Genomic DNA, 117,500 nt, shown 5'->3' with positions numbered 1-117,500 from the left:
CAGTCAACAAAAAAAAAACGTAAGCTTACCATAGGCTTACCGTAAGCTAATCCTTAATAATTTTCAATCATATTCAAGGGCTTTTGGAGAAATGAGACAGAGCAATGCAGAGGGAAGGTTTGTGTGTCTGTGTCCACTAGCTGGCAGCTGATGCCAATAAGTAGTTGACGGCCCCTTGTTAATGAATCAAAGGAAGGCAATTATGTCTCTGCACTGTCCAACTAGCAGCTGACATACTTTTCAAGCAGACTGGTTAATTGGTTCTTAACTTATTTCGTTTCAACTTTAAGGAGCGCATTTCTCATAATAATTATAATAATGATGGTACAAGAACAGCAACAACACTAGTAAAGTGTTTCTCAACTTTTTTTCTGCTAGGGCACACTTTACACAGCCAAAAGATCCCAGGGCACACCCAGATATATGGAGTGTGTGGCTATTTTCAAAATGTTTGCCTCTTTCTTATATTATTTTACAAATTGGCCAATGTTTTACCAGTTTTTATATAGTTTGTTGATTATTTTTTTTAGGCAGTAAGGGTCTATTTTACTTTCTTTCTTGAGGTATTAAACAGGTGTTAAAAGATCTTAAATCGTGACGTATTTGTATTTCTTTTTTGTCGCTGGAGTAGCGGGAACGCCACCATTGCCCCCCGCAATGCTGTGGCCCTCAGCTTGGTACGCTAGACATAATTCGGCCCTTGGGGAAAACTAATTGGGGAACCCTGACATAGGATATGTTGTGTTTTAACGTGTATTGCATGTTAAAACGTCCAATGGTTTTCACCTGTTTGAGCACTGTGGAGCTGGAGCCATCCAAGCTGATCTTCATCAGGTTGTTCCACTTGGCCATGATGAGGAAGGGCTCCACCTCTGGAGAAAGTAAGACATTACATTTGAGTTGGTTTACATTTAAAAATAGGCTACACAAACCCCAACTATCTCATTCCAAATCTGGACAGACAGACAGACAGACAGACAGACAGACAGACAGACAGACAGACAGACAGACAGACATACTGTATAAACCAGGGATGTCAAAGTCAAATGCACAGGGGACCAACATTTTAAAAATGGTACAAGTAGAGGGCCGGACTGGTTCAATGTTTATTCAAACGTGGGCTTGTGGTCACGGCCATTGTGGGACTTGTAGTATTATGGTGGTGCGTGTGTAAGTGACTCATTGCCTCAGCCTGATGGCATCAAAAATTTAATATCTCTCCCAGTCCATAGAGATATCCCTTTGGTAAGATGTTGGACTTTCATGTGGGAGACGTTTGAATCCCAGGCATTGCATGTGCAATATACCAGTGGCCAGTGGACCAGTTCTAATAGTAATTAAATATCATCCCACGGGCCGAATATAATTCAATCAGGGGCCTGATTTGGCCCCTGGGCCTTGAGTTTGACATATGTGGTATAGACCTACAGTACATGCACACTCACACATTTTGAAAACGGACAGACAGACAGACAGACAGACAGACAGACAGACAGACAGACAGACAGACAGACAGACAGACAGACTTACCTTTTTGTGATGGTTTATCCTGGAGAGCTGAGGAGAAACATACAAACTAAATGAGCTTCACAGTAACAGATGGTTGGTTGTATTTGTGGTTTATCTGTTGGAATACAGGAGAAAATGTCCTACTTTCTCCTCTTTGCTGTTATTTCTTGGCACAGGGTAGTCATGAGTAAATATGATTTCTATGAGAGCTCACATACCGGTAAACTGAAAATAGTTGGCAAGCTATAGTTTGTTGTAAATGTCATGTCATGAAAGTGCTATAATGCATGTTATATTCGTATATAATTCCTCTACATTATTTTATAAATGTATTTTATCAATTTGTATATACATATAAAATATGAATTTCTATAATGTATTTGTTACTGAATTTATAGGCGATTATTACATTGTGCCATCATGCCTGTCATGGCAGACTGGTGTTTGTGTGCGTGTTTAGTCAACTTTTTCAACATTTGTTCTACAAGCCATAATAATATTATATGCACTCTGCATACTGCATAAAATAAATAAACAAAGTATTTCCTTGTTTACAGACGGCTGAAAGTGCGTCCCCCCGAGCGCAACACGGTCGCCTTGGAAAACAAGGAAGTGCTGATCAAATAGAATCCATTTTCTGTTACTACGTCGTCTATTTCTCACCTCAAATGTTTTTTAAAACATTTTTCAGAGCAACGTTTGGTTGTAAATGACGCTGTGTGTTTGTTAACATGGCTGCCATGTTGGATACAGCACTAAATCCACGCAGTGCAGCCTGAATGCTGCAGCTGCTCTGAGCCTTTGATTAGGCAGCGGTGAATTATAGAGCGGATCGGTCATTATACGCTCATAATTCACCGCTGATTTCAGCGCTCGACCAATCAGAATCAAGCTTCCAAACAAGCTGGGTAATAAATAGGAATATAACATGCATTATAGCACCTTTCATGACATGAATTGCAGCTCAAAGTGCCTCAATGGGTCATGACAAAAGATTGGTTCAATAAATTAATTTGATTGGCTAATACAGTATGATTGATGACATTGGGCCCATTCCAAACATTACTGTTCTAATGCTCAAAGAAAAAGGAAGAAAACAGCAAGGGCGCGGTTTTTCCCCTTTTCTTTGACGATGGTTTGCCAGATTGATTAAATATTAACAGATGTACCAGTTTGAGCATTTTAGAGAATTCCATAAGAAAATACATTGAATTAGCCTACACCTAAAAAGATAGATTTATGGAGTTGTACAACATGTAACCCTAATCTGATTTAGAATACACTGAAATTGAATGACTGAACATGTGACAAGGTTGGTTTTCTTTAGTGGCTTTTCCATAAAGCCTCTTAATGCGCATTAAGCCTTCTTCGCTTAAATCTTTTCCTTTCATTATCCGCGACAACTCTTATCCGCTTGGAGGAGGTGCAGGATTTTGAGGCTTTATCGAATAAACTAAATGCGCATTTGTGAATGGAAACGGGTCAGACAATAAATGCGAATAGCCTACATTATGACGTTCTGGGTCCATATCGTCCTCCAACTTAACACTTTCCCCTTCCGCTTAACGTCCATTGTATAGCGTTAGCCGTTAGCCCTTGAAATAAACCGGTTGTTTGTTACACACAGAGTGACACGGACCGTGTGTAAATTCCTCCCGTTTTCACCTCCCGGACTCAAGCCATCCGTGGCTAACCCTTCCTCATCACACAGTGTTGCGTGCCAAAAGTGGCCAATCTACAAGCTCACAGCACGGGTGGCCGATTGCACATCGGCCACCTTCCAGAGGACGCTGAAACTTGCAGGATGAGTGTGCACTGTCTGTGCAGCGATCGAGTCACAGCTGTCAGACGTGCAGTGCTCACATCTCGGTTCGGTCTGAAAAAAATCAGCCCAATCAACCCATGTGACCGTCGCTAATTCAAATGACACCCGCAAATGGAAACAGGCTAAAATCGCTTTGTCTTTATACGCATTTCTGATTTCTGATTCGCTTCCCTAATTTGAATACGTTTATGGAAACATGGCTATTGTCTAAGAAGCTGTTGATTAGAAAATGACCTGCACATGGTCAATTGGCTGTGGCCTTTAACCCATTAAGACCTGCAATGCACTATTATGCATTATTTTATGCTTAGGGTTATGCAGATAATGTACAAGCTCACAGCGCGGTGTGATATAGAGTCTTTGAATATTTTTGACCCGATTCTATAAATGTCTTCTAAATCCTTCTAAGGTTTCCATGTCAGTGGTTCTGAAACTATTGTGTCAAGGACCCCCAAAATGACATGTATTTGGCCCCATCTCATAATCTGTTGTTCCAGGGACCCCCAGAAGCAAATATTTGAGTTACAAATGTTGGCTTTTAAAAATATATATATTTAAAGATTTTATGTTCAAGATTCTTCAAAATTAGCAGATCTACAAGCTCGCAGCGCAACACTCGGTACCGCGTTGTGAGCTTGTATATCTGCTGTTCTTCAATAGATCAAGTATAAAATAATTCCAGGTCTTATGGGTCAAAAGACAGGCTGCAGTGCAGGGAATGGCAGAGAGCTGAGTAGAGGAAACAGAGGGCAGAGGGGAGAGCTGTCTGGAAGTGGAGGAGAGCCACCACGGACAGGTGCCCAAGTAGGGGCATGGAGGACAGCAGGGAAAGGGTTGCTTGGCACCATGCGGGGTGTGCCCTGTCTGCCCGTGACAGCACCCGTCTGCGCGTGGTGGGCTGAATGAGGACGCCATGGAGAGGAGGACCTTGACGCTACTGCACACCACAACCATAGGACACAATGCACACAGCGACACAGCAGACAGCACACCACTGAGAGAACACCGGGGAAATGTAGCCAGAAACACAGACAGCAGAGAGAGAGAGAGAGAGAGAGAGAGAGAGAGAGAGAGAGAGAGAGAGAGAGAGAGAGAGAGAGAGAGAGAGAGAGACGTTCCAGTTCCAACTAGCCTGGGATAGCTTCACATTTCGGGCTTTGATCCGGTCGGGAGCGGAAACCACTCTACGTCATGTTGTGGTCCTTAAAGGACTACACTTTGGCTGGAACTATCAAACCGGAAACAGTTCTAACCCAAAATAATTCCACTGCGCTCAAGGACATACTTTTAAGGGCGCCTATAAACCCCTTTATGTGATGTAGCAGAGGGGCCAAGTTAATACTTGCCCCTCTATCACCCTAAGTACCCCTCTTGTCATTCGATGGCGTGACATCATATTGTTTGTTTTTAACCTTTTTTATAATAGTTATTGCTAATGTTATTGGCCGCACATAGACTAACACTGTGTGGCTTTTCTTTTCTTTTTTTAAAAGGGAAAGCTGTTTTTGTTCCAATTACGTCATGGACGTGTCAGGTGACCTTCCAGGTACCCCGGAAATAATTGGTGACTCATAAGCGTGACCCATCTCACGTCCACCTTACTTTCCACCCATTTTCAACTCTGTGTGGCTTTTTCCTTCTTTTTTTCCCCTAAAAAAATGGAAAGCTGTTTGTGTTCTGGTTACATCATCAACATGTCAGGTGACATTCCGGAAATAATTTGCGATCCATAACTTAGCAAACAGCGCCATCCAGCGCTAAAACAAGAAAGTTGTCAAGGTCGTCTCGTGGGCAGCCTGGACCATTTGAAAAACATAATTAAAGTCCTCGCGTGGCAGTCAAAGGCACCCTTACATTATATTCATAATTATCACTAGCAGCACCTTATATTTATGGCATATTTTAGCGATTCGGTTGTGAGGGAAATGTTGACATAATAGCCATTTTGGTTAGAACTGACTGAAAATAACTTGGTTCTTCAAGTTTAAAATAATGTCCAAATACTCCCACTTTGAAAACCCCATAGGCTACACCACAACTACATTTCACTTCATGTCATACACACAAACGCACACGCAAATGCATGCAAACTGTGTACGCAGTAGCCTACGTGCTGTGCAAACACACACACCAAATGGACCCTTACAGATCAGAGTTATGGGGGTCCTTGAAATAAAAACGTTTGAGAAGCAGCACTGTCTTTTAAATTCACACACTGTAGACCAATTCCAACCATGAGCATCACAACACACAAACTGTACAAAAAATAAAAACAAACAGCCATGGTGTTCATGATGAAGACAATATGAACTGCGAAGACTATCAAGAAAAAACATATACCAGTGTGTGTGTGTGTGTGTGTGTGTTTAATGTAACATTAACATTATGAATAGGCTACGCCACAACTACATTTCACTTCACACCATGTCACTCACACACACACACACACACTCATGCACTTGCACATGTGCAAAAAGTAACACACAGTAAAGCATCCAGCAGTAGGCCTACTGGTGTGTTTAAGCGCCATGGTTCTCTTACAGCTGTACGGATGCGTCAAGGTTTTCTTAGCTTTGTGCCTCAGTGTATTTTCACATCCACTTCAAGCAACAAGTGTCATTAAAACAGAGTGTTTACCTGAACTCCAAAGTAGGAGGAAGATTATCCCTGTTTTATCCATGTCTGGATTCACTCACACTGGATTCTAAACCGAAGTGGAACTAAACCGATCTGCACCGATTGATTCTGGTTGTGATCAACACTGGCTGTGGCCTGTGTGTTTATTAGTGACGAGTCAGCTCAGAGTATCTCTTCATCATCATGTGGTTTTGATGAATTCACACTTTTCTAGTTGATGACAAGCTAAAGCTCCTCCTGCCCTGCGTAGTGAGTGTGAGCTCACACACACACACACACACACACACACACACACACACACACACACACACACACACACACACACACACACACACACACACACACACACACACACACACACACACACACACACACACACACACACACACACACACACACACACACACACACACAGAGGAACTAGTGCATCAAAATGGAGGGTGTGTTGAATGAACGTTAACCTTTTTTTACCATAATAAAAGGCCAACACTATAACTATAGCTATAGAATCTATGTTTGAATCGTTCTAAAGTGGATGGCAGAGTTTAAACATACAACTATAACAGATTATGCTCCCTCCACCATATACAAGACGGCCTCTAAAACCACACACGAGACAGAATCTTTCTCCACACTGCTGTCATGGTGTGGACCAGCCTACCAGAGAATGGAGTTGGTTCTCCACTCTGCTGTCATGGTGTGGACCAGCCTACCAGAGCATGGAGTTGGTTCTCCACACTGCTGTCATGGTGTGGACCAGCCTACCAGAGCATGGAGTTGGTTCCATCACAGACAGGCAGACAGAAGGCAGAATTCTTTCAATAAGAAATGTTGAATAGTTTGTATTATTTTGGAATAATAGTGACGTCGCTGTATACCTTGTATCTTCATATTTCAACTAAAACATTTAAACAAATCAATCAAGTGACAAAATAGTGAAACTAGCAGATCTACAAGCTGATCTCGCAAGATCGTCGATTTGCACAATCTTAAATGATTTTCAAAAATAAATAAATAATTAAAACAGGACAGTATAGCAGTTTAAGAATACAGATTACCGGGCAAGAAAAATAATATTGCAGACACAACCTGATGGAAAGACATCACAGTCAAAGCAACAGCATCAGTAAGTTGGCAAAGACATACAGTATAGGCCTACATGAAAGATACAGTATGCTACAATATAGGCCAACGCCAGATATGGACTCAAGATGAAAAAAATAAATAAATAACAACTCTGCGACTCGTTCTGGGATATGAGAACATGAGATTAAGGTAATAAAAACGCTGGTCCATAATTCTCCATTAAGCAGAGGCAGGGACGTGCTGGCCATTGGAAAAAGTGGGACAACTCCCGAACGGCCAGTTCATTCCCGGCCATTAGGAAAAAAAATAAAAATAAAATGTCGGCCTTCGTTCCATTTTGGGGGCTGGGCAGAAACCTCGTATCTCCAAGTTTAAAATTTGTAATTTTTTTCGCAAAGCAAAGCCCTGCTTCATCATACAAGGCTGTCGCACAAAAGTAGTGAAAACAGCAGATACAAGCACACAACATCTCGCGGTGCGAGGCGTTGTGTGCTTGTACTGTAGATCGGCTGTTTTCACTAGTTTAAATCATTTTTTAAAATGATAAATACAAAACAAACGGTTTTGGACATACAAGGTTTCCACCCGACAACGACGATATATAACTCATGTAATTGGCCCACTGGCTTGTCACTTGTCATGATCTGAAATGGCAAATCTTTGAGTAGCAGCAGCGCTATAGAGAGAGATCTCTCTCTATAGCGCGCAATGAGGGCCTCTCCAACTCTTTTTCCCGGGCTGAATCAGGGGCCCAGCACGTCCCTGAGCAGAGGTGCCAACTGGCACAGGGGAGGGTGCTCTGCTCACTGGCACACTGGCATAAGCGTGAGAGAGAGGATGTGTGGCGTGTGTGTACTGTATGTACTGTACCACTATGTATGTAGACTAGAAAGATGCAATTCTGGGAGATTGCAAGTGTGGTTGCCCTGACGCGAGTCACCGCTGGGAAATGTATTCTGTCTTACCATTTGTCCCTTTCATGCCCATATATGGATATCTCTGTATCTTGTCCTTATTTGAGCGGTGCTACCATCCCGACCTTGTCCCTTTTAATGCCCATATATGGACATATTGTGTCAGTCTCATGTGGTCTATGACGTCAGACATCTATGATGTCAGTCATCTCCATATTTGGGAAAAGTTAAATTTTTGCATTTTCCCATTCAAGTCAATGGAGAAAATGTATTAATAATAAATACATTAATATAAATTAAACAACATAACGTAGGCCTATCTATCTATTAGCAAAATGCAAGCAAAGTTGTCAGCCTGCACAGACAAACCACGTCTCCTCCTACGTGTGACGTAAAGACATCTTTTTCCCCCTGACAGCGAGCGGTTTCACAGACAGGAACTCTTTAAATAGAATAGCTGTTCGTCTCTGTGGTGGAAAGTAACATTTACTCAAGTACTGTACTGCTCTACAAAGCCAAGGTGCAGTAACTACGGGAAAAAAGTAGGGATGGGCCGAAAGCAAAATTCTTGGCCGAAACCGAATACCGAATACTGGAAACATTCCACCGAATACCGAATACCGAATAGCCGAATAATACATGTATATAATTTATTTTGTATAATAAATGTTTGTACCATTGCTGTACCTTTGTTGTAAAGCTACCTGATTATGGCAAAACCTAACTTAAATAATAATCACCATATGGTTCCATAAAACATTTATTTCTCACTTTTGAATGCACACATAACAAAATAAAATATTTTCTCTTTGCAATGTTAGCATAAAACAAAGTCAAAATAGTGCAACTATTTCTGTAGTATCCTACAGAGATAAAAGTGCATCAGAACAAGGTGCTTAAAACTGCAGAATGATCTAGGCCTACAACAAAATACTATTGTAAACACAAGGGCTGTAACAGCCAGGCCTTCAACAACAAATGCACATACTGTATGTTGCAAAATGATCTAGGGCCCAGGGGTCCTCAAATACAAATCTTGAAGGTCCAGAAATATTTTTTTGAAACAAGTCCAGGTCCGAAAAAAAGGCGAAGGCGAAATAAGGCGGATACATTTATCCAGTATGTACTGTATGTATGTATGTTTATTATAATCATTAGAATTGTTTATTTTAATTATTATTATTATTATTTGGAACTTTGGAAATCTCAGTTGGAACTGTTACCCCTGCTACCTGATGCTGGATAAGCGGTTGAAGATGGATGGATGGATGGATGAATGGATAATTATTTATGCATGTAGAGTAGGCTACATTATTTACATTTATTGTGTAGCAATAAAACACTGGCTTATAGTTTAATTATTGGAAACTAAAGAGCATAAATGCAATATTAGGCTTGTCGTTCAGAATGGAAAATAAAGTGGAACTTAGCGTGAGGGGGAGAGGATTACTTGACATTCAGTTAGTTGACACACGTACTGCACAAGCCAGACTGACTGTGCTGATTGACTATGTCAAATGACCAGTCAAATCAGGGTCAACGAGTCATAGTTATTAACCTAACACAGCCTAGGATAGCTGGCAATAATATGCGACGACACATCACATTGTTAAATACGCATGATCACGCATCGCGAGTTTCGCGACCATTTCTCGTCTAATGCAAGCAGTTGGAGCCTTACATCGTGGATATTAATGTGTTGCTGTTGTCCTCTCCAATTGAACAGCCAACGGTAGAAGATCTCTAAGTTATTAATCCAGTGGGAGCAATGGTTTCCAAGAGGTTTTAGCAACTTTTTTAAGGCAGCGAGCGGCATGAGTGTGTGGAGAGGAGAGGAGAGGGGGGGGAGCAGCATGGAGAGCAGACTGCGTCGGAGACTCGGAGGGAAGGAAAACCTTTGATCTACAAGCCCACAGCACGTTGCACCCGCGACGCTTTGTGGGCTTGCAAATTGGCGTAGGGGTGTGTCTTGTGAGCCTGTGTATGTGTTTGAGCGAATGAGCACAATCAGCACATACACACCCACGCACACACAAACACACATCACACACAGTCAGTCCGATCGTCAGATACAACTGTGCGGAGATTTCTCAGAAATGTGCCGCGGTCCGGACATGGACTGCGGTCCGCCTATTGAGGACCCCTGACCCTGTCCTTCACACTATTCGGTGCTCAACTATTCGGTTTTAAAAGCTATCCAGCCGAAAACCGAAAATGCATTTTTAGCCATTTTCGGCCGAAAAGTTTCGGTGCCGAATATTCGGCCTCATCCCTAGAAAAAAGAAGAAAACTGAGGCTTAAAAGTGTTTCAACTGGTCAGCCAAATGAGATATCGGCATATAAGTGATAATTCACTAATTGTATATCTGTTATTTTTTATCCCCCAAAATCACTAAGGCTGATTTGACCTTTGGGTTCCACAAATAAGTCTGTGCGTCCAAAAGCAGTGTACTTGACTACTATATTGAGGCACTTTTATTTTACTTGAGTATTTACACTTTTCAATCCATTACATCTCAGAGGCAAATAGGCCTAGTTACTTTTACACTACTACAATGATTTGAAAACCTTTCAAATCATTGTACTCTGCAGATTTCAATACAAAACGTACAGTTAAACCCTTATTCATACTTTGGCTACTCATCTATCACATTATTCAGTTTACTGTGTGATACAGTATATTGTCATGTTATTCACTTTACAGAAGCCCACAGTGGATGTGATACATGGTCCATTTTTATGTGATAAACCTTTCACCTTTTAGGTGATGTGGGTCAGTAAAAACAGAGAGATGTGTCAGGGTGAGCAGTGAGTCTCTTATCACCGCGGCTCAGTGACGTCATGGTGTAGTTTTCCAAGCACCGTGGTGAGTGAGTTATCACCTCACCTAGGAGGCCAAGTTGATGTCTTAGTGATAAAAGTAAAGAACTGTGTTTAGGTGATTCCTTGGCCTACTGGCAGTAAACACAAGACATTTAGTGCAGTGCTGATCAGTCCAGAGGTTCAACCTGCACTAATAAAGTAAATGCAACAAGACTAAAAGCATTGCCACGTTCTACCTGAGGATGATGATGCAAGATAACAGATCATGGAGTCTTCAATATCAGTTGGATTCAGTGGCGCGCAGTGCATTTTATACCCAGGCCTTCAATAGGTAGCAATCCCCCCACAATCTCAGCGGTTAGAATTGCGCACAAATTCACATGATTATAGTGTCATTCATTCGACATAACCAGGCAACAATTACAGACAACACCGATATCCAAACCAAGCTGATGAGATCGGAGACTGACACACACACACACACACACACACACACACACACACACACACACACACGCAAATTTTGCATGTTGTATGGGTGCCGCCATCATTGTTTTAATGGTACCAGAGGAAGGCTATTGGCCGAAAATGAACCACACAAAAAAGAATCATCACAACAAGCCTATGATCACAAGCCCCTCCTACAGCATACCCTGCTATAACATCAAATGTAACATAAATTGGACCATAATATTTTCACAAAACGCATATCATGTCTCAGGTTCTAGATGTGTATATAGACTGGATGTATTCTCTCAGGTCCTAGATGTGTATATAGACTGGATGCATTCTCTCAGGTTCTAGATGTGTATATAGACTGGATGCATTCTCTAAGGTTCTAGATGTGTATATAGACTGGATGCATTCTCTAAGGTTCTAGATGTGTATATAGACTGGATGCATTCTCTAAGGTTCTAGATGTGTATATAGACTGGATGCATTCTCTAAGGTTCTAGATGTGTATATAGACTGGATGCATTCTCTCAGGTTCTAGATGTGTATATAGACTGGATGCATTCTCTCAGGTTCTAGATGTGAATATGGACTGGATGCATTCTCTAAGGTTCTAGATGTGTATATAGACTGGATGCATTCTCTAAGGTTCTAGATGTGTATATGGACTGGATGCATTCTCTCAGGTTCTAGATGTGAATATGGACTGGATGCATTCTCTAAGGTTCTAGATGTGTATATAGACTGGATGCATTCTCTAAGGTTCTAGATGTGTATATAGACTGGATGCATTCTCTCAGGTTCTAGATGTGTATATAGACTGGATGCATTCTCTAAGGTTCTAGATGTGTATATAGACTGGATGCATTCTCTCAGGTTCTAGATGTGTATATAGACTGGATGCATTCTCTAAGGTTCTAGATGTGTATATTGTGGCGACTGAACCCAAACCAAGGCACAAGAGAGCAAAGACAGTGTTGCCAACTCGGGCATTTATTGAACAGTTCTTATTTTACAACAGCATTGTAATGCAACGCAGCATGAATGAACAACATAAATGTGAATAACTGAAATTGTCTTTTAATAAATCAACACAAGGTTTTCCCCGGACGGGGGCTGTCGTTTCTCCTCTTCGTGGGGGGGCCAGAGGGGTAGGTAAGAGTTACTTTAAAGGGGTTTCCCTCCACAGGAAACAGGTGAGTATAATTCCATTGTATAGTCTTTCTTTCCCACAGGCGCTAGGTGAGTATAGTTCCTCTCTACAGGTGACAGGTAAAGTATTTCTTTCCCATAGGTAATAGGTGAGTTTAGCTCTTCTTTACAGGTGACAGGTAAAGTATCTCTTCCCCATAGGTAATAGGTGAGTATAGTTCTTTTCCACAGGTGACAGGTAATAGGTGAGTAGGTCCCCGCTCTTACACAAATCCGTCTAATTCTCTATCTTCTAAATAAAATGAACACGGGGTATAATGGGCCTGGGGCCAGAGAATTTCCGGATACTAGTATGGTTTTAAGGGAAGTGAGATATACTCAACAAAATAGGAATAGAGGTGGCTCGCTGGGGGTCCGGAAGGTAAGGCTGTGGTCTCCTTTTCCAGGTCCTTCTCCTCAGCTCGCCGAGTACACACTCTCCAGTGATAGGTACACACTCCACAGTGAGTCAGGTTTGCGCTCCTCATTGATCCAGGTACACACTCCTCAGTGTCAGTCCGCTCCCAGTCCATGCCTAGAAGTAATGAGTAGAAGGAACATTACTATAATGCACTTTACACAGTAACATGCGGTGGAGAGGGAAATATGGTGGCTCTTACCGCCTGTCTGCCCATGATCAGCTTGTCAGAGACTCCCAGCACAGACTGAAGGGGAGAGCGAGCTCAGTACTTATGCACCCCTGTGTTGGGTGGGGCCCACAGGTGCATACGCTTGTGCCTGATGAAGCGTGTGGGCCGGCAGGTAACGCCCGTCAATCACTTGGCCCACACAGTGTGTTGGTCTGCTAGGGCTCGCTCTCCCATCCAGGGTGCGCTTCTCTGACATGCAGGGCCTACCTGGCGGGCGGTGTCCGAACGAACCACCACACATCCCCCCCCTTAAGTTTGCTACTGGTTCGCAAACTTGCCGCTCTTCCTCATAGAGCCTGGACAGGGCATCGGCATGGGGAATATCCTTCCCTGGTTTATGCTCCACCTCAAAGTTGTAATCCTGCAACTCCAGAAACCACCGTGTTATTCTCTTATTAGTGTCCTTACTTTTAGCCATCCATTTCAATGGTGCGTGGTCCGTTATGAGAGTGAAACGCCTTCCCCACAAATAATAGCGTAGGTGGTGTATGGCCCACTTAATAGCAAGAGCCTCTTTCTCTATCGTTGCATAATTAAGTTCATGCTTTAAGAGCTTTCTGCTAATGAAGACTACTGGGTGCTCTTCGTCATCAATGACTTGCGAGAGCACGGCCCCGAGGCCTGTGTTCGAGGCGTCGGTGTGGAGTAGAAAATTCTTACCGAAGTCCGGGGTTTTTAGGACCGGCTCATCGCAGAGCTTCAGTTTGAGGCCTCGGAACACGGCCTCGGTCTCCTCTGTCCAGCGCAGCATATTGGGCCGACTTTGTCGGGTCATCTCATACAAGGGAGCTGCAAGGGTAGCATAGTTATTTATGAACTTGTTATAGTAGGACATGATTCCCAAGAATGACTTTAACTGCTTCTTGTTGACGGGTTTGGGCCATTCGCGTATACGCTCCACTTTGCGTAATTGGGGTTTTACGCACCCGCGCCCAATAGTGAAACCCAAATATTCGGCCTCATACAGACCTATTCGGCACTTCTTGGCGTTGGCGGTCAGACCCGCTCGTCGGAGAGCTCCCAGGACTGCTTCGATGTGATGGAGGTGATTCTCCCAGGTGCTGCTGTGGATCACAACGTCATCTAAATATGCGGCGGCATAGAGATGATGGGGCCTTAATACTCGGTCCATGAGTCTCTGAAATGTTGCGGGGGCACCGTGTACCCCGAACGGTAAGACAATATATTGGAACAGCCCTTCAGGGGTAGAGAAGGCTGTTTTCTCTTTGGTTTCTTTTGTAAGGGGCACTTGCCAATAGCCTTTTGTCAAATCGAGGGTGCTTACAAATCGAGCGGGGCCCAGCCGCTCGATTAATTCATCTACCCGGGGCATGGGGTAAGCATCAAAATTTGAAATCTCATTTAATTTACGGAAATCATTGCAGAACCGGATTGTGCCGTCCGGCTTGGGGACCAGCACAATGGGACTCGACCAGGCACTGTGTGACTCCTCTATAACTCCCAGTTGTAGCATATTTGTTACCTCCTCTTTTACGGCTCCTCGCCGGGCCTCTGGGATACGGTACGGACGTTGTCTCACTATTTTCCCCGGGGTTGTTTGGATGTCGTGCGCAATAGCGTGGGTACGGCCCGGCAGTTCTGAGAACCGGTCCGCATTCCTGCTCAGAAGCTCACGTATATCTTGCGCCTGAGCTGGGGACAGTTCCTCTCCAATAGGGACTGGAGGCGGGTTCTGAGAGGAGAGAGTGGTTAGTAGGGCCGGGAGAGCGACAGGAGGCACAACGTGCCACTTTTTCAGCAGATTAATATGGTAAATTTGCATAGTTTTCCGCCGCCCTATTTGGCGCACGCGGTAGTTAACCGGGCCCAGTTTCTCCATAATTTCGTATGGCCCTTGCCATTTTGCGAGAAATTTACATTCGCTCGTGGGAATGAGCACCAGCACTTTTTCGCCCACCTCAAAGCTCCGCAGCGTGGCGCCTCGGTTGTACACCCTGCACTGGGCGCGCTGCGCTTGTTCCATGTGTTCACGAACGAGCGGCCAGATTTTCTTGGCTCTCTCCTGTAATTGTTCAACATGGTCAATGACAGAACGATGTGGGGAAGGTTGGCTTTCCCATGTTTCCTTTGCTATATCCAACAGCCCCCGTGGCTGCCGTCCATATAGCAATTCAAACGGGGAGTACCCCGTAGACGCTTGAGGCACCTCCCGTATGGCGAACAACACCAGCGGAATCAAGCGATCCCAATCTTTGCCATCTATATCTATCAACTTTTTTAACATCTGCTTTAAACTTTTATTAAAGCGTTCCACTAATCCGTCCGATTGCGGGTGAAAGATAGAGGTCTTTATTTTATCTATTTTAAGCCATTTATAGAGTTCGGTGATGACGCGAGACATGAAACATGTGCCTTGATCCGATAAAATGGCATCGGCTATTCCGACCCGGCTGAATAGCATGAAGAGCTCGTGCGCCACTGCTCTGGCTGTAGCGGCTCTCAGGGGTATTGCCTCGGGGTACCGAGTTGCATAGTCTAGTATTACCAATATATATTTGTGTCCCCGAGCCGATTTGGGGAGGGGGCCGACTATATCCATACCAATGCGGCTGAATGGGGTGGAAATGATAGGCATAGGTATGAGAGGGTTACGTTGGAAAGGACGGGGTGCGGTGAGCTGGCATACACCGCAGCCTTTGCAAAAGTCCTCTACTGCTCGTTTTATGCCTGGCCAATAAAACCGTGCATTGATGCGATCGGTGGTTTTCTTCACGCCCAGGTGCGCCCCCAGCTGGTGCGTGTGGGCCAAATACAATACTCTGGTGACATATTCTTTTGGCACGAGCAGCTGTTCTATCACGTCCCCAGTGTTGTTCCGCCACCCTCTATACAGTAAATCCCTCCGCACAAAGAAATAGGGGGAAATTAATTCACTCACCCCTTCACATAGTTTCCCATCAATCGCGCTGACGTTTCTCCGAGCATTTTCCAGGTTCGGATCGTTCCACTGTTGTGTGGCGAAGTCCCCTCTGAGCGGAGAGCTCTCATCCTCCTCTTCGGGGAAGTCAGGCCACGCCACCGGCTCTGGCTCTTCTGACGAGGTGCCCCGCGGCGCTTCCTCCGCCTCGGGTGCATCTCCCTGCAGCTCCTCGTCTGGAGAGGGTTCGCTCTCTGGTCCCTCTGATTCGGCGCGGAAGACCGGGCACGCGGGCAACGAGTTCCTCCAACGGGGGCCCGGCCGGATCTTTCTTCTTCGCCGCGGCGGTCCTCTGCCCCCCGGGTTCCAATGCCTCTCAAACAGCACACAGTCCGTGCCGATGAGCAGGGGGACCGGTAGGTTAGGTACAATTCCAGCTTCCACTTCGACATCTCCTTTGGTGGATTGGACGCGTATCAGCGTCGTTGGGTAGGAGCGCACATCCCCATGCACACAGCTGACCGGCATACGGCTGGAGGTGGGACGCCCGGCATGCTCAGCGTGTACCAGCGTGACGACGCTCCCCGAGTCGAGAAGAGCCTGGGTGTCCACTCCGTCAATTCTCACCGGCAGGTTGGAGTGGCACCGCCGCTGGCTCCCGGAGTGAAGGCAGGGGCGTCGGCCGTCGGAGGCGGCGGTGGCGGATGGCATGGATACGTCCCGGTCCCGGTCCCGGTCCGGGCAGGACCATGCGATATGATCCGCTTTCCCGAAGACGTAGCACCGGCGTGATGTCTGCGGTTGGCTTCGGGCAGTCCGCTCTGTGGCGGCTCGTCTCGTAGTAGTAGGCGACAGGGAAGTAGCCGGAGGCCGCGAGCGGTCCCGGTTGTAACGTGCCTCCCCCGTCCCTCTGGGAATCTCTGACTTTGTGCTTCTCATCATCTCTGTACTCACTTGGTGATTTTCCAGGAGCGCAACCAGGGCCTCCACGGAATTTGGGCTCACCTGTGAGGCATAGCGGCGGGCATCAGGCGGCAGGGAACGTATACATTTGTCTATGACAATTCTCTCAATCAGTGGCGGGTCACCGGCCGTAGTCAGCCACCCATGAGTTAGGCGGAGGAGAGCGGCTATTTGGGGCCGAGGCGGCAGCGCCGCTTGCATGTTCCACCCATGGAAGCGCTGGGCTCGGGCCGGCATACTATAACCTTGACTAGCCAAGATAGCTGCTTTCAGGCGCCTATATTCACGGGCCTCTGCCAGGGGTAGGTCACTGCACACACGTTGGGCTTCTCCTGAGAGGAAAGGAGCGATGATGCTGCCCCAGTCGGGGACGGGCCATCGTTCCCGGGCAGCGGTGCGCTCGAACACCTCCAGGAAAGCTTCAATATCATCATCGGGGGACAGTTTCGTTAACACTTCTCCAGGCGGACGTGTGGGATTAACGTCTTGGTCAATTTGGATTTTCTCTATTAATTTAGTCACCGCTTGCTGTAATTCGGCCTGGCTCTGTAACAGAGCGTTTAGGGCCGGTGTGGTTGTCATATTGCGTCTAGGTGAGGTTCAGTACCCGTATTCTGCACACCATGTGTGGCGACTGAACCCAAACCAAGGCACAAGAGAGCAAAGACAGTGTTGCCAACTCGGGCATTTATTGAACAGTTCTTATTTTACAACAGCATTGTAATGCAACGCAGCATGAATGAACAACATAAATGTGAATAACTGAAATTGTCTTTTAATAAATCAACACAAGGTTTTCCCCGGACGGGGGCTGTCGTTTCTCCTCTTCGTGGGGGGGCCAGAGGGGTAGGTAAGAGTTACTTTAAAGGGGTTTCCCTCCACAGGAAACAGGTGAGTATAATTCCATTGTATAGTCTTTCTTTCCCACAGGCGCTAGGTGAGTATAGTTCCTCTCTACAGGTGACAGGTAAAGTATTTCTTTCCCATAGGTAATAGGTGAGTTTAGCTCTTCTTTACAGGTGACAGGTAAAGTATCTCTTCCCCATAGGTAATAGGTGAGTATAGTTCTTTTCCACAGGTGACAGGTAATAGGTGAGTAGGTCCCCGCTCTTACACAAATCCGTCTAATTCTCTATCTTCTAAATAAAATGAACACGGGGTATAATGGGCCTGGGGCCAGAGAATTTCCGGATACTAGTATGGTTTTAAGGGAAGTGAGATATACTCAACAAAATAGGAATAGAGGTGGCTCGCTGGGGGTCCGGAAGGTAAGGCTGTGGTCTCCTTTTCCAGGTCCTTCTCCTCAGCTCGCCGAGTACACACTCTCCAGTGATAGGTACACACTCCACAGTGAGTCAGGTTTGCGCTCCTCATTGATCCAGGTACACACTCCTCAGTGTCAGTCCGCTCCCAGTCCATGCCTAGAAGTAATGAGTAGAAGGAACATTACTATAATGCACTTTACACAGTAACATGCGGTGGAGAGGGAAATATGGTGGCTCTTACCGCCTGTCTGCCCATGATCAGCTTGTCAGAGACTCCCAGCACAGACTGAAGGGGAGAGCGAGCTCAGTACTTATGCACCCCTGTGTTGGGTGGGGCCCACAGGTGCATACGCTTGTGCCTGATGAAGCGTGTGGGCCGGCAGGTAACGCCCGTCAATCACTTGGCCCACACAGTGTGTTGGTCTGCTAGGGCTCGCTCTCCCATCCAGGGTGCGCTTCTCTGACATGCAGGGCCTACCTGGCGGGCGGTGTCCGAACGAACCACCACAATATAGACTGGATGCATTCTCTCAGGTTCTAGATGTGTATATAGACTGGATGCATTCTCTAAGGTTCTAGATGTGTATAAGACTGGATGCATTCTCTCAGGTTCTAGATGTGTATATAGACTGGATGCATTCTCTAAGGTTCTAGATGTGTATATAGACTGGATGCATTCTCTAAGGTTCTAGATGTGTATATAGACTGGATGCATTCTCTCAGGTTCTAGATGTGTATTTAGACTGATGGATTCTCTCAGGTTCTAGATGTGTATATAGACTGGATGCATTCTCTAAGGTTCTAGATGTGTATAAGACTGGATGCATTCTCTCAGGTTCTAGATGTGTATATAGACTGGATGCATTCTCTAAGGTTCTAGATGTGTATATAGACTGGATGCATTCTCTCAGGTTCTAGATGTGTATATAGACTGATGCATTCTCTCAGGTTCTAGATGTGTATATGGACTGGATGCATTCTCTCAGGTTCTAGATGTGTATATAGACTGGATGCATTCTCTAAGGTTCTAGATGTGTATATAGACTGGATGCATTCTCTCAGGTTCTAGATGTGTATATAGACTGATGCATTCTCTCAGGTTCTAGATGTGTATATGGACTGGATGCATTCTCTCAGGTTCTAGATGTGTATATGGACTGGATGCATTCTCTCAGGTTCTAGATGTGTATATAGACTGATGCATTCTCTCAGGTTCTAGATGTGTATATAGACTGGATGCATTCTCTCAGGTTCTAGATGTGTATATAGACTGGATGCATTATCTCAGGTTTTAGATGTGTATATAGACTGGATGCATTCTCTCAGGTTCTAGATGTGTATATAGACTGGATGCATTCTCTCAGGTTCTAGATGTGTATATAGACTGATGCATTCTCTCAGGTTCTAGATGTGTATAAGACTGGATGCATTCTCTCAGGTTCTAGATGTGTATATAGACTGATGCATTCTCTCAGGTTCTAGATGTGTATATAGACTGGATGCATTCTCTAAGGTTCTAGATGTGTATATAGACTGGATGCATTCTCTCAGGTTCTAGATGTGTATATGGACTGATGCATTCTCTCAGGTTCTAGATGTGTATATAGACTGGATGCATTCTCTCAGGTTCTAGATGTGTATATAGACTGGATGCATTCTCTCAGGTTCTAGATGTGTATATGGACTGGATGCATTCTCTCAGGTTCTAGATGTGTATATAGACTGGATGCATTCTCTCAGGTTCTAGATGTGTATAAGACTGGATGCATTCTCTCAGGTTCTAGATGTGTATAAGACTGGATGCATTCTCTCAGGTTCTAGATGTGTATATAGACTGGATGCATTCTCTAAGGTTCTAGATGTGTATATAGACTGGATGCATTCTCTAAGGTTCTAGATGTGTATAAGACTGGATGCATTCTCTCAGGTTCTAGATGTGTATAAGACTGGATGCATTCTCTCAGGTTCTAGATGAGTAGGCTATATGGACTGGATGCATTCTCTCAGGCGGTTCTCCCAGTCAGTCTTCCAGTCCTAGATGTGTATATGCATTCAACTGGTGTCTCCCAGAGGTCTAATAGCCAAGACCCCGTACCCCTTTTGAGCAGAGGACTAAAATACATGACACACAAGCAACAAAGTTAAAAAAAAGAAAAGAAATCATTGTAGTTCCACTCCCTTGTCTCCCTTGTCATAAACAAGGATGCAGTGACAATATAGCACACACAAATGTCAAAATGTAGACATCACCGTCCAATGTGAAAAAATAAGAAAAACAAAACAGCAGCAGTAGGCGGGTGGCACAGTTAAGAGGCGGGGGGAAGAAGGCCACAGAGACCTCGGTGTAGTGGTTTACCCATGCTGGTGGCAGATATTAAACTGGAAATAGAAGCTGTGTGTGTGTGTGTGTGTGTGTGTGTGTGTGTGTGTGTGTGTGTGTGTGTGTGTGTGTGTGTGTGTGTGTGTGTGTATAGAGAACAGCACTAGAGAGGATGTGGTCACAGAGCAGGCTGTACATCATGTTTAGATGTGAAACCTTCATCCTGACCACAAGCCTGAGCCTTGCAGAGAACACCTGCCTCTCTGCAACCCCCATCTCTGCAGCTCTCTGTACAAACATAGCTATCCTAACCTCGCATAGCCAGGCTTTCTCATCTGCGAAGAGAAAAGCCTGGTCACAACATAAGACAGATTAGACGCGATGAAGCAGATTAGACATGAATTCGTGATAGCCTAAACAACAAGGTGAAAAAGCAAGCAAGCAGAAAATAAGCCATGGGATGGTATTCCTGGGAACACTACAGTAGTCTTGTCTGCCAACTAAAGCGACCCCAGACTGGCTGGTATGTGAAATAACATAAGCATTAAACTAGTGTTGTAACCAGAGAGTGGGCACATAAGAACCAGGTAGACCTACTGTATACGTTTTGGAAAATTGAGAGAAATAAAATATAGGCCTACACTACATGATTTTAAGGTACTGTAATAGGACGTGGCCCAAAGACACCCAAATTAATATTGTGAAAGGAAAAATATGATTTAATATAGGAAACATGCGTTTTAGCCAACTTTATTACCGAAAATACCCGATTAAGTGTCGTCAGAGATATAAGGAGGTGTCCCGTATTTGAAACTCTGGGAGTTGGCAACCCTAGGTGGGCCAGACAAGAGGATGAAACTGACCTTCATGCAGTACCTGTTGTCAACAGTAGGTGTCCTCCCAGACTACAGGATCCAAATGTCTCATTCTAAGAGCAGGGAGACCAAAGACAACAGACACATATAATATAGCATAATAATATCATAATGCAACATTGCATTTTAGATAGCCAGTAGCCTCCTTCCTAATTATGTATATGATTGTGTGGCCTGCAAAATGTCATGTGAAATTGTATACAAATAATTTAATATTTACTGTATACCCAGGTAAAAAAAAACACACACTATATATATATATATATATATATATATATATATATATATATATATATATATATATATATATATATATATATATATATATATAAATAAATAAATAAATAACAGTATTTCTACCTTGTGGTATAATGTATTGCTTGTTTTACTTCAAAGAAAAGAGAAAATCTACCACTTTCACCACTGCTGCTCTGTTGAAAATGAAAGTACCAACTAAAACTACTCATGTACACTTACAGTACACATTTACAGGAAAATAACCATTTTTGAAGGATCAAACAAGTACATTCTCTTGGGGTATTTCTTAAACAAAGGTTTTATTCAACATAAAGTTATTCAATACAAACAGGCCATTCTGGCGAAGTGCATTTTAAATTGAAAAACATAAGTCCATATTACACAACTAGTGTTGTTTTTTTACTTGCACATTAAATCAAATACAATGAATCTTAAGGCAATAATCCAGCTTTATGATGGTCAATAAGCGGATTATTCAGATGAACAGCAGTGTTATATACATATACAAGGAGTCAGGAATCTAATATACCATCCTGGCAATCTTTATACAGTATAAAAAAAAATAAAGAAAGCAAAGTAAAGTGTTCCTAGAAACCATATTTTCTGTGTCATATCTTCTATACTTGTTGTTATTCTGTCTCTCCATCTCTCTTGTTCAGAAATTAGACAGAGGTACTATAGTTCATTGCAAATTAAGACACTAACCACTCAAGCCCTTAAAAAGTTGCCAAATAAAAAGTAGCTTGCATTGTATGCGACACGTTTTGAGCTTGTAGATCTGCTATTTTGGATTTTTGTTGGGAGGGGATGTTTAAATTTCCACCGATAATGACAGGGTTAATGTGGTCAAGAGTCAAGGAAACAAATTCAGTTCTTCATAGGATACAATTGTATTCACTAATAACGTCAAACTCTCAAAGTGGGGTCCTTGGGGGGTGTTCCAGCCAGCAAAATGAGAGGTAGTTAGGAACCAAATGGACCCCTATGGGTCTGCAACTCTGAGAGTGTATATGTTACAGTATGTTTGGGTAACTCAGGACGGTAAGAGTAAGAGCGCTTGTTTTGTCGTTCACCACACACTAATCACCACCAGATGGCGACGACAGCCCATAGACAGCCATTCACTAGTGCAGGCGCTGACGTCACTCGTTTGCGACTCTCTTTCTTTATTTACTAGCCTAGCTGGGCGGTGTTTAGCCATTAGCTTAGCCATTAGCTTAGCCATTAGCTTACTATGAGCGTTTATCGTGGGCTTGCCCAGGCCTTAACGATTGCATTCACCACGGCTTCGTAACTCGCGCGGCGCTCCGCCGGCCGCAAGGTCCGCTGGCCTTCGCGCCGCTTGCAATGTCGTGGACAATCGAGCGGCTCCGCCTGGAGGACGTTGTTGTGGGCGACCGCTTGTTCCGCCCCGTGCGGCACCACGAGTGCTCCGTTTCTCGACAGTCCTGTTTCTCTAACAAACCGTGACATATACATTTCCATGTGTACACTCTCAGGGTTAAATTAACACTATTATATTTTAGATTTAAATCAATTAATGAATTAATTAAACAGGCTGAGAATCACTGTTCACTAACCGAGCCATGAGTTAACACAGTCCCTGCCGGTCAACTGCCTGATCAACAATTTAACTAAGGGGTTCCCGGCCGATCAACTTTTATATAAAAAGTATTTTTTTAGATATTTTTTGCAGAAAAAACTCCCCTGGACTATAAGGAAAACACTGATTTTGCTGGCAGGAGCTGGATTATTTATGTATTTACCCTGGCAGTGAATGAGTTTTAACCCATTTAGGCCTAGAATTATTGAATGCTTTAACCAGTGAAAAATAGCAGATATACAAGCTCACAGCGCGGCACTCGGTACGAGCTTGTAGATCTGCTATTTTTGAAAAAGTCGTGAAAATGTGTGCAAATCTTTGAATATATGTATTTTCAAAGCGAACGTTTGTAACTTAAATTTTGCTTCTGGGTGGTCCCTGGAACTAAATATTTTGAGATGGGGGTCCGTGGCCAAATAGATATCATTTTGGGGGTCCTTCACATGAAAAGGTTTGAGAACCACTGACATAGTAGTCTCTCAAGAACAGACTAACTGAGCTCCAGTTAAGTGAAAAGGACCTTTTCTTTGACGATGGCTGGCCAGATTGCTGACATAGAAACATAGGTTTTTTCCAAAAATCTTAGAAGGATTCAAGACACTTATAGAATCGGGTAAAAATTTTAATTTTCACGATTTTTCAAAAATAGCAGATCTACAAACTCGGTGCCGCGCTGTGAGCTTGTATATCTGCTATTTTTTTTATATTTAAAGCATAAAATATTGCGTCATAATGTGTTCAGGCCTAAATGGGTTAAAGTCTTCTCTTATGGGGGTCCTTGGCATGCATTTTCAAATGAGGGTTCGCAGGCCTAATATGAAGCAATTTGGGGTCCTTGACTAAGGTTGGGATCCCGGAACCAGATCCAACATTGAGGAATCGGAATCCGTTCCATTTCTGGAAGTGGGTTTTATCACAGAGCTGGCATGTTGACTTCACGTCTGCTATGCAATTACAATACCGGCCGTTCTTACACTTTTACATGTCAAGGACCACCATAACTCTGAGAGTGTACAAATGGAACCGTCCATTTGGTTCCATTTGTACACTTCTCAGTGTTACGGACCTGTAAGGGCCCATTTGGAACCTCCTAAAGCAGTGCTTCTCAAACTTTAAAATGTCAAGGTCTTCCCATAACTCTGCCAGTGTACAAATGGAACCAAACGGACCCATTTGTACACTGTCAGAGTTACAGACTAGTAAAGGTCAATTTAGACCACCCTAAAGGAAGCTATAGTCCCTGGAATCCACTTTGAGGACCACTGGCCCATAGGAACCGTTGAAGGGAACCGTTAAGAGAGAATCACCAAGTAACCGGAATCGTAAACATATTACTGCTCAAAGAAATGAAAGGAACAAAATGTTCCCTTAATTTATTAGAATTGATTTGAGTATAGTACTGTACTACTGCTCAAAGAAATCTCAAAGAATTAAGGGAACATTTTGTTCCCTTCATTTCTTTGAGCAGTATACTAAAGGTTCCCAAACGCGGTCCTTGACAGGATAAAAGGTTTGAAAACCACTGCGTATTAGTAGACACGAGATCCATATCTCTCTCTCTCTCATGTGAGGAACCTGCGAGAGGCTGTGTGGAGGGAGGGGACGGTGGCGTATCTCCTGAGGAGGTCCTTGGCCTTCTCCTGCAGGGGAGGAGGTACCGAGGAGGAGCTCCCACTCAGGTGGAGGAGCACCAGACAACACTCCATCACGTCTGGACGAGGAAACGTCTGAGGAAGAACCAAAGAGAGGGAGTCAGAGCAGGGGTCTTCGAGCAGAGGTCTTCGCCAGGTTGAACGTCACGTTACATACCTTGACTGCACTGGGCAGTTGTTCCAGTTGTCTCTTATACTCTGTCATCTTACTGGACAGAGAGAGCAGGGACTCCTGGTCAGTAGGAATGCTGGGAAGACAACAAAACGCACTTCTTCAAAACCAGGACAAAACACTTTCCATTCATACGATACTCACTAATCTGAATTTCCCAATGTTGTTACCAATCAAGCTTAATGACAGAGTCCCAAACCTATCAAACCTATCAATTACACACACCATGAAGCCTTGAATCCATGGATGTTTTCTAGTTTTTTTTGTCACAATCTTGAGCTGAGCCGGTTTTTAATCTAGACTAAGATCCAGGGGTGTATGTGTTTAGTTTACCCATAGACATAGAAAGTATGTGTTTAGTTTACCCATAGACATAGAAAGTATGTGTTTAGTTTACCCATAGACATAGAAAGTATGTGTTTAGTTTACCCATAGACATAGAAAGGTAGACGCCTCCACCGGCTCTGGGGCATGCACAGAGGAACCGAGGGAATCTGCGTCGCTTCCGCGGACACCGCACATCGCTTCCACGTGCGTCACACATACGCCAATGAGGCTCTGTTGAATTGATAAGTCCCGGGAAAGACGCGCTGTGATTGGCCAGTAGGCACTTTGACTGGCAGCGATCCCTCTGTTTTTCCCGGACGTCCGTTACTTTGTCGCTCCAATGAACTGCAGAGGCGGATGAGGCATCTAGTGTTTTATACCGTATCTACTAGTCCTGTGTCCGGGGGGTATGCACTCACAGTTATATGAGGGATTGAATGTAGGTGTCTCAGAAGTAATGTTGGAGAACTCAGACCAGAACAGTCACCATTCATTGATGTCCAGTTGTGCAATATCCGTTGTATCAGTCTGTAATATCAGTACGATGACGTCAGCATGCAGACAGATGGTCAGACGGCGGACGGACGGACATTCGCTAAATTAATAGTTAGATGTGTTTACCCATCTGACCACACACGCATACCGTACACACCCACACAGATAAGACAAATCCAGCCTAAGCATACATACCCCTCAGACGGTGTCTTGGTGGAGGATGTGTCCGCTATGGTGGGTGGAGGCTGGGTTCCGGGCGGCGCTGCACTGTGCCGTGTCACCAAGGCACTCAGTCTGTTCTGGACGTCTGTCACCGCCCTCTGGGTGGCCTGGGAGGACAGGTGACAACGGATTAACACAACCCATGGATTCAATACATTACAACAGAACAGGGGTCTTCGACAGGGGCGTCCGGGACCGCTAGGGGGTCCTCAGAGGAACTACAGGGGGTGCTGCAAATCTCTGTGAGATGGGGAACATTGATAGCCGGAAACAGGCGATCTACAGGCTCATGGCGCCTCGCGGCGTCTTTGTGTGATGGGGAACATCGATAGGCGAAAATAGCTGTGAGCTTGTAGATCGTCTATTTTCAGAGAGTCGGTGTAGTGTAGAGGGAATAAAGAGCAGACCAAGTTCAGAGCCATGTGACTAAATGTTGAGGGTTTGAAAGGCTAACTGTCTGATGATACACATTAGATTAGCGCGAATCCAACATATTAATATAAAAGATAATGCATTCCAAGTCTATGAAGCTATGAAGTTTAATCTGCATCACAAATTAATGTATACAATATGCAGTGGGGGAGCCCAGCTACATCTCTCTCTCAGTTAAAGGACAACTTTGTCCATATTTTAGATAGTCATTAGAGAAAAGAAGTGTGTGTTAAAATGTTTTCATTTACTTCTTGCTATCGTTTTAGTGATTTTAACGATTTTGATTTGCATGCTGCTTTTAAGTGGCTAAATATTACTTTTTAGACACAATACGCCCATTCCCAAGATGCACCACAATCTTTCATGAGTAGATGTGACTTATGGGGGCAAGAAATTGATGGCTTATTGTGTCTAAAACAAGACATTTTTAGCCACTTGTAAGCATGCCCCCACCCACTGAAATCAAAATACAAAAATCGCTAAAATAATAGAAAGCAGTAAATGAAATCGTTTTAACACTCATCTTTTCTTTTCTCTAATTAAAATCTAAAATATGAACCCTTGTTGTAAAAAAACATAGTTGTCCTTTAAGGGGTCTTTAGCCTGAAAAAGGTTGAGGACCCCTGCATTAACCCATTCAGGCCTAGAATTATTGAATGCTTTAACCAGTGAAAAATAGCAGATATACAAGCTCACAGCGCGGCACCAAGTGCCGCACTGCGAGCTTGTAGATCTGCTATTTTTGAAAAAGTCGTGAACATGTGTGCAAATCTTTGAATACCGGTATATGTATTTTCAAAGCGAACGTTTGTAACTCAAATTTTGCTTCTGGGTGGTCCCTGGAACTGAATATTTTGAGATGGGGGTCCGTGGCCAAATACATATCATTGTGGCCGTCCTTCACATGAAAAGGTTTGAGAACCACTGACATAGCAGTCTCTCAAGAACAGACTAACTGAGCTCCAGTTAAGTGAAAAGGACCTTTTCTTTGACGATGGCTAGCCAGATTGCTGACATTATAGAAACATGGGTTTTTCAAAAAGTCTTAGAAGGATTCAAAAGACACTTATAGAATCGGGTCAAAATTCAAATTTTCAACATTTTTCAAAAATAGCAGATCTACAAGCTCGCAGCGCGGCACTCGGTGCCGCGCTGTGAGCTTGTATATCTGCTATTTTTCGATAGTTAAAGCATAAAATAATGATACACAATAATGTGTACCCGTTCTAAATGCGTTATAAAACAATAGAATCAATAACTGATCTGAAGAGCCTTGCAGGACTTATACCTGGTAGGCAGCATGGCTGTCTGAGAGCAGCACGGGGCACGCCTCCATCCAATCCCTTCCTTCAACGCCCTCGCTTGTACCACTCACACACACAGCGTCTGGAGACACCCTCTCTGATTGGCCGACACTAGGAGACGCCATCTCTGATTGGTTTAGGAGGTCAGCCGCCGGAGGGATAAAGGATCCATTCCGGCTCTCACAGGCCGATGCCTGGTTGTCAGTAGAGGCGCTAACTGTTAGCGCTTGGTGGCTAGTTGCATTGCTGTCGGTTGATGCCGGGTTGTTAGCAGAAGCGATATCTGCTAGCGTTTGGTGGCTAGTTGAATTGCTGTCAGTTGATGCCGGGTTGTTTGCAGAAGCGCTATCCGTTAGCGTTTGGTGGCTAGTTGAATTGCTGTCGGTTGAAGACTTATTGTTAGCGGAAGAACTATCTGCTAGCGGCTGGTGGCCGGTTGAATTGCTGTCGGTTGATGTCTGGTTGTTGGCGGAAGCGCTATCTGCTAGCGGCTGGTGGCTGGTTGAATTGCAGTCTACTGAAGGCTGTTTGCTGGTTGAAGCGATGCCTGCCAGTGGCTGGTTGCGGTGCGTCCCCGCGGTCGTCCACCAGGCCTCATACAGCCGGTGGTAACAGATCAGTGCCTGCAGGCTGACAGAAGCCGCCGCCGTCTCTTCCTGGTCTTCAGGAAGACATCCGAGAGACGCGGCGCCTGAGAGAGACAGTTGAGACCTGCGGTTATAACAACCGGATTTTCACAAAATGCCTCTTTACAGTCGGCTGTGAGTGGGTGAATTATCAAAGGGTGCAACATTTTTTACATCATTAATCGATAATAAAACAAATGATCAATTTGAATACTATTCAGAAATAGCAAATACACCAGATCTACAATCAACACTAGGATGTGCCAGAATTGTCTTCAATTAAAGACAAATATGAAGTAATCCAAATATTTTTGAGATTCAGTGTAGACTCAGGTTTTAAAAAGTCAAATATTATCAAAGTGTTCTGACGAGGCACCCCTGGGACTTGTGAAACTTGTGTTTTTCACCCACTGCTGTATAGATCAGTGTGTGTGTGTGTGTGTGTTTACCATCAGGAAACAGCAGCGTGCAGAGGGCTGAGCACAGACAGAAGTGTTCGCTGGTCCCAGACACAGCCTGCCACAGCGCAGACACCTCCTCCACACGGTCACACAGCAACACACTGACCACCGCCTGAGACACACAGCGGGACACACGCCACACCACCTGAGAGAGAGAGAGAGAGACACACACACACACACACACACACACACACACACACACACACACACACACACACACACACACACACACACACACACACACACACACACACACACACACACACACACACACACACACACACACACACACACACACACACACACACACACACAGTGAGAGAAGTTGATGAAAATCATAATCATCATTAAAGGTAGGGGAAGTGATTTCACTTAAGTTTCAGTTTTCACGTAGGTGACAGGTGGGCTTTCCTCCAATCATGATCAAGTGGGGGCAGGCCTTGGTGCGCGCAAGGTCGACCGTGATTGGAGGAAAACAGCAGTTTTGGAAACTGCTTTTTTTCTCCTCACATAGGAGATAAGGCTGAAGTCCAAATATGGGCCAAACACTATAGTAACTAGTACTATCAGAACATAGACCCATTTTGTTATTATTTGAATTAAATGAAATCACTTACCCTACCTTTAAAATCATTATAAAACATTATAAAAATTTACTGTTAACTCATTGAATGCCAGGCCCGAAATTCCCGTGTTATTTCAGTACCCCAGACTGCCACAGCCCGAGTTTCCCGAGTTGGCAGCCATTTAAAAAAAAAAATCAAAAAAAAAAATCAAAAGAATTTCCAAAAATGCCTAAAAGGTATTACGCATGATCGGAATCGCAAAATTGCATGTTTAGCCCCATAACAAACACATCTTTCAAAATGGCAGCCATGTTTGTTTGTTTTGTTTGACTTTGAAGGGTTCTATCTCATGAATGCCTGAACGGATTTCCAAGCAGATTTTTTTGTTTGAAAGCTGTGAAAAAGTACTACACATATGGAGCATGATCTAGGCATGGGCGTGCATGATCCGTGCACTAAAAATTGATCTGTGCACTAGACATTTAGGAACGTGGCATCCTGGTACTTGGCGGCCATCTTGAAAAGGCAATGAATGAGTTAATAGGTTTCACATTATTGCAATTTTGTTGTGTTTAGTAATGTCATAATAAAGGAAATTTGTTTGTCTGTGAGAAGCTCCTACCTGTTTGAGAGGAAGGTTGGGGCTGGGCTGTGGGCTCTCCACGGCCTTCAGCTCCTGCAGGAGACTCCTCAGCGCCTCCTTGTCCGTCAGCTCCCCCGAGACGCCGAACTCCTTGGCCCACACCTCCCTGATCCTGTCCCGCAGGCCGGGCGGCCTCCTGCCCCCGCCCGGCGCGGCGCTGCCAGGCTCTGTGCAGCTCTGGGACCAGGGGTGGGCGGAGGTGCAGGACCACGGCAGCACTCTGCAGTCTGACAGCGTCAGGGTCAGGAGCTCAGTGACGCTGAAATACAACCTGTAGACCTGGAGAGAGAGGCAGAGGGGAGAGGTCCATGTTAAAAAAAGATACATTCATAATTACATTTTAAGTCCTTATTCGTCTAAATGTGAATCACACATTGAGGGGCATTTAAACAACAAATGTCACCTTTTGATGCAGACACACGTTTTTCCCCCCACCAAATTTGGTACAAATGATCGAGACGATGACCGTCAAAAGGTGTCACGCAAAAATAGCGAAAATCTACGACCTCTTAACACAGCGCATCACAATGCAGTGCGAGCTTGCAAATCAAGAATTTCATTAAAACCAATGTCATAATCGCGGAAATCTACTAAGTGTTGTAAATATAATCATGCTAATCAAATGCCAAAGACATAATGAACAGAGTGTGAACATAGTCGATGGTTCTGGTACTAGCATGGTTGTACCGTACCAGCATGGAGTCCTGTGTGTTCACTATGGTTCAGGGTTCCCATACATCTTTACCAATTAATTTCCAAAATCTTTCCAGAATATTTAACCCGATTTCCAGGACTATATAACAATAATTCAGCTCAATAACGAGTCGCTTACTCCTATGTGCAATGCCCAAAGACAGGTAGTGTATGCCAGTGGTTTTCAACCTTTTCAGGCCGTGACCCCCGACATAATCATATTTGAACTGGGGACCCCCCACCCTGACGAGCACTAAGAGTTGAGGAATTTTGTAAAACACGGTTCTATTGTGAAAATAGCAGATCTACATGCTCACAACGCCTCACGTTCGGCTATTTTCACCATTTCTGCCTCTATATATATTTGACAATTTGGCCCATGTTTAATTTGTCATTTCAGAGGTATTAACAAAATCAATAACCAAAGACAATGCATAGCTATTTTTTCCAGGACCTACCAGGACCCTTGATAAATTTCAAAACTTTTCCAGTACTGGAAAAATATTTTTCTAATTTCAAAATATTTCCAGGAATATCATGACGTGGGAACCCTGTATGGTTGTACCGTACCAGCAGGGAGTCCTGTGTGTTCAGAGCTCGTTGAGCGGCCAGCCAATCGTCGTCGGCCGCCAGGTCTTTGGCCCAGCGGAGGCAGAGCGAGGCGGCCAGCCCCGCCTCCCCGCTCAGCCTGGCCACGCCCGCCGCCGTCTCCAGGGACAACGCGTCGCTCTTCCTGGACAGAACCTTGGCCGCGTCGAAACCAGCGCCGGCAGCCAGGTAGCTGAGAGGAGGGATTATATGTATGAATACTTCATTCAGCCAGGTAGCTGAGAGGAGGGATTATATGTATGAATACTTCATTCAGCCAGGTAGCTGAGAGGAGGGATTATATGTATGAATACTTCATTCAGCCAGGTAGCTGAGAGGAGGGATTATATGTATGAATACTTCATTCAGCCAGGTAACTGAGAGGAGGGATTATATGTATGAATACTTCAATCATTTGGCTGCACTCCAAGTAAAACTTCATTTACATCATTTTGACAGCATATTCTGATTTAGTCCTATTTTAGTAATCTGAAATAGTTTCGTCTTAGTCGACTAAATATCAAAATCGTAGTCTTTTAGTCTCAGTCAACAAAATGAACACTGATGTACATACCTGCTACATTTTACACCTTATATCTAACCTCACACTTACTCCAAGTGTCTAATAAAATGCTACTCAATAGAGGGTATGCAATATGCATCATATGCCAATAGCACCACTTGGGAAGCTCCTCCCGACAGTTTTTTGTCACTCAGCAAGCGTTCCCACATAACATGTGGGAACAAAATGCTACTCAATAGGTTTGTATATACCAAACGTGTGTATCTAATACAAATTATACTCAATAGGTGTGTAGTACCTAATAAAATGATACTCAATAGTGAATAAAATGGCAACCAAGTGTATTTAAAAGTCAGATGAATGAAGTGTGGTTGTTTACCACTTGGCAGCAGAGGACAGATGTCCGTCCTTCTCCAGGACAGCGGCCCAGGACAGGTAGAGCTCCTTCAGAACAGGATCGTCTGGCTGCAACCTGGCCTTGGCCAGAGCGATGGCCTCCCTGAGACAGACACACACACACATACGCACGCTGAAATACTTATATAACCAATTTAGACCTGCTGTTAATACCAATACAAGCTCATAATGCGTCATGTTTTGGCAAAGAGATTTGGTAGAGAGTCAAAAGACTGTATCAAGTACATTATCTCCAGGTCCATTTGACTAATTATAGATTTAAATGGTATGCAGCTCGGCAAATAAAAGGCGAATTGATCCCAGTGCATGGCAGAGGATAATTTCATGATAAATTTAAATCTCAACGATACGATTATTGTTTTTTTTTAATCACGATAAACGATGATAACGATCATCGTCCCGTCCCTATAGTTGTGTGTACAGTACCTGTAGAGCTTGTTGCAGTGCAGCAGCTCTATGGCCTGGTACACCTTGTTGATGGACAGCAGGTAGGAGGCTGCCTTCAGGTGCTGCTCCGCCAGACACAGCTGCTTGACGTAGGCCTCCACCGTCCTGGTCCACACCTGGTACCCCGCTGCAACGCAACACAACACCACATTATACTGCAGGATTCCCCATTTAGTTTTCCCCAAGGGCCAAATCATGTCTAGGGTACCAAGCCGAGGGCCACAGCATTGCAGGGGGCGGCGGTGGCGTTCCCGCTACTCCAGCGACAGTTCAGACATTGTCATTGTCGGGTGAAAATCTTGTAGGTCCAAAACAGTTCGTTTTGCATTTATCATTTAAAAAAAATATTTTAACAAGTGAAAACAGCCTATCTACAAGCACACAACGCCTCGCGGTGCGAGGCGTTGTGTGCTTGTAGATAGGCTGTTTTCACTACTTTTGTGCGACGGCCTTGTATGATTTGCAAAAGAACGTACAAATTTGGAGATACGAGATTTCCACCCGACAACGACGATATACTAGTGTTGTTGCTGCTCTTATACCACCATTATTACTTGGCTTGGTGTGGGCCAGACAGTAGCCCCCGCGGGCCATTTGCGGCCTGCGGGCCGCCTATTGGGGAGCCCTGTTATACTGTATACCATGGCCGTCCTGGTCCACACCTGGTACCCCGCTGCAACGCAACACAACACCACATTATACTGTGTACCAGGGCCTGGTCCACACCTGGTACCCTGCTGCAACGCAATACAACACCACATTATACTGTGTACCAGGGCCTGGTCCACACCTGGTACCCTGCTGCAACGCAATACAACACCACATTATACTGTGTACCAGGGCCTGGTCCACACCTGGTACCCCTCTGCAACGCAACACCACACCACATTATACTGTGTACCAGGGCCTGGTCCACACCTGGTACCCTGCTGCAACGCAACACCACACCACATTATACTGTGTACCAGGGCCTGGTCCACACCTGGTACCCCTCTGCAACGCAACACAACACCACATTATAGCATACTGCAGTGTTTCTAGAGGCAGTGCCATGTTCAATCCAGAGTCGACTCAAAGGGTCAAATTCGTTCTACTGCTATAGCACCAAAATGTGGAACGGCCTACCGAAGGTCTTAAAGGGGAAGACCACCCATTTTCAATCAGTCATTAAAGGAGCTATAGTCAACTTTTTCTTGAAAAACGGATGCTAAAATAAAAATAATGTTATTTTTGAATAGAATCACATGTATGAAGCCTATTTCTTTTTATAATATATTTTCGAAACATTATTTTTATTTTAGCATCCGTTTTTCAAGAAAAAGTTGACTATAGCTCCTTTCATATAACTTAGAGGAGTTGTGGGGGGGGGGGGGGGGGGGGGATTTTGTAAAGTACAATGGTGTGATGTCATCAAGTTGTACTTTACAATACAAACCCCAAAATTTGAAGGGAGGGGACTTTTTTTTTCTATTTCCACACAACTCCTCTAAGGTATATTAATGACATAGTTCAATATTGAAAATGGGTGGTCTTCCCCTTTAAAGGAGTGCAAACCCCCAACTTCCTTTAAAACCGTTCTGAAAAACCACTTACAGGCGGCTGCCACTCAAAACTGGTAACAATAAACCTAGCCTAACCGTATCCATCCCCCTGACCCTTCTTTGTAAATACCTTCACATTGTCATTGTTGTTTTTGATTACAACCGTCTGTCATTCAATGTTATATGAGTTAAAGAGAAGGATCTCCTTGGAAATAAGCTGCGAGACTTACCTGAGTTTCCTTGTATTTGACCTTGTACCAGTGTACTGTACGGTCATGAAACTATACCTTTCCCTATGCAATCTTCTAATAAATACTTCAATCAAACAATTTTCAAACTTTCACATTTCAAGGTCTCCCCTTAACTCTGACAGTGTACAAATGGAACCAAATGGAGCCTAACAGGTCCATTTGAATGTCGCTGCCTGAAAAGGTTGAGAACCACTGCTTTATATCAGGATAGGAACCCCTTTAACTCAGAGAGATGGATCAGGGACCCCCACTACACATTGTATAAAATAGTGTTTTTCATAGATTTAATAGTTCGCGTCAGACTTGTTTGACAGCAATATCCTCAGTGTTGAGTAGATTCATGTTTACACATACGTTTATACATATTAATTCAGTGGAATGAATTTCCCATTTCAATTAGAACTGCAGACTCACTCACAAACCAGCAGTACTAGAGGTCCTAGTAGGAGATAAAACCAGCATTACTAGAGGTCCTGGTAGGATATAAAACCAGCAGTACTAGAGGTCCTGGTAGGAGATACAACCAGCAGTACTAGAGGTCCTGGTAGGAGATACAACCAGCAGTACTAGAGGTCCTGGTAGGAGATAAAACCAGCAGTACTAGAGGTCCTGGTAGGAGATAAAACCAGCAGTACTAGAGGTCCTGGTAGGAGATACAACCAGCAGTACTAGAGGTCCTGGTAGGATATAAAACCAGCAGTACAAGAGGTCCTAGTAGGAGATAAAACCAGCAGTACTAGAGGTCGGGTCCTGGTAGGAGATACAACCAGCAGTACTAGAGGTCCTGGTAGGAGATAAAACCAGCAGTACAAGAGGTCCTAGTAGGAGATAAAACCAGCAGTACTAGAGGTCCTGGCAGGAGATAAAACCAGCAGTACTAGAGGTCCTGGTAGGAGATAAAACCAGCAGTACAAGAGGTCCTGGTAGGAGATAAAACCAGCAGTACTAGAGGTCCTGGCAGGAGATAAAACCAGCAGTACTAGAGGTCCTGGTAGGAGATAAAACCAGCAGTACTAGAGGTCCTGGCAGGAGATAAAACCAGCAGTACTAGAGGTCCTGGTAGGAGATAAAACCAGCAGTACTAGAGGTCCTGGTAGGAGATACAACCAGCAGTACTAGAGGTCCTGGTAGGAGATAAAACCAGCAGTACAAGAGGTCCTAGTAGGAGATAAAACCAGCAGTACTAGAGGTCGGGTCCTGGTAGGAGATACAACCAGCAGTACTAGAGGTCCTGGTAGGAGATAAAACCAGCAGTACAAGAGGTCCTAGTAGGAGATAAAACCAGCAGTACTAGAGGTCCTGGCAGGAGATAAAACCAGCAGTACTAGAGGTCCTGGTAGGAGATAAAACCAGCAGTACAAGAGGTCCTGGTAGGAGATAAAACCAGCAGTACTAGAGGTCCTGGCAGGAGATAAAACCAGCAGTACTAGAGGTCCTGGTAGGAGATAAAACCAGCAGTACTAGAGGTCCTGGCAGGAGATAAAACCAGCAGTACTAGAGGTCCTGGTAGGAGATAAAACCAGCAGTACTAGAGGTCCTGGTAGGAGATACAACCAGCAGTACTAGAGGTCCTGGTAGGAGATAAAACCAGCAGTACAAGAGGTCCTGGTAGGAGATAAAACCAGCAGTACTAGAGGTCCTGGTAGGAGATACAACCAGCAGTACTAGAGGTCCTGGTAGGAGATAAAACCAGCAGTACAAGAGGTCCTAGTAGGAGATAAAACCAGCAGTACTAGAGGTCCTGGCAGGAGATAAAACCAGCAGTACTAGAGGTCCTGGTAGGAGATAAAACCAGCAGTACAAGAGGTCCTGGTAGGAGATAAAACCAGCAGTACTAGAGGTCCTGGCAGGAGATAAAACCAGCAGTACTAGAGGTCCTGGTAGGAGATAAAACCAGCAGTACTAGAGGTCCTGGCAGGAGATAAAACCAGCAGTACTAGAGGTCCGGGTAGGAGATAAAACCAGCAGTACTAGAGGTCCTGGTAGGAGATACAACCAGCAGTACTAGAGGTCCTGGCAGGAGATAAAACCAGCAGTACTAGAGGTCCTGGTAGGAGATAAAACCAGCAGTACTAGAGGTCCTGGCAGGAGATAAAAGCAGCAGTACTAGAGGTCCTGGTAGGAGATAAAACCAGCAGTACTAGAGGTCCTGGTAGGAGATACAACCAGCAGTACTAGAGGTCCTGGTAGGAGATAAAACCAGCAGTACAAGAGGTCCTGGTAGGAGATAAAACCAGCAGTACTAGAGGTCCTGGTAGGAGATAAAACCAGCAGTACTAGAGGTCCTGGTAGGAGATAAAACCAGCAGTACTAGAGGTCCAGCAGTACTAGAGGTCCTAGTAGGAGATAAAACCAGCAGTACTAGAGGTCCTGGTAGGAGATACAACCAGCAGTACTAGAGGTCCTGGCAGGAGATAAAACCAGCAGTACTAGAGGTCCTGGTAGGAGATAAAACCAGCAGTACTAGAGGTCCTGGTAGGAGATAAAACCAGCAGTACTAGAGGTCCTGGTAGGAGATAAAACCAGCAGTACTAGAGGTCCTGGTAGGAGATAAAACCAGCAGTACTAGAGGTCCTGGTAGGAGATAAAACCAGCAGTACTAGAGGTCCTGGTAGGAGATACAACCAGCAGTACTAGAGGTCCTGGTAGGAGATAAAACCAGCAGTACAAGAGGTCCTAGTAGGAGATAAAACCAGCAGTACAAGAGGTCCTAGTAGGAGATAAAACCAGCAGTACTAGAGGTCCTGGCAGGTGCAGTGTAACTCACCCATAGGGGCCAGGGACAGCAGGTGGTCACTGAGCTCTCCCCTCTCGGTGGCCAGCTGCAGCGCCCCCTGCAGGTCACCGCTCCACAGTCTCAGGTAGGGGATGGAGTCGTAGTGCGCTGCCTCGGCGTGGCCCTCCTCTGTCACAACACAACAGCAAGTCCCATTTGAAAACATATGCCAGGGGGAGTCCCCAGATGATTAACTTAATGTGAAACATTGTTTTCTCACTCAACTGTAACCTAACCAAACATAAAGTTTAAGTATATAGAGGGTATCTTCACATTTCTAAAGTGCCAATTTAAGGACTTTTTAATGCCTCTAAAATGACGAATTAAAAATGTTTCAAAATGTCAAATATATAGAGGCAGAAATTGTGAAAATAGCCGATCTACATGCTCACAACGCATCGAATTGCGAGGTGTTGTGAACATGTAGATCTGCTATTTTCACAATAGAAAGTAGTATGTATTTTGTTCAACTTTGACTTCCGACTTTCTCTGGTGGGAGTCGACTTGTGTAATGAAGTCGACTTTTTCGTTAATGCCCTAGTCGGGACCCGTTTGTAGCGTTGAGAGTTTAAAAAGGTAGGGTAAGTCAAGTGATTTTCTTTGGTTTAGATAAGTGTTAAATAGCTCTATATTCTGATAGAACTCATTGCTATAGAGTGTTTGTTCAGTAACAGGAGTCTCCCCGGCTCTTCCGTAAACAGAAAATGCATTTTTACAGTAGGTCGGGATACCCCTTGTATCCAATACGGAGGGAAATCTTGCACAGACTACAGATAAAACAAGTGCAATTGGAGGACACAAAGAAATGAGCTGATACTTTCCTGATTGGCTGGCATTTTACACACAGCTGAAAATGTATTTTCTGTTTATTAAAGAGCTGGAGAGACCCCTGTCAAGGTCTTGCGTGCTTTTCGCACAAAAAAAAATTACGATTTCATTTTTTTAAAGAAAGCAATGATTCTCTATGACCTCATTCATGCACACCGGCTCCAAATTTGCCGTGCGGCAGGTGGTTGCGGCAGTGCGTTTTTTCCCCGATCGAACCCAGTTCGATTTGTGCGTCTTGTCGCATGCGGTAAAAACTCATCACTCCTTTTATGAGTCCTTTTTGGATACGCAGCGCGGATTCCGCGCAGCCTTGCACACCAAATCCAACGTGTTTTAATCATGCAGCAAATGGAAGAAAAAAATACGCAATTGTTGAAAATCGCACCTGTTGCAAAGTCCTTTACTGTAACAGACCCTCTATAGCAATGATTACTATCACAAAATAATGCTTTACAAAAAAAACAAAAAAACAACAACAGTTTTAACCCAAAAACTACAGTACCTTATCCATAAATGTGTTAAATTTAGTTATTATTGCAATTGCAGTTATTATTACCTTCTTCCTGTAGCATGTGGTACAGGGCCTGTCTGTCTGTGAACAGACCCAGATGGATGTACTCTCCCTGGCCTGGAACACAGCCAGCAGGGGGCGCTGGAGACACACACAACATTATACATGACACGTGTTGCTTGTGGGACAATTCTAACTTGTCTAATTATATGTATTCATGAAGATGAATTCATTTTTGCTCTCTTTGTGTTTTCTAAATACCTCATCTGCAAGGCGTGAATGTGACAGTGTTTGAAAGATGAGGTTGGTATGGGGGTCAAACATGCAATTTCACGATCGCGATCATGCCTAGTAGATAGAAGGAGGTCCAAAAATCATTTTTCAAAAGATATTTTCCAAAATGGCCCAAAACTCGGGAAACACGGGCGTGGCGGCGTCAGAGTACGGGAATAACTCGGGCAACTCGGGAGGGGGCAGCAAATGAGTTAATAAACTAAGGCAAACATTGCACTTTTACTGCATTACTATTATTTGACCACTTTAGTTTACTTTGCAGATTTAGCTTAAACACCTACACACAACTTCACAACATCAGTCAAACTCTGACAGACTCTGCTATTTGAAAATAGCAGATCTACAAGCTCACAGCGCATCACAATGCAACACAAGTGAGCTTGTATGTCTGCTTTTTTCAAAGGATTTTGTAGATTTTGTCTTTATATTGTGTACTAACTTTTGAAAAAAACTTTAGACATTTAGAATTCCAGACTTAGTGTGTGTGTGTGTGTGTGTGTGTGTGTGTGTGTGTGTGTGTGTGTGCGTGCGTGCGTGCGTGCGTGCGTGCGTGTGTGTGTGTATGAGAGAGACTCACTGTGCTTGTGTGTGAGCGCGGCCAGGGTCAGACAGTCTTGCAGCTGCAGGTCTCTGGGTCGGTGGTCCATGGACGTACTGAGAGGAAGCAGGGAGCGAAGCTTCCGCTTCTTCAGGGACGTCACTACGTCTGGACAGAGAGACACCGACACACAACCATGTACACACACACTGAATACACATCAACCATGTACACACACACTGAATACACAGTGCCGCTACCATGACGGGCACGACGCACTGTGCGTCGGGCATCATGCTGCCAAAGGGCACTAAAAGATGAGAGAGAAAAAAAAGAGAAAAAGAAAAAAAGAAGAGCCAAGCCGATCATCATTATAATAACTAATATGTATTTGCTCCACCTAAAAGTAATCACGGCATGCGTGCAAGCGGACGGGACGGGGGGGCAACAGAACAATTCTTTTTAATGGTATTGAATGAAACACGCATACCTGGTCTTTCTTTGGTCTTTGATGTAGTAGAGGGCTTTCTCCACTCCAATGTATCACTGCTGGCTGAACGCGCGCGCGTACACACACACACACACACACACACACACACACACACACACACACACACACACACACACACACACACACACACACACACACACACACACACACACACACACACACACACACACACACACACACACACACACACACACACACACACACACACACACACACACACACACACACACACACACAATGTATAATGTTCATGAGGTGCATAAATTATTTATATTTTCTTTCCCAGTTAATTCCACCACACATACAGTATCTGTGTTGCCCATGCCGTTGTACCCTACCGGCTGACCTCCCAGTGAGGAGCCCCCACCGGGAGGACACTGCTGTTGTAAATATAACCCTCACCGCCCAGCTTCCCTCCCCCAAACACAGGCCAATTGTGTTCGTATAGAGCAGTGGTTCTCAAAGTGGATTCCAGGGACTTTGTGGGTTCCTTTATGGAGGTCTAAATTGACAAATACAAGTCTGTAACTTTGACAGCATACAAATGGAACCAAATGGACCCGTATTTGTATACTGCCAGAGTTGAGGGGAGACCTCGAAATGTAAAAAAACACGGATAGGGCTGTCACAATTATTACATAATCGTCTAATTATTAATAATTATTTGACATAATCGCAATTATTTGACATACGGTAATCGCAATTATATTGTGATAATTGTCATAATCGTATATGTTGATTTTTTTATTATGTTCTAACATTTTAAAAATAGTGGAAATAGCAGATCTACAAGAGAATGTAGAAGAGCTATTTTCACTATCAATGTTCTTTTTCAAGTGTAAAGTTGTCAAATATGTCCTTAATTTCTTTGTATATTTAGGTTATGTGTCATCTTTACCATGTGCAACTTCAAAGCCTACAAGCCAAGCAGAAATGTAATTGTCAATGACAAAAACACAATTAAATCGTTAATCGCAATTATTTGAGTGACAATTAATAGTCAGGTAAAATGTCATAAACGTGACAGCCCTAATTGGTATAGATGCCCAACAAATACAGATGTACCACAGTGGATTAGAACCCACAACCTCCATGGTGGTGGGCACTGGGCAGGGACTTTACCGCTGCGCCATGCGAGTGCCGCATAAACACCAATGACAAACGCAACACTGTGGTGCTGTTACCTGGTGAAGAGGGAGGTAGAGGAAGGCTGCCACTCCTCTTCTCCTCTTCATCATCTGCATCGGGAGTCTCCCGTCCTCCTGATAGTGAGCTCTCTGCTCCTCGTCCCCCCTTACCTAAAAGAATGACATCTCTTGAGAAAATGGCTACATTTGCTTATAAATGTAGTTATGCCAAATGATTGCGACCGAGGTCGCAGTTTACCATGAGAAATGTCACAGCTTGTACGCGTCCGTGTAGACACATCACTATGACAACACAGGTGATATCACAGGCGACATCACCTATGTAAAAGTCCATATATGGGTATTCCCCAGAATCCCTTTTATGCCCATATATAAAGATCCCTGATGTAATCAATATATATCACTGGCCAGATGGCAAAGAGCCAAAGACATGGCCCATATCTGTGTAGCTGGTTCAGATAGGGATCTCCATGTATGGGTATAAAATAAGCTTGACACTGCAATCATGGCTGCCCCACTGAGAAAATCTAGTCTATTGAGATGAGGCTGAAAATGGTTGAAGTTCTCCTTTAAGTGTGGGACAGTGAATGAAGTGGTTCTTTCTTACCCGTGTTGTCTCCGTTGACAGAGGGACATGGGCTGGGTCCACCACCTCCTGTCCCCGAAGCTCCCGCTTTCTTCTTCTTTGCTTTGCTTTTGGGTTTGGGTTTGTCCCTCAGCTCTGCACCCTTCTTCCCTGAGAGCAGAGGTAGAACAACAGAGATGTTTTAATTACACAGAAGGGGCAAACCCTCTTCGCAATGGCGTGACGCTAGTGTCCATTTCCTTTTTTCAGTCTATGTTTGCACGCCAAAGGGTTCTGAGTGTGAACATTCACCAGAAATAGCAGAAAATTGACAGTCTATCACTCAATAATCAAGGTGATAAATAATATTGAGGTGAAATGAGTTACAATGAGTTTCAAAAATGATTCTCCTTGTCCTCACAAATATTGCATGAAAATAAATATGCGTGTGTGTGTGTGTGTGTGTGTGTGTGTGTGTGGTCTATGGTCAATGACCAGCTCCACTGCCGCAGCGAACACAGTCAGACAATTGACTCCTACAAACAGTACAAAAGACGTTGTCCCCCCAGGCCCCAGTACTGGCCGGCAGTCACCTTTAGGTGGCGCCGTGAACTCCTGCTGCGACACCCTCCACTCCTGCACGGTGAAGTCGTCGGCTCCGGTCCACACCACGTCGGGGTCCACGGGGGACCAGTCCACGCACAGCAGACGACCCCGGTGGTCCCGGTAGTTACACACACCCGCCTCCTGCTGCACGTCCCACACCTGGCACAGGAGACATCACATATCAACAACACTAGTAATAATAGTAACTAGTACTGCACTTTGTCCAGGTGCCAACTTGCGCCTCACGCTCAAGCAGGCCTACTTGGGGCGGCATAGCTCAGGGGTAGAGAAACCGTTGTTAGAGAAGGGTTCCCAGTTCGAATCCGGGCTCCCCCTGAGTTAATGTCGAAGAGTCCTTGAGCCCCTAGTTGCTCCCGGTGAGCAGGTTGGTGCCTTGCATGGTTTCCTCCGCCACCGGTGTATGAATGTGTGCGTGAATGGGTGAATGTAATGTCATTTTTATAATTGTGCGCTAGCAGAGCACGCCACGAGGTGTGCGCTGCTAGCCTCATGTCCCTAATGTCTTCGCACGTTAATGAAGACATCCGAGAGCGCTCTTATATACCAAACTCTGCTGACATTATCACCAGGAATGCTGGTCCCTTATTGGCTGTAGGGGGACACCTACCTACATACATAGATACATAGATAGTATGCATATCAATAGACCATTGTCTAAACCTGTTAACTCCTGTAATGTAGGTGTAAGCGCCGTCCGCATGACATCATTCAAATCACGTCCCCCCAAACATTGAATCACCAATGCAACACTGCCCATCCCTAACTACTAGGCAGTCGGCACAAGGTGCCCTTTTTTCACTTGAGCACTTGATCTACAAGCTCACAACGTGTCGCGATGCGATGGGCAGAGAAATCACATTTCAAACACATTGATTGACTCATTGTGACATAAACCACTGTTTCTCAACCACTGTGGCTGGGGACCTTTGGTGTGCCCCTGAGAAGGGTCACGTGTGCCCCTTGAAACTGCTTGAAAGCCAGTATTGTATTTATCATTTTGAAAAAGATTTAAACTAGTGAAAACAGCCGATCTACAAGCACACAAGTTGTGTGCTTGTAGATCTGCTGTTTTCACTACTGTTGTGTGACAGCCTTGCATGATGAAGCAGGGCTTTACTTTGCGAAGAAACATACAAATTTGAAACTTGGAGATGCAAGGTTTCTTCCCGACAGTGACGATATTTACACCCCCGTTGGCGTGCCCATGGATTCTGGGGACAAGAAAAGTGTGCCCATGCAGAAAAAAGGTTGAGAAACACTGACATTAACAACTGACACGTTTTATATGACAAGTTTTTATATCCAGACTTGACATCAATCAGTTAAGTGTGGGAACATAGCAGCCCCAGGTCAATAAAGTGCTGTTGTTTCTCCCCATAATGATCTTTGAATACACTGAAAGGAAACCAACTGTTTTTATTTTATCCTTTAGCAACAGCAGCCTGTCTAAATGGTCAATTTGTCAAATGTTGTTGGCTGGAAACGTAGCGTTACTTTGTTTGATTGGGTCAGCATTAAGGGATCATTAAGGGAACACAAACGTTTACACAGTGGTGGAAAAAGTACCAACATTTTATAATAAAGTAAAGTATCAATTCTGCAATGTAGAATCACTCTGTTACAAGTAAAAGTCCAGAATAAAAAATGTACTTGAGTAAAAGTACAAAAGTATTGGTATCCAAATGTACTTAAAGTACCAAAAGTAAAAGTACAAAATGTTTGAAAATAGCAGATCTACAAGCTCACAACGCGTCGCACCGCAATGCGTTGTGAGCTTGTAGATCGTCTATTTTCAAATAGCCTTGGTATAACATAGGGCTAAAGTGGTTTATGTATGTTTTAAACTTTAGTTATTGCTCTCTAAAAAGATAATGCCACAACAGCATCTCAAGCATTATTGGGCTAAATGTAAAGACGCTACAGTGCGCCAACCGTGAAGCAGTTTAACCAATTTGCTACATACGTCTACACAAACGGTCAGATTACAAAGATAAATTGCTTAGTGAAGGCTCACAGATGTCACCATAGGGTACGCTCCAGCAGAATGTCCCGTAATGATCGTATTATTTAATGAGGAGCATTTTAATCCGATCGGTCGTCGTTTCCTTAAAAAGGTATTAATGTATCTAAGTGCAGTACACCTCGCAACCGATGGGGTCGCATGGCTGAAAAACAACAGAAAATGGCATCTGATCGGATTAAAATGCAGTTTATTAAACAATACGAAAGATACGGGTAATTCTGCTTGAGCGTACCATACTGTGACATCTGTGAGACTTCAGTAAGCACGTTATCTTTGAAATATGAAGGTTTTTGTAGACGTACGTAGCAAATAGGATTAACTGCTCAACACGAGGTTGAAGTGAATTTATGACGTGTGCAACAGGGCTAACTGTGCTAAATGTAGCATAATCAGTGTTTGTGTAACTTCAATCAGAAGGATTATTTGACCTGATAATAAAACACAATCTACAGGCTTAACCGCCTCACGTTGTGAGCTTGTAGAAGAGAGCAACAATAGAGTTGGGTCACGTTTTATTTGTTTATAGCCTGCAGCTAGCGCTGCAGCTAGAGCTAGCTAACGCTAGCTAGCGTTAGCCGTTAGCCACTCATAGCCAGTCAACCAGAATAGTCTACTCTAAAGTCAACTTTCCGACGGCGAGTGAACGATTGCATTCCATCCATGTTTTCTTGGCTGTCAATTTATTGTCCAAAAAAACAAACGCCCTGAACGTTAGAATTAGATAGTTTAGGACGACACTGATCTATTCAATGCTAAGCTAACTCAGTGACAAAGGAAGCTTCCGCACCGGAGCATACGTCACAGACGTCTCCAGGCCGCTCCAGGATCATTTCACCAGCGTAGAAGAAGAAACAGCGGAAGTCAAGAACGGCGGAAGAATAATAAATAATAATACACAAAATCATACATTACGTGGTTAATAATTGTTCATTTGGAACACACGTGGCATTAAATTAATGGGATAAATACTGTGGGTTGCTTCGCTAAGTAATGGAGTCCCGATATTACCGCATTTGGCTACAAACGGCTAACAAAGGCTGGCTAGTTAGCATTTTAGCTAATATAAACTGGGAGGACTAACAGAATTATGTACCGATCTCTCACATTAATTAAAAAAAGTCTTATTTACATGCAGAGTTAAGCTCTGGCGTTTAAGTGAAATGTAGCCTAGATATTATGAGATGCTGTTGTGGCATAAAAAAAAAAAGAGCAAAAAAAAAAAAAAAATCATTTTGGCTACAGGGAATAATGACAGTCCCCGAGATGACTAGCTGCTGGGGGTGCTGGGACACAAATGGACGATATATATGCACTGGAGAAAGGAGACATCTTGTGGCGATAGACTGTAATAGCAGTCATCTCTGACCAGGTAATGCAGCTGCTGGGGTAGTTTCATGGCTATTGGTAGGGCATTCCACATGTTGGTGGCCCTGCCATTATTAATTATGTCTGTCTGTCTGTCTGTCTGTCTGTCTGTCTGTCCTCACAACAACTATTGTTGCGAGGCGTTGTGAGCATGTAGATCTGCTATTTTCACAATAGAACCATGTTATACAAAATGTAATTCCACATCTCTTAGTGCTCGTCAGGGTGGGGGGGGGGGGGGGGGGTCCCAAGTTAAAATATGATTATTTGGGGGGTCGCGGCCTGAAAAGGTTGAGAACCACTGGCCTAACCGAGCCGTCCTGAAAACCAGTAACAAACAGTAAACAGACAGTAACACTAAGACACTGACCTGGGCGGTGCCATCGTAACAGACAGTGACCAGGCGTGCGTCATGGTGAGGGCTCCAGGCCAGCCCAGTGATCTTGGCCGTGTGACCAGACAGGCTCCTGTAGGGCTCAGTGATGAGCACAGAACTGGCTGGAGGATTCTCTGTGGAACACATCGAAAAAGGTGCGGGTACACATTATTGTGTATCATTATTTTATGCTTTAACTATTGAAAAATAGCAGATCTACAAGCTTGCAGTGCGGCACTCGGTGCCGCACTGTGATACTTGTATATCTGCTATTTCTCACTGGTTAAAGCATTCAATAATTCTAGGCCTAAATGGGTTAAGTCACTGGTTCATGGGTCATGCACGGATAATGCACAGATCATGCACCACATGTGTGCACGCCATTCACGGCTTTCAAACAAAAAAACAAAAAAATCCGCTTGGAAATCCGTTCAGGATTTCAAAAGATATAGGCTCTAGTGTTTTCTCCAAATGTAAACAAACATGGCTGCCATGTTAGAGCTGTTCTGGGAGTCAAACATGCATTTCGCGATCATGCCGAAACCAGAAGTAGGAAGTAGGGAGAGTAGGGAGAGCAAAGGTTTGGCACCAAGTGTGCCAATACCAAATATTACATGAGAAAGAGGCAAACATTGTGAAAATAGCCGATCTACAAGCTGCTATTTTCACAATATTTATCTGTGGAACAGAGTCAAACTACATGTAATGCCTGCAATTCCAAGTGCTTGTCAGGGTGGGGGGTCCCAAGCCGATACTCTGTACCTTAATCTCATGCACGACATGCTATGCTCTTCTTGCACCTTAATGTCTGTATCATGAACATATACCAGCTGCTATGCTCAGGCACCAGGGTTCCCACACAACCTTTCCATAGAAGTATTTTAACCCATTTCCTATAGCAGGGGTCTTCAGCTGAGAGCGATGAAGTAGGGACCCCCCACAACCCATAGATACCATATATCTGTGTATTTTGCGTTCATGTAAATTTGTGTTTTCAGATATTTAACCACTTGAACTCTCAATACTTAATAAACTTGACCTTTCACTCTGTACTTAGTGTGATCTTTTTTCCCCTCTACACCAAACCTCTTTGCAGAAAATAGCCGATCTACAAGCTCACAAGTTGTGAGCTTGTAGATCTGCTATTTTTGTCTATTCTCAGTATATGGACGTTAGGGTTCAAGTGGTTAATATAAAAAAGGAGAAACAAGTTTCTATCACACAAACATTTGGAGGACCCCCTGTAGTAACTCTGGGCCCCCTGTTGAAGACCCCTGTCCTATAGTAATCAATGCAATAAGGAGGCTCTTACAACATTGTGTATCAACGCACCAAAAGACAGACTCGGGCAAAAAGAACAGATCTACAAGCTAGCAACTTCGCCCTTCATTAGAGTACCTTTAGCAAAATAGATGGGCTCATTTTACACACCTGTGCACAGGGGAAATAACGTTTTCTTCACAGGGGAAATACTATGAACACGCAATTCGTAAAGAGCAAACTCAGAGAGCTCTTACTTTGAAATGCCGTCAAAGGTCTGCTTTTAACAGCACTTTACTTTTTATTCTTCACATTTCTAGCTATGTGCACACTTTGGACGGGTACATTAATCGACAATAAAGTCGTTACTGTCGGGCAGAAACCTTAGATCTCACAGGGTTGATTACAAGTCATAAGTCTCTGCAGTTTCAGCAGAAAACAGACAAAGTGTTAAGCCAGCTAACGATCCTAGGGAGAAGTATGCAATAAGCAGGAGATGAGGGGGTCCCTCACAACAAGGCCCTGTGGACCCCCTGTGAACCCCAGGAAAAGGAATAGTCTGTGTTACAGTTATGGACAATTAAGTACATTTACTTGAGCACTGCACTTAACTACATTATGTTGAGTATCTGTACCTTATGGATACATAAGTATGTTATGAATGAAACACTTGAGCCTTATTTCAAATACAAGTGAAAATAGTGATTGCATCGTGACACTTTGTGAGCTAGTAGATCTGCTATTTTTTGAACATCTCGGAAAAACCAAGGAAAAGCAAGGACCTTTCAACACTGAAGTATTTTTAAGTACAAATTTGACAGAGCAACTTTCACTTGTAGTGGAGTAACATTTGACCAGGAGAATCTGTACTTTTGACCAAAGTATTGGGGTTGTGTCCTTTGTCCACCACTGCTTCACATGGGGATCCATACTAAAACAACAAACGCTGACCTAAAGGCTTAGCGAGCTGCTAGCCTCCCACTTGGCCAATTTATGGAAAAACCTTCCAGTATGAAGCACCACTTAAAACACACATGTCCAACGTCCGGCCCAGGGGCCTATCCTGGCACCAGGACAGATTTTATGGCCCTCGGCTTCCTTCATAAGATCTACTATTCGTGGCCAGCCAGTATAGCCAAGTTCCTCAGCGTTTTGAAATTAAGAAAAGTAGGATAAATAATATTGGTAGAAACTAAATGTGTTTGTATTTATGTATTGTTAAAAAGGTTAAAGCTTTAGATGGTAATCATTTTTATAGAGCAGGGGTCTTCAACGTTTTAAGGCCAAGGATCCCTCATAAATTCCATATAGTTTCATTGTTTAACAGCACAATTATCAGTGTATTTTGGATTCATGTCAATTTGTGTTTTCAGATATTTAACCACTTGAACTGTCAATACTTAAAACACTTGACCTATCACTCTGTACTTAGTCTGCTCTTTTTCCCCTCTACACCAAACCTCTTTGCCAAAAATAGCCGATCTACAAGCTTGTAGATCTACTATTTTTGGCTAAAGTTCTCAGAATATGGACACTAGGGTTCAAGTGGTTAATATAAAAAAAGAAAACGAAAAAAAGTTTCTATCACTCAAAGATTTGGAGGACCCCCTGTAGTAACTCTGAGGACCCCCTAGGGGTCCCGGACCGGTGCCATAGCATTGGTCCGAAGGTTCATTAGTCCGAAGGTTCATTAGTCCGAGGGTTCATTAGTCCGAATGTGTTAAGAACTCTAACCTTAACCTCAGTAACTTTAACTAAATTCGGACTAATGAACCTTCGGACTAATGAACCTTCGGACTTATGGGCAGTCCCCCCCGGACCCCAGGTTGAAGACCCCTGTTAATGAGTGTTCAGTTATAGGGGTCTCCCTGTCTCTGCTCAGGAGAAAGTATCAATGTCTTAGCTTAAATCTGACAGTTTTCCAGTTTCAATTCTGTCTGCTCACTGCTTAGTGTCATTTCTTCTAAATTTACTAGTTTTTTCCAGTATCCTGTGCACATTCCCTCTCCTGATTGGATTAAAATGGGTATCCTGGACAAAAAAAAAAAAGAAAAAAGAAAAAGAATGTTCTGTTTGCTAAAGACATGTAGAGACAGAGAGCCCCCTGCTGCTGAACTCTATACACTGCACTCTATATCAATGAGTACTATCAGAATATAGAGCTATTTAACACTTATTTTAACAGAAATATCCCTTACCCTACCTTTTTAAGTTGTGAGCTTGTAGATCTGCGATTTTCAGAGCGCAACACCAAGGTGCAACCAAACATAAAATTACTTTTAGTTCTACTGGATCTCTTCTCAACTAGTCCCTCCCTTTTTATTTGTTGATTGATATGAGTTTTAGTCATAGGTTCGTTTTTATTTACTTTCCTTCAGTGGAAAAAAATAAAAGATAAATCATTGTTTTAGTCAACAAAATTAACACTGCTTGGAAAAAGAGTCAAGTACAGTATCTTGAAAAGATCCACATCACTCTCGTAAAAGTCCTTTTAGGATAACGACCCAGCAGCAGCAAACGACTGACGAACGGTTCAGCCCAAAACCTTCCTCGGCGTGATAATTACTCAATTCATTTCAAAATATGAAATATCCCTTTAAGGCTTCAATGTGTGTAATTTTTAGGGTGAGGCGCAGGTCGTGTACGTAGACCACAGTGTAACGTTAGTATAAACCAGGGGTGGGCAACGTTGATGATGGAGAGGGCCACAATATTTCCACCTTCACTCCAGAGGGCCACATTGCATATTGCTCCTACTTTGTCATTCTAGCATCTCATACAAAAGAAGCAAAAATAGCAGATCGACAAGCTCAAAACGCATCACGCTGCGATGCGTTTTGAGCTTGTAGATCGGCTATTTTTGCTTCTTTTGATTTGAAATCCTGAATTAATTGTTGTTATTTTTTAATTGGAATCCTGAAATGTAACAATTTGATTTACGTTTCATGTTAACTTTATGAACCTAAATACAAATACATTGGACATAAAAAAAGACATTCTAATACTACTATACCAGTCATTAAGCTACTAATATAGACTGACGGAATTAAAGCAGGACATGTTTGGCATTGTAACAGCTGAAATCAATAATATATTCAGTATTTCGGTATTAACCTGTGACCCCCGGGCCGCATGTGGCCCCCGGGCCGCCTGTTGCCCATGTATGGGATAAACTGACCTATGACGGAGCGCAGGTCGTGCACAAAGACCACAGTGTAACGTTAGTATAAACTGACCTATGACGGAGCGCAGGTCGTGCACAAAGACCACGGTGTAACGTTAGTATAAACTGACCTATGACGGAGCGCAGGTCGTGCACAAAGACCACGGTGTAACGTTAGTATAAACTGACCTATGACGGAGCGCAGGTCGTGCACAAAGACCACGGTGTAACGTTAGTATAAACTGACCTATGACAGAGCGCAGGTCGTGCACAAAGACCACGGTGTAACGTTAGTATAAACTGACCTATGACGGAGCGCAGGTCGTGCACAAAGACCACGGTGTAACGTTAGTATAAACTGACCTATGACGGAGCGCAGGTCGTGCACAAAGACCACAGTGTAACGTTAGTATAAACTGACCTACTGTATGACGGAGCGCAGGTCGTGCACATAGACCAGTGTAACGTTAGTATAAACTGACCTATGACGGAGCGCAGGTCGTGTACGTAGACCACAGTGTAACATTAGTATAACCTGACCTATGACGGAGCGCAGGTCGTGCACAAAGACCACAGTGTAACGTTAGTATAAACTGACCTATGACGGAGCGCAGGTCGTGCACAAAGACCACGGTGTAACGTTAGTATAAACTGACCTATGACGGAGCGCAGGTCGTGCACAAAGACCACAGTGTAACGTTAGTATAAACTGACCTATGACGGAGCGCAGGTCGTGCACAAAGACCACGGCGTTGGTGGATCCGGACGCCAGCAGGGAGTGGTGCTGAGGCTGCGGGCCATGGTCGCCATGCCAACGCAGACAGTTGATGATCTTGTGATGCTGCTGGATGCTGCACAGCTGCCTCAGACTGGGAGCCTCGTACACGTCTATGGACCTGGGACAAACAAACAAAAGACACTACAGGTTTTCTTCGACATGAGGAGTAGTTTAGTATCACTAAAGTAGGTATAACTAGTGATACTAGTATCACTAGGTATGAATGGCAATAGCTTCATAGGGATTCTAGTTTTTATTCCATTTTCATTCTCTTTTGAAGGTGAACTTGTTACTCTTATAACATATTTCTGTATCTTACAACATGAAAATGTAGGATAGGCATTCTTTGATTTGCTATTGTTGATGTATATGGGTTTTTCCCTTTATTAAGTTTCCTTTATTTGCATTGTCTTTTCTTTATATGGTGAACCTGTACACTCCTTAAACTTAACCATGAATGTGTAGGACAGGCACTCTTTGATCTGTTATTATGCCAATGTATTTTGGGCATGAAATTACAGTTTCTTTTTATTTACATTCTCTTTATATGGTCAATTTGAACACTTTCATAACATATCAATGCAGAGTTACCACACATTTTTACCAATTAATTTCCAAAACTTTTCCAGAATATTTAACCCGATTTCCAGGACTATATTAACTATAATTCAGCTCAATAACAAGTTGCTTACTCCTATGCGCAATGCACAAAGACAGGTAGTGTATGCCAGTGGTTCTCAACCTTTTCAGGCCGTGACCCCCGAAATAATCATATTTGAACTGGGGACCCCGGCACTAAGAGTTGAGGAATTTTGTATAACACGGTTTTATTGTGAAAATAGCAGATCTACATGCTCATTGCGAGGTGTTATGAGCATGTAGATCTGCTATTTTCTGACTCTAATATTTGACAATTTGGCCAATGTTTAATTTGTCATTTCAGAGGTATTAACAAGATCAATAACCAAAGACAATGCATAGCTATTTTTCCAGGACCTTCCAGGACCCTTGATCAATTCCAAAACTTTTACAGTACTGGAAAAATATTTTTCAAAATATTTCCTGGAATTTCATGACCGTGGGAACCCTGTCAATGTATTTTAAACCAGGTATACGTAGGTTAGGCATTCATAAGCTTTTATAGCTTCAGCCTATTCCTTTTGATCACCTTAAACAGTGATTATGCTTTTGTGGATGTATGACTTGTATAAATGTATATGAGTTGATCAAATAAACTAATCTAATCTAATCTAATCTAATCACCATTATGCAATACGTTTGACGTGATCACGATCCAATAAATGCATGACTGTCTATTCTAGCAACATGTCTCGGTACTGGCACTATCAAGTTATCAACGATTAATTTTTTTTTCTTTAGAACATTGGTTGAGAACAGGGGTTCTCAAAAATGTGCAGATATACAAGCTCACAGTGCTGCTGTACATCTGCTATTCTCTCAGAGTGTTTTCTCTTCTGATGGGGGTCCGTGGCCAAATACATATCAACTAGGGCAGGGGTTTTCAAAGTGGGTGACGGGGCACACTGGGGTGCCGTGACAGCAGTCAGGTGTCGCGAGATAATTTGAAAATATTTGGAATTTATTTGGACACTTAGTATAATTTTAAACTTTGAAGAACAAAGTTATTTTCAGTCAGTTCTAACCAAAATGGCTAATATCTCAACATTTCCCTTGCAACATAATCACTAAAGAATATCGTCACTGTCGGGCAAAAACCTTGCGTTGTGTGCTTGTAGATCTGCTGTTTTTACTAGTTTAATACATTTTATAGATGATAAATACAAAACGACCCGACAACGACGATATGCTATAAATAAGGTGCTGGGAGTGAAAATTATAATGTAGGGGTGCCTCGGATTTAAAAAACTATTTATAGGGGTGCCCCGAGACAAAAAAGTTTGGGAAAGCTTGAGAACAACACAGAAAACACGCGTGACTCACCCGTCCTCGTTGCCTATGGCGACCACGCTGTTGTCTGGCTTCCAGCTGATGTCTGTGTGTGCAGACAGCTTGTGCTGCAGGAAGAAACAAAGAGATAGATAATTACCTTTATTATCCCACAGGGGAAATTCAGTTGCCCAGAGGCAGCACAGCAGTTTAAGGTTACAAGTTACAAAGTAAGAAAAAGAAAAAGAGTACTGTAGTGTACAGTCCAAAGAGCAAGCACAAAACATAAACATAAAGCGTCGAAAAGTGGGGGGGCCCTAAAAAATGATAGGCCAGGGGCCCTCGCGGGGGTTAATCCGTCCATGAGCGTCGGGACACATTTTATTTTCAACCAACACTGAGCAGAGTGACAAAGTAAGGCGACCAGCAAATAAATACATCTTCAGGTCTGAAGGTGTATATTTTAGCTTCCTGTTTTTGCTCAGTAAAACATCTTTGCCAAAAAAAAAAAAAAAAAAAAGGGAAAATAATCAAAACCAGAACAATATGTGTGGCTTCACTGTGGATCTCTTGATTGATGAAGTCAGCATGGAACTCCATATTTGGAATTGTTATCTGCTGTATTCTTCTATACATGTTTTACTTTGAAAATGTTTCCTCTTCTTAGTGGTCTGTTAAATCTTCTATTGGTTGTCATGGCTACCAGTTCCCAGCTGATGTTGTGTGGGAGTCCAGATTGCTCCAGACCGTACTGAATAACTGCCAGCTTGCATAATGTCTTCAGACTAGGACTCAAGTCTAAGATGTACAGGTCATCATTGACTGTGTCGTATGATCTATATCCTCCAAAGAGGATGATACGATCTCCCACCATGCAACAGCATACCATGAACCTCCTTAGTGTGTTACAATAGGTTCTTAAACTTGGAACATTCCCTTTGGACTCAACCTTCTTCCAGGTGAAGGTCGCTGGACTGAATTTCCACAGATCGTTAAAGTGATCACCATTGCCAGCCACCAAATATGTACAGCTCTCCATTGTAGGTATAGACTGAATTACCGGCGCGTCCTTCTGGGCGAAACCTTGCTGAATGTGTGTTCAGCCAGCAGTTGGTCTCTGTGTCAAACACACTGATGGTGTTGTAGTTCACCCCGTTCCCCCTGCCCCCAAACACATACATCTTTGTCCCGATGATGGTGGCAGAGTGCCAGTATGAAGCAGGTGGAGGAGTTCCTCTGGTGTTAATTAAAGACCAGACCATCGTGGTGGTGTCCAACTTGAACATGTCATTAGTGTATTTACTCGAGTATCCTCCATAGACAAATATGACGTTCCCAAAGACACAGGCTGAGTGGCCCCGCCTCCCCTCTGGAGCAGTCCCAGAAACCCTGGGTGTGAGCATTTTATGGGCGTCAACATCAAATGCATAAAGCACCTCGCTGTTGTTCCATGTGTCAGTAAGTCCCCCCCAGATGTAGATGAAAGGGTCAATCAGCACAGCTGTGCGGCTGCAGAGCATGGGGTGAACCTCAAGGAGACGTTGTCCTCTTCCAGGTGTCTCTGGGGGCAACCTGGTCCAGCATAAAGACACTGTGTTGAAGACATCCACCTCAGTCCGACGCTTGGACTCGATAAAGTCCCCTCTAAAGCAGTACACTTTGTGGTTCACTGCTACAGCAGCATCATACGGTATTTCTGGAAGCCCTTTTAGGTGAATGGTCCAACGAAACATTTCACATGAGAGTGAGTAAGTTCCACCTTCTAAATTAATTCTGTCTTACTGTGTGCGTCAGCACTTAAATAGGTTAGTGGATATGGTTACATGTGACGTACACATGATGTCAACAATCACACCGGTGTGAAGAGAGCGGTGCTCACTTGTGTGTTTGTGTGTGTGTACGCGCGCGCGTGTGCGCGCGTGCGTGCGTGCGTGCGTGCGTGTGCGCGCACCCACATGTGTAACTCAGTATTTGGACTAGAGAAGTATTGGAGTAGCAGTAAAAGTATTGGAAATTGGAAACACTGAAGTAAATTGCAAATACCTCAAAACTGTACTTAAGTACAGTACTTAAAGGTGCAGGAAACCCCGCCTCTTTATTTGCTTTATGGGATTTCAGAACATGAAAAGAAATCTGTCAGCGGAAGCTTTCCCCACAATAACAGATAACAGAAAAGACACTAGAATTGAGCCCTGAGGGACTCTGGATAAAAGACACTAGCATTGAGCCCTGAGGGACTCTGGATACCCATACCCATCAAGTGGTTAACTCATCTGCTGCCATTTAACAATACCTTCGTACTCCCACCTGCCATAAGTCTCCATAGACTTCCATGTAATTCATAGTGCACGGATCATGCACACCCATGCCTAGATCATGCACCACGTGTGTCCACATTGCTCACAGCTTTCAAACAAAAAAATCCGAATGGAAATCCGTTCAGGCATTCATGAGATAACAGCCATTATGTTTTCCTAAAATGTAAACAAAGATGGCTGCCATGCTTGAAAGATGGGGTTGCTATGGGGGTTAAACATGCGATTTCGCGATTGCTATCATGCCTACAACATTTTTTGGGGTCAAAATTAAAAAAAAAAAAAAAAAAAAAAATGATTTTTTTTTTGATTTTTTTAATTTTCGGGATTTACGGGCTTGGCAGGGAGGTACAATGGGATTTTTACGGGATTTTCGGCCTTGGCAGCAAATGAGTTAAATGTCTGAAGAAAACACAATGACACAAAGCAAACAGACTGACGACAGTGCTGTCAAACAAGTCTACGAATCTGTTTATGAAAACTGCAACACAATTTCATACAACCTGCTCCATCTCTCTCTCTCTCAGCTAAGAGGTCCTTGGTTTGAAAGCGTCGAAGACCCCTGGATCTACGCAGTGAGATTTGTCCACCTCTTACCTTGATGCCGTTGGTGTCTCTGATGAGTTTGTCCACGTCGGCCGCGTCTCCCGACAGGTTCCAGGGGTCGTGCTGGAGGATGTTGCCCTCGCCCGCACAGCTGTACAGAGTGTGGGACGGCCGGTCCCCGCCTAGAGGACACACATGTTTGCATCGTGGGTGTGTGCACATTAGGGCATTCACGAATAGTGATTTTTATTCGAATTATACGACCTCAAAGTGTTCGAATAGTCGAATATTCGACAGGACTGGCCAAACTGTCAAATATTAAGTAAGCAAGAGGCGAAAATAGACGATCTACATGCGTTGCAAGGCGTTGTGAGCATGTAGATCTGCTATTTTCACAATATTTATCTGCAGAACCGAGTCACATTAAATGTAATACCTACAATTTGTCAGGGTGGGGTCCTCAGTTGAAATATGTTTATTTTGGGGGTCAAGGCCTAAAAAGGTTTGAGAACCCCTGGTATAGAGCATTAACAAATTCATCCACCAGGGGCATTGACAAATCATTCTTATGACTTCCTCTCTAGCCAAGCTTTATAAACTATATTTTTTTTAAAGAGAAAACAATAATAATAAGCAAATATTCGACTTCGGTGAACAATGTCGAACAGTGACTTTGATATTCGAATATTTGGTGAATGCCCTAGTGCACATTAGCAATTTATGGTGACAGTTTTATAAATGCCACATGATAAGTTGTGAGCTTGTATATCAGCTATTTGTACTATACACACCCACACACTTTGTGTTGTACTTGTGTGAACATCAGCAGCTTATGAATACAATTTAATAAATTCCACTCAATGTGTTGTGAGCTTGTAGATCTGCTAAACTTCACCGTCTTACTTCACTTCTTAAATGTTTCTCTCTTTTTTATGGAAATGTATCACACCTTTTTTATTCATGAAATACTTTTGAGAAATTTTAAAAATAATTTTAATCCTGATGAAAAGTTGTGACTTTTTAAATATAGAAATAAATACATAAATAAATAAATGTTCTTTTTGTTTGTTTTTGTTTTTTATGTAGGACAAAAAAAAGAAAAAAAAGGGGGGGGAGGGGGGGGGACCTTTACTAGCTCTATGACGGATATCACCTTCACAGTCTGCAGCCCAGTAGATGGACTGCAGACACACACTGTCAGTGTGTGTTAGGCGTGACAAACAGCACAGTCTGGCTGAGTGAAGACGAACCACGCAGCTTACAGGACCTCACATCCCCCCCCCCTCCCCTGACCCCACCAGAGACTAAACACAGCAACGCTTTGTCCACGCTCGTAACTACATTTCAACTATTCAAAAGAGGAAGAATATGCCAGAAAGGCATACCAAAATATTACAAAAACATCACACCCTGAAGAAGGCGCGAGCCGACACGCGTTGCGGTCTTTTAATAGCCAGTTTAAGCAGACCGTTTCTACAACCGCAGCGCGAGGCGGGACTGCGGCTACAATGACGTAATCGCCATAGCGGTCAAAATCATTAAGCAACAGCCTTCCGCGACAGGGTCCCAACCCTGTTACTGAACGCTTTGGTTCCCATGGCGCCTCGACTATGCAGCAGGCGTTGTAGACGAAGCTAGCCTCTGCCGTTGTAGGGACGGCTGCGACGGCGGGCAGGTTGTTCTATCGAGCGCTGATCATTTCCGGTTACCGTTGTCATCTGCCGTAGCCGTAGCGTGGCTTAAAGTCGCTCATGTTTGCAGCCCATATAGAATAAAGGGCTTTTACCTACAGTACAGATCCACCGTGAGTGCCTGGGCTTGGATTTTTCCCCAGATGTTTAACACAATGTGCAACATTGTTTTCTCACTCAACAGTAAACAACCCATTTCCCTTGCAATTTTCATCCTTAACTCTTACTGCTCGTCAGGGTGGGGGGGGTCCTCAGTTAAATTATGATTATTTTTGGGTCGCGGCCTGAAGAGGTTGAGAACCACTGCACTAAAGCAACGTCACCTTGAGAAGACGGAACACGAGCGGAACTCAAGTGTGAGCTGAAGCCATGCCAGCGCCGTCACAAACACAATAGCAGCATCGCTTTGTTCGCTTTTTCAAACACGTCAGCTCATTTTCTCTCCCCGAGCGCGCGGCAACGACAATTACGTTTTGTGTTTCTTTTACGGCCGTACGGCGGCCGGCGTGACTGATGCCGCTAATCAAAATGTCATCCGGCGACAGCTGGTGAAAATTAACTCGGCAAACATCTTGATTTTTGCCCCGCGAGTGGCTCTGGAGGGAAGAAGCGGGGCGTAAGCGCTTTTTCGGAGGCACCGCCTAATTAGTGGCGGGTAGATCAGCAATGTGTCTGGGGATGTTTTAGGGGTGTGTGCAGGGACATGCTGGGCCCCTGATTCAGCCCGGGAAAAAGAGTTGGAGAGGCCCTCATTGCACGCTATAGAGAGAGATCTCTCTCTATAGCGCTGCTGCTACTCAATGATTTGCCATTTCAGATCATGACAAGTGACGAGCCTGTGGGACAATTACTGTACATGAGTTATATTTTGTCGTTGTCGGGTGGAAACCTTGTTTGTCCAAAACCGTTTGTTTTGTATTTATCATTTTAAAAATGATTTAAACTAGTGAAAATAGCCGATCTACAAGCACACAACGCCTCGCACCGCGAGGCGTTGTGTGCTTGTAGATCTGCTGTTGTCACTACTTTTGTGCAATGGCCTTGTATGATGAAGCAGGGTTTTGCGAAAAAATGTATCAATTTGAAACTTGGAGATATGAGGTTTCTGCCCGGGAGTTGTCCCGCTTTTCCCAATGGCCAGCACGTCCCTGTGTGTGTGTGTGTGTGTGTGTGTGTGTGTGTGTGTGTGTGTGTGTGTGTGTGTGTGTGTGTGTGTGTGTGTGTGTGTGTCTGGGGTTGCTGTTGTTGTTCCATCTTTCGCTGACTCACTAGCTTTTTTCCTTGGCCTTTCTCCTGCACTCTCCGTGTTCTCTGTTTGTCTGTCGCCGTCTTTGTTGGGATTTCTGCTGGCTCAGGTTTATTCCGGTGTGGAACTAGACCAGGGCAGTGGTGTACAGTGACTAAGTACATTTACTTAAAGGTGATACACCATGAAAATTCACTTTTCCTATTTTAAAACCTTTTTTTGGGGTCCCACTAGCACCTTCTATCCTCACAAAGTCCCATTTCAGACCGTTGTGTCTTTCTCCGGTTTTGGGAAGGTGGAGGTTCAAAGCATCCCACGGGTTCTCAAAACAGGCTGTCCAGATTTGCTGCCGTTTGTGACGTCATAAACGGACGTTTTTGAAGGGGGGGCGCAGTTCAGGCCAAAGGTGGTACTGCAGCTGAAAATGCCATTCAAAAATGAGAGGCTCTCTATTCAGGAGTAATTTAGCCTCAAACCTTTTGAAAATCCTTTTTGGGACATAAACAATATGACATAAATACTTTTTAAATGCATGGTGTATCACCTTTAAGTACTGTACTCAGGCCCGGCGCCAAAGGAACAATGGCTTAGGGGGCTGTGAGTTTAAGTGAAGGTTGTGACCGTATGCATATCCGAGTTACTCCCGTTGTTGACGCAGCCACGCCCCAGTTTGGGGCTGTTTTTGAATTTAAAAAAATACATACAAATGTGGACTTCCTTCTATCTACTAGGCATGATCGCGATGGCGAAATTGCATGTTTGATCCCATACCAACCCCATCTTTCAAACATGGCAGACATGTTTGTTTACATTTGAAGAAAACATAATGGCTGCTATCTCATAAATGCCTGAACCAAGCGGATTTTTTTTTGTTTGAAAGCTGTGAACAGCGCACACACACACGTGGTGCATGATCTGTGCACTATGGATTACATGGCAGTCTATGAAGACTGGGAGCATGAAAATGTACATTTTTAAAAGGGCAGCGTATGTGTTAAATTGGTGTCAAAATGAACACTGCACCGTTCATCAGTGAACTTACCGAAAGACATGGGAGGGACAGGAGGGCCCCAGGCCAGCGCGTAGACCGTCTTACGGTGGTAGGAGCTGGACACCTGGGGAGACCTTAGGAGAGGACAAGGGACAGAATGCTTTAGAACAGCTGGACACCTGGGGAGACCTTAGGAGAGGACAAGGAACATAATGCTTTAGAACAGCTGGACACCTGGGGAGACCTTAGGAGAGGACAAGGAACATGATGCTTCATCACTTCAATATCTCTTGTTATTATATTGCGTGACTGAGGGGCAGTCATTTCGGAAGGCAGGGTTTTTCACTACTGCTAATATGACTTTTTTTTTTTTTTCTAAAATGAAAAAAGCCACAAATGCATCTCAAAATATCTAGGCTACATTTCACTTAAACGCCAGAGCTTAACTCCGCATGTTAATAAGACTTTTTTTTTAATTAATGTGAGAGATCGTCAGGTCATTTGCAGGTTAGACATTTATTTAGAACTTGAATATCTCAAAAGTAGTATTTCAGCATGGCATCATTCTATAAGCCATATCTTCAAAACTGTTGGGTCAATCTCCACAACCAATATATCATTTTGTAGCTATGATCCCCAGCTTTCAAATGAAATGAAAAGATTAAAATGAGAAAAAAGGCAATGACTAGCCGTCAGCTGCGCTGGGACATGCATAGACTAGATAGAATAGTCCCCACTCCTTGTGGCGTTTTTTTTTTGTCACTGTATATACTGTATATGCGTTATGCACAGACGTGAAATTCATCCTCTGTATTGACCCATCTAACAACTACTGTAGGAGCATTGAGCAGCCATTCACTCTGTTATACGTACTTGTTGGAGAAGGCATCGTAGATGCCGACTTTACCGTCGTCCGTCCCGAAAGCCAGAGATCCTTCTTTCTTTGGATGCCAGGCCAGCTGGAAATGTAATAACACAAATATTTTAAAAACACACACTTGGTGCCAAACACGAATTTCCCGAGTTGGCTGTTTTTGTTTTGTTTTTTGCTCTCCCTACTTCCGGTTTTGGTATGATCGTGATCGCAAAATGCATGTTTGACTCCCAGAACAGCTCTATCTTTCAAACATGGCAGCCATGTTGACTTTCTGATAAGGGAGCAACGTTTTCAATCTTATCGTCACATAATTAGTCATTTCCTTCTGCTTGCTCTGTGTCTCAGAGGTAGGGGGTGCACAGTTTAGAAACCTTACTCTAATGACATCTTCGGTGGTCTTTGCAAGATTTCAAAGATTTCCATCCAAACTTTCCAGGAATAGAAAGGCTGTGGTTCCTATCAGCTTGGAATCCTCGCTGACGGTGTCATATACTGTAGGAAGGTTTCTGAACTGTCCACAGACCACCAATGAGACAAAGAGACAGTAATGGTGTCATCTTATAATGAGCAATAGTGAGGACCTATTATATGAAAATGAGGTTGAAAATGTATTAACTCATACAGTGCCATCCAGCCACAAGGGGTGCTAGAGTGCCAGAAATTTCTCCATTGAGTTTCTTTATAGCTTTCGTCGACCCTCTCCCAACTGGCCTGTGTTTTCACTCCGGTCAATCCTATGGGTGTCCAGAGGAGGAAGCTAGCTGACACGTAGCCAAAATGCTAACCCATTGAGAAGCCCGATCTAAAGCTATTTCAGCCGCAAAAAACTTTCTTGTTGGGTCTGGGGACACAATCCGGAGAAAATCCTGTCTAAAGATGTGATTTATTATTGGAGTGGGCGGCGCGATTCGGCCGTTAGCGCGAATACGGCCCGTGGATGGCCGAGTCTAAGTCCCGGCCAAGGATGGACGTCTAGACCGGGGCTTCGTTGAGGCCTCCGATAAAATAATTCATTTTATTAAATATCCCGGACTAGTTCGGGATAGGCACCCTGGAATACGTCGCGCCGCCTACAATGAACATTTGGTGAACATTGGGGGGGGTCTAAACTTTATTTTAAACCATTTTCAATGGAATAAATCGTCGGAGCATCTAGCGTCTCTCGTTGGTGAGCGCTGGGCGAGCCGGGACCACCCACGTTGCTCCAAGCAGCTCGGGGTAAGTAAAATAGCAAATAAAAAATTGTTTTTGATCCCGAATATCCCGAACTAGTTCGGGATAGGCACTAAAAGGGTTAAGTGCTCCTTTAACTCATTCCAGAGTCATTCAATTTGTCTTCAAATCATAGTTGGATTAAAGGGGCATAAAACCCTAAACAAACTACTACATTAACGTAAGGTTTCATGCGCCTTTAACCAGATTAACGTCCCTGGCCTTCCTGTACTGACCATGTAATAATAATGTTCATAACATGTTTTACACTTTATAAAATAGAGCTTAAAGGAGTAGTTCACCCCCAAAATGATGGGGACCCATTTCGAAACGGGTCCCCATCCGGAACGAATGGGGGTAAATGTATTGTTATCAAATTTTTGTCTTAGGAAAGCGACAAAAAACTAAAAGTATTATTGAACTCTTGTCTCCATGGTGTGACTAATCAATAGAAAAAAAGTCATTTTGAGGGTGAACTACTCCTTTAAAGGAATAATTCACCAGCATTTTGTTTTTCTATCGATTACAGACCACATGGAGATTTGAATTCATATATATTCTTTTGTTTTTGGTCATCAAATTGGCTTAGGAATGCAACAAAAAATAAACAAAGTCAGACATACTGTAGGAGCTTTGTTCTTTGATTCCACTAAGTTGTGTATTTCACTAATTTAACCACAAGCACCAAACAAACCTTGACTTTCCTTTTTCCCTATCAAAGCTGGACGTGAAGCCTTACCGCGGTGACCTTGGACTTGATGCCCTGCCAGAAGGTGCGTGTTTCGTAGAGGTTCTGCAGGGACATGGTGCTCCACACGCGGATCATGTTGTCGCCCACGCCCAGCGCCATGCAGCCGGTGGCCACGGGGGAGAAGGTGAGGGCGTAGACGAAGCCCCCCAGCGTGGGCAGGGTCCAGCAGCAGTCCAGGGAGGACAGGTCCCAGCACTTGATCTGCAATACACAGCGGCGATAGCAACGGTATGGATGGGACAATATGACAATTTCATATCACGAGTATTGTGACAAAATAAATCGTGATTTACAATATTGTCGCGATAATCAAAATCCATTATCCTGGGGCAGAACATTTGCCAAAAATTAGCAGATCTACAAGTTCACAACATGTCGTGTTGCGAGCTTTTAGATCTGCTATTTTTTTTTGCAAAGACATTTGATAGAGTGAAAAAAAGACTGTATCAAGCACATATATTTTAAGTACATTTTACCAATTATAGAGGGTTTAAATGGTACCGAATATGCAGCTCGGCAAATAAAAGGTGAATTGATCCCAGTGCATGACTGAGGACGATTTCACGTTAGGTTAAATCTCCACAATACGATTATTGTGTTTTTTTTTTTTTTATCATGATAAACGATAATATCGATTATGTGCCCATCCTATAGTGCATAATTATGGGATAGCGGGTAGTGCCAAGGCATGGCGTCCTACCTCCCTGTCCATGGAGGTGCTGAACAGCAGCTCCCGGCCGTCCTGCAGGCACACAGAGCTCATGTTGAAGACGATGCGAGTGTGATTCTGTCCCTCTGAGGAAGAGCCCAGCAGAGTCCACTTCTGCTTCCCCGTCTTGGTCAGGTCCCACAGAGCCAGCTCCCCACTGCGCACACGCACGCGCACACACACACACACACACACACACACACACACACACACACACACACACACACACACACACACACACACACACACACACACACACACACACACACACACACACACACACACACACACACACACACACACACACACACAAGAAACCTATGGACTAATGCAGCGGTCCTCATCCTTTTCACGCCGCGACCCCCAAAATAATCGGAATAATTTGAACTGGGGACCCCCCACCCTGACGAGCACTTGTTGACTTGACTTGATCGAGGCATACATTCAGTTTAACGTGGTTCTATTGTGAAAATAGCATGTAGATCTGCTATTTTCGCAATCTCTGCCTCTAATATTTGACAATATAATAGCGATCGAGTCACAGCAGTGCTCACGTCTTGGTTTGGTCTGAAAAAAATCAGCCCGATCAACTCATGCGACCGTCGCTAATTCGAATGACACCCGCAAATGGAAACAGGCTCAATTCGCTTTGTCTTAATGCAAATGTATGATAATTCACTTCCTATTTTCAAATAAGCTTATTGAAACATGGCTTATGACTGAAACTAAATCAAAATTTGCTGTGAAAAACAACACTGGTGTTTGTGTGTGTGTGTGTGTGTGTGTGTGTGTGTGTACCTGAAGCAAGTGGACAGCAGCTGGGTGGGTCTGCCTCTGGGCCAGTGGATGCTGAGCCACAGCCTCTCTTTGACCGTGGGGTCCACGGACCCCCGTCTCTTCAGGAAGGGCAACTTCAGGGTCATCACACCTGCGTGTGGAGGAGGGCATGCAAGAAATCATAGGATGATTGATTTACAGATTTTTATGGACAGAAATACAAACGCATTGACATAATTCTAAGGATGGAACGCAAAAACCCAGAGAGCTTATTTCCATTGTGGCCCTTTGAGTGTGTGTGTGTGTGTGTGTGTGTGTGTGTGTGTGTGTGTGTGTGCGTGTGTGTGTGTGTGTGTGTGTGTGTGTGTGTAAATTGAGAATTATTAGTGCAATTTAGGAAGTGTACTATCTGCTTGGGAACAGAGTACCTGAATCGTTACAATGTGTGTAACTGTATGTTATTCTTAGGACTTTGTCATTGTATTATTATGTTTCCTTTGCTTGATGTTCTGCATTGAATTGCCTTGTTGTTGAAATGTGCCGTACAAATAAAACTGCCGGAATTCTTTACTCAGACTTACATGCTGATCAATTTCTGTTTCTCTGACTTAGACTGGTTTGCAAACAATGGTCTACGCTGCTGAAAAGTGAACAACTTTCAAGCTGGTGTCCCTATTCTTTCCCCATCCCTGATAACCAGGTACATATGGTAGACACAGGATGGAAATTTAACCAGACAACTAGGGCTGTCACGATTACGACATTTTACATGACGATTCATTGTCACTCAAATAATTGCAATTAATGATTTAATTGTGTTTCTGTCGTTGACAATTACATTTCTGTTTGGCTTTTAGGCTTTGAAGTTGCAAATGGCAGATATGACACATAACCTAAATATACAAAGAAATTACTTGCATATTTGACAACTTTAGACTTGAAAAAGAACATCGATAGTGGAAATAGCCAATCTACAAGCACACAACGTGTCTCATCGTGATGCGTTGTGAGTTTGTAGATCGGCTATTTCCACTATGTTTCAAAGTTTTTGTTTCAAAATATAAATGATTAAGATTTTTCAACATGTAAACAATTGTGAAGATTATGAAAAAATAATTGCGATTATGTCAAATAATCACGATTATGTAATAATTGTGACAGGCCTAACAGACAACAGTTAGATCTGCACGGTTCATTTAATAAACAGAGCATGTTCTCGGTCAGATGAGGAACCTCACCTTTGCCCCTGGCCGTGCTCCACACTCTGATCGTCTGGTCTTTGCTCCCAGAAGCCAGAAAACCTCCAGTCTCCTCTCTCTTCTCCTCTCCATGCACGTCTCCATTTGTTACTAAACAAGTAGAAACAAAACAAAATAGATTGTTTTACAGCAAAGGCATGTCTAAAAGCTCGCAAGTTCTGTGGTAGAAATATTTATAGAGTAACAAATATGTGTATGTAGTCTAAAGAAAATCTCACAGGGCTAGTCATTTAGATGTACCTGCAGCTGTCAATCTAACAGCTGAGTTCTCTCCCCCATCTATGCTTACTTCACTCTTGTCAGCATAATCTGTACTGTGTGTAACTATTTGTATGTTGTCTTTATCTTTAGTACATGTCCTTATAAGACCATGTTTAGAATAGCATCTCTGTCAGAATGGACTATAAGAGCTGTATGATAATGGTGCAGGGGAGGGTTGTGCCCGGAAGGGGCGGACAGGACAGGCCAGGAGGCCTGCTCCACTGATGCTGTGAATGCTGTATACTTTGTTCAACTTTTATGCCTTTTTGAATAAATCTTTGTCAATTCAAATCCTTCATCCTTGTGGAACATTAATATTTTTCTATAATAGTTCGTAACATCATCCTTTTTTTTTCCTCCGACATTTACAGCCACCGATAAGCAACTCTTATTGAGACAACCACCTCCAACCTATGTGAAAGTGTCACATCCCTGACACTGACGTGTTGTAGCTTAGCTAAAGGAAAAACTGTAGTGAACCTTATTTTCTTAGCTTTTCTGCCTTTGGATAGCACAGCAGAGAGAGAGGGAGCCAAGACATAGGGAGAGTTAGGATAGCACAGCAGAGAGAGAGGGAGCCAAGACATAGGGAGAGTTAGGATAGCACAGCAGAGAGAGAGGGAGCCAAGACATAGGGAGAGTTAGGATAGCACAGCAGAGAGAGAGGGAGCCAGGACATAGGGAGAGTTAGGATAGCACAGCAGAGAGAGAGGGAGCCAGGACATAGGGAGAGTTAGGATAGCACAGCAGAGAGAGAGGGAGACAGGACATAGGGAGAGTTAGGATAGCACAGCAGAGAGAGAGGGAGCCAGGACATAGGGAGAGTTAGGATAGCACAGCAGAGAGAGAGGGAGCCAGGACATAGGGAGAGTTAGGATAGCACAGCAGAGAGAGAGGGAGCCAGGACATAGGGAGAGTTAGGATAGCACAGCAGAGAGAGAGGGAGCCAGGACATAGGGAGAGTTAGGATAGCACAGCAGAGAGAGAGGGAGACAGGACATAGGGAGAGTTAGGATAGCATAGCAGAGAGAGAGGGAGACAGGACATAGGGAGAGTTAGGATAGCACAGCAGAGAGAGAGGGAGCCAAGACATAGGGAGAGTTAGGATAGCACAGCAGAGAGAGAGGGAGCCAGGACATAGGGAGAGTTAGGATAGCACAGCAGAGAGAGAGGGAGCCAGGACATAAGGAGAGTTAGGATAGCACAGCAGAGAGAGAGGGAGCCAGGACATAGGGAGAGTTAGGATAGCACAGCAGAGAGAGAGGGAGCCAGGACATAGGGAGAGTTAGGATAGCACAGCAGAGAGAGAGGGAGACAGGACATAGGGAGAGTTAGGATAGCACAGCAGAGAGAGAGGGAGCCAGGACATAGGGAGAGTTAGGATAGCACAGCAGAGAGAGAGGGAGACAGGACATAGGGAGAGTTAGGATAGCATAGCAGAGAGAGAGGGAGACAGGACATAGGGAGAGTTAGGATAGCACAGCAGAGAGAGAGGGAGCCAAGACATAGGGAGAGTTAGGATAGCACAGCAGAGAGAGAGGGAGCCAGGACATAGGGAGAGTTAGGATAGCACAGCAGAGAGAGAGGGAGCCAGGACATAAGGAGAGTTAGGATAGCACAGCAGAGAGAGAGGGAGCCAGGACATAGGGAGAGTTAGGATAGCACAGCAGAGAGAGAGGGAGCCAAGACATAGGGAGAGTTAGGATAGCACAGCAGAGAGAGAGGGAGACAGGACATAGGGAGAGTTAGGATAGCACAGCAGAGAGAGAGGGAGCCAGGACATAGGGAGAGTTAGGATAGCACAGCAGAGAGAGAGGGAGCCAGGACATAGGGAGAGTTAGGATAGCACAGCAGAGAGAGAGGGAGCCAGGACATAGGGAGAGTTAGGATAGCACAGCAGAGAGAGAGGGAGACAGGACATAGGGAGAGTTAGGATAGCACAGCAGAGAGAGAGGGAGACAGGACATAGGGAGAGTTAGGATAGCACAGCAGAGAGAGAGGGAGCCAGGACATAGGGAGAGTTAGGATAGCATAGCAGAGAGAGAGGGAGACAGGACATAGGGAGAGTTAGGATAGCACAGCAGAGAGAGAGGGAGCCAGGACATAGGGAGAGTTAGGATAGCATAGCAGAGAGAGAGGGAGCCAGGACATAGGGAGAGTTAGGATAGCATAGCAGAGAGAGAGGGAGCCAGGACATAGGGAGAGTTAGGATAGCATAGCAGAGAGAGAGGGAGCCAGGACATAGGGAGAGTTAGGATAGCATAGCAGAGAGAGAGGGAGCCAGGACATAAGGAGAGTTAGGATAGCACAGCAGAGAGAGAGGGAGACAGGAAATAAGGAGAGTTAGGATAGCAGAGAGAGAGGGAGACAGGACATAGGGAGAGTTAGGATAGCACAGCAGAGAGAGAGGGAGCCAGGACATAGGGAGAGTTAGGATAGCATAGCAGAGAGAGAGGGAGACAGGACATAGGGAGAGTTAGGATAGCACAGCAGAGAGAGAGGGAGCCAGGACATAGGGAGAGTTAGGATAGCATAGCAGAGAGAGAGGGAGCCAGGACATAGGGAGAGTTAGGATAGCATAGCAGAGAGAGAGGGAGCCAGGACATAGGGAGAGTTAGGATAGCATAGCAGAGAGAGAGGGAGCCAGGACATAGGGAGAGTTAGGATAGCACAGCAGAGAGAGAGGGAGCCAGGACATAGGGAGAGTTAGGATAGCATAGCAGAGAGAGAGGGAGACAGGACATAGGGAGAGTTAGGATAGCACAGCAGAGAGAGAGGGAGACAGGACATAAGGAGAGTTAGGATAGCACAGCAGAGAGAGAGGGAGACAGGACATAAGGAGAGTTAGGATAGCACAGCAGAGAGAGAGGGAGACAGGACATAAGGAGAGTTAGGATAGCACAGCAGAGAGAGAGGGAGACAGGACATAAGGAGAGTTAGGATAGCACAGCAGAGAGAGAGGGAGCCAGGACATAGGGAGAGTTAGGATAGCACAGCAGAGAGAGAGGGAGCCAGGACATAAGGAGAGTTAGGATAGCACAGCAGAGAGAGAGGGAGACAGGACATAGGGAGAGTTAGGATAGCACAGCAGAGAGAGAGGGAGCCAGGACATAAGGAGAGTTAGGATAGCACAGCAGAGAGAGAGGGAGCCAGGACATAAGGAGAGTTAGGATAGCACAGCAGAGAGAGAGGGAGCCAGGACATAGGGAGAGTTAGGATAGCATAGCAGAGAGAGAGGGAGACAGGACATAAGGAGAGTTAGGATAGCACAGCAGAGAGAGAGGGAGCCAGGACATAGGGAGAGTTAGGATAGCATAGCAGAGAGAGAGGGAGACAGGACATAGGGAGAGTTAGGATAGCATAGCAGAGAGAGAGGGAGCCAAGACATAGGGAGAGTTAGGATAGCATAGCAGAGAGAGAGGGAGACAGGACATAGGGAGAGTTAGGATAGCATAGCAGAGAGAGAGGGAGACAGGACATAGGGAGAGTTAGGATAGCACAGCAGAGAGAGAGGGAGCCAGGACATAGGGAGAGTTAGGATAGCACAGCAGAGAGAGAGGGAGACAGGACATAGGGAGAGTTAGGATAGCACAGCAGAGAGAGAGGGAGACAGGACATAGGGAGAGTTAGGATAGCACAGCAGAGAGAGAGGGAGCCAGGACATAGGGAGAGTTAGGATAGCACAGCAGAGAGAGAGGGAGCCAGGACATAGGGAGAGTTAGGATAGCACAGCAGAGAGAGAGGGAGCCAGGACATAGGGAGAGTTAGGATAGCACAGCAGAGAGAGAGGGAGCCAGGACATAGGGAGAGTTAGGATAGCACAGCAGAGAGAGAGGGAGCCAAGACATAGGGAGAGTTAGGATAGCACAGCAGAGAGAGAGGGAGCCAAGACATAGGGAGAGTTAGGATAGCACAGCAGAGAGAGAGGGAGCCAAGACATAGGGAGAGTTAGGATAGCACAGCAGAGAGAGAGGGAGCCAGGACATAGGGAGAGTTAGGATAGCACCGCAGAGAGAGAGGGAGCCAGGACATAGGGAGAGTTAGGATAGCACAGCAGAGAGAGAGGGAGCCAGGACATAGGGAGAGTTAGGATAGCACAGCAGAGAGAGAGGGAGCCAGGACATAGGGAGAGTTAGGATAGCACAGCAGAGAGAGAGGGAGCCAAGACATAGGGAGAGTTAGGATAGCATAGCAGAGAGAGAGGGAGCCAGGACATAGGGAGAGTTAGGATAGCACAGCAGAGAGAGAGGGAGCCAGGGCATAGGGAGAGTTAGGATAGCACAGCAGAGAGAGAGGGAGCCAAGACATAGGGAGAGTTAGGATAGCACAGCAGAGAGAGAGGGAGCCAGGACATAGGGAGAGTTAGGATAGCACAGCAGAGAGAGAGGGAGCCAAGACATAGGGAGAGTTAGGATAGCACAGCAGAGAGAGAGGGAGCCAGGACATAGGGAGAGTTAGGATAGCACAGCAGAGAGAGAGGGAGCCAAGACATAGGGAGAGTTAGGATAGCACAGCAGAGAGAGAGGGAGCCAGGACATAGGGAGAGTTAGGATAGCACAGCAGAGAGAGAGGGAGCCAGGACATAGGGAGAGTTAGGATAGCACAGCAGAGAGAGAGGGAGCCAGGACATAGGGAGAGTTAGGATAGCACAGCAGAGAGAGAGGGAGCCAGGACATAGGGAGAGTTAGGATAGCACAGCAGAGAGAGAGGGAGCCAAGACATAGGGAGAGTTAGGATAGCACAGCAGAGAGAGAGGGAGCCAAGACATAGGGAGTGTTAGGATAGCACAGCAGAGAGAGAGGGAGACAGGACATAGGGAGAGTTAGGATAGCACAGCAGAGAGAGAGGGAGACAGGACATAAGGAGAGTTAGGATAGCACAGCAGAGAGAGAGGGAGCCAGGACATAAGGAGAGTTAGGATAGCACAGCAGAGAGAGAGGGAGCCAGGACATAGGGAGAGTTAGGATAGCACAGCAGAGAGAGAGGGAGCCAGGACATAGGGAGAGTTAGGATAGCACAGCAGAGAGAGAGGGAGCCAAGACATAGGGAGAGTTAGGATAGCACAGCAGAGAGAGAGGGAGCCAAGACATAGGGAGAGTTAGGATAGCACAGCAGAGAGAGAGGGAGCCAGGACATAGGGAGAGTTAGGATAGCACAGCAGAGAGAGAGGGAGCCAGGACATAGGGAGAGTTAGGATAGCACAGCAGAGAGAGAGGGAGCCAGGACATAGGGAGAGTTAGGATAGCACAGCAGAGAGAGAGGGAGCCAGGACATAGGGAGAGTTAGGATAGCACAGCAGAGAGAGAGGGAGCCAGGACATAGGGAGAGTTAGGATAGCACAGCAGAGAGAGAGGGAGACAGGACATAGGGAGAGTTAGGATAGCACAGCAGAGAGAGAGGGAGCCAGGACATAGGGAGAGTTAGGATAGCATAGCAGAGAGAGAGGGAGCCAGGACATAGGGAGAGTTAGGATAGCACAGCAGAGAGAGAGGGAGCCAGGACATAAGGAGAGTTAGGATAGCACAGCAGAGAGAGAGGGAGCCAGGACATAAGGAGAGTTAGGATAGCACAGCAGAGAGAGAGGGAGCCAGGACATAGGGAGAGTTAGGATAGCACAGCAGAGAGAGAGGGAGCCAGGACATAGGGAGAGTTAGGATAGCACAGCAGAGAGAGAGGGAGCCAAGACATAGGGAGAGTTAGGATAGCACAGCAGAGAGAGAGGGAGCCAAGACATAGGGAGAGTTAGGATAGCACAGCAGAGAGAGAGGGAGCCAGGACATAGGGAGAGTTAGGATAGCACAGCAGAGAGAGAGGGAGCCAGGACATAGGGAGAGTTAGGATAGCATAGCAGAGAGAGAGGGAGCCAGGACATAGGGAGAGTTAGGATAGCATAGCAGAGAGAGAGGGAGCCAGGACATAGGGAGAGTTAGGATAGCACAGCAGAGAGAGAGGGAGCCAAGACATAGGGAGAGTTAGGATAGCACAGCAGAGAGAGAGGGAGCCAGGACATAGGGAGAGTTAGGATAGCACAGCAGAGAGAGAGGGAGCCAGGACATAGGGAGAGTTAGGATAGCACAGCAGAGAGAGAGGGAGCCAGGACATAGGGAGAGTTAGGATAGCACAGCAGAGAGAGAGGGAGCCAGGACAAAGGGAGAGTTAGGATAGCATAGCAGAGAGAGAGGGAGCCAGGACATAGGGAGAGTTAGGATAGCACAGCAGAGAGAGAGGGAGCCAAGACATAGGGAGAGTTAGGATAGCACAGCAGAGAGAGGGAGCCAGGACATAGGGAGAGTTAGGATAGCACCGCAGAGAGAGAGGGAGCCAGGACATAGGGAGAGTTAGGATAGCACAGCAGAGAGAGACGGAGACAGGACATAGGGAGAGTTAGGATAGCACAGCAGAGAGAGAGGGAGACAGGACATAGGGAGAGTTAGGATAGCACAGCAGAGAGAGAGGGAGACAGGACATAGGGAGAGTTAGGATAGCATAGCAGAGAGAGAGGGAGACAGGACATAGGGAGAGTTAGGATAGCACAGCAGAGAGAGAGGGAGCCAGGACATAGGGAGAGTTAGGATAGCACCGCAGAGAGAGAGGGAGCCAGGACATAGGGAGAGTTAGGATAGCACAGCAGAGAGAGAGGGAGCCAGGACATAGGGAGAGTTAGGATAGCACAGCAGAGAGAGAGGGAGCCAAGACATAGGGAGAGTTAGGATAGCACAGCAGAGAGAGAGGGAGCCAGGACATAGGGAGAGTTAGGATAGCACAGCAGAGAGAGAGGGAGACAGGACATAGGGAGAGTTAGGATAGCATAGCAGAGAGAGAGGGAGACAGGACATAGGGAGAGTTAGGATAGCACAGCAGAGAGAGAGGGAGCCAAGACATAGGGAGAGTTAGGATAGCACAGCAGAGAGAGAGGGAGACAGGACATAGGGAGAGTTAGGATAGCACAGCAGAGAGAGAGGGAGACAGGACATAGGGAGAGTTAGGATAGCACAGCAGAGAGAGAGGGAGACAGGACATAGGGAGAGTTAGGATAGCATAGCAGAGAGAGAGGGAGACAGGACATAGGGAGAGTTAGGATAGCACAGCAGAGAGAGAGGGAGCCAAGACATAGGGAGAGTTAGGATAGCACAGCAGAGAGAGAGGGAGCCAAGACATAAGGAGAGTTAGGATAGCACAGCAGAGAGAGAGGGAGACAGGACATAGGGAGAGTTAGGATAGCACAGCAGAGAGAGAGGGAGCCAGGACATAGGGAGAGTTAGGATAGCACAGCAGAGAGAGAGGGAGCCAGGACATAGGGAGAGTTAGGATAGCATAGCAGAGAGAGGGAGCCAGGACATAGGGAGAGTTAGGATAGCACAGCAGAGAGAGAGGGAGCCAAGACATAGGGAGAGTTAGGATAGCACAGCAGAGAGAGAGGGAGACAGGACATAGGGAGAGTTAGGATAGCACAGCAGAGAGAGAGGGAGCCAGGACATAGGGAGAGTTAGGATAGCACAGCAGAGAGAGAGGGAGCCAGGACATAGGGAGAGTTAGGATAGCACAGCAGAGAGAGAGGGAGCCAGGACATAGGGAGAGTTAGGATAGCACAGCAGAGAGAGAGGGAGCCAGGACATAGGGAGAGTTAGGATAGCACAGCAGAGAGAGAGGGAGCCAGGACATAGGGAGAGTTACGATAGCACAGCAGAGAGAGAGGGAGCCAGGACATAGGGAGAGTTAGGATAGCATAGCAGAGAGAGAGGGAGCCAAGACATAGGGAGAGTTAGGATAGCATAGCAGAGAGAGAGGGAGACAGGACATAGGGAGAGTTAGGATAGCACAGCAGAGAGAGAGGGAGCCAGGACATAGGGAGAGTTAGGATAGCACAGCAGAGAGAGAGGGAGCCAGGACATAGGGAGAGTTAGGATAGCATAGCAGAGAGAGAGGGAGCCAGGACATAGGGAGAGTTAGGATAGCACAGCAGAGAGAGAGGGAGCCAGGACATAGGGAGAGTTAGGAGTGACAGCAAATCCACCGCCAGGCTCAGGAATCGAACCCAGGACACGCTGTCGTGTCAGGCATCAAAGTCTTTGCCTTAAAGCAAGGGTCTCCAACAGGGAGTCCGGGACCCCTAGGAGGTCCTCAGAGTTTGTGTTTAGTTTGTGTCGCATTCGCAAGCCAATCATTTGATGACCAGGTCTTCGGTCAATAGGAGACTCCGCCAGTCATCAAATGATTGGCTTGGGAAATGGACAAAAAAATAGCAGATCTACATGAAAATAGCAGATCTACATGCTCGCAACGCAAGGCGTTGTGAGCATGTAGATCGGCTCTAATACTTATTAATGTGCAACATTGTTTTCTCACTCAACAGTAAACAAACTGACATAAGGTTTGCACATTAATAAGTTAATAATTTGGGGACCCCTCTGGGGTTGAGAACCACTGCGTAAAACGAGCGTACCTGATCATAATGACCTACCCGTGATCTCATCAGGCTTGGCCGTGTACAGCTGCTCCTCATTGGGCGACGGGGACCAGGCCAGGGCGTGGATCTCGTCGTCGTGGCCACGCAGGCGGTGGAGCACCTCCCCTTTCTTACTGATGTCCGTCAGCACGATCATCCCGTCCTTGTAGCTGAGACAGGAAGGGACATCATTCAGCCAGGACACAATGACAGTCATTCAGGTCATTCAGGTCAGTGACTCTCAGTAGGATATTGCAAGTGGCCCCCCGGATAATTGACAAAACACCAAGATTTTAATAATGTAACAACAACATTTTTAAAAGAAATTACTATCAAAACATCCACCGGTTGTCTGTCTGTCAGTCAGTCAGTCAGTCAGTCAGTCAGTCAGTCAGTCAGTCACGTCACACTTTTCCCCTACTCATATCTCCGCCACCGTTGCCCCGATCCATGCCAAACTTTGCATACACTCCTTTGCTGCCAAACCACAACCTCCACCCCTCATTTCTCAAATGCCCTCTTCTAGCGCTACCATGAGACCGATTCTTGCAAAACACATTTTTGGACACTGCTCCTACAGTTTTTGCCCTAAAATCACACAAAGTGGTACACAGTAGTTCTACAGTCATGTCATCAACATGGATCTGTCCCATTTCCCATATACTCTCCTGATTGGCTACCATTGCCTTCTAAAGTTTGTGTATGCGACCTGACGGTCGCTTATCTCCCGATTAGGGAGTCTTACTGGTGTTTAAAAATGTTTTATTTACAATAGATTGATAAAAAGCTTTCAAAATGCATGAGGCCCACCCATCTTGGGTCAGATGGGTGGGCTAAGACTTTGGCCAAAAAAGGCACTGAATTATCCAGATAAACACTTATTGAGGGTGTCATGTTTAGAACTGTCCCCTTCTGTCAAATATATACATGTGCATGTGCCACTGGCACAAACATATTTTCAGATGGTGAGTGGTCCGCCGCCAAATACATATTAATTCGGGGATCCTTCATTTTACATGACAATTAATTGTCAATCAAAATATTGCGATTAACGATTTAATCGTGTTTTTGTCGTTGAGAATTACATTTCTGTTTGTCTTGTAGGCTTAGAAGTTGCACATGGCAGATATGACACATAACCTAAATATACAAAGAAATGACTGACAATATATATACTTTATACTTAAAAAATAACAACATTTATAGTGGAAATGGATGATCTACAAGCTCACAATGTGTGCTGGTAGGTCTGCTGTTTCCTCAATTTTTGAAAATGTTTGAAAATATATGAACATGTTTAAACATGGAAACAATTATGACGATTATGAATTGCAATTAGACGATTATGTAATAACTAGCCCTTACCCGTTCAAAGATATGAGCTCCGAAATGATGTGCAGTGTGTGGATTATGGGATGTGCACTGTGCACACAGTATATGAGGGATGGAAAGTAACTTTAACTGGTGCTTGCATGCTAATATGTAGGAGCATCAATGTAAGAAATACCCGTTCCATTTAACGGCTACAGAGATACTGTGTACCGATCTGCATGATTTTGGACAACATCTGTAACAGGGCCAGAACCCCCCCCCCCCCCCCCCCCCCCCCCCCCCGCCCGCCCGCCCGCCTGCCCGCCTGCACACACACACACACTGTGTGTGTGTGGGTTTGTGTGTGATTGTGCATGGCCTGAACAACAGCGCCCCTCCCTTAACATGTGTGGTCACAAAAGGTACTGTAGGCTAAATAGATATAGATACACCATAAAAATGCTAATATACAGCATACGATTTGTGTAAGTGACAAACGGCCTTCACAGTTATGTCAGGTGTGTTCATATGCTGATAGTGATGCGATTTCAGGTCAATTGCTCCAGCCACCGAGGAGAAACGCTGGGACAGACAGACAGACACTCACTCACTCACTCACTCAGTCAGACATTCGCAAAATTATAGTATAGATATTGACAGGCCTAGTTGAGAGTAGGGATGGGACGATAAGTGATATTATCGTTTATCAAGATAAAAAACACTCACGATAATCGTATTGTGGAGATTACATTTATCGTGATATCGTCCTCCGTCATGCACTGGGATCAATTCACCTTTTATTTGCCAAGCCGCATATCCGGTACCATTTAAACCCTCTATAATTGGTAATAGATACTAATAATATACGTACTTGATACAGTCTTTTTTCACTCTCTATCAAATGTCTTATGCGACGCGTTGTGAGCTTGTAGATCGGCAATTTTTGGGCAAATGCTCTGCCCCAGGATAATTCTTTGGTCACAATAATCGTGATATGAAATTTTCATATCGTCCCATCCCTAATTGAGAAGCACTGGATGAAATGATTTGATCAGAGGATGTGTGCTGCTCCTCCTCACCCCACGGCCACCAGGTTCCAGGTGTGAGGAGAGCAGGACAGGCAGAAGATGGTCCTGGGCTCTGGGAAGAAGCTGAGCGTGTCCCCAGTGTGGTACCAGTGACACACCACGATGCCCTTCTCGTCCCCGGACACCACCAGGTTCCTGTCCACAGGAGACCACTGGACGGCTGTCATGGTGTTCTGGACACAATGACACACACTTCAAGTCAAACTTCATTCATAAGTAACTCAAATACTTACAAAAGATCTCATCGTTTGTGAATTGTCGATCAATTGTCGAAAGCGTGTGTGCAACTATTCCACAATCTCCGAATGCTATATGGTCGGGATCTACACCTCCCAAAATCCGAACACAATCGTCGTTTCCGTTCACTATCGGAAATATCTTTACATTTTATTTTATTTTTTCTGCTAAGCACTAAGCAGCAAGCAATATACGCTTAGATGATTCTGATTTATATTAGGACAAATTTGCACAACTGTAAAAAAAAAACAGAAGTGGGGAGAAGGGTTCACATCCGCTTTATTGCTTGCTCATGATCAGAGCTTCCGTGTTCCAGACTGTACCACAGGAAGCGTTTAAAAAATGTGGCCACGCGAGACTACAGTCACACTAACGGACGGAAGGACAGACGGGTTGCGCCTTGTGCACTTGTGGCCATTTCTGGCCTAAGTAAGTACTGCGATCGGTGTTGTTAGGTTCTGTCTGTATTTATGTGGCTGGGCAAGTTGTGCCTTGTTATTTATATCAGATATCAGATTGTTGGTGGTGAAGTCACCAAGAACACTGCTCCATCATTGGCTAAAGGCCCTGCCTTTGTACTGGCAGCCGGAAACAGGCAGCGCCGAACGCAGTACTTGCGAGCTCTGCTGGAGGAAGACAAGCTCACCTGGTGCGGCGAATGCTCCTTCAGGAGCACCTTGTCGTCGGCATCCCAGAACTTAATGGTGCCGTCGTCAGAGCAGCTGACACACAGCTGCGTCTGTCCTTCATGCTGGCTGAAGGAGAAGCCAGACACCCTCTCTCTGTGCCCTACCAGCTCACCTGGAACACACACACAAAACATGACATTGTTTACAACAGTGGTTCTCAAACTTTCACATTTGAATTTAACTTTGACAGTGTACAAATGGAACCAAATGGACCCGTTAAGGTTCATTTGGTTCCATTTGTACACTGTCAAAGTTACAGACTTGTAAAGGTCAATTAAGACCCCATAAAGGAACCTAGATAGTCCCTGAAATCCACTTTGAGAACCACTGGTTTACAACACTGATTAAGAAAAAAACACTATCTGCCATCACTATCAGTCATAAGTTATCGGTCTTCATTTATCTGGCCAACTCTACTTTCCTAACACTGCCGATTCATATTGCCTATAGGGGTCCCTGGCACAAAGTACTTTCAAACTCACTGGACTTGGAACTCATAGATCTTTTTTTTTTTCTCTTCAAGATAATTAGCCACTTGATTTGAAACGTGATAGCTTAAAGGACAACTCCGCCCTAAATCACTTCTAGGCTCATTTTCCTACTTATATTGATCCATAAAGACTGTCAATGGGGTCTATTAGGCAGAAAAGCTCCTGTTGTCCAGTTTCCCCAGCAGAACCCAGCAGCTCTCATAGCATAGAGTGGAGCATAAAGCCTATCGCTTTTACACTATTTGGTGTGGTCAAAAGTGATTTCTTTTTTCATGAATGTGTTACTAGTTGTCATTACAAACACATCCATGCCTTGTTTGCTCCACACAAGCCACCACAGTCTCATAAATCATGTTTTGGGGTGAGCATTCGGCACAGCTGCCAATCAAAGAGACTGTACTGGCCAATCACAGGGCATCTTTTCCGGGACTTGGTAAAACACATAAAAGCATAACATCTGTTTAGCAGAGTGTGATGGCTTTTGTGGGACAACAATGGCATGGATGTGTTTGTAATGACAACTAGTACCACATTCATGAAAAGTAAAATCACTTTTGACCACAACAAATAGCAGGGGTTGACACTAAGGTCTCAGAGGCACTTGCCCATCGGGCAAGTACAGGTCATGTTCTACTTGCCCGAAGGTAATGCCCACTTGCCCGAAAAGTAAATCGTCCATTATAAAATGATAGGTACGATTTTAATTACCGCTCAATTTAACACTTATTTCTTTACTTTCTGGGGCTGTGCGATAAAATGTCATACCACAATACCTCCAAATCCAAATACCAAATACTTTAGCTATGATTGAATATGTCTATGGTTTCACACTTAAAATAGAGCTCTTATTTTACATTCCACAGACCAGAAGACGCAGCGCACTGGCCACGTTCAGGTGTTTAGACAGATATCTCATGTTGTGTTTAGACATTTGTGTCCCCTCTCAAATGAGCACTTGCCCTGTCGGGCAACCTGAAAGCCAACTCCATCTGCCCTGACGTTTTATTTACCTGCCGGGGGCAGGTGGGCAAGCCTTAGTGTCAATGCCTGAGTAGTGTAAAAGTGATAGGCTTATAGGCTCCACTCTATGCTATGAGAGCTGCTGGGTTCTGCTGGGGAAACTGGACAACAGGAGCATTTGTGCCTGATAGACCCCATGGACAGTAATTTTGGATCAATATAAGTAGGAAAATGAGCCTAGAAGTGAATTAGGGCGGAGTTGTCCTTTAACGTGATCTGCCATTTTCAAAACATAACTTGATATTTTGCAATATTGTTTAACCCTAAGAACACAAATCTTGTATTGGGGTCCTCCCCTGACAAAATATATTTTTCAGATGGGGTTCTGCGGCAAAATACATATTAATTTTAGAGTTCCTTCCTTGACATGAAAATGTTAGTCTACTCTACAGGGGTGATCAGACTCACCCACCACCCTGCACATCCACCAGATAGATGGTGTTCCTTACTCAATTCACAATTCAAAGGGCTTTATTGGCAAGAGAAAACATACTTTACATTGCCAAAGCAGAAGTGTAGACAATACAATATACAAAATATGTACAGGTGAAAACAGTTTTCATGCATCACGGTTACGTGCAGGCAGAGCAGGGATATATACAATGTTTTTTAAGGTGGTTGGGTTCCATTTGATATCCTTCTATCACAGCAGCTCACAAATCTTGCTGCTGTGTTTGCACATTACTTCACCCAGCAGGTATGGGAGTTTTTCATCATTGGTCATATTTTCAAACTCTCCTTGGGTGGTTATGATCAGTGAGGGAAGTATGTGTCTCTGATGTCTTGGTGGACAGGTGGTTAAGAAGTGTAGCTCAGTTTCTACTTCATTTTGTGTGCAGTTGGTGAAATGTCTGTTTTCTCTAGGGAGCCAGGTATATGCCTGTGACGTCCTTTCTCGATTGCAAGACTGTGCTCACTGAGTCTGTACCTAGTCAAACATGTTCTTTGTTTTGGGTCGGCCACCTTGCTCAGGTATTCTGCCATGGTGTATTCTCTGTTTAGGGCCAACTAGCGTCCTAGTTCGCTCTGCTTTTGGGTTGCTTCTCTCCAATGTGTCAGGTAGCTTTCTTTCTGTTGTTTTATAATTTGGTTTAGTCCTTACTCACCCACCACCCTACAGGAGGGTGAAGCCTGCACATCCACCAGATAGATGGTGTTCCTGGCTCCAAAGCCCAGGGTTCCTCTGCCATTGGTGTCGCTGCAGCGGCTGCAGTACCAGTTAGGAGACGCTGGGAGCACTCTGTCACGCATGGCGACGTGTTCACTAAAAAATATAGAGATATTATAAAGTCTGCAAATAGACACAGAACAATATTAAACCAGCGTTGTTGTCATCACATGCAGCCAGACGCAGCATCCATGCTTCTTGTGCTTCTGGTCGTAAACACGGCGACAGCACGGGCATACGGCAGAGACAAGTGTCGTAAAATACCGGTGGGGTTAGGGTAATTATTTTTGCCCCAGAAAGGGTGTCAGACATAATCTCTACAAATAAATGCATACATGAATGTAAAAATACAAATTTGACCTCAGTTTCAGTTATATGAATGTGTTAAAATGGTTTAATATTGCTGGCAACAGAGATTCCATATAGTTTCATCGTTTGACAGCGCAATCGTCAGTGTATGTTGAATTCATGTCAATTTGTGTCTTCAGATATTTTAACCATTTGAACCGTCAATACTTAATTAACTTGACCTTTCACTCTGTACTTAGTCTGCTCTTTTTCCCCTCTACATCAAATCTCTTTGCCGAAAATAGCTGATCTACAAGCTCACAACGCCTCGCAGCACGAGGCATTGTGAGCTTGTAGATCGGCTATGTTTGGCTAAAGTTCTCAGAATATGGACAGACAGTCACACTAGGGTTCAAAATGGTTAATATTGAAAAAGAAATCACACAAAGATTTGGAGGACCCCCTGTAGCAACTCTGAGGACCCCCTAGGGGTCCCGGACCCCCTGTTGAAGACCTCTGCATTAGACAAACTGCTACGTGCCTTGTTAAAATGTAAGGGCAAACATAAACCCTATGTTTGACTATGGAAGCTCATATGGGTAAAAAAATGCAAATTTGCGTTCAACCGTAAGCTAGTGAATATTTGTACTTTTTACTTCAACATGTGTCAATTAAATTACATATTGATATGGCAACTTAAATTACACTAAGACTTTCCAAATATGATGAATAAATGATAATAATGACAATAACGCATGCAATGCAAGGTAATTCAGTTGTGGTTGCCATGGTAATGCGTGACAGCGGCTGACGTAAAGCGAAAAAAAGAAAAGAAAAAAACGTCACTCAGCGTCGCAAAACAGTAATGCAACATGGCGGCGTCCATGACAGGTCGCGGTAAGAAGAAGAGTTTTATTTATCATCATTATTCACTACCAGATGCTTTTGTAACGTTTATGATGAGCATTGCTGACACCATGTACTGAATGTTTCCTCCCAGGTGTGCTGTTCCTGAGGACTGTGACTGAACACCTGTTCTCAAGGTTGGTGTGTGTTTAACCTGTTTCACATCACTGTCTGTGGAAGGACGAACCAGAGTGTAGATCAGTGGTCTTCCACTTTTTTTCATATCAAGGTCCATTATTTATTCTGCATTTGAGCCACGGACCACCATTTGATGACATTCAGTCTCTCAGACCTAGTTAGAGTAATTTGTTAGCGATGGATACGATGTTGTCCACAATTCCATGCTGTACTGATGTTGTGCCATAGGAGAAATAACAGGACAACATTGATCAACATAACAGTTACTCTACATTCTCTAATTGTGTTGACTTCTTGTACGTAGATTAATGCAGGTGTTTAAAGAGTCATGAAACCCAAAATCACTTTTTTCTATAAATATATATTATATAAATGAGTCACTTGTGATAGGGAGCAATGATATGGTTCAATTTGCCCATAGGCTTGTGGATTCAGAGCTTTCTGCTGTCTCTGTAGCTATTTCTGTGTTCTTCCAGTTTCTGGGTAGAAAATAAATGTTTGGCGCCACTCATTACATATTTGCTCTCGGCATACCATTAGTTCGGCGTGAGGTGGCTTTAATATACATCTGCATATGGCCTGACATGTAGTGATTGTCATCTCTGTGGACTCTCTTATCGTCATCTTTAACACAGTGAGTGCATCATATTGTAAAAGAAAGAAACTCGCTCACGGGAGTTCTGCTGAAGTGCAATAATCTGCCGGGAAGACAGGGGGCAGTAGCTACTTCCGCGGTAAGCGCAAGATATGTGAAAGAAGAAGCTAGACCAATCACAGACGTGGATTTCACGGGATGTACATGTTTAGCAGTATGGGAAATGCAGTTCTTCTCCGTGCGATCTTGATTAAAACGTGTTTTTACTAAAGCTAGAGTGATTGCATACATACTCGGGGGTTCTACAGGAGCATATAGAACAATTTTACAACCACCAGCCTAGTGGTAAGTGTACATTGAATTGCTACGACTTTGTGGCTGTTAATGAAAAACCCTATGGTAAAAGTGAATGGCCAGCTTGCTTCCGACACCTCACTACGATGCTCTATGTGGAAATGATTATGACTTACAGTAACATGCAAAAATATTTGCAATTAGACGATTATTTACAAGTGTGGTCGTTTTATTTTGACTCAAGTGTAGAAAAACATTCGCACACGTTGATTAAAAAGTTTTAAAGCAGGTGTTTAAGCCCGCACACTGGCTGCCACTTGCACGGTCAAGAAAGTGAAGTTTAATTATGTTTCGAAAGCGTTTCGGTCTAGTAGATGCCTGAGGAACGTCTACTAGACCCAAACGTTGCTTCATAATTAAACTTCACTCTTGACCGTGCAAGTGACAGCTAGTGTGTGGGCTTATTTCTTTTGCTGTTCAGATTGTCTATTTTGACTCAAGTAAAAGTAGTAATGCAGTAGTGTAGAACTACTCTTTTACAAGGAATGGCAGTACCAAAGTAGAAGAACTCAATATGGAGAATACGAGTTCCATTTCACAATCGTACTAATATTGGATTTTAATTAGACCTATGCTGCATTAATGTGTTTATCACTTTGATGTTGCTGCTGGTAAATGTGGGGCTGATTATAGTAGATAATAGATAGTAAAAAATGTAAACCGTAGCTGCGACTATAGTCCACATGGACACTTTTTAACCTAATACTATTTAAAAATAGCAGACCTACAAGCTCACAACTCAGGCAGATCTGCAAGCTCACAAGTTGTGACCTTGTACATCTGCTATTTTCAAAATAAATCTTGAAAGAAAAGTGGAACATTTAAAACAAATCTTGTATGGGTCCCTGGTGCAATTTTCATATTTTAAGATGTGGGTCAAAATAGATTTACATTTTGAAACTAAGAACCCCCACGTAGGGATGGGACGATAATCGATGTTATCGTTTATCGTGATATAAAAAACACTCACGATAATCGTATCGTGGCGATTGAATTCATCGTGAAATCATATTGCACCTTTTATTTGCCGAGCTGCATGGTCCCATCCCTACCCCCACGATAACACACATCTCTCTCAGTCCAAACCATTGTGTGTGTGTGTGTGTGTGTGTGTGTGTGTGTGCAGGGTGTCAGGCCTCGGCCTGGGGCCTCCTCCAGCAGCATGCTTCCACACCAGCGGCTCCCTGGAGGTGATGAAGAACTGGGACAGGAGGAACCTGCAGAAGTTTCCTCCTCAGACGCCGGACGAACCTCGCAGACCAGCAGTGAGTCTCTTATTCAGGACAAAAATCCACTCGTCCTCCTAGACAATTTGCCCTCCTGACCCCCAAACTGTGGAATAAACTCCCTGTCGCACTTAAAACTACAGACTCACTCCCTAGCTTCCACCGTGGACTGAAGACTCAACTCTTCAGACTCCACCTAATCTGTGTTCCCAGAAGTTTTTTATTTTTTTTCGCCACTATGGGGCGAGAAGAACTTTTGGGAAGAAACCATTATATCTCTGGGCTGGAAGATCGGCTATTTTCGGCAAAGAGGTTTGGTGTAGAGGGGAAAAAAGAGCAGACTAAGTACAGAGTGAAACAACAACAACAAAGAGGTTTGGTGTAGAGGGGGAAAAAGAGCAGACTAAGTACAGAGTGAAACATCAAGTTTATTAAGTATTGACAGTTCAAGTGGTTAAATATCTGAAAACACAAATTGACATGAATCCAAGATACACTGATGATTGTACTGTCAAACAATAAAACTATATGGAATCTATGAAAAGGTTGTGGGTGTCCCTGCTTCAATCTCTCACAACTAAGGGGTCCTTGGCCTGAAAACGTTGAAGACCCCTGGTTTAGACTAGGAGTTGGAATCCAACTTGGTGCGTCCGGCTTCAACGAGCGCCTATTATGAACACTATTGTTGGCGTTTTTTGAAGCCGGAGAGGGGGCTATTTGTCACTGCTTGTACTCCTACGGGCTGAGGCTGCATACGGATGGATGTTGTGTGGGAGGAGTAGGACTGTGGGGCACGGCATAGGAGTCATTAGGGTACAACAGCAGTCAGTGGCGAGCAGTGGGAAGAATGAATTGGCATAATGACTAAATTGGAACTTGGGAGAAAAGTGGGTGAAAATTGGCTACTCTTAAAAGCAAACATACAGCAGGGGAACACATCAACTGTGAGGCATCCAAATATCCCATTTTGCAATTGCTGTGTGTGATGTTTGTCCGCCGCAATCCTTTTTGCCCTCTTTAGGCACCTGCTCTCTTAAATGTCCTGCAGAGACTGAGAGAGAGCTCTGTGCCCACCGTATAGTCGTGCCCCCTGACAGGATGTGGTGTAGTCAGTATCACATTTTGACTTGGAAGTGTAATTCTTACTTTTTGGAGGAACATTTCCGTCAATGAGCTGCTGATGTTTGTCTTGTTGACAGGAGGTTCATCATTGCAGACGGCAGATCAAGTACAGCATGGATAAGATGTGGTACCTGTCTAAACTGGTGAGACGTCCAAACACAAAGCCACCGCCACATGCATTACTTGTTTCACACACACAGGGCTGTCACGATTATGACATTTTACATGACGATGAATTGTCACTCAAATACATGTGAAATTACTTGTAAATGGTGTATTTGTCGCTGATTGCATTTCGGTTTGGCTTGTAGGCTTTGAAGTTGCTCACGACAATTATGACACATAACCTAAATACAAAGAAATTACGGACATATTTGGCAACTTTATACTTAAAAAAGAACATTGATAGTTGAAATAGCCGATCTACAAGCTCACAACGCCTCGCATGGCGTTGTGACCTTGTAGATCTGCTATTTCCACTACTTTTTGAAAGTGTTTGAAACTATATTAACATTTCTCAACATGGAAACGATTATGGCGATTATGCAAAATAATTGCGATTACCTATAATATTATTATGATGTAATTATTATTACAATTACAAAGCCAAAGTGCAGTAACTACAGACACGGATTTGACTGTAAAATGGTTTTAAAAGTGTTTCAACTGGTAAGACAAATGGGATATAGTAAAGGCATATACGTGATACTGTATTACACTGATCGTATGTCTTTGTTTATCCCCCAAAATCATGAAGACTAATTTGCCATTTGGGATACACAAATAAGTAGCAGATCAAAAAGGCACTTTAAAAGCACTTTACGTTTTTTTCATGTCCAGGGACCCCCGGGGCTCCTTGAAGGGATCCTTTGTCTGTAATTGTGAGAGTGTACAATTTGAACAAAATGTACAATTCCACTCTCTGAGTTATGGGCGTCCTGGAAATAAAAATTAAAAAAAAAAAGTTGGACAACCATTGCGTTAAAATAAATGATCTGAACTTGAACTTCATAAAATGAGCCGTCTTCATTCCACCCAACAGATCAAAGGGATGAGTATCGACCAGGCCATCGCACAGCTGGAGTTTAACGACAAGAAAGGAGCTAAGATCATGAAAGAGGTTGGTCACACGCAGGGTTGGGTCATTTTTCTGGGGACCGCCTGGAACCCCCTCAAATAAATACGATATTCAAGAAGGTGTTTTTTTTATTGACATATAGGGCTTATTTCCCAGGGATCTTTTGAACGATTCTCTCTTAACTCATCTAGTGCCATTCGCGAGATGTCTCGCGAAATGTACTCGAGTATCTGTAGTGCCATTCACGGGATATCTCGGGAAAAGTAATAGATTACTGTAACGGCGAGTACATTACCGAGAAGAATGGCCGGCGGTCCGGAGACGAAATCCGTCGCTGATTTCGCATCATCACGGCTCCACGAGCACAAAATAGTCCCATCCATAACATTGAGGTGGACGGGGGATCTCATCTTTAATGTCCATTATCTCAAAACTACACTTTAGAAGCTAGGATGGAGGCAGATGCTCGCTTATGTTACACAGTTATAAAAGCTCCCGGTCGGCCATTACACAACTCCACGTGGACACGGATCGGTTCCGGCGCACGATCTGATGACGTCAGACCGGAAGTGATTGCGCGGTGGACTTCTGGCCTTCAAAATAAGACAACGCAAGTGAATGGGACCTGAAGGAGGCACTTTGGACATTATAATCCGTTAATGTCTGGGGCTCAGAATGAGTTAACATAACAGTCCCCTTTAACGATTCCTATCTTCCTAGAGAAGAGAGTTATGGTGCTATGGTATTATAATTGTTGCGACCATCAGGTCGCAAATTACTATGAAAAGCTTTACCGGTTGTCTGTCCGTCCGTCCGTCCGTCCGTCCTTCTGTCCGTCACGCCACACTTTCCCCCTACTCTATCTCTGGCACCGTTGGCCCTATCAATCGTTATCGTTAGCCCTCTTTTCTCACATGGCCCTCTTCTAGCGCCACCATCAGGCCGACTTTTGCAATACACATTTTGGACACTGCTCCTACTGATTTTGGCCTGAAATCACACAAAGCGGTACACAGTATCTCTAATGTCATGTCATCAACATGGATCTGTCCCATTTCCCATATGGCTACGATTGCCTTCTAAAGTTTGTGTATGCGATGTGACGGTCGCTTATCTCCCGATTAGGGAGTCTTACTGGTATAGAAGACGTGAAGTCCACCCATTGGCTCTGACAGTGTGATTAAAAACTGGTTGTGGAAACGGGAATGTGATGGAGTTCCAGATCCTAACCCTTGTCGATCTCTTCCTGTTCCTGTGTTGCATCATCTCCAGGTGCTTCTGGAAGCCCAGGACCTGGCTGTGAGGAACCACAACGTAGAGTACAAGTCCAACCTGTATGTAGGTGAGTGTTAACTGGACACAACGTAGAGTACAAGTCCAACCTGTATGTAGGTGAGTGTCAACGTAGAGTGCAAGTCCAACCTGTATGTAGGTGAGTGTCAGCTGGACACAGTGGGCCTGGTTCTCCACCCTTTCAGGCATTACGTTTAGTTTGACTCGGTTCCAAAGCTAAACTGTTAATAGCTGATCTACAAGCAATTTACAATCTAGGCATTTAGAAGACGCTCTTAATCCAGAGCGATTTACAAGCAAGCAATACTTTGATACATCAACATCAATGCATCAAATGCATAGAAATAGTGTTCTAATAAAAACTGACCAAGCACCTATTCCTTAAAAAGAAAAAATTATTACATTTAAAACCATAAAAAAATACTAGATTGTTGCCCCTTTCTTATATTATTTGACAATTTGGCCAATGTTTGACCAGTATTTATAGTCTAGTTTGTGGATTACTTTGGTGCAGTAATGGTCTTTTTTCATATAATTTTAATTTACCGGTATTTATTTTTTGGTATTACAAGAAATGGGACCCCCTGGTTATTAGCTTCACCCAGCTGATACATGTATCGTGAAAATTTGAATTTTGACCCGATTCTATAAGTGTCTTTTGAATCCTTCTAAAGTTTTTTGAAAAACCCATGTTTCTATGGCGCCGTTCACACTGCGTTTTGGCAACGAGAATAACGCAAAAGAAAAAGTCAGATAGGCCTTCCGTTCAGACGACAACGGCATTTTCGGGGGTTAAAAACGGAACGATCTGGATCCGCAGATTTGAGTGGAAAAGCTGACTCCTCGCTCCCCTCGCGTCACCGAGTGAACGGCAGAACCGCAGAAAGCAGCAACGCTTTTTAGGCTTTTTCTTTCCTACAAATAGATACTGAGTACCTTCTTCAGTGTTGTGGTTTCGTGGCCGAGTGGTTAACGCATAGTGTTTTCGATCCACGGGTCGCTGGTTCGCGTCCCGCATGTGTCACTTCTTTTCACCACCACGAACAACTTTTTCTTTTTTTGCGGCCATAAAGTTATTATTATTATATCCATGACGGAGGCGATGAGCCGACTCAGTGCCGTTATCGAGTTATGTGAATAATGTAATAATAATAATAATAACTTTATCGCCGAAAAAAAAGAAAAGAAAAAGACGTCTGCGTTGGGCAAGCGGGGACGCGAACCCGGGGCTCACGGACCAAAAGTACATTGCCTTAACCGCTCGGCCACGAAACCACGAAACCAAGCGTAACATGCGTTGTTGCTTCTTGTGTTTCTGCCGTTCACTCGTGACATGGACACTACATAATTTTGGCTTCATATGAACGCTTGATAAAAAGGCAAAACGCAACGTCAAAATCCCGGGACCTCGCCGTTTTCTCTACAGAGCGTTGCCGTATGTACGGGGCCTATGTCAGCAATCTGGCTAGCCATCGTCAAAGAAAAGGTCCTTTTCACTTAACTGGAGCTCAGTTAGTCTGTTCTTGACTACTATGTCAGAGACTACTATGTCAGTGGTTCTCAAACTTTTTCATGTGAAGGACCCCCAAACTGATATTTATTTGGCCACAGACTCGAATCTCAAAATATCTAGTTCCAGGGACCCCCCAGAAGCAAAATTTGAGTTACAAACGTTCGCTTTAAAATACATATATTCAAAGATTTGCACACATTTTCAAGACTTTTTCAAAAATAGCAGATCTACAAGCTCACAGCGCGGCACTCGGTGAGCTTGTATATCTATGTTTCTATAGCTAAAGCATTCAATAATTCTAGGCCTAAATGGGTTAATACATTGACCCAAGTAAAAAAACTACAAAATATTTCCTTGCTTACAGTATAGTGAAAGTGTTGCACTGGCCGAGAGTGGCAGTCCGCAGAGCGCAACGCCGCCTCGACGCAAACGAGGGAGTGTTGATCAAATAGAATCCATATTTGGTTACTGCATTGTCTATTTCTCGCTTCAAATGTCTTCAAAAACATTCTTGAGAGCAACGTTTAGTTCTAAATGTCACTGTGTGTTTGTTTACATGTCTGACATGTTGGATACGGCACAAGATTCACGCAGTGCAGCCTGACTGTAGCAGGTGTTCTGAGCCTTTGATTAGACAGCGGTCCGCTATAGAGCGGAGCGGTCCGTTATCCAGAAATATTAGACCTCTGATTTCAGCGATTGACCAATCAGAGTCAAGCATTCAAACAAGCCATGCAATAAGAATGCAATAATCATTTTTTTTTATGAATTATTGATGATGACCATGTTTATCCTCCGTGCCTTTGGTGCTTCGCCGTCTCAAACTGTCACCTTTAGTAAATTAATTTCCCACTTAAACGAACAAAAGAGGCCTCCATTCTCCTTGCCTGTGCCGTGCGCTGCGTGAGTGATTTATGTAAATGTCATGTTATTACAGATAAGGCTGGCTATTCTCTTGAACGGTGTTTTACATTGTGGCGTCTGTCCTCCATTTAATGGGTTCTTCTGTCCGTCCCGTCACACTCCTCTCGTCTCTCTGTCCCCCTCTTGACGGAGACGCTGAAATTGTGTTTCCCCGTTTAGTTTTGGGGTTGCTTTCTACCTCGTCCTTCTGTCTCCGTTTCTTGCTACTTTCCACCTAGGGATGGGACGATATGAACATTTCATATCACGATTATTGTGACAAATGAAATAGCGATTTACGATATTATCGCGATAATAAAAAATCATTATTCTGGGGCGGAACATGATTTGCCAAAAAATAGCAGATCTTTTTTTTTTTTTTTTTTTTTTTATCCCACGATTTTTGTAACCCATTTTTTCACCCGGTGCCAATTGCCTAAGCTGTGATCCTGGGCTCTACTCTCCCTCTGCCAACCTGGGGAGGGCCCCGAACTGAGCTCATGCTTCCTTCAATGCATGAGGAGTGAGCAGACCGCTTCTTATCACCTGACAGGGGGAGCTTCCCCGGTTGGACGTAGCGCGTGGAAGGAACACGTTATTCCAACCAGTTCCATTCCCCTCCATCAGGCGCCCCGGCTGGCCAGGGGGAGGCTTTATAGAGACCAGGATTACTGCATGTTTTTGTGAGGGTATCTACCCTAGGAGACATGGGGAGAACATGCAAACTCCACACAGAAAGGCCCTTTTGCCAACCCCACCTAGGGTGTGGGCACTGATGACGCGGAGGAGGGAACACGCCCCCAGCACCCACAGTGTCCCCCGGCGGGAATCGAACCCAGGACCTTCTAGCTGTGAGGCGACAGCACTACTGACTCTGCCACCGTGCCCCCCAAAAAAAATAGCAGATCTACAAGCTCACAACGCGTTGCGTTGCAACGCGTTGTGAGCTTGTAGATCGGCTATTTTTTGGCTAAGACATTTGATAGAGAGTGAGAAAATGACTGTATCAAGTAGGTATATTATAAGTACCTTTTACCAATAGAGGGTTTAAATGGTACCGGATATGCAGCTCGGCAAATAAAAGGTGAACTGATCCCAGTGCATGACGGAGGACGATATCACAATTAATTAAATCTCCACGATACGATTATCGTGAGTGTTTTTTATCACGATAAACGATAATATCGCGTATCGTCCCATCCCTATTTCCACCAATCTCTCCCTCGCTCTCACTCTCTCTCTCTCTCCCTTCCTTCCACAACCCAATCTCAATTCAGTACAGTTCTCAATTGAAGGGGCCTTTATTGTCATGTACAGTTGACATTGCCAAACCAAGTGTGAAATAAAGCAATCAAAACCTAAAGAAAGAAATGTGTGTAGAATTAAAAATGGAATAAATAAATTGCATAAACGGAGCTGTCACAATACTAAGCAAAACAAAAAAAAGCTTTTGCTGTTGAAAAGAAAATACCTATGGATTATACAGTAGTAAGGATCATTTAATTCACCGGTCCTGAACATCGGGCCCGGGGACCACCGGGGGTCCAAATGGTCTGTAACTCCGAATGTACAAATGGAACCAAAAGGACCCTTACAGGTCTGTAACTCCGAGTGTACAAATGGAACCAAAAGGACCCTTACAGGTCTGTAACTCCGAGTGTACAAATGGAACCAAAAGGACCCTTACAGGTCTGTAACTCCGAGTGTACAAATGGAACCAAAAGGACCCTTACAGGTCTGTAACTCCGAGTGTACAAATGGAACCAAAAGGACCCTTACAGGTCTGTAACTCCGAGTGTACAAATGGAACCAAAAGGACCCTTACAGGTCTGTAACTCCGAGTGTACAAATGGAACCAAAAGGACCCTTACAGGTCTGTAACTCCGAGTGTACAAATGGAACCAAAAGGACCCTTACAGGTCTGTAACTCCGAGTGTACAAATGGAACCAAAAGGACCCTTACAGGTCTGTAACTCCGAGTGTACAAATGGAACCAAAAGGACCCTTACAGGTCTGTAACTCCGAATGTACAAATGGAACCAAAAGGACCCTTACAGGTCTGTAACTCCGAGTGTACAAATGGAACCAAAAGGACCCTTACAGGTCTGTAACTCCGAATGTACAAATGGAACCAAAAGGACCCTTACAGGTCTGTAACTCCGAGTGTACAAATGGAACCAAAAGGACCCTTACAGGTCTGTAACTCCGAATGTACAAATGGAACCAAATGGACCCTTACAGGTCTGTAACTCCGAGTTTACAAATGGAACCAAATGGACCCTTACAGGTCTGTAACTCCGAGTGTACAAATGGAACCAAATGGACCCTTACAGGTCTGTAACTCCGAGTGTACAAATGGAACCAAATGGACCCTTACAGGTCTGTAACTCCGAGTGTACAAATGGAACCAAATGGACCCTTACAGGTCTGTAACTCCTAATGTACAAATGGAACCAAATGGACCCTTACAGGTCTGTAACTCCGAATGTACAAATGGAACCAAATGGACCCTTACAGGTCTGTAACTCCGAATGTACAAATGGAACCAAATGGACCCTTACAGGTCTGTAACTCCGAGTGTACAAATGGAAATAAATGGACCCTTACCGAACGGTAACTCTTGAGAGTGTACACATGTAACGAAATTGACCCAGAGTTAACTTGTCACTTTTAGATTGGAGTCCCAAAGATTAAACTGATGGGGATCTGGGACTCTCTCTGTTCCTTTAGGACACATATGTCAAACTCGAGGCCCGGGGGCCAAATCAGGCCCGTGATTGAATTATCTTCGGCCCGCATGATGATCTTTAATTACTATTAGAACTGGCCCACTGGCCACTGGTATATTGCACATGCAATGCCTGGGATTCGAACCAAGGTCTCCCGCATCAAATTCCAACACCTTAACCATCAGACCAAAGGGATATCCCTATGGATGCGTCGCATTGCGACGCGTTGTGAGCTTGTAGATCTGCCATTTTTTGGCAAATGTTCCGCCCCAGAATAATGGATTTTGATTATCGGATAATGGATTTTGATTATCGCAATGCAACGCGCTGTGAGCCTGTAGATCTGCTATTTTTTGGCAATTGTTCCGCCCCAAGATAATGGATTTCGATTATCGCGATATATCATAAATCGCGATTTCTTTTGTCACAATTATTTTGTCATCCCTACCCACAAATGGATCCCAACTGATTATTTATCCCTCTCTCTCTCTCTCTCCCTCTCCCTCCCGTCCAGCCGAGTCCTTCCCCAGGAAGGGGAAGTACCTGAAGAGGATCCGGTACCACGGCAGGGGGATGTTTGGCATCATGGACAAGGTGTACTGCCACTACTTTGTCAAGCTGGTGGAGGGCGCTCCGCCCACTGTGGTGGAGCGCACCGGCCTCCAGCAGGCACAGGACTACGTCCAGGGCCTTCGCAACCGCACCATCATCCACGGCCTGTAGGACTCTGTGCGTGTGTGTGCGTGTGTGTGTGTGTTGGGGGGGGGGGGGGGGGGGGAGGGGTTAGGGACTGTGAGTCTTCTTGTGTGATTTGTAAATAAACAAGTGATAAATGGTTTTGTCGTGTGCTGTGGTTTTATTGTGTGTGTGTGTGTGTGTGTGTGGGGGGGGGGGGGGGGAGGGGTTAGGGACTGTGAGTCTTCTTGTGTGATTTGTAAATAAACAAGTGATAAATGGTTTTGTTGTGTGCTGTGGTTTTATTGTGTGTGTGTTTTGTCGTGTGCTGTGGTTTCATTGTGTGTGTGTGTGTGTGTGTGTGTGTGTGTGTGTGTGTGTGTGTGTGTGTGTGTGTGTGTGTGTGTGTGTGTGTGTGTGTGTGTGTGTGTGTGTGTGTGTGTGTGTGTGTGTGTGTGTGTGTGTGTGTGTGTGTGTGTGTGTGTGTGTGTGTGTGCGTGTGCGCGCGCGCGCGCGTGCGTTAGATGGCTGATTTCCAGCCAGTGGCCCCCGGTCCAGCAGTGGTCCACGGCATAATTGCAGGTGGTCCATGGAACGTTTTTCAGACCAAGGACCCCTTAATCTGAGAGAGAGATGAAGCAGGGTTAATTCTGATAACAGACAGGATGAAATAAAATAAATGACATCCACGCATTACCTGACTGTGTATAGTTCCAGTAAAAAAAAGAAATAAGGATACTTGCCAGGCCGTTGCAAAGTGTACCACAGTGGGTTTCTATTGCCCAACAAGGTGGTAAACTAATTGTAAATAAAAGACACATAGAGTCGATGGCTTGTAATTCTGTCACTTTCCAAAGGAAACCCAGGGCTCTATTATGATCCAGGTCTTATGCCTTATGCCTTAACTTATTTGCCTTCTTTTACTATATAGACATATTCTTTTTAATATTTCAAATAGCTGATCTGCAAGCTCACAACGTGCAGATGTAGATCAGCATTTGAAGTATTTAAAAATGTTTTTCAAAATAGTAAAAAAAAAAAGGCATAAGGCATAAGACCTGGATCATAATAGAGCCCCAAGTGTGACCAGCAAAGCACGCCAGTAGGGTGATGATAGGTGTGTGTGGGTATGTACTGTATGTGGGCAGTAGGGTGATGTAGGGTGCCAGTAGGGTGATGATAGGTGTGTGTGGGTATGTACTGTATGTGGGCAGTAGGGTGATGTAGGGTGCCAGTAGGGTGATGATAGGTGTGTGTGGGTATGTACTGTATGTGGGCAGTAGGGTGATGTAGGGTGCCAGTAGGGTGATGATAGGTGTGTGTGGGTATGTACTGTATGTGGGCAGTAGGGTGATGTAGGGTGCCAGTAGGGTGATGATAGGTGTGTGTGGGTATGTACTGTATGTGGGCAGTAGGGTGATGTAGGGTGCCAGTAGGGTGATGATAGGTGTGTGTGGGTATGTACTGTATGTGGGCAGTAGGGTGATGTAGGGTGCCAGTAGGGTGATGATAGGTGTGTGTGGGTATGTACTGTATGTGGGCAAGTTGGCACACTGTCCATTTGCCAACTTAAAGGAGTAGTTCACCACTTTTCAACCTGTCTTCATATAATAGGTCCTCACTAATGTTCATGATAAAATATCAAAAAAAAAATCTACTCAGTCCAAGTCTCTTAGGAGAGCTGTGGGAAGTTCACAGAATCCATTGTCTTGTGACATCATTATTTTCCCAAAAAAACGTAATACTTTTGATTTCTTTTTTTTATTAAAATTGCAACTTTTCAGGAATAGAAAGCCTGCAGTGTCTCTAAGCTGGATTGGCAATCGATGATGTCACAAGACGATGGGTTTCTGACCTGCCCACAGCCCTCCTCTGAGAAAAAAAAAAGCAATTCTTGAGTGAGGACCAATTATATGAACATGGGTTGAAAAGTGGTGGAGTGCCCCTTTAAGCCTTGTTATCAGGTCACACTTGTTGGTGGTGACGTCACCAAGAACGCTGCTCCCTCATTGGCCACCCACAAACGGCACTCGTCTCCCTACTTGCGTACTCTGCTGGCGCAAGTAAAAAGCTATTCAGAGCATTGTCAACAAGCAAATATCTCTTCACTGTAAATTGAATATTTGTATTTCTTTTTTGAAGCGGTGAAAGCCGCTTCCAAGGTGTGGCTTTGTCTGTCCCGTACATTTGTCCCGCCATCTGTTTGGTCAGTTTTGTCTGACCCGTACATGTCCCGTGCATGCTTGACCAATTGAGGATTGGTCAAGCTTCACATGCCAATTTGGCCCTCCAAACAAAATCATTCATTCAGAATTCATAAAAATATAGAACTAAAGCACATAGAAAGTATAGATCTAGAACACAAAATGTATAGATCTACAACACAGATTTCACAGCTCTAGAACACATAGAATAAAAATGTCACCGCTTCACTTCGAACCGAGGTTTGATTTTTTTCATATACAGGTAGGTGACCTCCGTGAAGTTGGCACCCCATATGTTTAAAACATATATAAAAATGGTGTCATTATTTAGTTCTGGATTTGTGCTGAATTGTGCCGTAAATTTTATAATTTGTGCTGCTATCATTATTGAGATATTCTACAAAACACCACTGTTCTGCTCCTATCTTCTACCATGAAACACTGCTGCTCTACACCGCCCTCTGTAGGTCAATCAGTATACTGCTGCTAAATCTGCTAATAGAGACACACGGGCGCCTACAAATATGGCCGCTCTATTGTGATAGCGACCCCACTTCGGGTAAGGATGAACGGTGAACTGCAGCTGCCAATGCAATCCCAATGAGAGGAATTGTGAAATATCATAATTTCAGTGGTTGACTACTGAGACAATAGCGATTTTTTTTGTGTTCTAATAAAGTGTCCCATGAGTTAAATTTTGCCTTTTTAATGTGGCATATCTGTCATCTTGATACACGACCTACAATATACTTTAATATACTTCATCTGTGAGTCAAAAGTGCTAGCATTGGAAATCTTAAGTTTAGGTGGTCGCATGGTACAAACGTCATGAACGCATCCCTTGAGGTTTTCAATACCCAGATACGCTTGTCTCTCATGTATAATTAGGCTGTTTATTTTTGGAAAATGATCGCATCTCGCTTCTTCCAAACGGAGTCTTGCAGGTTATTTTTGGATTAATACTAACCTGGAGAATCCACTCTGTAGTTGAAAAGGTCGGGATCTTCAAAGTCGGCGCTCATAAACGCACAGCAGTAAAGACAGTGATGTCACTGAAAAGCGACAGGTTTTTTGTCTGCCGTTTCCCCTCTTCTCTGTTAACATTATGGGTAATCCATTCAAGTGGCAAATTAAACGTGACACACATCATGTATTTAGCAAACAAGAAGATATGTTATCAGGGTCAGGCCATACATTTGAAAACACATTTTTATTTAAATCAATATAGTCTTCAGTTCGTGTATGATTATTTTAATATTAGGCTAACCCAGGCTGAATTGCAATGACTTTCTATGGGCTGGCTTGCAGTTCACCGTTCTCCCTTACCCGAAGTGGGGCCGCTGTTTCAATTGTGGGCGTAAATTTGTAGGAGCCCGTGTGTCTCTATTCAACCATATAAATATGTATATATATATAAATATATATAAAAGCACAATTGATGATTTCAAAGGCACAAATTAGAGCACATCCAGCACTAAAGATTGAGCCCATTTTTTTCCCGATTTGGAGCCAAAAAATTAGGGGTGCAAGCCTCAGCAAAACTATAACTTTAGAATATCAATATCTCAATAATGATAGCAGCACAAATTATAAAATTTACGGCACAATTCAGCACAAATCCAGCACTAAATAATGACACCATTTTTATATATGTTTTCAACAAATGGGGTGCCAACTTCACGGAGGTAGTAAACCGGTATTCACACTCTGTTCCTACTGATTGCTGCTGACATATTTCCATTGTACCATTGGCAAAATCCTATATAAAAAAGAAAATAAACAGACACATTCAAGTATCTAGAGCTATAAAAATCACACTCGTGTGAACTGAGCGGTGGAGGCTGCGTGTGTGTGTGTGTGTGTGTGTGTGTGTGTGTGTGTGTGTGTGTGTGTGTGTGTGTGTGTGTGTGTGTGCGGGCGTGAATGTGAGTGTGAATGTGTGTGAGTGTGCCTGGCCTCAGTGGCCTGAACAACAGCGCCCCTCCCTTAACATGTGTGGTCAAAAAAGGTACTTCAGGCTACAGACACACAGACAGACAGACACACACACACACACGGACGGATACACACACGGCCACGCTATGGAGACGGTGTGACCACCGCTCAAAAATACAATTACAATGATATTATTCTCTCAGTGTGCACTGTGTGCCCTCAGAGTTAAAGTGCTTGTGCTATTCACAGTATCAAAGCAAGGCACGACATCCAACAAGGCTACGTAGGCCACATGGGACGTGCTGGCCATTGGGAAAAGTGGGACAACTCCCGAACGGCCGGTTCATTCCCAGCCGGTCCAGGCCGGCCATTAGGAAAAGAAATTAAAAAAAAATGTCTGCCTTCGTTCCATTTTGGGGGCTGGGCGGCCAACAAAGTACATCGTCACTGTCGGGCAGAAACCTCGTATATCCAACGAGTTTCCAAGTTTCAAATTTATACATTTTTTCGCAAAGCAAAGCCCTGCTTCATCATAAAAGGCCGTTGCGCAAAAGTAGTGAAAACAGCAGATCTACAAGCACACAACGCCTCGCACCGCGAGGCGTTGTGTGCTTGTATATCGGCTGTTTTCACTAGTTTAAATCATTTTTGCCAGACCCATGAAATGGGTAGGCCTACATAAGCAAATGTCGGTCCGGGTTTTCTATATAAAGGGTATATATGATGATGACATGATGATGACATGCCTACAAAAGGCATGATGTCATAAATGATGATGACAGACAGGGGGTCTGGCACAACCAGGTTGACCTGGTCTAGTTAAAATAATAAATACAAAACAAACGGTTTTGGACATATAAGGTTTCCACCCGACAACGACGAAATATATATATAAAAAAAAATGAGGGCCTCTCCGACTCTTTTTCCCAGGCTGAATCAGGGGCCCAGCACGTCCCTGTAGGCCACATGGGCAGCACATCACTTAAAAGCCCTCCTCCCTGCCCAGAGCTGCCCAGAGCATGGCCCTGACTTTGCAAATGCCCAGAGACGCACGCGTTCCCAGCCAAGAGCAAGGGGGCGAAGAGTGGCTATCGGCCCAGTAGCGCAGCATGTCCCGGGGTGGGGTGTGGTGGATGGACACCATGGCCTGGTAACAGCAGCGCCCGTAGGGCACGCCCAGACTTCCGGAGAACAGCGGGCAGTGCGTGGGCAGCACTCCAGCCGCGCGGGCACACAGCCCCACGAACACGTCCTCGGGGGGCAGAGGGGTGGACAGGGTGGCGGTGGCCGCCGCCGTGGACAGTTTGAGCAAGGCCGAGCGAGAGAGGACGTAGGCCGTGCCGCTGCAGTAGTCCGGGTAGACGTCGGGAGGGTACGCCCCGGAAGGCTGGTAGTGCGGGCTCTCCGGGTCGCGGTTCGGTGCCACGCCGAGGTGCACCGAGCCGAGGTACAGGTCTCCGTGTTCGCCGGGGTCGCGGCCCTCGTTCAGGAAGCGCAGCAGAGCATCGGGGTTGAAGAGCACGTCGTCGTCCACCTTGGCCATGAAGCGGGCCTGGGGACAGAAGCGACGGGTCCAGGCCATCATGCTCAGAGTCTTGAGGGTGAGGTTGGCGTAGCTGTCCGGAAAACGCCCCTGGACCAGGTCCCCGTGCTCCCGCGACTCCTCGGCCAGGAGCTCGGCCAGGCCGGGGTCGGACACCTCGCCGACCACGAACAGAGTCACAACCCGGCGGCCGCCCGCCTCGACCACCCCGCCCCACGTCTCCCGGATGGCCTGGCGGGCTCTCTGGTTGGCAGGCGCCGACACCACCAGGGTGAGGAGGTAAGGCTTGACGCGCTGACAAACCTGAGGACCGGGCGAGAGCAGGAACTCCTCCCATCTGGTCGGAGCGGGGACACCCTGGGGAGGAAGTGGCTCCACCGCCGTGTTCATGTTCATAGTGGTCACCCATAATTCAATTGAGTCCACAAAGAGCAGCGCCAGCAAGGCAGCAGCCGCCATCGCAGCAACGACAAGCAAAATCCCAAGCCCGCTCCTCGGTCCGAATCGGGGCTTCCGCGCCCAGAGCACCCGTCCCAACATGGCCCTCCTACAACCTCCACAAAGTCACTGAATAATCCTAGTTTATTTCTCCGTCGTCTCCTCAGCCGCCAAGGGTACTTCTACCAAAAACGTTCGCCTCCGTGGGAGTTTCGCCACGTTCGATTATCCACTGATGTTGGGCTCAGCAGTGCTGAAGGGAGTGGATCTCTTTTGACACGTATGCAGTTGCGCGGACGAAAAGTGTTGATCTTTGATCTTTAAGCTGCTATAGAAAACAATACTACAGGAAAAGTAACCAAAACCAAATATTTTTGTGTCGTGACTCGTAAGAGCCTGATTTAATTTATACTCCAAACATGCTCTGACTGCAGTGACATCACACGTGACGTCACTATCTATCTATAAGTATCTATGTCTGTGTTTACGTCACCCAATGAGAAAACCCATGAAATAACACAGAGTGACGTCATCACCTGACGTCATCAACTGGGTGATGACGTCACCATTGTCACCATTGACGTCACCATTGTCACCATCAACAGCCAATGAGGGACCAGCATTCTTGGTGACGTCACCATCAACAAGTGCGGCCTGATATAAATTACAAGGTCTGCTCTGTTGCCGCACAAGTAGGCCATACGGGCCATACATAAATTAGTTAAAATCTATGTACTCTATGTGTGTGTGTGTGTCTGTGTTTATGCCCATAGCCAATCAGGTGATGTCATAATATTGAGACATATATAAGGGGCCATGAGAGGGACCGTTTATGTCCATAGCCAATCATATGGGCATAAACAAGTGAACATCTTGAGGATTGTTCCTGTGCGTTCAGTAATTCCAGAGATACGGACTCCTTCACCCTGCCTGGTAGGCGAAATTACCTAGAGAAGGGATGGTACAAACGGGCGACAACAAATATGGCTGCCATAGCGACCCCACTTCACGATGCGCTGTGATTGGCCGGCAGTTGTATAACCCTCGCTGTGATTGGCCGGTAGTGTGATGACGCAATTTTGGCGCGAGATCCGGTCCACGGCAAGGATCTCAGTTTACATATAGAGAAGGCTTTACAGGCTGAAATTCACGGCGCGGATCTTCTAAAACTTTTGTGATTTAATAGTTAGGAGAATTTTAAGATTTGTTTTATAAAAAAAGTTACATAGTACAACTTTAAGTAATCAAGTAGCCTACAGTAGCCTACAGTTACAAAAATGGATTGAAAAGTTTTGAACAAAAACAATACAACACAATGTCCTCCAACGCTGACACACGCCCAATAAAAGGACACCAGTTTCTAAGTGGGTTAGGAACAAATCCCCCCGCACAAACCTCGTCAGTCGTCACACAGAACATCCTGGGAGAGTCTATACCTTTGGATCTTTTTTAATAACTTTATTGTCCTTGCCTTTCTGCCATATGTGTTGTAAAGGCCACCTAAGTCTCTGGATCGCGCTTTGGTCTGCGCGTCTGTCTCCTAATTGGCCTTTAACTGTGAGTCGCTGACGTTTTCTGATCTGGCGCGTCTCGTCTGCCTGTCACCTCTCTCATCCCTCCAAAGCCCTCGTCTCTGCCGAGTGCGTCTTCAAATAAAATGCCCATCTGCCCGCCGCCCCTCAGATTCACCTGACAAGTGGCCCTCAATTTCAGGTTGCACGACGACCCTCATCCCCAGCGACTGATCCTGCTGCTGTGGAGCCTCAGCGAGATTAGCATGGATTGTCTTGTTTTGTTGATAAGGCCTAGGATACGGCATGTTTACACTGTGCTTTCTCCTCTCTCCTCTCCCATTCTTTACAGTGATTTGCGACCGTCAGGTTGCAAGTTACTATGAAAAGCTCCTCCGGCTGTCTGTCTGTCTGTCCGTCTGTCTGTCACATCACGTCACGTCACACTTTTGGTCCTACTCTTATCTCCGGCACCGTTTCCTCTATCCATGCCAAACTTTGCACACATACACCTTGGCTGGCAAACCACAACCTCCTCATTTCTCACATGGCCCTCTTCTGGCCACGAGGCTGATTTTTGCTAAACACATACATTTTTGGACACTGCTCCTACAGATTTTGCCCTAAAATCCCGCAAAGCGGTACACAGCATCTCTAAAGTCATGTCATCGACATGGATGTGTCCCATTTCCCATATTCCCTCCTGATTGGCTACGATTGCTTTCTAAAGTTTGTGTATGAGAGGCCGTCAGTTGTTCTTAAAAGGGCATGATTTAATTCGATCACCACATGTCTTCGCCAGGGACGTGCTGGGCCCCTGATTCAGCCCGGGAAAGGCCCTCATTGCGCGCTATGGAGAGACATCTCTCTCCATAGCGCTGCTGCTACTCAAAGATTTGCCATTGCAGATCATGACAAGTGACAAGCCAGTGGGCCAATTACATGAGTTATATTTCGTCGTTGTCGGGTGGAAACCTTGTATGTCCAAAACCGTTTGTTTTGTATTTATCATTTTAAAAATGATTTAAACTAGTGAAAACAGCCGATCTACAAGCACACAACGCCTTGCGGTGCAAGGCGTTGTGTGCTTGTAGATCGGCTGTTTTCACTACTTTTGTGCAACGGCCTGGTATGATAAAGCAGGGCTTTGCTTTGCGAAAAAATGTATACATTTGAAACTTGGAGATACGAGGTTTCTGCCCGACAGTGACGATTTACTTTGTTGGCCGCCCAGCCCCCAAAATGGAACGAAGGCCGACATTTTATTTGTATTTTTTTTTCCTAATGGCCGGCCTGGACCGGCCAGGAATGAAACGGCCGTTCGGGAGTTGTCCCGCTTTTCCCAATGGCCAGCACGTCCCTGGTCTTCGCCCCTAAAAGTAGGCGATATACTGTACAAGCTCCAAATGTGTAGCAGCATGGCGCGTTACAGATCAGCTATTTTGGGGCAAAATAGCTGATGTGCTCCCCCCCCCCCCCCCCCTCCCCAGGATAGGGACAACTGGAGTTCAAGCGGTTTTAAAACCCAATCAGGCCTAGAATTATTGAATGCTTTAACCAGTGAAAAATAGCAGATATACAAGCTCACAGCGCGGCACCAAGTGCCGCGCTGCGAGCTTGTAGATCTGCTATTTTTGAAAAAGTTGTGAAAATGTGTGCAAATCTTATGTATTTTCAAAGCGAACGTTTGTAACTCAAATTTTGCTTCTGAGTGGTCCCTGGAACTAGATATTTTGAAATGGGGGTCCGTGGCTAAATAAATATCATTGTGGGGGTCCTTCACATGGAAAGGTTTGAGCACCACTGACACAGTAGTCTCTCAAGAACAGACCAACTGAGCTCCAGTTAAGTGAAAAGGACCTTTTCTTTGACGATGGCTGGCCAGATTGCTGACATAGAAACAAAAATCCAAAAATCTTAGAAGGATTCAAAAGACACTTATAGAATCGGGTCAAAATTCTAATTTTCACGATCTTTCAAAAATAGCAGATCTACAAGCTTGCAGCGCTGTGAGCTTGTATATCTGCTATTTTTCAATAGTTAAAGCATAAAATAATGATACACAAAATGTGTACCCGTTCTAAATGGGTTAATCAGAGTGCGTAACAGAGTGAAGCACAGTGTCCTGTACTTTATCTCACTGCACCGGGACAGAACACCCAGATTGAAAAGTCACAGCAGCACATCTTTAGTTTCCAGCTCTTGTTCCAACACTTTTCAAGTGCGGCTAAAAAGAAAAGTTCAATCTTGTCTCACTGTCTGTCTGTCTGTCTGTCTGTCTGTCTGTCTGTCTGTCTGTCTGTCTGTCTACAGCAAGGGTCATCAGCAGGGGGTCTGGGACCCCTAGGGGGTCCGCAGAGATAACACAGTTAAAGGCCCACTTCACCTCTGGGACAACCAGATCTTATTGTATTGTTGTTTGGGACACGATCAACACAATCCTGAATTATTTTTGAAGCGGTGAAAGCCGCTTCCAAGGAGTGGCTTTGTGTGTCCCGTTCATGTCCATATATGGTCATTTCAGTCCAGAATGAACAGGTTTCTTCAAAAACAAAATGTGTGTTTAATGTCCATATATGGTCATCTCAGTCCAGAATGAACAGGTTTTTTTCAAAAACACAATGTATGTCACCTCATGTCCATATGGTCACTCCAGTCCATAATGAACAGGTTTTTTCTGTCCCGTACGTCCAGAATATCAGTCCAGAATGAATAGGCTTTTTCAAAAAGCAAAATGTGTGTCCCATGTCCATATATGGCCATTTCAGTTCAGAATGAATAGGCTTTATCTGTCCTGTACATCCAGAATGTGTGTGTAGGTCTCTGGTCTCTTAGTTGTTTGCAGTTGACAAACTACTAAGAGACCAGCAAGCAGGATTTTTTATATATTTTTTTAAAACCTATTATACCGGCTGCCATACCGGCTCTCCAGACAATTCTATACTAAGATTCACCGCTTCACTTCGAACCGAGGTTTGATTTTTTTTTGTGTTCAATCTGCATGTTTTGAGATATTTTAGTATTTCAGCATGACTAGTGATGCATTTTGCATCATATGATGCAGCATGATGCATCATATGATGCTAAATGCATCGCTAGCAGATCTACAAGCTCACAAGAGCTTGTAGATCGGCTAGTTTTGGCAAAGAGGTGCGGTGGGGGCAAGTAAAGTGGTTCTGTCTGCAAAATACACATTAATTAAGGACCACCACTTCATATATGCACATCTTCATATAACTGGTCCTCACTAATGTTCAAGATAAAATAGCACCATTTTCTACTCAGTCTGTCTCTCTTATAGGAGGGCTGTGGGCAGTTCAGAAACCTGTCTGCTTAATAAATTAATAAATTAAGCATTTGGATTTGTATTATCACGAGAACAATGGCTTCCATTATCGCATAGTAACTTTCCAGGAATAGAAAGCCTGCAGTTTCTGCTATAATCTCCTTTTTTATCATGAACATTAAGCGAGGACCAGTTATATGAAGATAGGCTGAAAAAGTGGTGAAGTCGTCCGTTAACATGAATCCAACTACACAAGTCTCCTTATATGAAATCTATGAAAACGTTTAATCTGCAACACTTTATAAAAATGTTATAGTCTACAACTAGACAGATGCAATTGGAAATTGCAAGTGGGGTTGCCTATTTACTGTCAGGTGAAGCTTGACCAATCCTCAAGCTTGCGCCACTCCTCCATTGAACTCAATGGACATATACTCTATAATGTAAAAACCCATTCACAAAAGTCTAGAAAAAAAAAAGGGGAGGGGGTTCATGTAGCGCTGTCGTCACTAGGTGTCACTGTTGTGCCACGTGTGAAGTTCCCACCATAATCTATTCTAGAGAGCATAGCAAGCTTCTTTTTTTCCCCCTCCCTCCATGGTTGGATAGATCAGGGGTTCTCAACCTTTTCAGGCCGGTACCCCCAAAATAATCATAATTTAAATAATCATAATTTAACTGGGCACCCTGTCACACTCTGCTCTCGAGTGAGGATAGTGTTAGGCCAAAGGCACTTGATTCAACCTTCCAAAATACCCAAGCAGTCAAAAATGGCTAAAGGTTCAAGCAGCAAGTCAGAGTTCTGTTACAAAACAGTGTTTTATTCACCTCAAGTGTCCAGGCAAAATGATCAAAGAGGCACAGAATCAAACAAAGTATATACAGCTCACTGGCCAGCACCCTTTGTCAAGTCCCGCCCATTGTCCTGCCCTCTCCACACCCATTGGTTGCTGTGTCTTGGTGGGACATTCAGTGGGACATTCCATCCACTGCCATGTTAATTCAGTTGCTTCATATTGTTATTCTGTGTGCTCAATTCTAATTTCAAACGTTATTTCAGTCAATTGGAGCTGCTCAGTGGCAGCATAGTGAATCAGCATGTTTTTAAATGTTTTTATTTCTCCAAAAATTATGTTTTAGCTAATTCAACATAAAAAAGGCGGAACCAGGGCGGGACAAGGCAGATAGAGCCTGCTGGTTGGTCAGTCGGGGACCAACCAGGAGGCTAACAAAGGGTGAATTGGCATTGTGTTCTCTCTCACACAGTCCTACTTAACTGATCTGAGCTGTGGCAGGTCTCCCTATTAAAAAGGCTAAGCCCCTCCCACTGGACCGTACCAAGTCTGAGTTGATTCCACAACTATGTTTAAACCAGACTCTTTTCCATGTCCAGAGACAATATAATTATTTCAGACACATTTAAAGTTTCCTCACAGATCTCAACTTCATCACATCAATATTTACATCACATTAAAGGACCTTAATTGCCCACTTTACCCAAACCCACAGGTATGGTTTTAGCTGTCAGGTAATTCTGTATAATGGAGCACAGGTGTGCTTGACAGACTCCCTAGAATGGAATGAACAAATCAATCAATCGATAAATCAGTACAAACAAAATCAAACATAATATCTCCCTGTAACATGAATACATTACAACTCAAATTGTAACCCTGTGTTGTGTGAAATAATTATAGTCAGTTAAAACTCATGCAGGGGCGTCAATTGGGTATGGCAGGGGTATGCAGCTGCCATATACCCTGGGTCCAGGGGGAAAATAAAAGTTACTTTTAAATATAAATCCATGAATGTGTCTTTGTCTACTGTGCTGGTTATTATGTTGTTAAATTACATTATTAAAATAAATACAAATGCAACATTTAACAAAATGGTCACTTTAACAAGGTATTATAATGATATTCTCCACACTTGTATTCTCCCCATATTGACAAAATGGTATATTCCCAGGTTCCGCAGGTCAGCTGCACAGGTGCAATGCATTATTGTTAATTGTGGCACGTTTACTAACATGCCAAGTTTAGCAGCACTTGAACAACCGAAAAAAATAAAATAAAAATAAAATGTACTTCTTAAAAAAATGTATCATGCCTGTTGCTAAGGTATGGCAACATGACTGGTGTCTTGCACGCGGGCACCAGTCATGTTTCCATACCTTAGCTTTTTCTGAACTAACGCCACTGAACTTATGGAGGGAAAACATAAGAAAGGCTGTTAAATACAGTCAGTGGCAAGGGGGAATTGCCACAGAGACCAATCTTAACAAAGAGCAAAACCATACCAATAACAACAGTTGTTATTCTTTTATATACAGTTGCATTTTGGTCTCCTCCCGCGGTAGAGTCCTCAATTATTGATTAATTAGGTCAGGATTAGGAATGCAATAAAAACGGAATGATCTCCATTAATTCAAGGCTTCGAGGGCTGGGTTAATTGATAGAAAAAAAATGGGTTAAGTGTTCCTTTCACCAATTAAACCCCATGTGTTGTTGATCGGTGTCCCTCAGGGCTCTATACTAGAGCGTGAGAGCGCGCGCACGCACACACACGCGCACTCACACACACACACGCACACACACACGCACACACACACACACACACACACACACACACACACACAGGAACGCCATGGAACTCTCTTGAAGTGACTGTAAAGTCTTAACTCCATGTCGCCATGGAACACATTCTTTATTAGCAAAGGAACATTGCGCCTTCTATCCAGTTAATGAAATATTGATTTGGAAATTGTATCGTAAGGCGATGAAAGCTCTTAAAGTGGCCCGGTGCAGGGGTGTCACAAGGGGGGGGGGGGGTAAAGTGGGACTGAGTTACTATAGAGGGCCCAATGTGGAGGGGCCTTAATTGTTTTATACTTTAGCTATTGGAAAAAATAGCAGATAATTATACAAGCTCGCAGCACGGCACCGAGTGCTGCGCTGCGAGTTTTGAATATATTTATTTTTTTAAGTGAACATTTGTAACTCAAATTTTGCTTCTGGGGGGGTCCCTGGAACTAAATATTTTGAGCTGGGGGTCTGTGGCCAAAAACATATCATTTTGGTGGGTCCTGGCTTCATATGAAAAAGTTAGAGCACCACTGACATAGAAACATAGGTTTTTCAAAAAAAAAAAACCTTAGAAGGATTTGAAATATTCAAAGACTTGCACAAATTTACATGACTTTTAAAAAATAGCAGATCTACAAGCTTGTATATCTGCTATTTTTCAATAGTTCTTGGCACATGGGAGGGCCCGCAGTGATCCTCGTACCCAGGGCCCAGAATTTGATGCGACACCCCTGACCCGGTGCCTTAGCTCCGAGCCACCGTCATCCATTATTATGTTTTTACCCCCCCTCCCCCCACCTCCTCCTCCTTCAGCTGGTATTATTTTAAACCTCTCCCCCGAAACCAGAAATTGATATTATTTCTCCTCTGGCACAAATTAGCTATATAGCGCGCTCCGCCGAGGCTGCGATTAGCGTCATCGCTCCGTACCGCGGGGACCGCGGCGCGGCCCAAGCGGCTGCGTGTTTTAATAAATGAAAGATGTCAGAGTCTAACTGGGTTTTTAGAATGACAACGACAGCGGGACATTGCTGAATTAGCAATGTGTTGGGCGCCATTCGATCCAAGAAGTTTGAAAAGTGAGGAAAGCGGAAGGGAGAACAGACCACACTTTGATATGCATTTAAACCAACAGCATTTTAATATGCAGCAGGCTATATTTTATTCAAGCCTAAAACTTCACTTTGAATGTGAAATATCCCTTTAAGTCAGTAGGATACAACAGCAGTGACAACAACACACATGTGTGGAATTAATTGGCTTAACGACTAAATTAGGGAGAAGAAAGAGATAAAAAGCAACACAAAAATATGTAACAATACAATTTCTTTAAAGATATTTCTGCCTTTATTTAGAGCTAGAGCACATTGTGGACTGACAGGAAACAGGGAGTGACAAGCCGCAAAGGTCATCAGACTCAGGAATTGAACCCGCAACTCGCTGTGTCAGTCTGCATTAGAGCTTTTATCAGGAATGTGCTTTGACCACTAGGCCATAAGCACCCATTATAGGCTATAATACAATCTAATGCTAACAACTGAGGAAGGTATTAGCATTGGGTCAGCAATTTGGCAAGCTCGTGCAAAATACACAATGTCATTGGATATAGTTTGGAATAGTTTCTCATATTATGCACGCAACTCACTGCATTGATGTGATGGGCTCTGCTGCCCGAAGCTGTGCTTTAGAGGCTATAGCAGTTTCGGTTACTTCACATCAAACACTGAAGTTAACCCATTTAGGCCTAGAATTATTGAATGCTTTAACGATTGAAAAAATAGCAGATACACAAGCTCACAGCGCGGCACCGAGTGCCGCGCTGCAAGCTTGTAGATCTGCTATATTTGAAAAGGTTTGCTATATTTGAAAAAGTCGTGAAAATGTGTGCAAATCTTTGAATATATGTATTTTTAAAGCGAACGTTTGTAACTCAAATTTTGCTTCTGGGGGGTCCCTGGAACTAAATATTTTGAGATGGGGTCCGTGGCCAAATACATATCATTTTGGGGGTCCTTCACATGAAAACGTTTGAGAACCACTGACATCGTAGACTCTCAAGAACAGACTTAACTGGACTCCAGTTTAGTGAAAAGGACCTTTTCTTTGACGATCGATGGCTGGCCAGATTGCTGACATAGAAACATAGTTTTTTCAAAAAACCTTAAAAGGATTCAAAAGACACTTATCGACCTGTTTCCGCGAGAATTTACTGTAGCATTCTGTAGGACACTTCCGGTTAACAGCAGACATACAAGCTCACGTCGCGTCGCAGATGCAACCGCTGTGAGCTTGTAGATCACACTCGGCTGCGGCGCCGGAAGCTGCCGCACTCCTTCTGCGCAGTGCACGATGGGATGTTGGAAAGTTGTGGATAGAATCGGGTCAAAATTCAAATGTTCACTATTTTTTCAAAAATAGCAGGTCTACAAGCTTGTATATCTGCTATTTATTCAATAGTTAAAGGGATCCCTGGCTAATACGACAAATATGCCTTAATACATTATAATTGTCCTCTATAACTACAATGTAAAATTAAAAACACCTTAAATATTTTATTTCTTCTAGAAATAGCTAATCTTTCACTCAATAGGGGAAATACCTGTCGCAAGTTGGGATGATGTCATAAATGTCATGTGTGATCTATGACTATCCCTATGGAATTTATGGCATGCATGTGCAAAAACACATTTGAAATATTGATTTGATGCTCATATTAACCATAGGAAGTATTATGTTTGTTTTTATTTGCACATGCATGCCATAAATTCCATAGGGATAGATCACACATGACATTTATGACATCATCAACTTGCGACGGGCATTTCCCCTGTTGAGTGAAAGAATAGCTATTTCTAGAAGAAATAAAATAATTAAGGTGTTTTTAATTTTACATTGTAGTTATAGAGGACAATTATAATGTATTAAGGCATATTTGTCGTATTAGCCAGGGATCCCTTTAAAGCATAAAATAATGATACGCAATCATGCGTACCCGTTCTGAGCGGCTTAATGCATTTGGGGTAAATGCAATAGTATAGCATCCTTTCCTTTGAGACAATCCTCTACCCCAAAGGAAGCAAAGCCTTCTGTAAATCAAAGTTATAGTGTGTGCTGCTGCAGTTTATAAATCCAGCCAGGTTCCCTTGCCAGATCTCCTATGCTTTTTCTTCTTTTTTTGGGGTGAATTCGTGCAGAACATATGGTCTGTGCCTCTGTGGATAACGAAAAAAGCCTAAGAGAGTTTCATATTTTCTTCTATGACATAAATTATACCTGTTAATATCACAGCCATTAATTCTAAAGCAGTTATGCTTCTTTTTTTTTTTCTCTCTTAAACTTAGATTAATTGCCTGTGGGGTTCAGAACTCTTTAAACATGTTCTAGATTGTTCTTCTCGAACAAAATGTGTTGCTTAAAGAAATCACTTATGGTGTACAGTAACAAACATTTACTTGAGCACTATACATGTTTGGTACTGTCAGTGGAGGAAAAAGTACTCACGTTTATTACTTAAGTAAAAGTATCAATACAGCAGTGTAGTAATACTCTGTTACAAGTAAAAGTCCAGAATTCAAAATGTCCTTGAGTAAAAGTATGAAAGTGTTGTCATCAATATACTTTAAGTACCAAAAGTAAAAGTAAAGAAAATAGGCGATCTACAAGCTCACAACGCGTCGCATCACGGCGCGTTGTGAGCTTGTAGATTGGCTATGTTCAAATAGCGATGGTATAAAATAAGGCTAAAGTGGTTTATGTATGTTTTATAATATTATAATTTATATCTGCAAAATAACTAAATAACAATCAAAACTAAAGCAGTGTTTTTCAATTGGGCCTTTTGAGGCTTTCAGCTCTCAGGAAGAAACCAAAAATACACAGGGAAGACATATTTGCATATTATAACCAACACACCCGCGGTCTATTAGAGTAACTAGCCCTTACCCGTTCAAAGATATGAGCTCCGAAATGATGTGCAGTGTGTGGGTTATGTGATGTGGGATGAGGGATGAGGGATGGAAAGTAACTTTAACTGGTGCTTGCATGATAATATGTAGGAGCATCAATGTAAGAAATACCCGTTTTGTTTAATGGCTACAGAGATCAGATACTGTGTTCCACCCCACCATCACCCCCCCCCCCCCCCCCCCCCCCCCCCCAACCCCACCCGCATTTGAAGAAAACATAAGGGCTGCCTTCTCCTGAATGCCTGAACGGATTTCCAAGCAGATTTTTTTGTTTGAAAGCTGTGAAAAGCATGCACATGCATAGTGCATGATCTGTGCACGAATGTGTGCACCAGCGTGCACACTATTTTTTTAACCCTTTGTTGGCGAACCGGCAATATAAGAGGTCCCACTTTAAATATGGCACCGACTGAGTTAAAGATGCAATTGGAAATTGTTTCTGCCATGTGCAATGTTTGGTGAATGCTACTATGCCTAAACCTAACCTGAGGTTTGGGTTAGGTTTAGGCATAGTAGCATTCTCCAGGTTAGCGTTCACCAGCGTCGGCAGGTTAGCATTTCACCAGGTTAGCATTCACCAGCGTCGAACTAATGCAACGTCGAACAAATGTTACGTCGCAATATCGTCACGCTCCCACAGCAGAAGTCATTCCCAACAAATAGTTTACATTGACTGCAGAAAGTGCATGTCTTTTCACCTTTATAACCTGAGAGGAAATTACCTCAAGATGAAAATAAATTACTGTAGTTCCTTGTTGGGCAAGGCTTCGCTTGCTTTGTGAATTAATGGAATTCTTTATTCCATTTGGCTGTAAGCATGCAGTGCACCTATAAAGCTAGAAATGTAACTGGGATTTTTAAGGTTGGTTGACTGTTGGCTTGTTTTATTCTCTGAGAAATCTGCATCTACAGCAGTTCCACTGTCTGACTAATGCCTTTGTAGATCCGATTGTATTTCCATGCTGACGTTTTTATAGGCGTTTCTATAGGTTTGTGTAGCATAGTCGTTCTACAAGCAGGTCGGTGGATTCATTCAGCTGGTTTCACAGAAAGTTAGGAGATTGTTTAAGTGCACTGTGAAAACATTCCATTGTGTTGATATAAAAAAAGACAAGATTGCTTCTGTACATTAAGTAACTTTAACTTGTAAACACTGAGTAACTTTAACTTGTAGCAGAGTTATTATTTGAACAGGAGTATATTGTACAGTATATTCATAAGTGTCAAAATGTATAGATACAAACTGTTTTACTTGTACAGTACAGGCTGCTCATGTAAATGGTCTCTGTACAGATATGTCCAAAACTGTTACTTTTCACGATTCCAATTAAAGAATAGGAATGTAGCAGATCTACAAGCTCAAAATGAGTCGCTTCGCTGCATGTATCGAGCTTGTGGATCTGCTACTTCTGATGCTTTAATGTGCGCATCCCTCGCCAGGTGCCACATCTGAACAAGTTGTTCAGTATGAAACGAGTTAACAAGAAAAAATGCTATTATGCTGTGTATGAGGTGCCTTCCCCGGATGGTAGAGATAACTGCTTATACGTGTTCTCATGATGTAAGTAATGTAAACAAAAGGAGGGGAAAAAAGTACTTTTACTTTTTACTCAAAAAGTAGTGTTTAAATAGGCTACTTTTTACTCTTACTTTTGAGTCATTTCCTGGCCTAGTACTTTTACTCTTACTTTAGCCCCATTTCCACGGTAGGTGCCGACCCAGAACTAGAACCAGAACTTTCCAGAACCAAGAACTTTCAAGAACCGGGACGTTCTGGGACCAAGTTCTGCTTACGTTTCCTGCAGCTGGCCCCGCCCATAGGTTCCCAGAACTCAAGTTTAGTTCTACCTCAGGAGCAGGACCTAAAAAAGGTTCCAGGAACCTCGTCTGAAACCGGGGTGTCCTCAATGGAAACAAAACCAGAACCAAAAAAATAGGTTCAGGTTACGTAAAGTTCTGGTTCCACCTTTCAGTGGAAAGGGGGCTTTTGTGTATTTCACGAAAGTAACAATAATTATACTCTTACTTTGAGTAGGATTTTTTCAGTACTCATTCCACCTCTACTAACTGTCCACCTCTCATCATGAATCAATGGTGTGGACTGGACTTTAACACTACATTCTGTAGTTGTTGTTTAGTGGTGGGTGTTGTATGGCAGCCTGGCCACAATATAACTTCCGCGTGGTTCCAAGATTTCTAGCGGAAGTGCTGCTCACGTCATGCAGTCTGTTTGCATTCCCCAGCAAAAAAAACTAAAATAGATTGTAGCTCTTAACTCACTCTTAATAGGTGTAACATCACCTGAATCAATGTTTTTGTTTGTATATTGTTTATTGCGAGTGCAACCGACGGGGCAGGAGACGTAGACCAGATTTTTTTCCAGCGGGAAACACGTTTGCAGGGACTTCCGGGAAAACTCAGCCCCACCTCCTAGACCCGTCTCCGCCTCATATTTTCACCAGGCTTTTCTCTTCGCAGATGAGAGGCTAGGGTGTTGGTGGATCTGCATTTCACAACAAGACAACTTTGAGTTTCCCAACACATGAGAAACCAAAACCACACGCGATGTAGTTTCACAACAACGTTGGATTCTGTCTGTTTGGAGCTCCCCGAGATAACTTTGACATTCCTTCTGTATTTCTGATAAGAAACTAATCCAGCACCACAATTCTGCTTTTTTCAGTTCTCTGTAAAAAAAATATATAACTTTGAATTTTCAAACTCTCTCTCTCTCTCTCTCTCTCTCTCTCTCTCTCTCTCTCTCTCTCTCTCTCTCTCTCTCTCTTCCAAGCGTGCCTCTGTTCTGTCCTGATAAGGAATATGCTTATCAAAGGAAGAGAGAGCGAGAGGGGAAAAAAGATGTGTGTGGTTTAATATGAGACAGAGTGACATCCTTAATCTGGGCAAGACGAGGTGTTGATGAATGCTGTGTGCTGTTTTATCCAGAACATGAACAAGTCTTATTATCATCTCTGTAGGCCAGAAACCTTGTATCCACATATTTAGACAGTTTTTCATTTGTTTAGTGAAGTTGCAACAAAGTAGCGAAAATAGCCAATCTATAGCTCTCGAGCTGTTTTGTGCTTGTAGACTGGCTATTTTCGCAAATGTTTCCCCCCCCCCTAATCCTTCCCGGAGTCCCCGCACACATGTGTGTGTTGCCACCAGGGGCGTGCGTCACAAGGGGTAGGAAAGTGGGACTGAGTTACTGGGGCCCACAAGGTGGAGGGGCCCTTATAACTTTATCTATTGAAAAATAGCAGATATACAAAACTATTTTTCAATAGTTAACATTCATGGGGGGGCCCGCAGTGAATCCTTGTACCCAGGGCCCAGAATTTGGTGTGACGCCCCTGGTTGCCACTGCTGCTGTATCGTACTGCCCCCACTGGGAGGACGCACATAACTATTGAAAAAATAGCAGATATAGAAGCTCACAGCTCTACAAGCTGTGATCTTGTAGATCTGCTATTTCTTAGATCTTTGAATATTTCAAATCCTTCTAAGGTTTTTTGAAAAACCTATGTTTCTATGTCAGTGGTGCTCAAACCTTTTCACGTGAAGGACCCCAAAAAGTTACATGTATTTGGCCACAGACCCCCATCTCAATTTTCTTTTCCAGGGACCCCCAGAAGCAAAATTTGAGCTACAAATGTTCGCTTAAAAAATACATACAGATTTGCACAACTTTTAATGATTTAATGAATACCTACACCTCCCACGGGGGAAATTCAGATCGCAGCCCAACCCAGCTGCTTTTTTTTTTTTTTTTTTTAATCAGCTTTGACCCAGCTGAACTCAACCCAGTGATGCCCACAAGGAGCACAAGGGGGAAGGGGAGCAGTGGTAGCTGGAGTGGGGAATCATACCTGCGACCTCTGGGGCCTCCGGAGTCCTAGGTGTGGACACTAACCACTCAGCCACCACTGCTCTTTTAAGAAATAGCAGATCTACAGGCTTGCAGCGCAGCACTCGGTGCCGTGCTGTGAGCTTGTATATCTGCTATTTTTCAATAGCTAAAGTATAAAAAAAAATAAGGCCCCCTCCACCTTGGGCCCTAGTAACTCAGTCCCACTTTTCCCCCCCTTGTGACGCCCCAGATGGTAGATACAGTATAGCGTGGTACAGCCCCACAGCGTACACTCACTGGTACGATGATAACCTCCCACCTCCTCACTTCAATCGGATGGTTTTCTGGTGGCAGAATAGATTAAAACCGATTGACACAACCAACATGGAAAAATAGAAATCTGCTGATAAAAAAGAAACCTAAGGAATAGAATGTAATCTAACAGAGTGCATCATGTGTAGAAGGACCTGTCTAACTGTCCGGGTTGGTAGGTGGATGGTGGGTGGAGTGTTTATTTAATCCAAAATGTGCCAGTTTGGAAAGTGGTGGAATTACATTTTGGGAATTTTTGTATAACATCCGTAAAATCAGACCCTTCCTCACCCAGGAGTCAGCCCAGCTCCTCATCCAGACATCTGTCATATCAAAACTTGACTATTGTAACTCTCTCCTCACTGGCCTCCCAGCATGTGCACTTAAACCTCTCCAACTGATCCAAAATGCCGCGGCACGACTGGTCTTCAACCAGCCAAAATTCTCACATGTATCCCCCCTTCTCCGCTCCCTCCACTGGCTCCTGGTTGCGGCCCGCACGGAATACAAAACACTGATGCTGACCTTCAAAGCAGCCAAAGGTACGGCTCCTCCATACCTCCAAAACCTGATCAACCCCTACACCCCCACCCGTTCACTCAGATCAGCTAACACAGGGATGCTGACAGAACCCTCGCTAAAAATCCCACTCATCCTAGACAATTTGCCCTCCTCTCGCCCTCAAACTGTGGAATAAACTCCCTGTCGCTCTTAGAACTACACACTCACTCCCTAGCTTCCACCGTGGACTGAAGACTCACCTCTTCAGACTCCACCTAAACCCATAGCACTACTGTAACACTACCCCTTCCCTCAATGACCATACATGAAGCTAGATAGCATTTTTTAGTCTTAGAAGTTTTTTACTGATTAGGTGCGTGATCTACCTATGTTATTGTTGCCAGACCCAGGGGGTCGGCCTACAAAAGGCTTTGTCGGTCTGTCGGTCTGTCGGTCCCTCTTTTCCTCAGTGTGCCTGTGTTTGCCTCTGACTGCTCATCTGCCCCTCCCTTCCCTTGCTCGGCTGATTGCCTTGAGTGCCGTCACCTGTACAGGACCAGCTGAGTTGAGTTGGCTGACGAGCTGCTGACACTATAAATTCCTCAGCCCATCTACAAGCTCAGAAACATTTCCAGCTGCTCAGCCTATACAATCCTGTGTGTTCATGTGTTAGTTCAGTGCCATACTAGTGAAAACCACCCCCCCCCCCCCTTCCTTGCATTCTGATTTTCATTGCGGGTCTGGCAGAACCAGGTGACCTGGTCTAGTTTTTTTTCTAGATTGATATTCCTATGCATTTGTTATATTGTTGTTAATGTACTGACATATTATCTTGTCTGCTAAATGCCTAAACTGTAAACTGTAAACTGTAATGACTACTGATTACTCAGCCCATGGGATCTTGTATTCATGGATATCTTTTAGTTTTTGTCGATTTCCTAAGACAATAATTTGAGGAGACTCTTTGTGTCTCCATACAAAGGAGACTCTTTGTGTCTCCATAGGGAACAAAGCAGGCCCTTTGTGTCTCCATAGGAAACCACTGCTGGTCATCAATTATTGTCTTAGGAATGTGACAAAAACTAAAAAAGATATGAATTCAAGTCTCCATGGGGGTATTTCTTTAGTGAACTATCCCTTTAAGTCATATAGCGCCAAGCCCGAATATACTCGTGAAATGTAATAGAGTATCCGCAGTGCCAATCCCGAATATACTCGTGAAAAGTAATAGATTACTGTAACGGCGGATACATTACCGAGTACAATGGGCGGAGGTCCGGAGACGAAATCCGTCGCTGATTTCGCATCATCACGGCTCCTCCAGCACAAAATAGTCCCATCCATAACATTGAGGTGGACGGGGGATCTCATCTTTAATGTCCATTATCTCAAAACTACACTTTTGAAGCTAGGATGGAGGCAGATGCTCGCTTATGTTACACAGTTATAAAAGCTCCCGGTCGGCCATTACACAACTCCACGTGGACAATGATCGGTTCCGGCGCACGACCCGATGACGTCAGACCGGAAGTGATTGCGCTGTGGACTTCTGGCCTTCAAAATAAGATAACGTGGTGATGCCAGCCTGAAGGTGGCATCGTGGACTTTATAATCCGTTAATTTCAGGGGCACTAAATGAGTTAAGTACCATTAAGTAACATTTTCAGGTACTTTTACTTTACCTGAATATGTACATTTCTCAAAATCCTATACTGGGAACTTTTTACTCCACTAGTCTATAATAATTGTATTTTTTATTTATTTTTTATTTGTATTTTTCAAAACATGCGTAATTAAGCCCTACATTACACCAAGTCTATTTGAAAATTGCCGATCTACAAACTAACCCAATGTGTGACATTGTGAACTTGTGGATCTGCTATATTATCGGATGGACAGACGGATATATGGGCATACCGGTTGGATTGGCAGTTCTGGACAACCAGAACTCCACATATTGTTCAGAGAGAGAGAGAGAGAGAGAGAGAGAGAGAGAGAGAGAGAGAGAGAGAGAGAGAGAGAGAACCTGTTATGAAGTCCTCTGATCCAGGGGCATCAATTGGGTATGGCAGGGGTATGCAGCTGCCATACCCTGGGTCCAGTGGGGAAGATAAAAGCTAGTTCTAAATATGAATCCATGAATGTCTCTTTGTCAATCTGTGCGGGTTATTATGTTGTTAAATT

General features: G+C 44.3%; 3 protein-coding genes across 3 annotated transcripts; 1 reads left to right on the top strand and 2 right to left on the bottom strand.

Annotated features, from left to right (window-relative positions):
• Window positions 1–24,650: 24,650 nt before the first annotated feature.
• On the bottom strand, window positions 24,651–80,566 carry gemin5 (gem (nuclear organelle) associated protein 5). The gene is made up of 30 exons (XM_080748594.1): window positions 80,305–80,566; window positions 77,645–77,799; window positions 76,753–76,934; window positions 74,378–74,532; window positions 65,635–65,745; window positions 64,418–64,547; window positions 63,611–63,776; window positions 62,899–63,111; window positions 60,944–61,029; window positions 60,122–60,204; window positions 56,194–56,324; window positions 53,336–53,409; window positions 51,310–51,491; window positions 46,167–46,306; window positions 42,375–42,546; window positions 41,824–41,952; window positions 41,253–41,366; window positions 40,048–40,110; window positions 39,597–39,725; window positions 38,771–38,866; window positions 37,378–37,515; window positions 32,798–32,945; window positions 32,334–32,453; window positions 31,414–31,624; window positions 30,130–30,429; window positions 28,930–29,086; window positions 27,839–28,545; window positions 26,092–26,225; window positions 25,060–25,150; window positions 24,651–24,977 (listed from the first exon to the last, which is right to left on the bottom strand). The coding sequence occupies exons 1-30, from the start codon at window positions 80,447–80,449 to the stop codon at window positions 24,813–24,815; spliced, it is 4,827 nt and encodes a 1,608-aa protein (XP_080604720.1). The 5' UTR covers window positions 80,450–80,566; the 3' UTR covers window positions 24,651–24,812.
• Window positions 80,567–81,510: 944 nt separating this feature from the next.
• On the top strand, window positions 81,511–93,259 carry mrpl22 (mitochondrial ribosomal protein L22). Its single transcript, XM_080748598.1, has 7 exons — window positions 81,511–81,551; window positions 81,655–81,697; window positions 83,774–83,912; window positions 85,073–85,138; window positions 86,038–86,115; window positions 87,346–87,415; window positions 93,026–93,259. The coding sequence occupies exons 1-7, from the start codon at window positions 81,527–81,529 to the stop codon at window positions 93,232–93,234; spliced, it is 630 nt and encodes a 209-aa protein (XP_080604724.1). The 5' UTR covers window positions 81,511–81,526; the 3' UTR covers window positions 93,235–93,259.
• A 5,048-nt stretch (window positions 93,260–98,307) lies between these two features.
• Window positions 98,308–99,408, bottom strand: LOC308304106 (beta-1,3-galactosyltransferase 4-like; the record flags this gene model as incomplete). The annotated part of the gene is made up of 1 exon (XM_080748665.1): window positions 98,308–99,408. The coding sequence occupies one exon, from the start codon at window positions 99,406–99,408 to the stop codon at window positions 98,308–98,310; it is 1,101 nt and encodes a 366-aa protein (XP_080604791.1).
• Between the last annotated feature and the right edge of the window lie 18,092 nt (window positions 99,409–117,500).

This window comes from Nannobrachium achirus (assembly GCF_963921795.1).
Source record: "Nannobrachium achirus genome assembly, chromosome: 19".
In the NCBI taxonomy this organism is placed as follows: domain Eukaryota; kingdom Metazoa; phylum Chordata; class Actinopteri; order Myctophiformes; family Myctophidae; genus Nannobrachium; species Nannobrachium achirus.
This window is presented reverse-complemented; position numbering and strand designations above follow the sequence as displayed.

Excerpts from the sequence above, each read along its gene's own strand:
- mrpl22 (XM_080748598.1), top strand. The coding sequence starts at position 81,527 with ATGGCGGCGTCCATGACAGGTCGCG. Across the intron at positions 85,139-86,037 it reads TGTGGTACCTGTCTAAACTG|ATCAAAGGGATGAGTATCGA; the intron begins GTGAGACGTCCA and ends TCCACCCAACAG. Across the intron at positions 86,116-87,345 it reads GAGCTAAGATCATGAAAGAG|GTGCTTCTGGAAGCCCAGGA; the intron begins GTTGGTCACACG and ends CATCATCTCCAG.
- gemin5 (XM_080748594.1), bottom strand. The coding sequence starts at position 80,449 with ATGCGTGACAGAGTGCTCCCAGCGTCTCCTAACTGGTACTGCAGCCGC. Across the intron at positions 64,548-65,634 it reads GAGCACGGCCAGGGGCAAAG|GTGTGATGACCCTGAAGTTG; the intron begins GTGAGGTTCCTC and ends CTCCACACGCAG. Across the intron at positions 30,430-31,413 it reads ACACACAGGACTCCCTGCTG|GTCTACAGGTTGTATTTCAG; the intron begins GTACGGTACAAC and ends CTCTCTCTCCAG.